Here is a 144,179-nt window from a genome sequence, read left to right as displayed (position 1 = left end):
TTTGTTGTTTTTTTTTTCAGGGACACTTTTTGTGCACTTCGTGCAGCTCTCTCTCTCTTTGTAGGCAGGGCCGCCATATGGGCAATGCAACCATGACTGGTGTATGGGATTTAGCTTTGTTAGGGCTCGGGCCGGGTCCCAGTCACAGCCGCAACAGAGGAGCCTGGCAATGTCGCTTCGGCCAGTACAACTCATCGCTAAGTTGCAGGCGAAGTGCTTCTCATGCAAATTAGCCATGTGCTGCAGGCAATGTCAATGGAGCAGAGTAAGGCTCCGCCGCGTCATCCTGCCGCCCAGCGTGCAGCAGTGTGATGAGGTCATCACTCTGCAACCTGATCACACTGCTGACGGTAACAGCCACGGAGGTTGCGAGGACGCGAGCAGTATCTGGCCAGTACAAGTAAGCGCTCGGTGAGCTTAAGACGATTGCCGGGGGTGGTCGGGGCCACGCCGATCCCAGCCCCAGCTGAAATGTATCACTGCTGTGACAGAACGCCGTGCGACGTGGGAGCCAGGGGGTTGAGTAAAATGTTTTTAATTTCTTTTTTGAAGCACACATATATGCCAGGAGGGGCCCAGGATGGTGACATATATACCAGGAAGGGGACAGAAACCAGGATGGGGACCTATGTACCAGGAGTGGCCCAGGAAGGGTGCATATATATATTAGGAGGAGGACATATATACCAGGATGGGGACATATATACCAGGAGTGGCCCAGGAAGGGGGACATAAATATCAGGAGGAGGACATATATACCAGGAAGGGGAAAGAAACCAGGATGGGGACATATAGACATATATACCAGAATGTGCCCAGGAGGAGTATGTATGTATATATATATGTATGTATATATATATATATATATATATATATATATATATATACATACGGTATATAACCAGGATGCCCCCATGATGGGACATATATACCGGGATGGAGACAAATAAACCAGCATAGTAACATATATACCAGGAGGGGGACATACATACCAGGAAAAGTCTAAGATGGAGATATACAGTACAGACCAAAAGTTTGGACACATCTTCTCATTCAAAGAGTTTTCTTTATTTTCAAGGCATCAAAACTATGAATTAACACATGTGGAATGAAATACTTATCAAAAAAGTGTGAAACAACTGAAAATATGTTTTATATTCTAGGTTCTTCAAATAAGCCACCTTTTGCTTTGATTACTGCTTTACACACTCTTGGCATTCTCTTGATGAGCTTCAAGAGGTAGTCACCGGAAATGGTCTTCCAACAGTCTTGAAGGAGTTCCCAGAGATGCTTAGCACTTGTTGGCCCTTTTGCCTTTACTCTGTGGTCCAGCTCACCCCAAACCATCTCGATTGGATTCAGGTCTAGTGACTGTGGAGTCCAGGTCATCTGGCGTACCACCCCATCACTTTCCTTCTTAGTCAAATAGCCCTTACAGAGCCTGGAGGTGTGTTTGGGGTCATTGTCCTGTTGAAAAATAAATTATGGTCCAACTAAAACGCAAACTGGATGGAATAGCATGCTGCTACAAGATGCTGTGGTAGCCATGCTAGTTCAGTATGCCTTCAAGTTTGAATAAATCCCCAACAGTGTCACCAGCAAAGCACCCCACACCATCACTCCTCCTCCTCCATGCTTCACGGTGGGAACCAGGCATGTAGAGTCCATCCGTTCACCTTTTTTGCGTCGCACAAAGACACAGTGGTTGGATTAAAAGATTTCAAATTTGGACTCATCAGACCAAAGCACAGATTTCCACTGGTCTAATGTCCATTATTTGTGTTCTTTAGCCCAAACAAGTCTCTTCTGCTTGTTGCCTGTCCTTAGCAGTGGTTTCCTAGCAGCTATTTTACCATGAATGCCTGCTGCACAACGTTTCCTCTTAACAGTTGTTCTAGAGATGTGTCTGCTGGTAGAACTCTGTGTGGCATTGACCTGGCCTCTAATCTGAGCTGCTGTTAACCTGCGATTTCTGAGGCTGGTGACTCGGATAAACTTATCCTCTGCAGCAGAGGTGACTCTTGGTCTTCTTTTCCTGGGGCGGTCCTCATGTGAGCCAGTTTCTTTTTAGCGTTTGATGGTTTTTGCCACTGTACTTGGGGACACTTTCAAAGGTTTCCCAATTTTTCAGACTGACTGACCTTCATTTCTTAAAGTAATGATGGCCACTAGTTTTTCTTTACTTAGCTGATTTTTTCTTGACATAATACAAATTCTAACAGTCTATTCAGTAGGACAATCAGCTGTGTATCCACCAGACTTCTGCAAAACACAATGGTCCTAACCCCATTTATAAGGCAAGAAATCGCACTTATTAAACCTGACAGGGCACACTTGTGAAGTGAAAACCATTTCCGGTGACTACCTCTTGAAGCTCATCAAGAGAATGGCTAGAGTGTGCAAAGCAGTAATCAAAGAAAAAGGTGGCTACTTTGAAGAACCTAGAATATAAGACATATTTTCAGTTGTTTCACACTTTTTTGTTAAGTATTTCATTCCACATGTGTTAATTCATAGCTTTGATGCCTTCAATGTGAATCTACAGTTTTCAGAGTCATGAAAATAAAGAAAACTCTTTGAATGAGAAGGTGTGTCCAAACTTTTGGTCTGTACTGTATATATACGAAAGGAACATACATAACAGGAGGAAGATATACATACCCAGGATGGGGGTTATACCAGGAGGGGAATATATAAATATAATATAAATATAGATAGATAGATATACACACATATAGATGCAAAACATATAAGGCTGACAAAAACAAGGGTTGAAAACCTACCCCTTCTATTGGCTTACTGCCACATTACCTTTAAGGTGAGGCTCTATCAGTGGGGCTCTAAAGTCAGGTATTGTGTGTTTTGGGACTATTGTTGTGAATGTGGTCTGTGTGGGTGCTGTTTTGGAGCCCCCTCTGGTGGCCAGGAATGGTAGTGGAGCTGAGTCTGAGCCTGTGACTCAGACAGGTGTTGGTGTTAATTAGGAATTAAGGAAGTCCTATTGCAGACAAGACTGGTGTATATAGGAGAGCACCTTTTGCCTTTTTGCCTTGCTGGTGCCGGTTATAATTATATTTTCCACAGTGTCTGAACCTGGCTTGGAGTTCTGTCCTTCCCTGTTTCCCTGTGCAAGACTTCTGCAGATAAGTTTGTTAGTTTTTTTTTCCCCTTGCTTCCTGGTTTACACCTTAGGGTGTTTGTTTTTCTTGGTTTTGTATCTGTTTTCTTGCAGGTGAAGCTTTGTTTCTCTTCTGTGGTGAGCATGGGGGTTCCCCCTTTGCTAGCTCTGCTGCAAGAAAAGGGTGTCTAACTTGATTATTTGCACTTTTGTATTTTTGTGTTCTTTTTGGTATTTTTTTCTCCCATTATTTACAAGAGTACACAACAATGGGCCTCAAGATCTCGTCACGGTATCTCTGTGCATTCAAAATAGCATCAATACAATACACCTGTGATCGTTGTCCATAACATATGCCTGCCCATACCATAACACCACCGCCACCTTGGGCCACATGATTCACAACATTGATATGAGGAAACCGCACAGCCACACAATACCATACATGCCAGGGGCATAATGATCGCAGTCGCAAAGGTTGCAATGCCGACCAGGCCCCAGGTGTACAAGGGGCATGCCGACCCCAGTGCCTGTTTCATATGGCCGAGTTTGAGGAAATACATACCAGGATGGGGCCCAGGATGAGGAAATACATACTAGGTGGGCCAGGATGAGAGGGGACATATATACCATTATGAAGCCATATATGCCAGGATGGGGACATATATACAGTGCCTACAAGTAGTATTCAACCCCCTGCAGATTTAGCAGGTTTGATAAGATGCAAATAAGTTAGAGCCTGCAAACTTCAAACAAGAGCAGGATTTATTAACAGATGCATAAATCTTACAAGCCAACAAGTTATGTTGCTCAGTTAAATTTTAATACATTTTCAACATAAAAGTGTGGGTCAATTATTATTCAACCCCTAGGTTTAATATTTTGTGGAATAACCCTTGTTTGCAATTACAGCTAATAATCGTCTTTTATAAGACCTGATCAGGCCGGCACAGGTCTCTGGAGTTATCTTGGCCCACTCCTCCATGCAGATCTTCTCCAAGTTATCTAGGTTCTTTGGGTGTCTCATGTGGACTTTAATCTTGAGCTCCTTCCACAAGTTTTCAATTGGGTTAAGGTCAGGAGACTGACTAGGCCACTGCAACACCTTGATTTTTTCCCTCTTGAACCAGGCCTTGGTTTTCTTGGCTGTGTGCTTTGGGTCGTTGTCTTGTTGGAAGATGAAATGACGACCCATCTTAAGATCCTTGATGGAGGAGCAGAGGTTCTTGGCCAAAATCTCCAGGTAGGCCGTGCTATCCATCTTCCCATGGATGCGGACCAGATGGCCATGCCCCTTGGCTGAGAAACAGCCCCACAGCATGATGCTGCCACCACCATGCTTGACTGTAGGGATGGTATTCTTGGGGTCGTATGCAGTGCCATCCAGTCTCCAAACGTCACGTGTGTGGTTGGCACCAAAGATCTCGATCTTGGTCTCATCAGACCAGAGAACCTTGAACCAGTCTGTCTCAGAGTCCTCCAAGTGATCATGAGCAAGCTGTAGATGAGCCTTGACATGACGCTTTGAAAGTAAAGGTACCTTACGGGCTCGTCTGGAACGGAGACCATTGCGGTGGAGCACGTTACTTATGGTATTGACTAAAACCAATGTCCCCACTGCCATGAGATCTTCCCGGAGCTCCTTCCTTGTTGTCCTTGGGTTAGCCTTGACTTTTCGGACAAGCCTGGCCTCGGCACGGGTGGAAACTTTCAAAGGCTGTCCAGGCCGTGGAAGGCTAACAGTAGTTCCATAAGCCTTCCACTTCCGGATGATGCTCCCAACAGTGGAGACAGGTAGGCCCAACTCCTTGGAAAGGGTTTTGTACCCCTTGCCAGCCTTGTGACCCTCCACGATCTTGTCTCTGATGGCCTTGGAATGCTCCTTTGTCTTTCCCATGTTGACCAAGTCTGAGTGCTGTTCACAAGTTTGGGGAGGGTCTTAATTAGTCAGAAAAGGCTGGAAAAAGAGATAATTAATCCAAACATGTGAAGCTCATTGTTCTTTGTGCCTGAAAATACTTCTTAATACTTTAGGGGAACCAAACAGAATTCTGGTGGTTTGAGGGGTTGAATAATAAATGACCCTCTGAATAAACTATTCACAATTTAAAAAATAAATAAAAAAATAAATAACATTCTTTTTTGCTGCAGTGCATTTCACACTTCCAGGCTGATCTACAGTCCAAATGTCACAATGCCAAGTTAATTCCGAATGTGTAAACCTGCTAAATCTGCAGGGGGTTGAATACTACTTGTAGGCACTGTACCAGGATTAGCCCAGGATGATGACATACATACCAGGATGGACCCAGGATGAGGACCATATACGCCAAGATGAGGCCCAGGATGAAGGAACATACACATCAGGATGGACCCATGATGGGGACATATACCGTATTTTTCGGACCATAAGACGCACTTTTTTCCCCCCAAATGTTGGGGGAAAGTTGGGGGTGCGTCTTATGGTCTGACTATAGGGCTGCGGCTGGGAATGAGGGTGCTGCGGGTCATCGGGGGCACGAGCAGGCAGCAGCAGCGCCTGCTCGTGACCACGTGGGCCCGCTCATTACATATGCACGCCCATCCTCCCGCCCATCTCTCAGCGCTGAAGCCGGCGCTGACAGGTGGGCGGGAGGACGAGCGGGGACGCACGCATAGTAAAGAGCCGGCATGATCACCCCTGGCAATTACAGCCTGGAGTGATCATGTGCGGCTGTATTCACTGCTCCCCGCGCGTCATTACCAGCGCGGGGAGCAGTGAATCAGTACACTCACCCGTCCCCGTGTGTGGAGCCGCCCCCCTGCTGCACGCGATGACTTCCTGTATGTGCCGGTCAGCTGATCTGTGCTGAGCTGGTCAGCTGATCGGCACATACAGGAAGACATCGCGATGCAGCAGGGGAACGGCTCCACACACACACACAGATCAGCGTGCCAGAGAGGAAGATGATCGGTGCTGCAGGGAGTGAGGAAAAGGTGAGTATAAACGTTTATTTTTTTCTCTGTGCTATAGGATACAGGCCATACACCAGGATGGTATATGAGCACGATGGGAGTATATGAGCAGGCAGGATGGGGGGGCATGTGAACAGGCAGGATGGGGGGGCATGTGAACAGGCAGGATGGGGGGGCATGTGAACAGGCTGGATGGGGGGGCATGTGAACAGGCTGGATGGGGGGGCATGTGAACAGGCTGGATGGGGGGGCATGTGAACAGGCTGGATGGGGGGGCATGTGAACAGGCTGGATGGGGGGGCATGTGAACAGGCTGGATGGGGGGGCATGTGAACAGGCTGGATGGGGGGGGTATGTGAACAGGCTGGATGGGGGGGGTATGTGAACAGGCTGGATGGGGGGGCATGTGAACAGGCTGGATGGGGGGGCATATGAACAGGCTGGATGGGGGGGGCATGTGAACAGGCTGGATGGGGGGGGCATGTGAACAGGCTGGATGGGGGGGGCATGTGAACAGGCTGGATGGGGGGGCATGTGAACAGGCTGGATGGGGGGGGCATGTGAACAGGCTGGATGGGGGGGGCATGTGAACAGGCTGGATGGGGGGGGCATGTGAACAGGCTGGATGGGGGGGGCATGTGAACAGGCTGGATGGGGGGGCATGTGAACAGGCTGGATGGGGGGGGCATGTGAACAGGCTGGATGGGGGGGGGGGTATGTGAACAGGATGGATGGGGGTTTATAGCAGGATCATATACAAGGCAGGAGGATCATTACCAGGATGGGGTACCTTAGTAGAGAATTTGGGGACATTACCCCCATAACAGTGTCAGCAGCAGATCCTCGCCCTATAACAGTGTGTCATGACCACATTTTTTGCTTAAAGTTTTATTTTCCCATTTTCCTCCTCTAAAACCAGGGTGCGTCTTATAGTCCGGTGCGTCTTATAGTCCGAAAAATACGGTATATCAGGATGTGGCCAGGGATGGAGACATATACACCAGGATGGGGCTAGAATAGGGACATCCATACCAGTTTGGGGCCCAAGATTGAGACATATATACCAGGATAGAGACCAGGATGGGGACATATATACAAGGATGGATCCAGGATGAGGACATATATACCAGGTGGAGGTCATATAAACTGGGATGGGCCCAGAATAAGGACATATATACCAAGATTGGTAACATATATACCAGGATGCGGACATATACAGTACAGACCAAAAGTTTGGACACACCTTCTCATCTCTAGAATAACTATTAAAAGATACTTTGTGCAGCAGGCCTTCATGGTAAAATAGCTGCTAGGAAACCACTGCTAAGGACAGGCAAAAAGCAGAAGAGACTTGTTTGGGCTAAAGAACACAAGGAATGGACATTAGACCAATGGAAATCTGTGCTTTGGTCTGATGAGTCCAAATTTGAGATCTTTGGATCCAACCACTGTGTCTCTGTAGAAAAGGTGAACGGATAGACTCTACATGCCTGGTACCCACCATGAAGCATGGAGGAGGAGGTGTGATGGTGTGGGGGTGCTTTGTTGGTGACACTGTTGGGGATTTATTCAAAATTGAAGGCATACTGAACCAGCATGGCTACCACAGCATCTTGCAGCGGCATGCTATTCCATCCGGTTTGCATTTCGTTGGAGCATCATTTATTTTTCAACAGGACAATGACCCCAAACACACCTCCAGGTTAATTAAGGTCTATTTGACTAAGAAGGAGAGTGATGGGATGCTACGCCAGATGACCTGGTCTCCACAGTCACCAGACCAGAACCCAATCAAGATGGTTTGGGGTGAGCTGGGCAACAGAGTGAAGGCAAAAAGGCGAACAAGTGCTAAGCATCTCTGGGAACTCCTTCAAGACTGTTGGAAGACCATTTTCGGTGACTACCTCTTGAGACTCATCAAGAGAATGCCAAGAGTGTGCAAAGCAGTAATCAAAGCAAAAGGTGGCTACTTTGAAGAATCTAGAATATAAGACATATTTTCAGTTGTTTCACACTCTTTTAAGTATTTCATTCCACATGTTTTAATTCATAGTGTTGCTGCCTTCAATGTGAATCTACAATTTTTAGAGTCATGAAAATAAAGAAAACTCTGTGAATGAGAAGATGTGTGTCCAAACTTTTGATCTGTACTGTATACCAGGATGGGGGAGTGGGGGGGGGGTGCCAGGCCAAACTTTACATCGGGGCCAACCGGACTTTAGTTACACCACTGGTACACACAGTCTGCCATTTGTCCTGTACAGTGAAGAATGGGATTTAACCGATAAGAGAACATCTCTCCAGCATGCCAGACACCATTGAATGTGAGCATTTATCCACTTAAGTTGATTATGACAATGAATAGCAGTCAGATGGAGACCCCGATGAGGATGACGAGCAGCAGATGAGCCTCCCTGAGACGGTCTCTGACCGTCTGTGGAGAAATTCTTTGGGTATGCAAACCGATTGTTGCAACAGCTCTCCAGGTGGTTGGTCTCAGGCAATCTTGGAAGTGAAGATGCGGGATGTTGAGGTTCAGGGCTGGTGTGATATGGTCTGTGGGTGTGAGGGCGGTTGTATGTACTGCCAAATTCTCTGAAATGCTTTTGGACATGGCTTGTGGTAGAGAAATGAACATTAAATTCATGGGCAACTGCTCTGGTGTACATTCCTATAATCAGCATGTCAGTTGCACGCTCCCTCAAAACTTGCGCCATTTGTGGCATTGTACTGTGTGATAAAACTGCCTTTTATTGTGGTCAGCCTAAGGCACACCTGTGCAATAATCATACTGTCTAATCAACCTCACCTGTGAGGTAGTTGGATTATCTCGGCAAAGAAGAAGTGCTCACTAACCTAGAATTAGACAAATTTGTGAACAATATTTAAGAGAAAAAGGCCCTTTGTGTACTTAGAAAAAGTCTTCGATCTTAGAGTTCAGCTCATGAAAAATAGGAGCTAAAGTGTTGCGTTTAGATGTTTGCTCAGTGTACTTTGTGGGGAACAAAATGTCTGCACTGTTCTTTAGGGCACTTGCCCAGGGCATTAAAATCTTATAGAGGCAATTTTACCATCTAAAGGACATGAAGGAGGTGTCAGGAACAGCCGGGGGGGTCACACAGACATCCCATCACTGCCACCAATATGTGATGAACAGCCGGGGGGGGGTCACGGAGACATCTCACCGATGTTCATCAATCTGTGATGACACTGCACAGCCGTACCCTGACGTCTCTAATAAGTTGGAGCCACGCAATAAGGCCTCGTCACTTACGCCAATACGTGACTTTCCACACCCCTAAGGGGTACATAATGTCCGCTTGGCACAATGTTACACTGACACCCCCTGTCCATGCAGGCAACGGGAGGCATGAAAAGGGAGACCGAGTGGACCGTGCAACCTCCAGAGCGACACCCCACTTGCTCACAACCTTGACAGGCCGACAGACCCTAGTCCTGGTAAAATAGGGCTCTGTCAGCCAGGTAGTCTACTACTAGATCCTCGTTAGATATAAGCACGGTCCGTTAGCAAGATTATATTGGGCCAAAAACACACCAGGTAGCATGTAATACTAAACTGAGCGCACAGACATGGGATTCATGGATAGAGATAAAAGGACAACCCAAGATTAAACTATATATTTAATCGCCTTAAGGGCACACTAGATAAAACACTACATACATGAGGAATTTACGGAGATGATGGTCAGAGATGTAGTTACAAGTAAGATATAGGTGCAAGCAGTAACCTTTTCCTTGTGATTTGGCCTGGTGCTGGCTCAGCACAGGGATGTGTAGTGGAGCCAATGGTTTCCTTGAGATTCCCCACACGTTTACTGGACATGATCTCTCAGAGAAGAACCCCCTCCAAAATTTCCACTTTAGTTTTCAATAACCCATGTACCTCTCAAATACCACCTATCTGGTGCCCTGGAAATGGGATGTGCCTTCAGGTTCCAGTGAATTATGAAATAGCAGCTTTCCTCATACCTCCACCTCCTAGCATCCCACGTGAAAGATATTACCATCATGTTTCCTACTATGAATTTACCTATCCATAGCTAGGAAACATGATGTGTCTATTGTCTTCCTTCGGCTAATTATTAATTATGGGCTGATACTCGCGTCCCACAATTAACTCCAAAGACATACAGATAGGGAATTTAGATTGTGAGCCCCAATGGGGACAGCGTTCCTGATGTATGTGAAGCGCTGCGGAATATGTTAGCTCTATATAAAAATAAAGATTTATTTTTTATTTTATTTAAGGTAAAATATGTGTTACATGCGTCTCGTTGTCCTGAGGGTGGAACTATGCCTGCCATATTTGTGGAGGCTACACACATCCCAATTTTATAATTTTTACCCAGGAGCCAGGCTGTTTGAGGTCCCCCTTTGATGCTTCTCTGAAACTAGCAATCGCTCGCCCACTTCCCTAGCTAAATTACTTTTGTCACCAGAGGGTCTTGCTGTAGACAGGGCTTCTTGTTTTCTATGATTAACTTTGTCACCTACCAGTTGTTCCAGGATCTTGGTACTGGATTTCTATCATGTGTTGGTGATCTCTTGATGCAGGGCAGGATGTGTCTAAATATGTTTGATTGGCATTTATGGATATACCATATTCACACAGGAGACATTTTACTTTGTAAGTGGTACAGTGATGGGCCTTATTATTTGGGGCCATAAGAAGTGTACTGTCTTTGTGCCAAACAGATGGTGCAGTAATAGGGACACACATGGCAGAAGCGATTCAGTATTGGGATGATAGTAGGATGGGGATTTTGTGCAGTTTGGGGATAGATGGAGATGGGGATGGAAATGTGAGTGGTCAAATGTGTTTTTTCTGTAAGATGCAAGAAGTGACAGACACTATCTATACCTGTACTGTAATCTGTTCTGCAGCTCTGGTATCTACCACTATGTGGTCAACATATGGCATTGATATCAGTGTTGGTCTTTGTATAGACATTTATTTTCAGTAACAGCATGATTCTTTGCTGAGGTTCTCAAAGTTGTAAATATAGTTATATGGATAGAGGTCCACTCAGATCTGCTTCGTCACCCTGTACTGAGCTGCTAGCTATATCTCTGCTTGCAAGTCATGTCTAGTCAGATCACACTGTTCTCACTGCTGACGATTACTGTGCAGTACGGGTGCGGGGCTGTGATAATCACGGGCAAGGGGGCAACCTCTGATTCTGCTTAGCAGTCCTCCTTTGCTGGTTCGAGCCCTGGTCCCTGCCACAGTGCAAAGGGAAAGGGGTTGTTAGTCGTGCGCCTGGTGGGGTGTGTGGACTTGTGTGTGAAAGCCATACCTGTGCTTAGTAGGACAGACCAGGATTTACCTACCAGGGATTCTCACACACACACACACACACACACACACACACACACACACACACACACACACACACACACACACACACATTCTGGTTTCTTCTTCAGCAGTCCTTTACTCATAGTTACACACTGTATCTCTGCTACATCATTACTGTGGGTGTCGCGGGCGGGGAGGAGGGTGTCAGCACACTACGCTCGCCCCTTCTGCTCGGGTCCGGCGGCTGCCACTGCTCAGTGGTGGCTCGAGCTGTGGGCCGGATCCCGGGGGTTCTCGAGCGGCACTCCTCGCCCGTGAGTGAAAGGGGTATTTGGGTGTTGGGATATTGTTTATTGTCCGTGACGCCACCCACTGTTGTGGTGATTTCACCACCGCTGCTCGGTGTGGGGATCCCGGGAGTGATGGTGGGGGGAGCAGCTAGTTGTTGTGTTGCCCCTCCGTGGGTAGGGGTTGGTGATCCCGGGGCCCGGTGATTAAGTGGGAGATGCAGGGCCTGGTGGGCGCAGGGACGCGGGGGCAGCGCTGTGCCTTGCGGCACTGTGGTACTCACTCTGCCTGAGACGTTGACACAGTTTTACGGTAAACCACACGGCTGGAAAGACGGTTCCCACGGACGGCTGCACTTGCTCTCCCAGTAGGTGACGGTGATGTCCCTTTTCCTTGCACCTTTGTTTCTGTGTTGGTAGCGATGGGTTCCCACCGGTAACCCGCTCCCCGGCTTCAAGCTGGACTGGAGGAGCTCTACTCTTTGCCCGCAGGCGCTGGCCCTGAGAAACTGGTGCCCTGGCGGTGGCGGTGTATCTGCTACAATGGTTGGGCTGTTGCCTTCAATCGGGACTTGGTTGTTGGGGGATCTACGTCCCCTTCACTGGCGGATTTGGCAAATTATGGCGACTCCTAGCCTTGCCGGGGTCCGAGAGGCCCCTGCCCTGGTGCTGACTGTCCTTTGGTACCCTGCTCCAGACCGCCGGGCCACCACCCGTCCGCGGTCCTTCCAGGAACTTCCAAACGGTCACCCCTCGAGACAGTCACCGCCGTTGCTGACCTTGCTGACCCTGTCCTGCACACAGCTGGACTCACTTCAGGCTTTCTTTCTGTCACCTTTCACCTTCCTTCCACTTCTCCTACTCCTCCTTTACCACTTCCACTTCACTTGTTTACTCAAGCTCTCCCTGAGCTGACTGCCTGGCTTTTCCCGCCTCCAGAGCTGTGAACTCCTCGGTGGGCGGAGCCAACCGCCTGGCCCACCCCCTGGTGTGAACATCAGCCTCTGGAGGAAGGCAACAAGGATTTTAGTTTAGCTTTGGTGTTCCTAGCTGGGGTGTAGGGTGTGTTGGTGCAATGACCTGTGACCCCTGGCTTGCCCAGGGCGTCACATTGGCACTTGAACATTATAGGTACAGTACATTCCACTTCAAAACATACTTTCACTGCCAACTGCTCCATAGTTCCTGGTAATATTTTGCTGCGTGAATGTCCTCTTCCTCACTGTCTTTTCAATCAATAAAGTCATAGAGTCCCACATGGCCATGGTCGTGTCCCACCCACAGGGACCCGATACTATTAGTGGTTTTGACCACCGTCGGACACAGCTCATCTACATGACAACCTGTTCGCCCAAGCCTATGTCAGACCTCTGCTTAGGACTAGTACCACAGGAGTAGGTCGCAAGCTGGGAATCAAGGGATTGGGGCTGGTACTCACTACTGCAGAATAGGGGTGATCCATTGTCCTGTCTTAAGCTGGTCTCCTTCTCACATGCTCCGGATTCCCTGAAGGTCAGTCTTTGCCACGGACACACACATTCTTCGGCCTCAGGTATCTGACTGGCTTGAACACTCCTCGCTATACCTCCCACAGATACAGTTCTCTTTACTTCTTAGGCCCCTTTCACACATCAGGTTTTTGCCGTCAGTCACAATCTGTTTTCTCGACAGATGCATCGCAGATTGTGGCAAAACTGATGCGATGGATCCGTTTTTCAACAGATCCGACTACCTGGGGGCTAAATAATAATTGAAGCATGCTCAGGTTAAAAAAACTGAATCCGTCGTCGGATTCCATCATTTGACGGATTTCGACGAATCCTGCGCCCACAGGCTTCCATTCTACGAAACAACGGACGGCTACGGATCTGTCACTGTCCGTTTTTTTGACGTAGACAAAAAAAGCTACTTTCTCCGCTGTCTCTGTCCAACGGACAAACAATGTTCGACAGATACGTCGAACAACGGATGAAACGTGAGGCCATCCGTCGCAATCCGTCGCTAATACAAGTCGATGAGAAAAAAACGGATCCAGCAGCATCAGTCGCCGGATCCGTTTTTTTCAAAATTTGACGAATTGTGAGTGATGGCAAAAAACTGATGTGTGAAAGGGGTCTAACTCTTAAGGCTGCTTTACACACAACGATATCGCTAGCAATTAGGGATGTGACACGCCCAGATCGTTGTTACGATTTGCCGAGATCGCTCATAGGTCGTTTTCTAGCGGTCACACGTACACATCTCACAAACGACGCTACATCGTTGAGCGATATATTGTTTGAGGCGGTTGTGTGGATGTTGTTCGTCGTTGGCAGGGTGTCAAACGTAGCAATATGTCTGCTGTGTTCCAAAAGACGAACAATATATTGAAACTCAACGACGTGTCAACGATCAACGATTTTCACCCTATTTGCGATTGTTCGGAGTCGCACGTAGGTGTCACACGCAACGACGTCGCTAACGATGACAGAAGTGCGTCACGAAAACCGTGACCCCGACGACATATCGTCAGATAAATCGTAGCGTGTAAAGCTGTGTGCACAGGCTGAGATATTTTGTTGCAGATTTGGTGCAGTTTATCGTCCAGTTTTTTCCCCAAATCTGCATGTTTATCCTTATGCCAGCAAAGTCAATGAGAATTCTGAAGTGCTTTGCGCACATTACTTCTCTTTTACGCTTTTACTTCCACTTTTGAGTACAGAAAAAAATTTGCAGTATGTCAATTATTGGTGCGATTTTTTTCCCGTTTTTTCCCTTCCAGGCATTGATTTCACAAAAAAGCGACTGGCAAGAAGAACACCAAAAAGCGCACCGAAAACGCTAAAAAATCACGTGTTTTGTGGTGCCTTTTCTGCCATAAGATGCGTTTTTTGGTGCAGAAAATTTCTGCACTTAACCTGCAACATGTGCACATACCCTTACTTTACTCTACTGACTACAACTTGGATTAAGCCTGACTGTACCCTGCATCTGGCTCCTCACACCGTGGGCTTCCCACAGCAATTAACCAATTACTGTCTCACCTTCCCTGTCACTACACAGCACCTCAAGGAAGCAGGAGTAATTGTATGTGTGTCGCGGGCGGGAAGGACGCCACTGCGCTGCGCTCGCTAACGCTCAGGTCCGGCGCTGCTGCGGCTGCTCGGTGGCTCGAGCGGTGGGCCGGATCCGGGGACTCGAGAGGCGCTCCTAGCCCGTGAGTGAAAGGGGTGGTTGGTTTGGGGGATTTAGTCCATGACGCCACCCACGGGTCGTGGTGAAGATGGGCACCACCACTGCTGGTGACGGGGATCCCGGGAGCGATGGTAGGGAGCAGCTGGGATGTTGTTTCCCCCCCCCCCCCGTGGATAGGGGTCGGTGGTCCCGGGGCCCGGTGATGTGACGGGGAGGCAGGGTTGGTGAGGTGCAGGGTCGCAGGGACAGTGCGGCGCGGTGCCGGATGGCACGGGTGTACTCACTCAGCAAGAGAGGTACAAAGTCCTCGGTAAACCAAACGGCTGGATGGACGGGTCCCGCAGCCGGCTGCAGTGTCTCTCCCCAGACAGGTGATGGCGGCTGTCTTTCCCTGCACCTTGATGTTCTTCTTTCTGACTACTATGGATTCCCAACGGTAGTCCGCTCCTCGGTGTATGGGTACCGGAGGAGCCCATTTGCCCGCAGACGCTGGCCCTTGGGTCTCTAGCCTTAGGCGGTAGCTATATACCCTCACGGTGTGGGCTGTTGCCTTCAATCGGGACTTTTGCTGTTATGAAACCCCGGGGGTTCCAGTCACATTCGGATTTGACTATTGACGGCGGCTCCAAGCCTGGTCGGGGTCCGATGGCCCTGCCTGTGTGTGCTGGCTTCACTTCGCTCCCCGGTCGGTACCGGCAGGCCGTCGCCCGTCCCCGGTCCTACGGTTCCGCGTTGCTCCACCACTCCTGCAGACGGCCACCACCGTCTGCCAACCTTGCTGTTAGTGCCTGGGCCACAAACCCAGACACCCAAGTGTTTGTTCCTCTCACTTCAAACTCCAACTCCTAACTCTTCACTACTCAACACTGTACTGTCACTTTTCCCGCCTCCAGGCCTGTGAACTCCTCGGTGGGTGGAGCCAACCGCTTAGCTCTGCCCCACTTGGTGTGGACATCAGACACTGGAGGGAGGCAACAAGGGTTTTGTGTTTGGCTGTTGTCCCTGTCTAATGGGGGTGGGGTGTTTGTACAGTTAGGTCCAGAAATATTTGGACAGTGACACAAGTTTTGTTATTTTAGCTGTTTACAAAAACATGTTCAGAAATACAATTATATATATAATATGGGCTGAAAGTGCATACTCCCAGCTGCAATATGAGCGTTTTCACATCCAAATCGGAGAAAGGGTTTAGGAATCATAGCTCTGTAATGCATAGCCTCCTCTTTTTCAAGGGACCAAAAGTAATTGGACAAGGGACTCTAAGGGCTGCAATTAACTCTGAAGGCGTCTCCCTCGTTAACCTGTAATCAATGAAGTAGTTAAAAGGTCTGGGGTTGATTACAGGTGTGTGGTTTTGCATTTGGAAGCTGTTGCTGTGACCAGACAACATGCGGTCTAAGGAACTCTCAATTGAGGTGAAGCAGAACATCCTGAGGCTGAAAAAAAAGAAAAAATCCATCAGAGAGATAGCAGACATGCTTGAAGTAGCAAAATCAACAGTCGGGTACATTCTGAGAAAAAAGGAATTGACTGGTGAGCTTGGGAACTCAAAAAGGCCTGGGCGTCCACGGATGACAACAGTGGTGGATGATCGCCGCATACTTTCTTTGGTGAAGAAGAACCCGTTCACAACATCAACTGAAGTCCAGAACACTCTCAGTGAAGTAGGTGTATCTGTCTCTAAGTCAACAGTAAAGAGAAGACTCCATGAAAGTAAATACAAAGGGTTCACATCTAGATGCAAACCATTCATCAATTCCAAAAATAGACAGGCCAGAGTTAAATTTGCTGAAAAACACCTCATGAAGCCAGATCAGTTCTGGAAAAGTATTCTATGGACAGATGAGACAAAGATCAACCTGTACCAGAACGATGGTAAGAAAAAAGTTTGGAGAAGAAAGGGAACGGCACATGATCCAAGGCACACCACATCCTCTGTAAAACATGGTGGAGGCAACGTGATGGCATGGGCATGCATGGCTTTCAATGGCACTGGGTCACTTGTGTTTATTGATGACATAACAGCAGACAAGAGTAGCCGGATGAATTCTGAAGTGTACCGGGATATACTTTCAGCCCAGATTCAGCCAAATGCCGCAAAGTTGATCGGACGGCGCTTCATAGTACAGATGGACAATGACCCCAAGCATACAGCAAAGCTACCCAGGAGTTCATGAGTGCAAAAAAGTGGAACATTCTGCAATGGCCAAGTCAATCACCAGATCTTAACCCAATTGAGCATGCATTTCACTTGCTCAAATCCAGACTTAAGATGGAAAGACCCACAAACAAGCAAGACCTGAAGGCTGCGGCTGTAAAGGCCTGGCAAAGCATTAAAGGGAACCTGTCAGCAGAAATGTCCCCTAAAACCTAACAGATTCCCCCTCTGCAGCTCCTGGGCTGCATTCTATAAAGGTCCCTGTTATGATTGTGCCCACTTTCTGACCGAAAAAAAGTGTTTATAAAGTTGTACCTTTTTGGCTTCTGATTCTGTAAATCCGTCACGGGGGCGGGCTGCCTGATGGCCGTTATTCTGCCCCCTGGTCCTGTATGCCGCCCCCATCGCTGATTTCAATACTTCTGGACGCCGCCCACTGCTCCAGCCATCCCCGCGCATGCCCTGTGCCCATCTCTCGGGGATGAGCACTGTGCCCAGCGTCACCGCTGGTGACGTGCACGCAGGGTTAAGATTATGGGCGGTGCTGTGATGTTTATTCCTAAGCAACCGCCCATAATCGCGGGACCGCGCTTTCCCCCTCGGCCTGCTTCTTTCTGCGCAAGCGCGCTGCTGCTGACCTCACTTCGCCTCCTTCCCATCTTGCCCCGAGGCAGGAAATAGATGGGAAGAGCGCGGAGCAGTGACTACACCGAAAGCGCGGTCCCGCGATTATGGGCGGTTGCTTAGGAATAAACATCACAGCACCGCCCATAATCTTAACCCTGCGTGCACGTGACGCTGGGCACAGTGCTCATCCCCGAGAGATGGGCACAGGGCATGCGCGGGGATGGCTGGAGCAGTGGGCGGCGTCCAGAAGTATTGAAATCAGCGATGGGGGCGGCATACAGGACCAGGGGGCAGAATAACGGCCATCAGGCAGCCCGCCCCCGTGACGGATTTACAGAATCAGAAGCCAAAAAGGTACAACTTTATAAACACTTTTTTTCGGTCAGAAAGTGGGCACAATCATAACAGGGACCTTTATAGAATGCAGCCCAGGAGCTGCAGAGGGGAAATCTGTTAGGTTTTAGGGGACATTTCTGCTGACAGGTTCCCTTTAAGAAGGAGGAAACCCAGCGTTTGGTGATGTCCATGGGTTCCGGACTTAAGGCAGTGATTGCCTCCAAAGGATTCGCAACAAAATATTGAAAATAAAAATATTTTGTTTGGGTTTGGTTTATTTGTCCAATTACTTTTGACCTCCTAAAATGTGGAGTGTTTGTAAAGAAATGTGTACAATTCCAACAATTTCTATCAGATATTTTTGTTCAAACCTTCAAATTAAACGTTACAATCTACACTTGAATTCTGTTGTAGAGGTTTCATTTCAAATCCAATGTGGTGGCATGCAGAGCCCAACTCACGAAAATTGTGTCACTGTCCAAATATTTCTGGACCTAACTGTATGTTATCTGTGACGACCTGGCTAGGCCAGGGCGCCACATGTGTGTGTGGGAACACGCACTACCAGTGGTGCAGCACAAGAGTTTACAACTTATCTACCTAAACCTTAATAAATCCCATAAACCCCCTAAATACCTTAATTGCTGAAGCCTCACCGAGAAGGCAAATGGTAAAAGTGGGAAGGCAAACCACACAGCTCAAGAACCCAGTCCTAGAGATCATATAGGTCAATATTCAATGCAAATGTGTTGCGCTGTCCCTTTAAGATCTTAAATATAACTGCAAACTGACACAGCAGAGCCGGCAAGTCTTAGGGGCACTTTGCACACTACGACATCGCAGGTGCGATGTCAGTGGGGTCAAATTGAAAGTGACGCACATCCGGCGGCGCAGGCGATATCATAGTGCTTTTTGATACGATTAACGAGCACAAAATCGTCGTAATCGTATCATCGGTGTAGCGTCGGTCGTTTCCATAATTTGGAAATGTCCGATGTTACGATGTTGTTTCTCGTTCCAGCGGCATCACACATCGCTGTGTGTGAAGCCGCAGGAGCGAGGAACATCTCCTACCTGCGTCCTGCGGCTCACACCAGCTATGCGGAAGGAAGGAGGTGGGCGAGATGTTTACGTCCCGCTCATCTCCGCCCCTCCGCTTCTATTGGCCGCCTGCTGTGTGACGTCGCTATGACACTGCACGACCCGCCCCCTTAATAAGGAGGCGGTTCGCCGGCCAGAGCGATGTCGCAGGGCAGGTAAGTGCATGTGAAGCTGGCGTAGCGATAATGTTCGCTACGCCAGCTATCACCATGATATCGCATGTGCGACGGGGGCGGGGACTATCGCGCTCGGCATCGCAAGTATCGGCTTGCGATGTCGTACTGTGCAAAGTGCCCCTTAGGGGTACTTTGCACGCTGCGACATTGCTACTGCGATATCGTCAGGGTCAAATCGATGTGCGTCCCTGTTGTGCTAAGTACCCTGTTGTGCTATGTATTCGGTTATTGTATGCCCACATGAGCTCAGGCAGGTATTCTGGCCAGCGTGCTTTTGGACCATCTTCTAGAGTCCGTAGCATCTGTAGATGTGTGTGATTGAAATGTTCACATGCTCTATTGACTTGCGGATGATAGGGCGTTATCTGGGATTGATCGATCCTGTACAGATGGTAAAGCTCCTTCATCAAGGCATCCTGGAAACACACTCCCTGGTCAGAGTGGATTCGCCGTTGACACCGGAATTCCTGAGTGAAATAACAACATACTGCCTCTGCAGCTGACTCTGCGGTCTGGTCAGTAGTCGGTACCATTACCACATATTTGGTAAAATGATCAGTCAACACCAAGCAGTAAGAGTGTCCTGAACTGGAGTACCCTATTTGTACATAGTCTATCATAAGTAACTCCAGTGGGGCTGAGGTCTTAATGGTTTGCACAGGAGCCCGCTGTTCAACACTCTTAACCCGTAGGTTCAGCAAATTTGACATGCTTCCTTTACAATGTTTTCCAGCCCCGGGCAATACACAAGCCGACATAACCGCTGGTAAGTCTTTTCACTACCAAAGTTAGCCCCTCTCTCGTGGGCCTCTCAAGCGATCGTGGGACCCACTGCCATTGGGATCACAATCTGCTGACGGTACTGCAGTTCTGATTGCAAGTAGATCTTGCGACATAGGAGGGCTTGTATCAAACTCAGTTTATCCCATTGGTGCAGTAATTTCTGACCCTCTGGAGATACTCTCCCTCTCATCTGGCTGGGGCCAAGTTTTTGTCTGGATCCAGCGCTTCAACCGCCACAATGCTTTGCTTTCATTCTGGGTCCGCACCCAGCTCGCGGGAGTTTTTTCAAGCACCATGGGCATCCCAGTGGCCAACCAACTTAAGTGTGCCAGGTCCCGGAGGGAAGGCAGTTGACTGAGGTCTGGAGTCTCAGTATCCTCTAGTTCATCATCGACAATCCAAGATGGGAGCCCCATTGGTACTCGAGATAGCGCATCTGTGTTACCATGTTCTTTTCCAGATCGGAACTTAATCTGGTAATTGAACTTAGACAGCCGGGCCATCCCTCTTTGCTCTAACGCTCCCAACTTAGTATTCTCATGGTGAGCCATAGGGTTATTATCTGTCATTACCACCACTTCAGCCCCCGTCAGCAACTCTGTGAAGTGCTTAGTCATGGCCCAGACCAGCATCAATAACTCTAACTTAAAAGAGCTGTTGTTGTCGGGATTATGCTCTGATTCCCTCAAGGATAGGCGATCACATGCTCCCATCATCTTGCACTTGGAACAGTACAGCTCACAGTCCATGCAAACTTCCGTCTGTGTAGAGCAGGAATGGTTTGTCGAAGCGAGCGTAGGCCAGAATTGGTGCATTGGTTAGGGCGGCCTTTAAATCCTCAAAGGCCTTCTGTTGTCATGGACCCCACAGGTCCACATGGACCTAGGACCTCCCGCCATTCCCCGCCACAACTCATTTAAGGGACCCAACCGATGGGCAAACTTTGGAATGAATCACCAGTAGTATTCAGCCAGTCCCAAGAATGCTTCCACCTCCCGTAGTGTACACGTTGAGGGCCACTTCTGGATGGCCTCCACTTTACTGATGGCTGGTTGTACCCCATAACCAGTCACCACGTGTCCTAGGTATTCTATACGTCTTCAGAACAATTGACATTTTTTCGGCTTGATCTTGAGCCTGTGATCTCTGAGTCGTTACAAGACCTGCCATAGCTTCTGCAGATGATCTTTGAACGAGGTCCTGAACACCACCACATCATCCAGGTAGATTAATACGGACTCAAAGTTCATGTCTCCAAGGCAATGTTCCATCATTGGAAGGTTCCAAGTGCATTTGAAAGGCCAAATGGCATCCTGTTGAATTCGTAGAGTCACATTGGTAGAATGAATGCTGTCTTGGCTCTATTTTTTGCAGCCACTGGCACTTTCCAGTACACATTGGCTAGGTTGAGGGTAAAAAAGTACTTAGCGCAGCCCAAAGCAGGTAGCGATTCTTCAATTCAGGGGAGGGGATAGGCGTCCTGCACTGTGTTGGCGTTCAATTTTCTTTAGCCAACACAGAACCTGAGCCACCCATCCTTCTTGCGTACAAGGACCACTGGGGCTGCCCAAGGACTCTGACTCTCTTGGATAACCTAGTTGCTGGCCACCACGTTCTTTACTTCCTGGTACATCTTTGGAGCAATTTGCTGGTAGCATTCCTGTATAGGGGTTGTGTTCCTGGGCGGGATCTCATGTTCTATTACAGTCATGCACCCGAAATCTTCATCATGACGTGAGAAAGCCTCCTGAAACTCCCACAAGACATTTTCCAGAAGCTTTTGCTGAGCAGGAGTTAGGTTTCACGGTCCACTCCCATCTGCTCTATTTTGACTTGCACACACCATTCTGCTGTCGGAGTCTCACTTCTGATTGCTTTGACCGCATAGGACCATGATGATCCCTGGTTGGGTCGGAGGGTGAATCCCAATCTCCTGAGTATCTCTCCATCAGGAACATAGACCTTGGCCAGCAACGTACCTCCTGGGATGGTGGCCTTACTTTCCAGCTGGTTGATACAGCGAACAGGCGCACACACCCATTTCTTACTGAAGCCAGGGCACAAGCCACCAAGGGCCTCATTGGGGCATCATCTTCCTGGGAGACCGGTTCAATCACCACTTCCAGACCATTCATATTTTGTCCAGCTACCACTGGCAGCATTAAGATCTGTTCTCTCTTGATCATCAGCGGTGCATGCGGGGGTATCCTGATCAGGCCTACGGGACGGCCTTATAGGGCACTTTTTTGTAAGCTGCAGCTCCTCACCATCTGCTGAAGGACTTTGGGGGTTGGCCGGAGGGTGGTAGTGCTTTACCAATACCGTGGGCCCTCCTTGGTGAACAGGTAGTGGTCCAAGTCCCTTAACACAATCATCTCCAAAGTCACATCCATACCCCTTCTGGAGGAATGATCCACCAAAACAACTCCTTTTGTGCCAACGTCCTGGCCACATATCTTGATCTGCATCCACAAAATCCCCTTCACAGCCATCTGCCCATTTATTAGGGTCAGTAAGGTGTATGACACTCCTGTCTTTGGGTTCATCATATCGCTGTAGTAGGTCTCGAAGACTTGTAGCGGCATAATGGTGCACTCAGATCCGGTGTCCACCAAACACTTCATATTCCGCTCTATGAAGTTGTTCTCCAGCATCGGACTGCAGGCATAGAGACTGTGTTTTCCATATTGCAGGTTTTGTGAATCAGACCCCACCACAGGATGCTCGGCTACCGTGGCGGTTGGTAATTTAAAGCCGGTGGAACCATCTCAGATTCAGTCTTGGCATTACAGTGTCTGGCTAGGTGTCCATACCGTCAACAAGCCCAACAGAGTGATCCTCTAGATCCTCGCATGTCGGATGAGCCCCTTTTGATGGGCACCCAAGCCCGGGACATCATGTACGGAGGAGCGCAGGGGGTCGGGGTAATTTCCAGAGCCTGGGTTAGCTCCTCTTTAATTTAGGACACTTCCAACCGAAGATCTCTCAACTCTGTCCACAGGGCCTGGACCACATCCTTTAAGGTCTCAGAGTCTTTATGCCCCAATCATCCCCCTATCATCTGGGTGCTATTTACAGCTTTCACAGTAATAGGCATGGGCTCCTCTTCTCTCTCTACAGTGGCCAGGTAAACCTTGTAGAATGTAAGGTCAGCTGTTGTACAGGTCATTTCCTGTAGCTTGTCCTGTAAAAACTTGTTGACTAACCCTGCGATGAACTGATCCCACAGTAGCCAGTCCACCTCCCGAAAGGCTCCCATGGCCTTTGGATCGAGCCATTATACTTCGTTCAACAGCTCCTGCAGGGCATTGGAGTATTGCATTAGGGTCTTGCCCTCACGCTGCGATCAGTTAAGGAAACAGCTTCGCATTTGTGTTACTTTGATTTGTCCTCCCTGAGCTCCTTAGAGCAGAGTGAATATTTTTCTAGGGTGTCCCTCCCGGATTCGGGCCGTACCATTACCATCCGTCTAACATCACCCTCTAAGGCATTCAACACTACCTCGGAACACAGCTCAGGGGTCAGGTTGAACATCTTAACTACGCTCTGCACCCTTTCAGTCCAATCCTGCAACATCATATTTGTGCTATTAAATTTTGGCAGATGCTGCAACAGTGCCCCCACGGGAATGTACCCTGCCTGAACTAATACCGGGGGCGTCGGCTGACTTGGCACCTGGGACGGGACAACTAGCGCTTCTGCGTTCCGGTCCATGGCAGTTGATGTATCCTGCTGACTACGCCAAAATGTTAGTCGTGTACAGGGTGGGCTCCCCAGTATACAGCAAAATCACGCACCAGGAAAAGGACTCTAGGCAGTTGATTGATGAATGGTTGCTTTACATTACCGAAACAGAAAAACATTCATAAAACAGAATAATAATACAAGGCCGAAGGCCAACTCCCCTGTGCTGTGCCACCCGTAACAGCAATTTATGCCACCTTCTCACCAACCTTTACCTAACCAAGGGACTGTCTGGACAGCCGCCTAAGGCTATATGCGCACGTGTGCGCTCTGCACCGCACCGAAAATGTGCGCTTCAGAGCGCAGCTGAAAAGCTGCGTTCTGAAGCGCATGGTGCCGGCAGATTCGTGCGCTCTGCATGCTGCCTCTCCCTATAGACAGCATGCAAACCGCACGGAAGAAGTGACATGTCACTTCTTAGAACGCAGCGATTCGGCAAGCAGCCGAATCGCTGCGTTCTAACATGCCACGTGCGCACGGCTCCTGCACAATCTCCATAGATTGTGCAGGGGACGCAGGACGCATGAAGTTACGCTGCGGTGCAGAACGCAGCGTGACTGCATGTAATACGCACACGTGCGCACATACCCTAATACCTAGTAATCCCTCTTGGAAGCAGGAGTAATTGTGTATGTGTGAACACACCCTACCAGTGGTGCAGCACAAGAGCTTACAACTTCTCTACCTAAACATAAACAAAACTCATTAACCCCCTGAATACCCTTAATTGCTGAAGCCTCACAGAGAAGGCAAATGGTAAAAGTCGGAAGGGAAACCACACAGCTCAGCAACGCAGTCCTGGAAACCTTCTAAAGCAACAGTCAATAACTGACACTTGACACAGCCGAGGCGGCAAGTCTTACTGTGTGTGTATAGCCGACCTAATTAGAACAGTTTGGTGTTTTGGTACAAAAACATAAAGTGTAGCGTGCATGTGGTCCTGGGCCCAGACTACCGTACCCAGGTACTATGGTGTGAAGCTACCATAATAAGAGACTTTGGAGATCCTTTCACAAAAAAACAGTATAGCCAGCAACTGTGGAATGGTGATCTCCAGTACAGGATGCTGCTCACACGTGTCGCAGTCCTCCTCACTAAACTCCAACATGAATCTTCTCCCAACTCACTTAAGTGTTTCTGTGGCGGCTCCTTTCCGTTACGCACACCTCTCACTTTCCTGCAGCTCACACACTCCGCCCCCTCATCCCTCGAAGTCCAGTGGAGAAGTCTGTTGAGATGTTGCTATAGTAACCAAACAGTTGAATGCAGATGCAAAACAGCAGCCTCTTGTGATTGGTCAGTAACAATGCATACAATGAACAGTAAATAAGCATTTTGCAGCAGTTCACAGTGGATAAAGGTTACTAATATACTCGCTGTCTCACACCATATTGTTAATAGGCATAGTACTCTTAAGGTGGCTTTACACGCTACGACATTGCTAAAGCGATCTCGTTGGGGTCACGGAATTTGTGACGCACATCCGGCCGCGTTAGCGATGTTGTTGCGTGTAACAGCTATTAGCGATTTTGAATCGTTGCCAAAACATTCAAAATCACTAATCGGTGACATCTCCCCCTATTCTCAATTATCGTTGCTGCTGCAGTAACGATGTTGTTCATCGTTCCTGCGGTACCACACATCGCTACATGTGACACCGCAGGAACGAGGAACCTCTTCTTATCTGCCGCCAGCAAGAGGAAGGAAGGAGGTGGGCGGGATGTTCGTCCCGCTCATTTACGCCCCTCCACTTTGATTAGGCGCCCGCTTAGTGACGCCGCTGTGACGCCGAACGAACCGCCCCCTTAGAAAGGAGGCGGTTCGCTGGTCACAGCGACGTCGCTAGGCAGGTAAGTAGTGTGACTGTTCCTAGCAATGTTGTGCGCCATGGGCAGCGATTTGCCCATGTCACACAACCGATGGATGCGGGTACGCACGCTAGCAATATCGGTAACGATATCGTAGCGTGAAAAGCGTCCGTTAGTGTATGTAAACTTTTGACTTTGCAGAAAGTAATATAAATACATTTAAAACATTTTCTCTGTCTCATTATTCTGTCATTTGTCAAATATAAATAATTTCAGTTCCTAATTGACCAAAAATGGAAAGGTTTATTCTGATTTCATGTCAGATAGTGAGAAAAACCTGCAGATGTGTCTTTTTAGATAGTGTATGTAAACGTCTGGTTTCAACTGTACACCTCTGCATATAATTCATGTCTAACCAGATCACACTGTTGTCACTGCTGGGGATTACTGTGCAGGTAGAATCTCCTCCGGTTGTGACATTCTCAGGGAGTGTTTTCTGTTTTTCTAATCTGATTATCGCGGTATCCTAGGGTTCGCAATGCACCTCTATTCGCTTGTGTGGTGCTTAGATGTAGCAGTTGCAGGGATCTGTGTCACAGCCAAAGTGACCATGTAGCTTCTTTCTAATGCTCAACCCTATGAGTGAGAGATGCTACCCTTCAGTCAGTGACTAAATATCTTCAGTATCTGTGAATATATAAGTTCTAAAACAACACCATCTACAAGTTTGAAGACGTATTACACCTTATGCAAAGAATGAATGGATCCTAAATAGGGATGAGCGGACCCGTGGATCTTTAGTTAAAAGTTCAGTTCTGTACCCAGACTTGACCCTAGACCCTGAACTCCATAGAAGTCAATGGAGACCCAAGCTTTTATGCTGTAAAATGGTCATAGTAAGGGCTGCAAAAGGAAGCAAATAGGATAAGAGCAGGACAATTGATGTGCAAACAAATGTGGATAGGGAATAAATGACTAATTTAAAAATATGGAATTGGGTCCTCCTTATTTTTGATAAACAGCCAAGGCAAAGCAGACAGCTGGGGACTGGTATTATCAGGCTGTGAAGGTCAATGGTTATTTGACCCTTCCCAGACAAAAAATAGCAGCCCCAGCAATTCCTGATTGCCCTGGTGTTGTGGCATTTGGGTCAATGGTTTATGAGGTTGATGTTAGCTGTGTAATGTCAGCTGGCATCCAGCCTGGTGTTAGTAATGGGGAGGTGCCTATCAGATACCTCCATTACTAACCCAGTAAGTGTAAGGAAAAAAAACACACACAGGAAAAAAAATAGTTTATTTGAATAAAGACTTCCCCACACTCCCTCGTTCACCAAATTATTTATTTAAAAAAATCCTTGACGTTCCGATGTAATCCAATGGTGTAATGTCCCATGATGTCCATCGAATCCTATGAAGCCTCGTTCTCAGAAGGAGGCTCCATAGGTCACTCACAGTCTCTCCATTACTAACCAGTGAGCTTGATGCCAGCTGACATGAACCCCAAAAATATTACCCGAATTGTCACCGCAGCAGGGCAATCAGGAAAAGACGGGGAAGCATCAGAATTGGCACATCTAATGGATGCACCATTTCTGGGGCGGATGTGGTCTGGCATCTTTAGGCTGGAAAGGGCCAAATAACTATTTGTATTCCTCTCCTGATAATATCAGCCCCCAGCTGTCTGCTTTACCTTGGCTGGTTATCAAAAATGGGGTGGACACCATGTCGTTTATTAAAATTATTTATTTATTAGATAAACAAGGGTAAAAATACCCTTTAGTCCCTATGAAAGGCACTAAAGGTGTACAATAGGTAGGGAGGTGGACAACTTCCAGAGGGCAGTTTGTGCTGAGCATAGCATCACTGGGTCCTATATAGATCTGATGACGCGATGCTGCCGACCAATCACAGCCATGCCAGGCCTCGGAGGAAGTGCCCACAACTGAAAAGCTTGTCGATTGGCTGCGTTACAGCGTTTTAGCAAACTTTATTCAGCATCCAAACTTGGACACGGTTTTCCTTGAGAAGTCAGTATTGGAGTTTGAACACTGGACACTAGGTGTCTGGTACTTTATAGTTCGGGTTCGCTCATTCCTAGTCCTATTGTAAATATTAGATAATCTTGGTCTTTCTTTTACCCCTCCATTTCTGAAAGGCTGCAGCCCCTCCCATCTCCTAGAAAGTCTGGCACATTTTGCTGGATTATTCAGGGTATGTCCTGACTTGTCCTGCTCTGGCTCAGTCAATGATGGAGGTAACTTGAGGAGGGATATTAACCTCCTCCCCCCCTCATTGACCTAGATTGCTGGCTGCTGCAATCATTGAACATCTGCTCTGGCTTTTCCTGTGATGGTCGGCAGAAATTGGAGCCATGTGCACATATGTCACTGAAAAGGTCTGAAAAAGGCTTTATAGGGGCGATCCTCTGACCATATCCCGAGAAGAACGCTGATAATAAATGATGACTTATTTTAGGGGGCTGAGAAAAAAAGTAAATTTTTTAAGAGACTTGTGAAGACTGGACCCCTCCGCCATGAGAAATATGAATTCATTGATGTGTTCACTACACTAGACCACCAATAAATGTACAACAAAGTCCTTCATCACTCTAAGGGCGGTTTTGCACGTTGCGACATTGCACGTGCGATGTCGATGGGGTCAAATCGAAAGTGACGCACATCCGGCGTCGCAGTCGATATCGCAACGTGTAAAACCTTTTTGATACGATGAACGAGTGCAAAAGCGTCGTTATCGTATCATCGCTGCAGCCTCCGACATTTCCATAATGCCGATGGTGCGACAGGTACGATGTTGTTCCTCGCTCCTGCGGCAGCACACATCGCTGTGTGTGAAGCCGCAGGAGCGAGGAACATCACCTTACCTGCCTCCCGGCTGCAATGAGAAGGACGGAGGTGGGCGGGATGTTTACATCCTGCTCATCTCCGCCCCTCCGCTTCAATTGGCCGCCTGCCGTGTGACGTCGCTATGACGCCGCACGACCCGCCCCCCTAAGGAAGGAGGCAGGTCGCCGGCCAGAGCGACGTCGCACGGCAGGTATGTGCGTGTGAAGCTGCCGTAGCGATAATAATCGCTACTGCAGCTTTCACTAGATATCGCACGTGCGACGGGGGCGGGACTATCGCTGCAGCATCGGTAACACATTGTTACCAATGTCGCAACGTGCAAAGCCCGCCTAAGCCACCAGGGAACATACAATTTACCTTTTACTACCCTAGAGCACCAGAGAGTGTACAGTTAGTACATAACAGACATAGTCAGGAGAGGCTCCTGTGCAAGAACAGTATATGGGCCTTTTGCAGTCCTGTAGCTCATTGCAATGCACAATTCACACCAATGGTATGTTCGCCTCAGCTATTAGCGCCCCCCCATTCACTATCCGAGACCATCAGACAATTTAATTAACTTCATTTTCTCTACCCTAGACCATCAGACACTGTACAATAAACCAACCCCCTCTTCCTTTTACAACCCTAGACCACCAGGGAACATACAAAGTGTCCAGACCACAAGGGAATGTGCGATTACCACTTTTAGTACCATATAGAACCAGTGAATTTGCAACTATCCCTTTTCATATTCTGGAACACTAGAGAATGTGCTATAATAATAATAATAATAATAATAATAGTAATAATAATAATAATTTTATTCATTTATATAGCGTTATTAATTCCACAGCGCTTTACATACATTGGCTATAAAACCTTTTACTCCCCTAGACCACCAGGAAGCGAACAATGAACTACAAGCACCAGGAAGTGCACTGATAACCCTTTCACAACCTGAAAAACCACTAGCAAATTTACAATTAATTCCCTTTCTTACATTTATATAGTGCCAACATATTCTGTAGCGATAGCTCCATTCACATTAGACCCTGTTCCCAATCCCAATGGGGTTTTCAGTTGAGTTTTCCTCAGTTTAGATACATATATGCACACTCTCCAGGGTCGATTCATAGGGACCAATTAACTCCCTAGTATATTTTTCGAATGTAGGATATAATCTGATGGCCCACAGGAAAGCCAACCCAAAACCCATGGAGAACAATATAAATTAATGCAAATGTTGTATGTGGTTGGATTTGAACTCCCGTGTTTCCTAGTTGCCCTTTATTCCTGTAATTCACGGACACCCATTGATTGATGTGTAGGAGGAGGACCCCCCCTCTACTGTTTTATGCTATTTTCCTGTGCTGTGCAGAATGTGTTTTTACTAATCATAATGTATATGTTGTTGAGTGTTCTAAATGTGTGTGATAAGATGTGCTGCTGCTAGTGAGGTGCGGTGCCCTGATGTAGCAGAGCCAGGACTGTGTAGCGGCTGGCACCGCCTTATCAGTCGGGCAAAGAGCAGCAATGGATTAGATGTTAGATACAATAGGGTAGAGTCAATGAAGGGAAGACTGACAGATGGCCACTGGGTTGGTTACAGAGACAGACTTTGTAAGGGGCAGCTGTGCAGAGGGTTCGAGGCGTGATATGGAGTAAGGGCCATCGGGGAACCCTGAGGTAACCTCATAAGGTCCAAAGCCTATGGCTCACCCGAGCGGGCCTAGGCAAGTCATGATACTAGACAGCTGTTGGAGACCAAAAGCGGACAGCAGTGAGAAGAAGAGTGGGGGAATGGAGACCCCGGTGCTTGGCAGCTTGCGCACTAGATCCAAGATAGCAGGGATAGGTCGAGTAAAAGTGAGGCCATGTCTGTCATAATGCTGAAAAGAATAAACTTTTCAAGTTTTGTTTTACTAACAGAACTCTGGTGTTTTACTACTTCATCTCCGATGGAGACCAGCAGTGGTGTGATGGAGACCAGCCTGAAGAAACCATCGTCCGAAATCATACACATACAATGATGAGTGTGGAGCCATTACGGCCCGGCATCTGTACGTTCCGTCAAGTGCAATGCATTACGTGGGAATGACCTAAAAGTAAGACGTGGATTTGTTGAAAGGGGACACACCATTTAAAATTTGGACAACCCCTTTTCAGAATCCGTATACCATCAGAGCAAAGTGCTAATCATGAGAAAAGTAAATTGAATGATGTTAGTAGTGACCATGATAGGAGGGGAATTTGCTGGACTACCTGTCACTCATCCTTATTGAGGAACACTACTGTCATAGGCTATTCTTTGGGAATGACTGATAATGTGGCGCCCCTGACATGGTCAGGCGCCACTGAGTACTGCACCCATGCTGGGTGAGTGCAAACAGGTAATCCTGAAGGCTGGAATAGGGTGTGTACGCACAGACACATAGCAACCAGGTCTCTCACACACACTAGAGGGGACCCTTGGGCAGACCCAAGAGGGGGCGTGGCCTCCACATCTCAGCTAGTGGTGCTGGGGAGGGGCTGGAAGCTAAGGTGGCAGTGGCAGTCAGAGAAGGAGTAGGAGAGGAGCAAGCCGAGTCTGAATCGGAGAGCGCAGGGAGAAGGAGCGATCAGGCGCACGGACCCGCTAGTCAGACCCTGCCCGTGAAGTAGCCGTTAGCGGGGGAGACAGTTGCCACACAGTCAGCCTGAAAGACACCTGAAAGAAAGAGGACAGGCAGTTGAGTACGGGGACTCCTGGTAACCAGGCACGAACGGGGTACAGGTCCCTAGAGCCAGACATCCATTTAGTGGTCTGTTAAACCTGCAGGTGGAGGGACTAGAGGTTCCTCACCAACCAACACAGAGGCCGAGCATCAGCAGCAACGAGGGGGCCCATAAGGAGGATCGAGCCTGGAGCCATCTTCCTTGGTCCACGCTGCCAGCAAACGGGCCAGAAAGGGGAGAAAAGGCAGTTGTGACTTCCCTGGATGAATCCCACGGTACTTTAAGTCAGGGATTGTCCGAAACAAGAAGTGCTAGGAAGGCGAGTTGGCGGTTACCCTTATGACAGTGTGGCGCCCCTGAGGCTTCCGTCGCCACAGGTCATTGCACCCCAACCAGCGGTGTGATGCCCCATTCTGAGAGAGGAAGAGAGTGAACTCCGGTCCCCTGGTAAATCCACACTACACCCATTGTTAGGTACATACTGGGACCAGGGAAAGTGGCAGGCAACCCTCCCATGCTGCATGCTGAGAGGGGCTGTAAGACCCATCCCTGCTCCCATAGGGTGGTAGCTTAGCAACTGGGGAGGTGGGAGGAGCCATCTGAGAGCAGACACAGAGAGGAAGGTCAAGTTTAGTTAGTTACCTCAGGGAGTGAGAGAGTGAGGAGCCAGCATGTAGTTGGAGAAGAAGAACGAGAGAAAGGAGGGAGGAGGAGGCCTGCTGGAGGCAGGCAAGGAGGAGAAAAGAAAGACAAGAAAGAAGGAAAGAAAGCTCCAAGTCAGGCAGGAGCAGAGAAACAGAAGGAGACGCTTCCTGGTGAAGATCCTGGGACCCAGAGGTTCAGGTGACACCACATAGGAGACAGAAGGAGTCGCAGGGCCACGGGTAGTCCTAGAGGTATCACGAGCAGTCCTAGAGGTACCAAGGAGAGGGCCTAGAGGCGCCACGGGTAGTTGTAGGCTGCGGTGGCCTGTTCCACAGTAACATCGGTGGAGTGATCAAGCTGCGACAGGGGACGGTCCCTAGAGACTGGAGGAGTGCAAAGACAATCTCCAAACAGTAAAAACCGAGGCCCAGGGAAGGTTGTAGACTCCCAGGGCCAGAACCCATAGCAGACTTCCAGAAAAGGGGTAATCAGCCGACAGGTGACCCCCCAGCCTGGAGGCTGTAGTGGAGGCCAAGCCAGGTCCATCCTAACAAAGGCAAGGCTAAGGAAGACAGCAGAAGAAAGAGACACTAAGAGAAGGGTACCGGCTTTCACTCTCAGAATCACCCAGAAATGGCGGAGGTCCCTGACAGTGGTCCCAGCACTCCAAGGGTCCCTACAGAGCTCTGACAAGAACTGTGAGTAAAGAACTTAAACTGCACCCTTGAAGTGGTCTCTGTTATTTCAGCTGCATAGACACTCACAAGCACCAACTGTGCCCCGGGCATTGCTCCACCTGTGGGGAGCAGTACCACCATTGCTGCCATAACATCATCCCGGAGGCCCCACACAGCAGCGGCGGCTTAATAGCCGCATACCACAGGTGGCGTCACGAACACAACCTTTATTCAGCAAGCCACATATTTTACTGACACCCACCAGGGCCACGGAGCCGGGCCCAGCCACCACTGACTACCACCGGACTAGTCCGGCCCGGCACCGGGTATCCCACAGCCCTGGGGTGGGCGAGTCAACTTTGGCGTCACGAACAGGATTTCGTGCCCGGTCACACCGGGTACTGTGCGCCTGAAGAATCGTGAGATAGCCTGTGTTTACTGTGCGAAACTGCCGCCATTGAAGTCACTGAGCGCGGGAAGAAGGGGGGCGTGCAAGAAGAAAGGGCGCGAAGAGAAGCCCCGCCCCCTTGTCCAAGAAAAGAGCGCGAAGCGGTGCCCGCCATAGAAGGCGGAGGAAGAAGAAATGGCGACCAGATAAGCTGGCCGGCTGGCAGAGAGAGTCTAAATGCCAGACCAGCAGATAAAGAAAATGTACCTTATCGCAAACGGAGTGATGCCGGTCGTGATGGGCTGGGCGCCAGTCTGGCGCCAGATGCTAGTGCAGCCTCCGGCCCCGCCTCTGAGAAGGGAAAGGGAGCAGCCGAGTGGCGTGGTCGAGCACCCGAGCAGTGTTCCAGGCAGCATTCCCCAGGTCGGTAGCATGGCGGAGGAGCTGCAGCAAGGTGCACCAGGAACCGGAAGAGTGGATCCCGAGCTGGACCTGCTGAGAGAAGAAGTGCGAGTCCTGGCCCGGAGGCTGAGCAGCGTGGAAGTGGGAGCGGAGCGGCAGAAAGAAACGCCGAGGGTGCCGGAGGATCTGGAGCGGTGGATGGATGCCGCGGAGCGGAAGCAGGGTGAGCAACCAGAAACCCCGTCCAGTCCGGACCCAGGGCCCCGCCACGCGCCCCCGCTTAGCCCCTTCACTGACCCCCTGGCCTTCCCAGCCTACCCTGCGGACGCCCGGTGGGGTACCGGAGGCCTGCCTGAGACCCCCACAGACGGAGCTTGGGGAGGGGTGGACCCCGAACAGCTAGCGGGCCCCCTGCCGAGTCCCCCTGTGAGCCTCCTGGGAATGGCATCCCCGGGAGTGAATTGGGACGCAGCGCCCATTGAAAGCAGGGGACTGCAGCGGCCGCTGCGCCCCAAGGAGACCCCCCTGGCCAATGATCTAACGTGCCGGAGGCTGGTGATCGAGTACCAGAGGGAGCGAGAACTCCGGGAGAAGAACCGCCGGGCCAGAGAAGTCGCTAATCTGGCCTCCAAAGAAGAGGTCAGGAAGGCCCTGAAGGGATCCGAGGGCCCAGTGTGACGGGGCCTAGTAGTGGACTTCAGACAAGTTGGTGGCTGGGGCTTCATCAGGGAGCCCGGCCTGGGCAAGGACGTATTTGTAGCTCGAAGAGACATCGAGGAGCACCTGCCCAGAGGCCACCCAGGGCGCGATGCCAAGACGGGTGATGTGGTGGAGTACATACGGCTGATGGGGGACCGTGGATGGTACGCGCTGCATGTACATATTCTGCGGGAAGAAGCGGCCCCAGAAGAGCCAGAGTGGCGCCGCACAGTGCAAGAGCGTAGCATCTCCCCTGCCAGCAGCACCGCCTCAAGGCAGACCCAGGACACAGAACTGAGCAGAGGTCCTGCAACAGCCACTCAGGAGATGCAGACCAGGATCTCCATGGCGTGTGTGATGCAGGGAGCCCGGCCAAGACAGGGCCCTAAAGACCACAGTAACAGCCCCCTACAGGCGAGCAGCCCTCTGCAGCAACGTCGTACAAAACCTGCAAGCAGTCCCACTCCAAGCCAGGCTGCAGAACAGCGCAGAAGGTCGGGGACCAGCGCCCAGGGGACCCAGACGATGATCTAGTCGGCATACCTGCTGCCAGGAGCAATGCCGGAGTGGGACCCTCGCATCTACCCCCGTGAGTAAAGGAGAAGACATGCTGAACTGTACATAGCCCCTGTCTGCCCCTCATTCTTTTTGAAGAAGTCCCTTGTGTTCTGCCCCTCATTCTTTTCGAAGATGACACCCTTTCCTGCTGTACTGCCCCTCATGCTTTTTGAAGACGTCACCCCCATGTTTATGTGTTACCGGGCCACTGAACTGGAATGTGGGCCCCGGTGAATATGTATGTGTCTTATGTAACCAGGCCATTGGACTTAATGGCTGGTTGATTATGTCCCATTGTTGGTTGAAAGGAAACGAACTGCCAGGCTACTGGACTTGTTGTAGCTGAAAATGTATATAGTTGCACCTGTTGTGCCCCCTACCAGAATTAAGGGGGATGTGCCCAAACCGTGCAATGAACTGGAAGTGCACACATAGTTTCTTTATAAGAAGTTTGCAACGTTAAAGTGATTATGCCTCCCATAAAGGGAAGAAATGTTTTATTGTTTTATGTTTTGCATACCAAAAATGTTTTGCAGTTCTCCACATGTTTTTGTTGTTTTTCAGCCCGAGGACGTGCTGGGATTTGCTGTGGGGGAGTGTGGCGCCCCTGAGGCTTCCGTCGCCACAGGTCATTGCACCCCATCCAGCGGTGTGATGCCCCATTCTGAGAGAGGAAGAGAGTGAACTCCGGTCCCCTGGTAAATCCACACTACACCCATTGTTAGGTACATACTGGGACCAGGGAAAGTGGCAGGCAACCCTCCCATGCTGCATGCTGAGAGGGGCTGTAAGACCCATCCCTGCTCCCATAGGGTGGTAGCTTAGCAACTGGGGAGGTGGGAGGAGCCATCTGAGAGCAGACACAGAGAGGAAGGTCAAGTTTAGTTAGTTACCTCAGGGAGTGAGAGAGTGAGGAGCCAGCATGTAGTTGGAGAAGAAGAACGAGAGAAAGGAGGGAGGAGGAGGCCTGCTGGAGGCAGGCAAGGAGGAGAAAAGAAAGACAAGAAAGAAGGAAAGAAAGCTCCAAGTCAGGCAGGAGCAGAGAAACAGAAGGAGACGCTTCCTGGTGAAGATCCTGGGACCCAGAGGTTCAGGTGACACCACGTAGGAGACAGAAGGAGTCGCAGGGCCACGGGTAGTCCTAGAGGTATCACGAGCAGTCCTAGAGGTACCAAGGAGAGGGCCTAGAGGCGCCACGGGTAGTTGTAGGCTGCGGTGGCCTGTTCCACAGTAACATCGGTGGAGTGATCAAGCTGCGACAGGGGACGGTCCCTAGAGACTGGAGGAGTGCAAAGACAATCTCCAAACAGTAAAAACCGAGGCCCAGGGAAGGTTGTAGACTCCCAGGGCCAGAACCCATAGCAGACTTCCAGAAAAGGGGTAATCAGCCGACAGGTGACCCCCAGCCTGGAGGCTGTAGTGGAGGCCAAGCCAGGTCCATCCTAACAAAGGCAAGGCTAAGGAAGACAGCAGAAGAAAGAGACACAAGAGAAGGGTACCGGCTTTTACTCTCAGAATCACCCAGAAACGGCGGAGGTCCCTGACAGTGGTCCCAGCACTCCAAGGGTCCCTACAGAGCTCTGACAAGAACTGTGAGTAAAGAACTTGAACTGCACCCTTGAAGTGGTCTCTGTTATTTCAGCTGCATAGACACTCACAAGCACCAACTGTGCCCCGGGCATTGCTCCACCTGTGGGGAGCAGTACCACCATTGCTGCCATAACATCATCCCGGAGGCCCCACACAGCAGCGGCGGCTTAATAGCCGCATACCACAGGTGGCGTCACGAACACAACCTTTATTCAGCAAGCCACATATTTTACTGACACCCACCAGGGCCACGGAGCCGGGCCCAGCCACCACTGACTACCACCGGACTAGTCCGGCCCGGCACCGGGTGTCCCACAGCCCTGGGGTGGGCGAGTCAACAGCCTGAAAGACACCTGGTTCTCTCTTTGTGTATCTCAGCATCGCCCGGGTGCCACTTGAAGCATTTGAAAGTGAGTAAAAACCAGTTGCAAGACACTTTGGACTGAGACTGAGTCATTCTGTGACCTGTTGTTCCACACACCTACACCCGAGCCCCTGGGGCCAGCCTCACTCTCGGGAGGCCACCACATCCGACTGCAGATTCCATCAGCCCCAGACGCTCGATAAAACTGCAGTGGCGGTCACCCATAACCCTGACCGCAAACCGAGAGTGGCGTCACAACTCAGATGTAAATAACCTGCCATACCTGTTTCCAGTGGTAATCAAGTGGAGCCCCTGTGGCGTCCCAGAAGGTGGAGTGACGTCCCTGAGCCGACCGCTACAGGTGGGCGACACAATAACAGTGAGCAATAGATTATTGTTTTTTTTTTTAAAATTTGATTTCATTCAGACAACAGACTACTGTACCAATGCGGGCAGTCTCTCTGCCCTGGAATGGGTGATAACAGAGAACAGTAGTCACTAATAATGTAAAAGTAATGCAGGTGGTGGGACAAGATCACATCCACAGCAAGGTCTTGTGAGTCAATGCTTCATCCAGGAGATTTTAGGCTAGTTCTGAGCATCTATATCATGGGGTGGTGTGCTGAATCAAGGAGCTCTATTTACCCAGATGTCTCTGCACAGATTTGCATATTTTAAGTCTTTATAAATGCAGGCAATGAAATGTCTGCTATATAGAGATCCTAGTCCTATACTGCTGCCTTTGTGGTTCCTATAGGAGATGGCATCCAGTTTTTCTAGAACCTGAAGAACATTGCAGATATCACATACTCCTCACATACTGTTATACAGTTCACTCACTATATGAGGAGGATGATTCAAGAGTCAAGTAAAGCCGCGTGACTGCACCTGTGGCAGCTATTACAAGTGCAGTTGTTCTTTCCATCTCTGTCATCATTACATGAAACATTACAGGAGGTTACATCATCTCTCCTGGGCTCTTTGTCACGTCTCCTACCTGCATATGTGCGGTGCACGCCCTGTACTCTCTGTATCAGATTCAGCATAAGACATATACATATTACTACTGTCTAATGCAGGACCAGAGGAGCCCTTCTCACTAACCATATACTGACCAAAGTGTCATGGGTCTCATCACCAGAATTTACAGTCTTATATATGCCTATTAGGGCTTATGTAGCACCCATGGGGCTAGGGGGTCGTAGTACTCGTCACCGGGCCGGTGATGTCGGGTCAGAGAGATGTCACGGGTAGTCCTTTTGCCCGATTTCGTGGCCCCAAGTTGTACAATTAAGAAGGTGGGGGGGAACATGATGGTGGAGGTTGATTTTGTGATGCCACCTGCAGTATGTGGCCAGGGTATAGCCGCCGCTGCTGTCGCTGTCCTCCGGGGCGGATGATAGTAGCAGCTAAGATGTTTCTGCTCCCCACAGGTGGAGTGGGCCCCAGGGAGGATGCTGAGGGGAGTAATAATGGCAGGTGCCGTAGCGCGAGGTGCCAATGTTTCGCCCGGGGACCAGGGGTACTCAGATCCGGGCCACAGAGTCACTTCTGCGGGTATCACGGTGGCGTGACCCGGTCTGTGATCCCAGGCTCCACAGTAAAAGGGGATTTGGGTAAGGGGAATTGTTCGTGACGCCACCCACGGTTGTGGTGAGGTTGGAACACCACCGCCGCTCTGGATGGGGACCCCGGGAACAATGGTATGGAGCAGCTAGATGTTAATTCTCCCCTCCGTGGGTAGGGGGCCGGTTGTCCCGGGGCCCGGTGATGGGGAAAGCAGGGAGCAGGGCGCAGTGCTGCAGTAAAGTCACACGGAGTCACTGGTGAACTAAGAATTGCCGGTGTCCGCGGCCTCCGGTACGGGGGTGTTAGTGTCCCACACACGGTGCAGCAGCCCTTGTTGTTTCCTTCCCTGCAGCAAAGTGCCTTTTTCTCCTCTCTCTTCCTCTTTCTCCTCAGCCGGGAACGGGGAATCCTCTCCCCTGTAGCGATCCGGGTACCCAGGTACCGAGGGGCCACCGCCCTGCTCCGGCTACCTGTTCTGGCCCCTTCCTCACTACGGCCTGCCCCGGCCCTTTTGGAGATGCTTCACTCCCCACCTGGGAGCTAGACTCCAGACCTCTGTCCTGTCTGCCCTCCACACACTCTCTGCTCCAGCCCCTCCCCTCTCCTCTGCTTTTCCCTTACACTGGGGGCTGTGCTTGTCTGGCTGCACTGGTGTGAGATCAGATTACCAAGGAGGATTAACTCTTTCTGTGACAACCTGGCTGTGCCAGGGCGTCACACACCCCCTTGGTAAAACACGGCCCGTCCTCGGGCCGTCGAGGCACCAACATTTTATTAAACTGGAAAAGAATAAAACATTTTAAACATTTTCACACATGCATTTTCAATAATAGCAACGTAACGAGTCCCTTTGTCACCCACCCAAACAACCTAGCCCTGGTTCTGCCCCTAAAACCCAGGCAGCACCCCTTGACCCCAGTCCAGGAACAGCCCCAAATTGGTCAACGGGACCGGTACTTCGCTGCCGCTGCGGCCGGGCGGACCGCCGGAGCCGTCGCCATCTCCGTCGCGGCCGGGCGGACTGCCGGGGCCGGTGGCATGGCGGTGACAAAGGTGAGGCCTGGGGACCCCAGGTCTGGGTCCTCCCCAACAGGCACCGCGGGCTCCGCCACCGGTAACAGGGGCAACGGGTCGGTGCATCGCTGCGGCGGCCTCTCCAGGAACCAAATGTTGGCAGAGTCCTGGCGTCCCTGCCTTTACAGTCCTTGTCACATAAGCTGCGGTTCCTTCTTTCTGCTCCCCCTTGGTACTCGGGAGCAGTCCTTCCAGCAACTTTTAAAGTTTCCCTTTCGCTTCCGGTCCTCCGGAGCTTCACTTCCGCCCGCGTTCTCAGGGGGGCGGAGCCTCTTTTTCGCGCCCAACACTTGGGGAAGAAGGTGCTGGGCGGGAGATTTTCACGCCCAAAATGGCGGCAAAGATGGCGACTTTAAGATTTTTGCAGCGGATCACCGCTGACAGTCCAGAATAAGGCGCACTTCCTCCAGGTAACTGGATGGGTTCGATCCTGTTCGTGACGCCAAATGTTTCGCCCGGGGACCAGGGGTACTCAGATCCGGGCCACAGAGTCACTTCTGCGGGTATCACGGTGGCGTGACCCGGTCTGTGATCCCAGGCTCCACAGTAAAAGGGGATTTGGGTAAGGGGAATTGTTCGTGACGCCACCCACGGTTGTGGTGAGGTTGGAACACCACCGCCGCTCTGGATGGGGACCCCGGGAACAATGGTATGGAGCAGCTAGATGTTAATTCTCCCCTCCGTGGGTAGGGGGCCGGTTGTCCCGGGGCCCGGTGATGGGGAAAGCAGGGAGCAGGGCGCAGTGCTGCAGTGCGGTGCCCGAGGGCACGGGTGTACTCACAAGAAAGTCACACGGAGTCACTGGTGAACTAAGAATTGCCGGTGTCCGCGGCCTCCGGTACGGGGGTGTTAGTGTCCCACACACGGTGCAGCAGCCCTTGTTGTTTCCTTCCCTGCAGCAAAGTGCCTTTTTCTCCTCTCTCTTCCTCTTTCTCCTCAGCCGGGAACGGGGAATCCTCTCCCCTGTAGCGATCCGGGTACCCAGGTACCGAGGGGCCACCGCCCTGCTCCGGCTACCTGTTCTGGCCCCTTCCTCACTACGGCCTGCCCCGGCCCTTTTGGAGATGCTTCACTCCCCACCTGGTAGCTAGACTCCAGACCTCTGTCCTGTCTGCCCTCCACACACTCTCTGCTCCAGCCCCTCCCCTCTCCTCTGCTTTTCCCTTACACTGGGGGCTGTGCTTGTCTGGCTGCACCGGTGTGAGATCAGATTACCAAGGAGGATTAACTCTTTCTGTGACAACCTGGCTGTGCCAGGGCGTCACACCGGCAAGGACAGGTTGACACAGTCTCTGCGTGTTCAAGGTTTCTTTACTCACAGTCCTGGTTTACCCAGGAGATACTGGTCACCGCCGTGAAGGGCCCCAGTCGATCCCGGATCCGTTGGAGGTCAGAACCGGTACTGTGGACGGTGGGCCCTTCCTCCTTGCGCCTTTTTAGGTGGATCCCCGTGGCTGAAGCTTCTTGGAGACCCCGGTTCTTGAAAAGTGTTTACTCCCATCCCGTATGCAGGTGCCGCGGGTTCGTTGTGGGGCCTGCCTTGAAACACGACCCCAGACCCTATCTAGCACTGTGCTCCGGGAACTGTGGGGGCTGGAGGAACATACAATCCCCCTGACCTGCAGATTTTGGTGGACAACCTCAAGTATGATCCACCCTAGGATTCTGCACCCTGCTCTGCACCAGTCCTGAGGGAACAATGAAGCTCTCCCCTCGGCGACTGTATTGACTCCTGCCTCCCACCAGAGCCACTGGTAAAACCCGACTGCTCTCTTCCTCTCCTGCTGGAGAATTCTCTAACTGTTGTGTTGCTCCTGACTCCCCCTGGTGGCTGTTCCTCCCTTGGTTCCCTGTCGCTAGTGGGTGGCAGCCCCCCATGTTTGGTGACTGCCTTAAGACCCAACCCTAGCCGATCCCCAGTGGGGAAGCCAACCTGATTGTGTGTGTGTGAGAGTTGGTGTGTGGTGGAACCAGTACCGACCTCTTCTGGATCCAGGATGAGTACCGCACCTTAAGTGAGGTGCAGTACCCTGTGGCGATTGAAGCCTCAGGGGCGCCACACTTAGGACATCAGTTTTGCCGTGTACGAGTTCTGTACGATTTTTTCAGCTATAAAATGTTTACCCAATATAACCTATATAACTTGTCCATGTATGTTCCTGAACCAAGTGGTCCACACAAAATAATCATGAAATTTCTGATATTGATCCAATTGCCACTGGGAACGGGATTCTGGGTCGTTGTCCATGCACTATCTGAAAAGGAGATTTGGCGGAGGACTCACCCACATGATTGGTATAAGAAAATTCCACCCAAGGGAGGAACTTGACCCAGTCACTGTGATGCTCATTGAAGAAGTGCCGCAGGAAGTTTGACAGGATCTGATGCACCCTTAACACTTGGCTGTTGGACTGTGGGTGGTAGGCCAACAAGAAGTCCAAGTTGACATCCAGCAGCTTGCAAGTAGCTCTCCAGAATCGCGAGGTAAACTGGACACTTCTCTTGGACACGATGTAGAGCGGTAGACCATGCAACCAGAAGATGTGCTGGATGAAATGCTCAGCGAGCACTAGCGCAGAGGGTAAACCGGTCAGCGGTGTGAAATGGGCCATTTTAGAGAATCTAAACTACTCAAATGGAGGTGTAACTGGAGGACTCAGCAGGTCGGTGATAAAGTCCATCCCAATATGCTGCCAAGGAGCAGATGGCACCGGCAAAAGAAGGAGTGGACCAGAAGGGAGCTTCTTCTGGGTCTTGTTACGGGCACAAGAGGGACAGGCCGAAACAAACTCCAGGACATCTTGTCGCAGAGTAGGCCACCAATAATAATACCGAGAGATTAGCTGCAAGGATTTCGTCTGTCCAGCGTAGCCAGCCAGCATGGAGGAATGACCCTACTGAAGAACTCACTTCCTCTCTGCTTCTCTTCAATAACTCAAGAAGGCTGCATATTTTAATAACCAGTATAGTGCAATAGTGCTTGTTTTTACAAGCACTATCTGACAATAACGCTTTAACTTCTTCCCGATATTTGATGTACCAGTATGTCATATTTTGCATTGACTTCCCGGTATGTTATGGTGATCCTGTGGGCACAGCTCTGATCGTATAAGCACAAGAACAGTGCCTGCATGATCACCATAACATAACGGTACGTGCATTTGTGGAAGGTCACCGCAAAAAATGACGTACTGGTATGTCAAATGTCAAGAAGGAGTTAGTGCATAACCGATAGCCAAGATCCAGCTGTCACAGCCAGGGACAGTCCCCATGTCCGCCATAGCTGTTTAACCCCCTAAAGGCTGTGATCAATAGCGGAGGTGTGCCGCCCCAGCAGCGAATCGAACTGCTCGGATCCGGGGGTGGTGTCCATTCATGGCTTGAGGGTCTCCGGACCCGGGGACTTAGGGGCCACACTCAAATATAAAAGGGAGTATTTACAGGGGATTTGGTATAGTTCGTGACGCCACCCGTGGTGTGCGGTAATTGGGAGTACCGCCGTTGCCATTGGGAGTACCCGGGGTGATGGAGTGGGGCAGCTAGGTGACGTTGCCCTCCACGGGTAGGGACAGGTCCCGGGACTCTGGATGGAGATGCGGGGATGCAGTGCAGAGGTCAGTCAGGTACTCACTCAGCAATGAAGCAGACGCTGACAACAGAGTAAACCAAGTGTCTGAACGCTGTTGCCTCTCGAAGGGAGCTCGTTCGGGTCCCGTCCCCTGCAATGCTGCTGGTGGTCTGTAACCTGCCTTCTGGCACTAAGTGTTAGATTGTCCGTTATGGTCGATAGCTTGGAGCTATCCGGGCCCCGCTCCCCACTGTGGCTAAGTGAAGGAGCCTGCTCTCAGGAGCTCACCCTTGGGATTTCAGTGGTCTGCTTGCTAGGAAAGCCCTATCCCCCTCGTTGCGCTTGTGCCCCCGATCTCTGAGCTGGTGGGAACAGTCCATAAAGGCCCTGTTCTCCTCAGGTTAATTGTCGGGTTGCCTGAAGTTTCTCCCCGACCTAGGGTCCGTGTACCCCGTCATGCCTTCGGTCCCGGACCGGTGATAGGACCAGGCTGCCGGCCGTCCTCATCGACGGGTTCCAGGCACCTAGCCTCAATCCCTTGCGACCGGGGGTCCGACTCCTCTAGGTCTAGACCACCGTCTGCGACCTAGTTTACTTCTCCCCTGGGAGCTCCAACTCCCAGCTTCCTCAGAGCTCCTCACAGCTTGAGGGCTACCACTGAACTCACTTGACACCTCCCACCTCCCTGTCTGACCCCTAGGTGGGCAGCCCTATTTCTGCTTAAGCAGCCCAATGGTGTGCCTGACAGGTGTGGTGCAAAGTTTATCTAAGATTTCGGAATGCTGATGGAGGCAGCACTGCAGGATAGAGACCCAGACCATGGGGGGATGAATACTGCACGGGGAGGGCAGTTTGTGCAGTACCCTGTGACGACCTGAATAATCCAGGGGCGTCACAATTGCAGCATTTCGAATTGGTTGGGACTCCCGCAATGTAATCATGGAGGCCTGATGGTAGGCAACCCGAGGTCGTCATGACAAACTCTGGGTTTGTCAGCTACGGTGGCCTGTTAAACCTTGCATGGCATGGTCCAAAGGCTGCTTTACACACAACAATATCGTTAGCGATCTCGTTAGTGATGTGACACGCCCAGATCGTTGTTACGATTTGCCGAGATCGCTCATAGGTCGTTTTGTAGCGGTCACACGTACACATCTCACAAACGATGCTACATTGTTCAGCGACATATTGTTTGACCAAGGCGGTCGTGTACATGTTGTTCGTTGTTGGCAGGGTGTCAATATGTCTGCTGCGTTCGAAATGACAAACAATATTTTGAAACTGAACGACGTGTCAACGATCAACGATTTTCAACCTATTCGCGATCGTTCGGAGTCGCACGTAGGTGTCACACGCAACAACGTCGCTAACGATAACAGAAGTGCGTCACGAAAACCGTGACCCCGACGACATATCGTCAAATAAATCGTAGCGTGTAAAGCGGCCTTATAAGGCTTCTGTCTTTGTCACACTGATAGCTTTTATGTATTGCAATGCTTGTGCATTGCAATACATTATACCAGTGATCAGAGTAATACAAATGAAAGTCCCATATAGGGCCTAAGTAATAAAAGTGGGAAATAACGTTGTAAAAATATTTAAAAATAATCAAACAAACAAGTAAAAAATCCCATAAATGTTTATATTTAGGTAAAAAGAAAAATAAACAAATAAAGTACACAAATTTGGTATCTCCACATCCTGAACGACCAGCTCTATAAAACTGTCACACTATTTGACACCTTCAATGAACATCATAAAAAATATAAAAAAAACCCGATGTTTTTTATCATACTCCTGAAAAAAGTAGAATAAAAAGCAGTCAAAAAGTTGCATGTAAATAAGAATGCTATCACTGAAAATTACTTCTTGTCCCGCAAAAAATAAGCCACCATACCCCTCCATCAGTGGAGAAATAAAAAAACTATAACTCTCAGAATAGAGCGATGCAAAAACAATTACTTTTTTCTATGAAATTGTTTTTATTTTGTAAAAGCAGGAAAACATAAAAAAAATATATAAATGTGGTAACGTTTTATTACTACTGACCCAAAGAATAAAGATGTCATTACTTCATGTTCATGGTGAACGGGGCAAAAGAAAAAAATTCCTCATTTGTTGTTTTTTTGTTAATTTTGCCTCTCAAAAATCTGAATATTAAGAGATCAAAAAACATTGTGCCCGAAAATGGTACCAATGAAAACATCAACTCATTCAGCAAAAAACAAGCCCTCACGTGACACTGTTGGTGGAAATGTAAAAAAACATAGCTCTCAAAATACGGTGATACAAATAAATTATTTTGTTAAAAAAAAAAAAGGCATTTTTTAGTTTGAGATAGTAGCCAAACATAACAAAAAGAACCTAATTTAAGTCTAGTATCACTGTAATTGTACTGATATGAACAATAAAGACTTCTAATCACTCATGGTGAACGGCGTAAATAAATAAAAGCAATTCTTCACCTGTTTTTGATTTAGTCATTCTTAAGCGGGCTTTACACGCTACAATATATCTTACGATGTGTCGGCGGGGTCACGTCTTAAGTGATGCACCTCCGGCATCGTAAGTTATATTGTAGTGTGTGACAACTACGTGCGATTGCCATTGAACGTTAAAACGTTCATCGCATGCACGTCGTTCAATTGCTAAAAATTGAACGTGAGGTTGTCCAATGTTCCCGAGGTAGCAGACATCGCAGTGTGTGACACCCCGGGAACGATGAACAGATCTTACCTGCGTCCCGCGGCTCCCGCCGGCAATGCGGAAGGAAGGAGGTGGGCGGGATGTTTACGTCTCGCTCATCTCCGCCCCTCCGCTTCTATTGGCAGGCTGCCGTGTGACGTCGATGTGACGTCGAACGTCCCTCCCACTCCAGGAAGTGGACGTTCGCCGCCCACATCGAGGTCGTATGGAAAGGTATGTACGTGTGACGGCAAATAATCATTTGTGCAACACGTTCAACAAATTGAACGTGCCACACATACGATGGGGGTGGTTATGATCGCATACGATATCGTATGCTTAATTGTAACGTGTAAAGCAGGCTTTACTCCCAAAGATTGATTTAAGGCTCGACTCACTTTTACCCTGCGCTCTACCCTGAGCACTTACATCGGGCTTTCTTTGTAAATCTCTGAAATCCGCGATTCAGACAATGCCCTTGAGGGAAGATTCCCTATAATGAGGCAGATGAAGTAATTTTGGACTCTATCCTATGATCCGCCGATATCCATCTTTTGAAGTGTGCCTTAAAGTGTGTTCAACTACAGTTTGTGTACTTCGGAAATTACAAATACCACTGAACAGAGGCCAGACTGATTCCAGACTAACTATACTGCCTCATTATAAGGAATGGATCCTGTGGGAGTTTCATCTGATTCACATCATTCGGAGATTGAGATGGAAACTCCTGATGTAAGTGCTCAGTATAGAGCATGGGATAAATGTGTTAAAAAAATGTTAATTAAAAAGTTCCCAATAAAAGCTTCAACTCAATCCACAAAAAAAAAAGTCTCCACCCAGGCTCATCATTTGTAAATGGAAATATAGAGGGCTTCCACATTACTGGTGGTACAAAGGCTCTGGAAAAGTGCTATGACGTCCTCCCACCTCAAAAAAAGGAAAAGAAATCTAGCAACATTTGTTCTCCAAAACCAAAATGCTCCCAACCCTTCTGAGCCTCACAATGTGAATATACCACATTTAGCATCCACACATTTAGCATTTCTGTAGCGATGAGAGCCCGTTTCATTTACGGGGTTTGTGTCTCCAGAAACACTAGCTGGGCACAATGTACTGAGCGCTACAATGTACAGGCACTACAATGTACAGACACTAAAATGACAGTTTTGCAATTTTGACTCAGCAACATTCATTGCTGTCTCTTTCTGGAAAACACCCATGGATTCACAATCGTCACTACACCTGTAAATACATTCCCAGAGGGGTGTAATTTCCAAAATGGGGTCACTTGAGGGGGAATTCTCCTCTTTTGGCATTTAGGGGCTTTGTATATGTGACGCCCTGGACTAGCCAGGTAGTCACATACATAGCAACACACACACCCCCACCCTAGGAAGTCACACCAGCCAAACCAAAAACCCTTGTTGCCTCCCTCCAGAGTCTGATGTCCACACCAGGTGGGGCGGAGCCAGGCGGTTGGCCCCACCCACCGAGGAGTTCACAGGCCTGGAGGCGGGAAAAGTGACAGTTCAGTCTTAGAGGTGAAAGTGAGAGGAGTGAACACTTGAGGTGTCTGGGTTGGAGCCCAGACACTGACAGCAAGGTTGGCAGATGGTGGTGGCCGTCTGCAGGAGTTGGTGGAACTCTGCAGAGCCGTAAGGACCGGGGTCGGGTGTCGGCCCGCCGGGAGCGGACAGGGGGACGGAGTGAAGCTAAGCGCACAGGCAGGACCATCGGACCCAGACCAGGCTTGGAGCCGCCGTCAATAGTCAAATCCGAATGTGACAGGAATCCCAGGGATTTCTCAACTACTAAAGTCCTGATTGAAGGCAACCGTCCACCCAGAGAGGATATACAGCCACCGCCACAGGCTAGAGATCCAAGGGCCAGCGCCTGCGGGCAAAACGGGCTCCTACGGCACCTATATGCCGGGGAGCGGACTACCGGTGGGCAACCTCAGGAGTCAAGAACATTCTCAAAGGTGTAGGGAAAGACAGCCACCATCAGCCGTCCGGGGAGAGCACAACAATAACACTGCAGCCGGCTGCGGGACCCGTCCATCTGGCCGTTTTGGTTTACCTACGACTCTGTCAGTGATTGTCTGAGTGAGTACACGAGTGCCGTCCGGCACCGCACCGCGCAGTCCCTGCACCCCAGCCATCTGGCCTCCCCGTTACACCATTGGGCCCCGGGATCACCAACCCCTGCCCACGGAGGGGACAACATCTCAGCTGCACCCTACCATCTCTCCCGGGATCCCTGTTATCAGCAGCGGTGGTGCCATTATCACCATGAGCCGTGGGTGGCGTCACGAACAATCTCCCTAAACATACCATCCCCATTTCACGCACGGGTGAGGAGCGCTGCTCGAGTCCCCGGGTCTGGTCCACCACTCGAGCCACTGAGCAGCAGCAGCAGAAGCCCCGGACCCGAGCGTGGCGAGCGCATCCCCTACGCCCGTGACATATATAGAGTCTGCAAACTTTTCTATGAAAGAAGAGTCAACTAGTGATCTTTCCCTCACGAGTCTTGCCATGTGGCGAAGCAATACTGTACAGCCACATGTGGGGTATTGCCATATTCAGCCGAAATAGTGTGACAAATTTTGGTGCCATTTTTTTTTACCAAATTCCCCATGTAAATATGTAGAATCTGGGGCTAAAACAAAAAAAAATCTTTTTGTGGTAAAAATGTCATTTTTTCTTCCCTACCCAATGGTATAAATTTCTTTGGCACACCTGAGGTGTTAATATGATCACTACACCCCTAGATGAATTCATTGAGTGGTGTACTTAGTAAAAAGGGGTCACTTATGTTTGTTTATTTCCTTTTCTGGCATCTCAGGGGTTCTGTAGTTTTTGATTACATGTTGGGTATCGACGTCCTCATGAGAAATTGCACAACAAATTGTGTGGTCCATTTTCTCCTGTTACCCTTGTGAAAATTAAACTTTTGGCACAAAAGAAACATGTTTGTGGTAAAAATTAATGACTCAACCTTATAAAATATTAAAACAGGTTAATCTTGCTCACTATCGGTGTGGGTGCTCAGAGAAAAAGATTGATAAGCTATAAATATAACCCTGGCACACCTGCCACGGTTATATTTATAGATTATCAACCTTATAAAATTCTTTGTAGCACCTGTGGGTTCCAAGTGCTTACCGTCCCTCTAAATAAATTCCCTGAGGGGTGTAGTTTCCAAAATGGGTCACTTGTGGGGGTTTCTGCTGTTTTAGCATGTTGGGGTATCTTCAAATGTGACATGGTGTCTGCAATCTATTTCAGTCAAAATGGTGCTCCTCACTTCTGAGCCCTGATGTCAGTTTAATCTGTAGTCTTCCACCACATATGTGGTGGATCGGTTCACTCAGGAGAATTGGAGTTTAAACTATATGGCGCATTTTCTCCTGTAACCTTTGTAAAAATAAAAAAAAAAATTGGGGCTAAAGCAACATCTTAGTGAGAAAAATGTGTTTTGTTTTTTTTTATTTTCATTATAAAATACTGTGATGCACTTGCGGGTTCAAGGTGCTCACCAAACATCTAGATAAAATCCATGAGGGGTGTAGTTTCTAAAATGGGATCACCTGTGGGGAGTTTCCACTATTTAGGCACATTATGGACTCTGCAAAGGTGACATTGCGCGCGCTATCTAGTCCAGACAATTTTGTGCTCCAAAAGTTGAATGGTGCTCCTTCCTGTGCACCCAAACAGTAGTTTTCCACCACATTTGGGGTATCAGCATACTCAGGAGAAATTGCACAACCAACTGGACAGTCTAGTTTCTCAAAAAATGCAAAATTTGGGTCTGAAGTAGTATTTTTGTGGGAAAAAAATAACGTTTTCATTTTTTCCTTCCACGTTGGTTTTAATCTTGTGAAGCACATACAATTGTTAATTATGTGGTTTTGAGCAGTTTGAGGGTTGCAGTTTTTAGAATGGTGACACGTTTGGGTATTTCTGTCATATAGGCACCCAAGCCACTACAAGTGTAATGTGGTCCCTACAACTTCCTAAAAGAAAATAAAATATATATATATATATATATATACACATACACACACACACACACGCACACATACATATTTATATATATATATATATATTTATACATTATATATACATATATGTGTGTGTGTGTGTGTGTCTGTGTGTGTATATATATATATATATATATATATATATAAAGTAGACATGTGGCAAATATTATTTATTAATGATTTTTTTATGTAACAGTTGGTATAACATTTCAAATTTTGAAAATGGCTAAATTTTCATCAAATTTTCGATATTTTCATAAATTAACGCAAATCATATCGACAAAAATGTACCACTAACGTGAAGTACAACATGTCACAAAAAACAGGCTCAGAATCACTGGGATATATTGAAGTGTTCCAGAGTTATTACATTATACAGTCACACTGGTCAGAATTGAAAAAAATTGGCCTGGTCAGGAAGGTGAAAATAGGCTGGGGGTGGGGGGGTGAAGGGGTTAACTGACCTGGGACTACTCACACAGCTGGTGGGTTGTTGCAATGTCAGAACTGTTTCTGCACACTTGGTTTCACTGACAGCAAGAAGAGATCATGAAAATGTTGCAGAAAAGAAAGAGTTTGAGAAGACAAGTCTTTGTATCCCACATTCCATTTGAGCAATTTCTGCAGTCAAAAGCAGTATTGCTGTTAGTGCTCCCTCCATGGGTTCCCCTAAAAATGAAAACTCCATAAAGTGCAAGAAGGTGCTGCCACCTTGTGGTGATATAGAGAAATTGCAGTCAGACATATGGCATAATGTAGGTGTAATAATATGCCTTAACCAGCAGATGGAGACCTGTTGTAATCTAAGATAGTGATGAGTGAGTGCTTGTAAGGCTACTTTCACACATCAGTTTTTTGGCATCAGGCACAATCCGGCGTCAAAAAACGGATCTGGAGCATCCATTTTTGCATTCGTTTCATCTGTTTTTTTGCTGGATCCGTTTTTTACAAAAAATTGGAGCATGCTCAGTTTATACAGCGGCCGCATCTGTTTTTTGCCCCATTACGTCGGATCCGGCATCCTTAGGCTTCCATTGTAAATCATGCCGTATCGTGCCGGATCCGGCGCAATGCGTTTTTTTGTCAGAGACAAAAAACGTTACAAGAGACGTTCCATCCGGCCGCCGCATTAGCCAATTACGACGGATCCGTCAAAAGCCGGATGCAACGCAAGGCCATGAGGCACAATCCGGCGCTAATACAAATCAATGGGGATAAAACGGATCCGGTGCCGGATCCGTTTTCTTCCGGATTGTGCCTAATGGGAAAAAACTGATGTGTGAAAGTAGTAGTAGAGGGGAGAACCAACATCCAAGCTGCTCCCTGCCGTCGCTCCCGGGATCCCCGTCCAGAGCAGCGTTGGTGTCACAACTTCACCACAACCGTGGGTGGCGTCACGGACAATATCCCCAAACCACACACCACCCCCCTTTCACTCACAGGCGAGGAACGCCGCTCGAGTCCCCAGGATCCAGCCCACCGCTCGAGCCACCACCGAGCAGCAGCAGCAGCCAGACCCGAGCAGTGGGTGAGCGCAGCGTCCCCTCCTCCGCCTGCAACAACTTGGCATCACGAACAGGATCTTACTGCTCTACCGTCTGGTAGAGGTGCGCCTTGTGACCGCCGGAGGTGTCCGGCCGAAAAATTTGAGAGGCCACCGTTTTCGGCGCGAAAAGTCCCCGCTCGAGCATCTCCTCGAGCAGTGGAGGCGCGAAAGACGAAACCCCGCCCCTGGAGGAGGAGGGACCGGAAAAAGGCTAAGGGGGACTGATGGCGTCTGGCCGCATGTAGCCCGCGGCTGTGGAAGTAGAGGCACCGGACTCTGCGATCTGCTAACTCCTGGAAAATATGTCCGCTCCACCCAGCTACACGGAGGCGACGGAGCCGGTGCCCGGGACGGCGGCGTGGCTTAGGGCCCGAACGGCAGGGATTTGCCGACGCTACCGGAGTCAGATATGTATGCTGATGGAGCAGTGGACCGCAGAGGTGGAGGAGGTAGCTGCGGTCGCCCAGGTGTATGGAATGGAGGCCATGATGGAGGAGCTGGTGAGTGACCCACGCCCGTGTCCCCGAGGGACCGGCCGCTGCAGCTGAGGGACCCGGTCTACCCCTGGCCCCCACGTCGCCTCCGTCTTCCTTGCCCATGCACCGCGCTGCGCCTGGTTCGTCTGGCATACACCCCTTCGTGGCAGTGGCCGAGAGAGTGGCGAGCCCGGAGGCTGCGGCAGCTGGTGGCAACCCGCCTGGCGCAGGGACGGATGATAGTGACTCTCGACCGGACACAGAGCCTGTTTCCGAGGAAGACGAAGGGGTCGTTGCCCTGTGTGACATGGAGGCCACTTAAATCCCCCGGAGTGGAAATAATGGGTACCGTGCGGCCCTTCACCGTTGCGCCTGTTATGCGCTGGAGGGGCTGATCCCCGTGTTCCTCCACCCAGGGCCGGCTGAGGATGATGAAAGTGAGCAGTAATGGCAGCGGAGCCCCGTTGCAAGTTGTCCCCGTTGGGACCACCAGTTAAAAGTTTGCAAATGATAAGTGAAAATGATTACCGAAGAAGTCACCTGATTGAGAACCCTGATTAGAACCGGTCGTTGCCGGCAACTGTTGTCCCCGTGGGGACTGGGTTTACCAATGCGTAGAAACTGCTACGGACAAGCCCGAGAACTAGCAGGGCAACCACGAACTTGTGGTATGTAAATAAAAATGTTGGCTTGAAACCGTGACCGCCTCCGGAGAGGCTGATTTGGAGGATGGGCCTGGAGGAAAGTGATGGCCCAGGCCCGCCACTACCGTAACCGGTGGCAATCCTCTGGGGGTTCAGGGGTTCCCCATGGATGTGGGTCCCCTGAAAAGGACAGAACCCGCTCGGGCAACTTGTGCTGGACTGGGGTCAAGGGGTGCTGCCCATTTGCTTAAGGTCAGCATCAGGGCCAGGTTGCTTGGGTGGGAGAGAGCGGAAGCCGTTACCGTTAGCAACGTTTAAGAAATATGCCTCCCGATGTGGGAAGAGTTAATATACTTGTATTACATGTTTTACCGTTTTATCTCTTTTCAGTTGTGAAAATAAAACCGGCGATGGACGGGCAGCCCGCGGACGGTCTGCATTTTGCTAAGGGGGAATGTGGCGCCCTGGACAAGCCAGGTCGTCACAGGACAACACCAACAAACCCTCACCCCGGTTAGGCACACCAGAGCCAAACACAAAATCCTTGTTGCCTTCCTCCAGGGGCTGATGTCCACACCAGGGGGTGGGCCAGGCGGTTGGTCCCGCCCACCGAGGAGTTCACAGTCCTGGAGGCGGGAAAAGGAAAGAGATCAGTTTTGGAGGTTGAAGAGTGAAGTGGTAAAGGAGGAGACTGACCGTGTCCGGGTGTGTGGCCCGGGCACAAACAGCAAGATTGGCAGACGGTGGTGACCGTCTGCAGGAGAGACTGATCGGAGCAAACCATATGGACCGTGGACGGGCGGTGGCCCGGCGGTACCGGATCGGAGAGTAAAGAGAAGCCAGCACCATCCGGCAGGGCCTACGGACCCCGACCAGGCTAGGAGTTGCCGTAAAACCGGTCAAATCCGTTAGCGAAGGGAACCTCCGGGGTTTCCCAGCAGCCAAGACCCGATTGAAGGCAACAGCTCACACCGTAGAGGGAAACACAGTCACCGCCAAGGCTACAGTTCGCAGGGCCAGAGCCTGCGGGCAAAAGGGGCACCCTCAGCATCCATCCAAGCTGGGGAGCGGGTTACCGGTGGGAACCCATTGGAACCATACACACTACACAGGTGCAGGGAAAGGCAGTCACCATCAACCTGCCGGGAGGAGAACAACCGCAGCCGCCTGTGGGACCCGTCCATCCAGCCGTTTGTTTGACCAGAGACTCCGTGTGAATTACTGGCTGAGTGAGTACCACCGTGCTGTGCGGCACAGTGCTGCCCCCGCGACCCTGCACCTCACCAGGCCCCGTAACCCGCCTGCCAACCATCCCTAAAACCCTCACCGGGGCCCCAGGACAACCAACCCCCCTACCCACGGAGGGGAGAACCAACATCCAAGCTGCTCCCTGTCATTGCTCCAGGGATCCCCGTCAAGAGCAGCGGTGGTGTCACAACTTCACCACAACCGTGGGTGGCGTCACGGACAATATCCCCAAACCACACACCACCCCCCTTTCACTCACGGGCGAGGAACGCCGCTCGAGTCCCCGGGATCCGGCCCACCGCTCGAGCCACCACCGAGCAGCAGCAGCCGGACCCGAGCAGTGGGTGAGCGCAGCGTCCCCTCCTCCGCCCGCGACACACACACACACACTCTCAGTATAGCTACACTCCATCGGGCCGTAGTTAAGGCGAGTTGCTCCTTAGGGAGAGCACAGTCCCGGAGCCAGTCTTGAGGTGGGGTTAGTTAGTAGGTGGACACCTTAGAACGGAGTGTGGAGAAGGAAAGTGAAATTAAAGAGAACAAGTTAGACGGAAAATGAAGTAGGAAGCGAGGGGGAGAGGTCCTGGAGACTGGAGCTGGAGGAGCTCGTCCTAGGGCTGTCGCGGGCGGAGGAGGGGACGCCGCGCTCTCCCACTGCTCGGGCCCGGCTGCCGCGGCTGCTGCGGCCTGCCGCTGCTCGGTGGCTCGAGCGATGGGCCGGATCCCGGGGACTCGAGCGGCGCTCCTCGCCCGTGAGTGAAAGGGGATTGGTTTTTGGGATAGTTTATTGTCCGTGACGCCACCCACGGTTGTGGTGATTTGTTGACACCACCGCTGCTCTGTATGGGGATCCCGGGAGTGATGGTATGGAGCAGCTAAGTTGTTGGTTCTCCCCTCCGTGGGTAGGGGGTAGCTGTCCCGGGGCCCAGTGATGAGGTGGGGGATGCTGGATGGCGGGGCCGGTGCAGGGCTTGGTGGGGTGCAGGGACGCGGGGGCAGCGCTGTGCCTTGCGGCACTGTGGTACTCACTCAGCCTGAGACAGGGACACAGTTCTCGGTAAAACACACGGCTGGAAAGACGGTTCCCACGGACGGCTGCACTTGCTTTTTCCCAGTAGATGACGGTAACGGTCCCTTTTCCTGCACCTGAGATGATGATGGTAACGATGTGTTCCCACCGGTAACCCGCTCCCCGGCTTGGATATGGGCCGGAGGAGCCCTACTTTGCCCGCAGGCACTGGCCCTGAGAAACTGGTGCCCTGGCGGTGGCGGTGTCTCTCTCCAACAGTTGGACTGTTGCCTTCAATCGGGACTTGGTTGTTGGGAGACCCAGAGGTCCCCTTCACTAATGGATTTGGCAAATTCACGGCGACTCCAAGCCTTGCCGGGATCCGAAAGGCCCCTGCCACTGGTGCTGGCTTCACTTTGTATACAGCTCCGGTACCGCCGGGCCACCACCCATCCGCGGTCCTTTCGGCAACCTCCGGTCAGCCGCTCCTGCGGACAGTCACCGCCGTCTGCTGACCTTGCTGTCTCAGTCCGGGGCACACACCCGGACCAGCTTCAGGCTTTACTAACTGTCACTTTTTACTCCTTCTCTCAAGCTCCTCTACCACTTTACCTCCTTCTACTTCCTCCTCCCTAGCTTGACTACTCACTTCCTCCTCCAAACTCTAACTGCCTGGTTCTCCCGCCTCCAGGGCTGTGAACTCCTCGGTGGGCGGAGCCAACCGCCTGGCCCACCCCCTGGTGTGGACATCAGCCCCTGGAGGAAGGCAACAAGGATTTTAGGTTAGCCTTGGTGTTCCTAACGGGGGTGTAGGGTGTGGTGGTGTTATGACCTGTGACCCCTGGCTTGCCCAGGGCGTCACATGGCCAGGTGGAAAAAAAAGAAAGAAGGGGTCCTAGTGACACGGGAAGTGAGAGATCCACCAGTGGGCTCGCATCCACAGCCGACTGACCGGTGTGGAGGGACTTGGCCACAAAGGGGACCAGCCCCTAGACTAGTGGAGAACAACCAGGCTCAGCTAGCAAAACCGGAGGTTGAGGTAACTTCATGTGCCGAAACCACAGGCCACATGCAAATCCACTGAAAAGGTGACCACAGAGGGCCAGGGGATTAGGCAGAAAAGCCTACCAAAACAGGGTCCGCGGACACCGGCTCAGGGCACTGTGTGTGAGACGCAGGGCAGAATGGCGAAGCCAGTCTAGGAAGATGACGAGGAAAGGGACACAGAAAGGTGCACCGGTCGTGTGCCTCCTAATTACCTGGGGATCGGCTGGATCCCATCACTGAAGGACTCAGCACTCTAAGGGCAGCAATTGACCATCCAGACGTGATAATCTGGAACTGACAACAGTGAGTAAAGAACTTGTGACTGCATCCTGCTGTGTGCTGGAATCATTGCCTGCGCCGCCAGCCCCGAGTTATTCAAACATCCCACTGGCTAACAACAGCCTACGGTTGCCCTGGAGTCCCAGCTTCACCTGCGGGGAGCTGTACCATCTCAGCTGAATCACCATCTGCCCCAGTGGTCCCGTTAAGTGTGACACCCTGGCAAAACCAGGTAGTCACACATAGACCCCCGCACAACACCTTCCCTCACCTAGGTGACATACAGCCGACCTGAAACCCTAGTCAGCCCCCCTTAGGGCAAGACAGGCACACCAGTGGGCGGGACCAGGCGGTTAGGGAACGCCCACCTAGGGGTCTAGACAGCCCGGGGCGGGAAAACAAACAGTTAGGTAAGCTTCAGATTAGCTTTGAGCTCAAGTTGAGAGGAGTGTGGGCTAGAGCTAGGTGTAGGTCCAGCAGAGGAAGTTCAAGTTGAACGGTGCCAGGGTCGGAGCCCTGGTACCTTGGCTAGGTGGCAGATGGTGGTCTCCGTCATCAGGAGACAGGAAGACGGCTCGGCAGATCCGAGGAGGACTGGAGAAGGGTTGGAGCCAAACGGTACCGACACCGGAGACCCCGGCCGGAAACCGTGCATAGAGGGGGTACTCGGACCCTGAAGCCAGGACCGAAACCAGTGGCCAGGCTAATTAACCGATTGAGGGTAGGATTATAAGTTCTGTCCCAACCAAAGTCCTGAAAGAAGACAACCACCCACAGATAGGGATAGGTCAACCGCCAGGGCCCATAGATCCCACGGGTCAGCGTCTGCGGGCACGGCTCCTTAGGCACACAGCAAGCCGGGAGCAGGCTCCTGAGTTCCAAACCAGGCAGCCCACAATACACAAAAACAGTGCAGAGGAAAGGACAGCGACCACCAGCCCGGGTGGGGGACCAGAGTACAACCGGCGCGGTGGCCAGCCACCAGCACCTTGGTTTACCAAAAGACTCGTGTGATTCATTCAATAGTGAGTAACCAACTATCCCCCGGTCCATCTGGACGTGCGTGCCCCTGCCGTCGTCTTACCCTGCACAGAGACACTGGGCCCCGGGGCAACCATCCCTACCCACGGAGGGGTTAACATCCGGCTGCCATTACATCTCCCCCGGGTATCCCACAATAGCAGCGGTGTTGTCCCACTTCACCACAAACCGTGGGTGGCGTCACAGACATTCTACAATCAACCCCATACAAATACGTCCCCCTTTTATTCAGAGTGACCGCGAGACCCCCGGGTCTGGGGAACCCATCGAGCCATACCGTAGGCCCCGGATCCGAGCGGCGCCGGCTGCTGGCACGGGGGCGGCACACACCGAAACCTGGCGTCACAAACAAGATTCAAACCCATCCACCTACCTGGTGGAAGTGCGCCTTGAATTGGACAGTCAGCGGTGATCTGTTGAGAAATTTTCAGAAGTTGCCATTTTTGCCGCCATTTTTGCCACCATTTTTAGGCGCGAAAAACTACAACCCAGCGTCTTCTCCCCGACAAAGGGTGCGAAGCTGAAGCTCCGCCCCCTGGGAACACAGCCGGAAGGTGAACCCCGAGGTCTTAAAACGAAACTAATAGGCCACATGAAGGACTGCTGGCAAAAGACCGAGGGGGAGGAGCGGGAAGATGTCTGCTCCTAAACCTGATGCTGGAGCCGCGCTGACCGCTGGAACGGCAGCGCCCCAAGGCAGAGTGGTGATCCCCTGTAGAGGAACACGAATCGGATCGCTTACCGATGGGAACCGCTGCCTGGCTGGAGCGGAAGCTGGCGAGATTCTGTGTCCGGGTACGGTCGCAGTTACTGCAACAGGTGCTGGAGTGGAAAGTGGAGGTCTGGAGAATGGTGGCCGTGGTGTGGGCCCATGAGAGCCGAGCTGCCCGTACGGTGTCGCGTCAGGAGAAAGGTACCCAGACCATCCCGACCTCGTTGATCTGCCCGCAGCTGGAGCCTGTTTCCTATGTGATGGGAGAGTGCCGGCCGGCACCGCTCCCTGGAGCAGCGGCAGCACCTGCTATACCACCTCCGTTCCCGATGGAAGTTCAAAGCTCCGGGATGCATTACAGCTGGTCCCAGAATGCTGAGCCCCAGGGGCCAAGTGAGCCATACGGCCCCATGCAGCAGTGGTAGCGAAATCCCGGCTACCCCAGTTATGCAAGTCCCCGTTGGGACAGTTTACAGTTAAAGTCCCGTTTACAGTTAATGGACCATGGCTTTGGACTGGAAAGCCAACCCAAAAACTTTTGGGCCTTGTAAATAGTCCCTGACCAACCTTCTCACCTGCCTCAGTCTCTGGAGAGGCTGATTAGAGGAAGGGCCTGCGGTAGAGTCGGCCGAGGCCCAGTCACCACCATAATCGGTGACTACCCTCCGGGTCAGGGGTCCCCTGGACGTGGGGCCCTTGAAAGGACTGCCGGGTAAGGAACTTTTTACCCGGCCTGTACGGGCAACACCCGGATCTGATCTGGACTTGGGCAAGGGGTGCCAACCTGTGTTTTAGTGATGGCACCAGGGCTAGGTTGTTTTGGGTGGGTGAGGTGAGAAGGACCTGGTCCGTCCCGTCCCGTTTTTAAATGTGCAACGTTTAAGAAAAGTGCCTCCCGTAAGGGAAGAATTAGAGTATACTTCGATGTACATATGTTATTATACTTGTAATTGTGTTTTTACCTTTTTCAACAGTTCCTGTTCAATAAATGTTAGTGGTCGGATAGCCTGCGGACGGTATGTATTAAACCAAGGGGGAATGTGACGCCCTGGCAAAACCAGGTGGTCACACATAGGCCCCCGCACAACACCTTCCCTCACCTAGGTGACATAAAGCCGACCTGAAACCCTAGTCACCCCCCCCTTAGGGCAAGACAGGCACACCAGTGGGCGGGACCAGGCGGTTAGGGAACGCCCACCTAGGGGTCTAGACAGCCCGGGGCGGGAAAACAAACAGTTAGGTAAGCTTCAGATTAGCTTTGAGTTCAAGTTGAGAGGAGTGTGGGCTGGAGCTAGGTGTAGGTCCAGCAAAGGAAGTTCTAGTTGAACGGTGCCAGGGTCGGAGCCCTGGTACCTTGGCTAGGTGGCAGACGGTGGTCTCCATCAGCAGGAGACGGGAAGATGGCTCAGCAGATCCGAGGAGGACCAGAGAAGGGTTGGAGCCAACCGGTACCGACACCGGAGACCCCGGCCGGAAACCGTGCATAGAGGGGGTACTCGGACCCTGAAGCCAGGACCGAAACCAGCGGCCTAGCTAATTAACCAATTGAGGGCAGGGTTATAGGTCCTGTCCCAACCAAAGTCCCGAAAGAAGACAACCATCCACAGATAGGGATAGGTCAACCGCCAGGGCCCATAGATCCCACGGGTCAGCGTCTGCGGGCACGGCTCCTTAGGCACACAGCAAGCCGGGAGCGGACTCCTGAGTTCCAAACCAGGCAGCCCACAATACACAAAAACAGTGCAGAGGAATGGACAGCGACCACCAGCCCAGGTGGGGGACCAGAGTACAACCGGCCGCGGCGGCCGGCCACCAGCACCTTGGTTTGCCAAAAGACTCGTGTGATTCATTCAATAGTGAGTAACCAACTATCCCCCGGTCCATCTGGGCTTGCGGGCCCCTGCCGTCGTCTTAACCTGCATAGAGACACTGGGCCCCGGGGCAAACATCCCTACCCACATAGGGGTTAACATCCAGCTGCCATTACATTTTTCGGGTATCCAACAACAGCAGCGGTGGTGTCCCAGTTCACCACACACCGTGGGTGGCGTCACAGACATTCTACAATCAACCCCGTACAACAACGTCCCCCTTTTATTCGGAGTGACCGCGAGACCCCCGGGTCCGTAGAACCCCTCTAGCCGTACCATAGGCCCCGGATCCGAGCGGCTCCGGCTGCTGGCACGGGGGCGGCACATAAGCAGCGTCAGCCATACCTGGTCGAAGACCACTGGTTGTGTCACGAATCATTATCCCCTGCAAATATATATCTCCCACTCATTTAAAATGACACCGCCAGGGTCACGGAGTCAGGCCCTGCCGCCATGACCTCCCAAAACAACGATCCGCTTCTGATTGCCCCCATGGCCCTGGTGAGGCATATCATATTCCCATGTACCCCTTCCCACCCCAAAAAAAATATATTGTTCATGTTTTTTTATTTTTCTTGCCCTCCTTGTCCTCGACTTCCACCATATCCACAGAGTCATCATGCGGCACTCTCACATAATTTTCTGAGGCCCAGCAGACAGGCCTCAATCAATTGTTAGAAGACCAACAGCCTGCCCATTCTCATAACTTTTATAGGGCCAGCAGTCGACCAGTTCTCATAATTTTCACAGGGCCAGCAGCTAGTCCTCAGTACTTGTTTCCAAGCCACCACTATTTTTCCAGGGGTGCCGTCCCTGCCTTACACCTACACGTACTCTATAACATCACATATGCCCTCACCAATGCAGTTACTGGGAAAGTCCATTTAACCACCGACATGTGGACGAGTGCTTGTGGCCTGGGACACTACATTTGTCTGGCGCCACACTGGGTGAACCATGTCGAGGCTGGGATGAAGTTGGATGCTGAAACGGCACACGTGCTACGGATTCAGAGGATTGTGAGCTTTATTTCCACCAGGGTTTCCTCCACCTCCTACACCAGTCGCTGCCCCATCTACTCCATCTAAGAATTGTCATCTCCAAGCACAGTCTCCATGTCAGTGGAAAACTGGAAACAGTGCAGCACTGCCTCGGCGAAGCGGCAACAGGCATGGTGAAAATAATTAATTTAGGTGACAAACATTATAATACTACTACAACAGAATTGTTGAAAATATAACAGACAAGACAAAACTGTGACTCTCGCTGCTTAATCTACAATCAGGTATGGTTGTGTGTCGTAATGGCCGAAACCTGGTGAAGCTTGGCAAGCTCGCACATGTACTTAGTGTGTAGCCCTGCATTACCTTCAGGTCTCTTCAGGGACTTCACGTGTTGGGAATCTTCTAGCCACAGGTAGGTCAGGTTGACTTCAATGGGAATCGTGACGCCACTCTCGGTATTGCGGTCAGGGGGGTGACTGCCACTGCAGTTTAGGGAGTGTCTGGGGCTGATGGTAGATGCAGTTAGTTGTAGCCTCCCGAGAGTGAGGCTGGCCCCAGGGCCCAGTGTAAGTGTATAGTACCACAGGTCGCAGAAGAACTCACACACAAGCAGCAAAGTCTTTCAGGGTTTTTACTCACTTTCTGATGGTAGAGTGAGGCAACCCAGGCGATCCTATGATGAACCAGGTGGAACCAGGTATCCCTTCGGCTGATGTAGGGGTAACTGTTGACTCGCCTTCCTAGCCCTCTTTGTTTCGGATCACCCCTGACTTGAAGTGTATCATAGGATGCGTCCAGGGAAGCCGCTACTGCCGGTCTCCCCTTTCTGGCCCATTTGCTGGCAACGTGGACCAAGGTAAAGATGGCTCCAGGCTCAATCCTCCTTATGGGCCCCCTCGTTGCTGCTGATGCTGCGGACTCTGTGTAGGTTGGTTAGGCACATACAGTGCCCTCACCAGCAGGTTTGGCAGGCCAAGTAAATGGGTTCCTGCTCTGGTGACATGTTTCCCCGTGCGGGCTTGGACTACCGACAGTCCCCTTGCTCAGCCACCATTTGCTACTGCTCTAGGTGGATTTCAGGCGGCACCACTGGGTAGCCTCTCTCCCCCACCAGCAGCCACTATAGGTGCAAGGGTGTGGCAGGGTCCTGCTCCTTTGCTCTACCATCCAGACGAGTCTCCTCCACTCCTACTCCTCTGGCTGCCACTGCACAACTCCCTGTCTCCAGGCCCACCACCCACCACTAGCTGGGATGCGAGGGCTACGCCCCCTCCCTGGGACTGTTCAGGGGTCCCCTCTAAGCTGCGTGTGTGTGTCCTGGTTACTAGTGTCTGTGTGTCCACACCCTAGTCAGCCTTTGGGAATACCTGTTTTGTACTGCCCCAGCATGGGTGCAGTACTTAGTGGTGCCTGACCAGGTCAGGGGCACCACATTAGCATTTCAGCGTTCTCTGAAAACCTACCCAGATTTGCTAGAGTTAGTTACTAGAACGCTCTAGTTGAACAATTCGTGCCAAAATTTTCCATCTGACTACGCTGGCAGCAGAAGTCATAGTGCCTTAGGAAAGAGATGAGGGAAACAAATGTGCCGCCCCACGCCAGCAGCCAGGCTGCTCGGATCCGGATCCGCAGTGTGGCTCGAGTGGTCTCCGGACCTGGGGGTCTCGAGGACACTTCGAATAAAAAGGGGAATTGGTTGTATGTGGGATTTCTATACAGTCTGTGACGCCACCCACGGTGTGTGGTAAGATGGGGTACCACCGCTGCTATTGGGGAGCGCCCAGGGGCGTTGGGCTGGCAGCTAGTTGTTTCTATCCCTCTGTGGGTAGGGGTGGATGCCCCGGGGCCCAGTGTCTCTGTGCTGAGGATGGTTGCTGCAGGGGCCGGCGCGCCCAGTCGGACCGGGGGATGTTAGCGTGCTGCCCCCGTGCCAACAGTCAGTGTTGCACAGATCCGGATCTAAGGTACGGCTCTAGGGGTTCTTCAGACCCTGGGGTCACGCAGACACTCCGAACAAAGGGGGACGTATTTATACGGGGTGGTTTGCAAGAATGTCTGTGACGCCACCCACATGGTGGCTGTAGGGGCCGGTGCGCCCAGTCGGGCCGGGGGATGTTAGTGTACTCACAATCAAAGAAATCACACAAGTCCAGCGTTAACCAAGGTGCCAGTGGCCGGAGCTCCGCGGCCGGGTGTATTCTGGTCCCTCACCCGGGTTGATGGTCTGTGTCACTTTCCTCTTTAAACTTCTCGATATAGAACACGGGAGTCCGCTCTCAGAACTACGAGTGGGAGCCTTGCCCGCAGACACTGACCATTGGAATCTAAAGGGGTCCTGGCGGATGCCCTATCCCCCGCGGTGGGCTGCTGGTCTGCTCTTTTGAGACTTTGGGTGGGACAGGACCTGTAATCCTGTCCTCAACTGGTGAATTAACAAAGCTGGTGGTTCCGGTCCTTGCTTCAGGGTCCAGGTACCCCCTCTGTGCATGGTTTCCGAGTTGGTTCTCCGGTGTCTGTACCGGCGGGCTCCTACCCTGTCCCGGTCCACCTTGGATCTCCGGCAGCCATCTTCCCACCTCCTGACAGACATGGACCACCGTCTGCCACCTAGCCAGCACACCGGTGCACCAACCCCGATGCCTTTGCTCTCTGGCTTCCACTTGCACTTCACTTTTTCCTCTCCTCTCCTCTCTCAACTCTCCACTTTGAACTCCAAACTTCAACTACTAGTTCAACTACTACTTTTCCCACCCCGGATCCTCTAGACCCCAAGGTGGGCGTTTTCCTTCCACCTGGTCCCGCACACTGGTGTGCCTGTCCTACCCTGGGGGGGTGACTAGGGTTTTGTTGGCTTGGTGTAACCCTGTGAGGGATGGTGTTATGTGGGGGTCTAATTTATGTGTATGACCACCTGGCGGCGCCAGGGCGTCACACAAACACCAGGTCCAACAGAGGCAGGGGAACACTATAAAAAGTTTGGGGCAGTTTCCTTAGATTCTCCCAGCGCCCAGGCCCTGATGCGCAGAGTAGTCTAACAAGAAGGGAACCGTTTATGAAGATGGTCAAGGAGTACCTAGTTGAGTGTACCAGCGTCATCCAAGCTGGATATGTGGTATAAACTGTCCCTCTTCTCCCTGAAGGTGCTAGTGTGGCGCCCTGGACTAGCCAGGTCGTCACAGGTAACACTCAAACACCCCCACCCCCATTAGACAGTGACACCAGCCAAACACAAAACCCTTGTTGCCTTCCTCCAGTGTCTGATGTCCACACCAGGTGGGGCGGAGCCAAGCGGTTGGCCACACCCACCGGAGTTCACAGGCCTAGAGGCGGGAAAAGTGATAGTGAAGTTGAGGAGGTTGAAGTTAGGAGTTGGAGTTTGAAGAGTGAGGAGTAAACACTTGGGTGTCTGGGTTTGTGGCCCAGGCACTGACTTCAAGGTTGGCAGACGGTGGTGGCCGTCTGCAGGAGTGGTGAAGCAACGCGGAACTGTAGGACCGGGGTCGGGCGTTGGCCCGCCGGTACCGACCGGGGAGCGAAGTGAAGCCAGCACACACAGGCAGCCGCCCACACTGTGAGGGTATACAGCTACCGCCTAAGGCTAGAGACCCAAGGGCCAGCGCCTGCGGGCAAACGGGCTCCTCCGGCATCCATACACCAGGGAGCGGACTACCGTTGGGGATCCATCGTAGTCAAACAAGTACATCAAGTGCAGGGAAAGACAGCCGCCATCAGCTGTCCGGGGAGAGACACTGCAGCCGGCTGCGGGACCCGTCCATCCAGCCGTTTGGTTTACCGAGGACTTTGTGCATCTCTTACTGAGTGAGTACATCCGTGCCATCCAGCACCGCGCCGCGCTATCCCTGCAACCCTGCACCTCACCAACCCTGCCTCCCCGTCACACCACCGGGCCCCGGGACCACCGACCCCTACCCACGGAGGGGGAAAACAACATCCCAGCTGCTCCCTACCATCGCTCCCGGGATCCCCGTCACCAGCAGCGGTGGTGCCCACCTTCACCACAACCCGTGGGTGGCGTCACGGACTAAATCCCCCAAACCAACCACCCCTTTCACTCACGGGCGAGGAGCGCCGATCGAGTCCCCAGATCCGGCCCACCGCTCGAGTGACCGAGCAGCAGCCGCAGCAGCGCCGGACCCGAGCGTTGGCGAGTGACCAGCAGTGGCGGCGTCCTCCCCGCCTGCGATACTAGCCTGCCCTGCCAATAGTGTTTTGTCAGAGCAGGTTTCTAGTGCCACGAGGAGCATAATAAATGATCACCTGAAAATGCTGACATGAGAAAACTGATGGCACTTCCTAAAAAACAAATGTGAATAGGTGAGAACTAAACATGAAATATACTAACAAATATACAGTTTCACTCTGAGATGCTAAGTTATACAAACATTGAATAATTTTTAGAGAGCCAGCAGTCAACCGTCACTCGTAATTTTTGGAGGGCCAGCAGGTGACCTTCATTCAATTTTTACAGGGCCAGCAGACAGCCTTCACTCAACTGACAACATTTTGAGGAATCAACCAAAATGGTGAACGGCTATGATGTCATAATCAGCATTTCCATCCTACTCAAATGCTTTCTGCTCACAATTAAAGGGGAAGCTTTGCACTTTGAAGTACGTACATAGGTTACATGCTTGCATATCCATTCCTGACTGTTTGCCCTGGAAATGTTGCTGTCTAGCCTTGTGTACTCTGAGATTTTCTGCAATGTGATGGTGTGACGCCCTGGACTATCCAGGTCGTCCCAGGTAGACACACAACAACACTACACACCCCTTCCAAGTTAGGTAACATCAGTCAAACTTAAAAGCCTTGTCACCACCCTCCAGGTTTGATGCCCATACCAGGGGGGGTAGGGCCAGGCGGTTGGCTCCACCCACTGAGGAGTTCACAGGCCTGGAGGCAGGAACCCAAGTAGTCTAGCTCAGGCTCTGGAAGAGTCAAGTTCAAGTTCGAGTATAGAGCAGACAAGTGCACGGGGAGTCCTGTGTCCAGGCTGCCCAGAGACTACCAGGTGGCTGAGTCGTAGCCCAGTCGCCACTGGCAAGGAGAGTAGCCGCCTGCAGGAGACCGGGAAAACGACCGGTGGAACCGTAAGGGACCGGGACAGGGTAGTGGCCCGCCGGAACAGAACCGGGGAGCCAACTGGATACCGGAGCACCAGGCAGGGTACTTAGAGCCCGAACTAGGCTAGAAGCCACCAATATAGTCAAATTAACTGATTGCGGTCTGGACCTCAGGGGTTCATTCCCAACTAAGTCCCGATTGAAGGCAACAGCCCAACCATTCCGGATAAGTGCCACCGCCAAGGTCAAGAGATCCAAAGGGCCAGCATCTGCGGGCAAACGGGCTCGTACGACAGATACACGTCGGGGAGTGGACTACCGGTGTCTAAGCACAGGAGTCAAGATTCACACACTGAGGTGCAGGAGAAAGGCAGACACCACCAACCTAATCTGGGAAAAGCTGCAGCCGGCTGCGGGCCCCGTTCATCACTCCGTTTGGTTTACCAGTGACTCCAGTGTCTTGTGTCAGAGTGAGTACACCAGTGCCATCAGGCACTGCGCCGCGCTGCACAGCAACACTATACGCTGCACCCGGGCCCCGGCCCGCCGGACCCCGGGACCAACATCCCCTACCCACGAAGGGGTCAACACCTAGCCGCGCTACTACACCACTCCCGGGGGTCCCCACACCTTCACCGCAGTGGTGGTGTCTACAATCACTACAACCCGTGGGTGGCGTCACAAACTATCATTTCAAACCAAACACCCAAATCCCTGCATGTAGCGCCAACTCCCTTGCAGAGCGACGTGACCCCCCGGGTTCGTGACAGGCTCGAGCCACCACCCGTAGTGCGAGCAGGGATCCGAGCGGCTCGGCGGTCGCAGCCGAGCCCGCGGGGCGGTACAATGGCGGCGGCTGTCCTGCGGTACTCAGTCCCCAGCCCCCAATATACAGTATTTCCCAGGGTACAGTTCCCGCCTTACACCTTCACTTCTCCCTTAACATCACCCATGCCCTGACAAACGAAGTTAGGATGCAGCAGCAGTATACCTATACAAGGACTATAAAGCTATGTACCCTGACTATATGCCTCTGATCCAAAACTATCCCTCCTCCAGCAGCCATCTCTACACTGAATGCAGCTAATTAGGAATTAATTAGGAAAATAATACAAGTAGACCTGAAAGACTTTTGGCTTTAGGGTACAGCACCAAGGTCTGTAGGGATAGAGTCCCTGCTTACAGGCCTCTAATACACTAAGGGCGGCGTCACACGGTACGATATATCGGGCGATATGTTGTCGGGGTCACGGATTCTGTGACGCACATCCAGCATCGTTAGAGATATCGTACTGTGTGACACCTCCGAACGACTGTTAACGAGCAAAAATACTCACCTTATCGTTGCTCGTTGACACGTCGTTCATTTTAAAGATGTCGGTCCGCCTTCTGTGCTCTGGTTGTTCATCGTCCCGAGGCAGCACACATCGCTCCGTGTGACACCTCGGGAATGACGAACTGCAGCTTACCTTCGTCCCGCCGGCAATGCGGAAGGAGGTGGGCGGGATGTTTTGTCCCGCTCATCTCCGCCCCTCCACTTCTATTGGGCGGCCGCTGTGTGACGTCGCTGTGACGTCGAACATCCCTCCCCCTTCAGGAAGAGGCTGTTCGTCGCCCACAGCGAGGTTGTTCGGGAGGTAAGTATGTGGAACGGGGGTTAACGACTTTGTGCGCCACGGGCAACTATGTGCCCGTGATGCACAAATGACGGGGGCGGGTGCGATCGCTTGTTCGATCGCACGATAGATTGTACCATGTGACGCCGGCCTTATGCTTCTCCAGCAGCTTGCCCTACACTAAATGCAGCGCAGAGCAGTATTATTAGATAATAGAATAGATTTTTAGGTAGCACCAGCAAGGTCGCTAAGGCTAGAATTCCTGCTTTCAGGCCTATAAAGGCCGCTTTACACGCAACGACATCGCTAACGCGGTTGTGCATCACGGGCAGCGATTTGCCCGTGACGCACAACCGATGGGGGCGGGTACGCACGCTAGCGATATCGGTAACGATATCGCAGTGTGTAAAGCAGCCTTAATACACTAACCCTTCTCCAACAGCTTGCCCTACACTAAACACAACTAAAAGTGGTATTATTAGATAATAGAATTCATTTCTTAGGTAATTGCAGCAAGGTCTGTAAGGCCAGAATCCCTGCATACAGGCCTCTAAATACACTAAAGGCCACTTTACACACAGAGATAAATCTGCGGCAGATCTGTGGTTGCAGTGAAATTGTGGACAATCAGTGCCAGGTTTGTGGCTGTGTACAAATGGAACAATATGTCCATGATTTCACTGCAACCACAGATCTGCCAAAGATTTATCTCTGTGTGTAAAGTGGAATTAACACTTCTCTAGCAGCTTGCCATACGCTGAACGCAGCTAAAGGGTGCTTTACACGAGACTGGCTATCGTGCGATGCATCGTCGAGGTCACGGTTTTCGTGACGCACATCTGGCATCGTACACGATGTCATCTCGTGTGACACCTCCTAGCGACGCAGTATCGCTCACAAATTGTGAGTCGTGTACTCGTCGCTAGGTTTCATAAAATTGTTTAAAATGGCGCCGGTTGTTCATCGTTTCCGTGGCATCACACGTTGCTCCGTGTGACACCACGGGAACGATGAACACAGCTTAGCTGCGTCCCGCGGCACCCGCCGGCTATGTGGAAGGAAGGAGGTGGGCGGGATGTTTACATCCCGCTCATCTCCACCCCTTTTAGCCAGCTGCCGTGTGACGTCGCTGTGACGCCGAACATCCCTCCCACTTCAGGAAGTGGACGTTCGTCGCCCAGAGCGAGGTCGTCCGGAAGGTAAGTCCGTGTGACGGGGGTTAAACGAGTTTGTGCGCCACGGGCAGCGATTTGCCCGTGACCCAAAAATGACGGGGGCGGGTACGATCGCTCGTGCTATCGCACGATAGATCGACTTGTGTAAAGCAGGCTTAAGAGTGGTATTAGTAGAGAATAAAATAGATTTTTTAGGTAGCAGCAGCCCAGTCTGTAAGGCTACAATCCCTTCCTACTGGCCTCTAATCACTATCCCTTCTCCACCAGCTTGTCCTACACTATATGCAGCTAAGATTAGCATTATTAGATAATAGAATAGATTTTTTTAGGTAGCACCAGCAAGGTCTGTTATTCTAGAATCTCTGCCTACATGCCTCTAACACACTAACCCTTCTCCAGAAGCTCACCCTACACTACATGCAGAATAAGAATGGTATTATTAGAGAATGGAATAGCTTTCATTTAGCCCTGAAAAGGACAGTTTGTTTACCACTGATCCAGCAGCTACTGTCACTATATAACTGTCCCTTCTGCAGTAGCATCTCTCCCTAAGCTCTACAATATTTCCTGGTAGTGTGGCAAACATGGCGTCTCTGGGTCTTATATAGACCTGATCAGGGCTGTCATCATGGCATTACTGCCCTCACTAGTGTGTCTCACCCAGTCCGGCTCCCCTCCTTTTGCTTTTGCTCACTGTGCACCAGGGGAAGAATTCAGCAGTTTCAGTATATAACTGAACATGTGTAATCGGAAACACAATCAGTTAAAATACATTCCTCCACGGCAATAGTTAACAGTGGCAAGACAATCAGAGGCCGGCAGCTGAAGTCGGTGTGCACGTTGCCAGAATATGACGTCACTGCCATGCACCGACGTGTTCACGCTGCATAGATCAAATAGGAAGAGGACATCGATGAACCGTGGTCAGGTAAGAAGAAACTTTTTTTTATTTGCTTGTACTGAAAAGTCACAATATGGAGAACAGATATATACAGTGGGTACGGAAAGTATTCAGATCCCTTTAAATTTTTCACTCTGTTTCATTGCAGCCATTTGGCAAATTCAAAAAAGTTCATTCTTTTTCTCATTAATGTACACTCTGCACCCCATCTAGACAGAAAAAAACAGAAATGTAGACATTTTTGCCAATTTTTTAAACAAGAAAAACTGAAATATCACATGGTCATAATTATTCAGACAATTTGCTCAGACACTCATATTTAAGTCACATGCTGTCCATTTCCTTGTGATCCTCCTTGAGATGGTTCTACTCCTTCAGTGAAGTCCAGCTGTGTAAATTGATAGGACTTGATTTGGAAAGACGCACACCTCTCTATATAAGACCTCACAGCTCACAGTGCATGTCAGACCAAATGAGAATCATGAGGTCAAAGGAACTGCCCAAGGAGCTCAGAGTCAGAATTGTGGTAAGGCACAGATCTGGCCAAGGTTACAAAAGAATTGCTGCAGTACTCAAGGTTTCTAAAAGCACAGTGACATCCATAATCCTTAAATGGAAAAAGTTTGGGACCATCAGACCTCTTCCTAGACCTGGCCGTCCAGCCGAACTGAGGAATCGTGAGAGAAGAGCCTCGGTAAGAGAGGTAAAGAAGAACCCCAAGATCACTGTGGCTGAGCTCCAGAGATGCAGTAGGGAGATGGGAGAAAGTTGCACAAAGTCAATTATCAATGCAGCCCTCCACCAGTTGGGCCTTTATGGCAGAGTGGCCAGACGGAAGCCTCTCTTCAGTGCAAGACATATGAAAGCCTGCAAAGAGTTTGCAAAAAAACACATGAAGGACTCCCAGACTATGAGAAATAAGATTCTCTGGTCTGATGAGATGAAGATAGAACTTTTTGGTGATAATTCAAAGCAGTATATGTGGAGAAAACCAGGCACTGCTCATCACCTGCCCAATGCAATCCCAACAGTGAAACATGCAGCTGCAGGGACAGGACGACTGGTTGCAACTGAAAGAAAGATGAATGCAGCCAAGTACAGAGATATCTTGGAAGAAAACCTCTTCCAGAGTGCTCTGGACCTCAGACTTGGTCGAAGGTTTATCTTCCAACAAGACAATGACCCTAAGCACACAGCTAAAATAACAAAGGAGTGGCTTCAGAACAACTCTGTGACCATAAATGACAGGCCCACCCAGAGCCCAGACCTAAACCCAATTGAGCATCTAGGGAGAGACCTGAAAATGTCTGTCCACCAATGTTCACCTTCCAACCTGACGGAACTGGAGAGGATCTGCAAGGAAGAATGGCAAAGGATCCCGAAATCCAGATGTGAAAAACTTGTTCCCAAGAAGACTCATGGCTGTACTAGCTCAAAAGGGTGCTTCTACTCATTACTGAGCAAAGGGTCTGAAAAAGAATTTTTAAAAATGTCTACATTTCTTTTAAGATGGGGTGCAGAGTGTACATTGCTGAGAAAAAAATGAACTTTTTTGAATTTACCAAATAGCTGCAATGAAACAAAGAGTGAAAAATTTAAAGGGGTCTGAATACTTTCCGTACTCACTGTAGGGACCAGGATGGAGAGACATTTAGCCAGGATGGAGACACATGGGGCCAGGGTGGAGAAACATTCAGCCAGGATAGATACACATGGGGCCTGGATGGCGAAACATGCGGCCAGGATGGAGAGACATGAAGCCAGGATGGAGAGACATGGGGCCTGGATGGATACACATGGGGCCTGGATGGAGAGACATTCAGCCAGGATGGATACACATGGGGCCTGGATGGAGAGACATGGGGCCAGGATGGATTCACATGGAGCCTGGATGGAGAGACATGGGGCCAGGATGGAGAGACATGGGACCAGGATGAAGAGACATGGGGCCTGGATGGAGAGACATGGGGCCAGGATGGAGAGACATGAGGCCAGGATTGATACACATGGGGCCAGGATGGAGGCATGAGGCCAGGATTGATACACATGGGGCCTGGATGGAGAGACATGGGGCCAGGATGGATTCACATGGAGCCTGGATGGAGAGACAGGAGACAGGGGGCCAGGATGGAGAGACATGGGGCCAGGATGAAGAGACATGGGGCCTGGATGGAGAGACATAGGGCCAGGATGGAGAGACATGAGGCCAGGATTGATACACATGGGGTCAGGATGGAGAAACATGAGGCCAGGATTGATACACATGGGGCCAGGATGGAGAGACATGAGGCCAGGATTGATACACATGGGGCCAGGATGGAGAGACATGATGCCACGATGGAGAGGCATGGGGCCAGGATGGGGAGACATGGGACCAGGATGGTGAGACATGGGGCGCCTGGATGGAGAGACATGGGGCCAGGAAGGGGAGACATGGGGCCAGGATGGGGAGACATGGGTCCAGGATGGGGAGACATGGGGCCTGGATGGAGACACATGGGGCCAGGATGGAGACACATGGGGCCAGTATGGAAACACATGGGCCCTGGATGGAGAGACATGGAGCCAGGATGGAGAGAAATGGGGCCAGGATGGAGAGACATGGGGTGAGGATGGAGAGACATGGGGTGAGGATGGAGAAACATGGGGCCTGGATGGAGAGACATGGGGCCTGAATGGAGACACATGGGGCCAGGATGGTGAGACTTTCAGCCAGGATGGATACACATGGGGCCTGGATGGAGAGACATGGGGCTAGGATGGATTCACATGGAGCCTGGATGGGGAGACATGGGGCCAGGATGGGGAGACATGGGGCCAGGATTGAGAGACATGAGGCCAGAATTGATACACATGGGGCTAGGATGAGGAGACATGGGGCCAGGATGGGGAGACATGGGGCCAGGATGGGGAGACATGGGGCCAGGATGGGGAGACAATGGGCCAGGATGGGGAGACATGGGACCAGGATGGGGAGACATGGGGCCAGGATGGGGAGACATGGAGCCAGGATGGAGAGACATGGAGCTAGGATGGAGAACATGGTGCCAGAATGGAGAGACATGGGGCCAGGATGGAGACGTATGGGTCCAGGATGGAGAGACATGGGGCCAGGATGGAAAGACATGAGACCAGGATGGAGAGACATGTGGCCAGGATTTGGGGCATTATTACTGTAGAGGCTAGTTATGGAATATTATTATTGTTGTGATGCATTTTATTTTTAAGGATACTGTTTTCAATGAGGGGGGATGTCTTGTAACTGTGCAGGGCGACACTATGTCGCTATTTTTCTTCCTCTGGACTAGTGGAGAAGTCAGGGAAAAAGTGGGGAATGTGCTCTGGAATCGATCAGCTATTAGTAACCGTGTGTTATTTTCTGCAGACACATGTACCTGGCTAGAAGAAGTGATGGCGGTCTGCGCTGGATGATGAAGAAGAAAAACGAAGATGAATGACTTCAACTAGAGGCATCACTGGAAAGTCATTGTATTACAATATACACAGTGTAAAATGTCAGTGGTGATGACTGTATTGCCTGTACACTATACACTATATACAAAGCTCTAGTGTATAGTGTCACTGGTGAGTCACTGTATTACCTGTACACTTACACTATACACTGTATATTATGTTCAAAGATCCTGTGTATAATGGCGTTTATGGTAATATTAGTATTGTGTTTTTTTATTAATGATCAGTATTGTTTGTATTTCATCACTATCTGGTGGTAATATTTGGTCTGGTCATGGTGTGGTGGTATTTGTCCCTTGTATGTGGTATTATTCAGTCACTATGTGGTGGTAATATATGGTCTGGCCATGGTGTGGTGGTTTTTGTCTCTTTTATGTGGCATTATTCGGTCACTATGTGGTGGTAATATGTGGTCGGGCCATTGATGCAATTTGTCCCTTGTATGTGATATTATTTGTCATTTTAAAAACATGAATGTGACACATTCACTTAAGAAAAATAAATAAAAATATACCTAAAAAGAGTATTGGATTAACTTTTAATAGGTAACAGTAGAGTAGGGCCGAATCAAAAGAGTCTACCTTGTTGTGGTGGCAGGTGTAAAAAAATCTTTTGGCAAACAAAATCTGATGGCTATATATGTGTTATGCTATTCGATGGGAACTGTTAAGGGTACTTTACATGCTACGATATCGTTAGTGAATTATCGTTGGGGTCACGGTGTTTGTGACGCACATCCGGTGTCATTAACGATATCGCAGTGTGTGACAAGTACGAGCGACCTTAAACGATTGCAAAAGTGGTCAAAATCGTTTGCCACGGAGAGGTCGTCCTGAAACTAAAAATCGTTCTCTGCTTATTAGCGATGTTGTTCCTCGTTTCTGCGGCACCACACATCGCTGTATGTGACACCGCAGGAGCGACGAATATCTCTTTACCTGCGTCCACCGGCAATGCGGAAGGAAGGAGGTGGGCGGGATGTTACGTCCCGCTCATCTCCGCCCCTCCGCTTCTATTGGATGGCTGCCGTGTGACGTCGCTGTGACGCCGCACGAACCGCCCCCATAGAAAGGAGGCTGGTCGCCGGCCAGAGCGACGTCGCAGGGCAGGTAAGTGCGTGTGACGGGTGTAAGCAAGGTTGTGTGCCACGGGCAGCGATTTGCCCGTGTCACACAACCGACGGGGGCAGGATCGCTAGTGAGATCGCAGAGTGTAAAGTACCCTTTAATGTGTGATTAGTGAGGATGTGGTGCAGAAGTGGAGTTTTTTTCATGAGTGAGCGGTGGGACAGTGGAAAGTTTGAGGGGTGGAGTCTCAAGAGAGCCCGAAAATGTTGCCAGTATCGGACCCTTGAGTCCCTGGTGGCAGCCTTGGACCTTATGACGCTATGCGGCCGACCAATCACAGTAATGCCAAGATGGCTATGGCATTACCATGATTGGCAAGCAATCCCTGTAAGTTTACTGGCTAATAATGAGTAAGTGGGAACGTTTGCATTTCCATCCAGAGGGTAAGCACTTTCCATACAGACCTACTACTTCTAACAGCTGAGATTTTGTTACAATTGGTTCTAGTATGTATAGTAAACAGCAGGAGTCCAGACTAAAAACCATTTCCCATTTCGCCTCCACTGATCCATTGTGGGCAGCTATCAGGACAGAGATACTTATCCTACTGATGTGGTTAGCTCAGAAATAATTGTCTGGACTGGATGCAATCACAGCAATAAATAAATATAAGAGGGCCACTGTCATGGAAAGTTTACCATGAGGATATATATCGGTATATATCGTTTCCTCCTTTGGGACCTCATACATTCTATAAAAATATGCTTTAGATCCCAAAGATTACAAAACAACTTTTCATTTGCTCTAACAGGAAATATTGGGAGGAAACAAAGCCGAATTCCCCATCACAGCATCATACAGCAGCACTGATTGTTAGTAACGCAGCAGATGGGGATACCAGCGTTTGTCAGGGATGTGAAGTAAGTGATGGTAATATTACTTCTTAAAGAGCCCAACTCATGTCTGTGGCAACGACACAAAAATAACAATCAGGAGAAATGTATATACAGTAGATGAGGGGGCACTGTCCAGGGTCCTGAAGCCAGAAAGAAAAGTTATATACAGCAACACACTGGGGAAGGGAATTCATTGTGGATGTATTACATACTTCTATATGGAACAGTATTATAGCAGTTATTTTCTTGTACATTAGGCAGTATTATAGTAGTTATATTCTTGTACATAGGGGGCAGTATTATAGTAGTTATATTCTTGTACATAAGGGGCAGTATTATAGTAGTTATATTCTTATACATAGAGGGCAGTATTATAGTAGTTATATTCTTATACATAGGGGGCAGTATTATAGTAATTATATTCTTGTACAAAGGGGCAGTAGTACAGTAGTTATAGTCTTGTATATAGGAGCAGTATTATAGTAGTTATATTCTTGTACATAGGGGCAGTATTATAGTAGTTATATTCTTGTACATAGAGGGCAGTATTATAGTAGTTATATTCTTGTACATAGGAGCAGTATTATAGTAGTTATATTCTTATACATAGGGGGCAGTATTATAGTAGTTATATTCTTGTACATTGGGCAGTATTATAGTAGTTATGTTCTTGTACATAGGAGCAGAATTATAGTAGTTATATTCTTGTACATAGAGGGCAGTATTATAGTAGTTATATTCTTATACATAGGGGGCAGTATTATAGTACTTATATTCTTGTACATCGGAGCAGTATTATAGTAGTTATATTCTTGTACATAGGGGCAGTATTATAGTAGTTATATTCTTGTACATAGGGGGCAGTATTATAGTAGTTATGTTCTTGTACATAGGGGCAGTATTATAGTAGTTATATTCTTGTACCTAGAAGCAGTAATATAGTAGTTATATTCTTGTACATGGGGCAGTATTATAGTAGTTATATTCTTGTACATAGGGGGCAGTATTATAGTAGTTATATTCTTGTGTATAGGGGCAGTATTATAGTAGTTATTTTCTTATACATAGGGGGCAGTATTATAGTAGTTATATTCTTGTACATAGGAGCAGTATTATAGTAGTTATGTTTTTGTTCATAAGGGTAGTATTATAGTAGTTATATTTTTTTTCATAAGGGCAGTATGATAGTAGTTATATTCTTGTACATGGGGGCAGAATTATAGTAATTATATTCTTGTATATTGGGCAGTATTATAGTATGCTCTTCTACATAGGAGCAGTGTTATTGTAGGTATATTCTTGTACATAGGGGCAGTATTATAGCAGTTATATTGTACTACATAGGGGCAGTATTATAGTAGTTATATTATTGTACATAGGAGCAGTATTATAGGAGTTATATTCTTGTACATAGGTGCAGTATTATAGTAGTTATATTCTTGTACATTGTGTAGTGTTATAGTACACTCTTCTACATAGGAGCAGTGTTATAGTAGGTATATTCTTGTACATAGGGGCAGCATTATAGCAGTTATATTGTACTACATAGGAACAGTATAATAGTAGTTATATTTGTGTACATAGTGGGCTGTATTTTAGTTATAATCTTGAACATAGGGGCATTATTATAGTAGTTATATTCTTATACATAGGGGGTAGTATTATAGTATATTCCTCTACATATGTCTCAGTATTATAGTACATATATTCCTGCATATAAGGGGCAGTATCATAGTAGTAATATTTTTGTAAATAGGGGGCAGTATTATAGTAGTTATAGTCCTGCACATAGGGGAAGTATTATAGTAGATATTTTCCTGTACATAGGGGCAGTATTATAGTAGTTATATTCTTATACATAGGGGGCAGTATTATAGTAGTTATATTCTTGTACATAGGGGCAGTATTATAGTAGTTATATTCTTGTACATAGGGGCAGTAGTACAGTAGTTATATTCTTGTACATAGGGAGTAGTATTATAGTAGTTATATTCCTGTACATGGGGGCAGTATTATAGTAGTTATATTCCTGTACATGGGGGCAGTATTATAATAGTGATTATCCCCTCACTTAGACACATTATCCAGTTTCTGACCCATCTCTCCATGTGACCTGCAGGTTAGATGTTGGTTGTTAGCTCTTATGTCATCATCCACTTCTCCTTACATTCCCCCACGTGACGTCCCAGCCTTCACTGCTGTACATACAATGATGACCCCACATGATACATTCTGGCCCCTCATGCACCGGTCTCCAGTGTGACTACATGCGGTGCCCCCCCCTGACCTCAGTCTGTTCCCTGCCATCCCCGTCACTATACGTTATGTCTGCATGTGTATCCGCCCGTGGGATGCCCCGGACTGGCAGCAGCTGGCATTGCACATAGTGGCACTGTTGTTTATAACACACAGGCAGCAATGTCATATGATCGTAGCTGCCCTAGAAACAGCAGAGCAGCCAACCGAGAGGCTGGTCACAGGGGGCATCCGCAGCCCACTCTGCCCCCTTCATTCACCAATATTAAGGAGGCCCCCCACCCAGCCAGCCTGTCCCCCATTATGTCATCCTCCTCCTCCCTAGCTTTTGCTGTGCCCCCTCCTCTCCTGCTCACTCCTCTCCCCCTCCCTCCCTCACTCCTCCTCTCCCCATCGTCCCCGGTACCGCATTGCTGTGGTGCAGGGGTAACTGCATTGCGCTGGGGCCGTCAATAGGTGGACCCCCTCCCGGAGAAATAAAACCGGCTGCTCTGGAGCCGGCAGCCCCTGCTGTCTGAGAGCTCAGCCACAGGTAAGAGCTCCCCACTCCAGCCCGCAGCCCCCACAACTCTTCTGTATGCCGACCCTTATCCTCTGCTTGGCCCCCAAGTTAGGAGCCCCCCTTTATTGCCTCTTTGCTTGCAAATCCTGCCCCCCGCCCCTTATCCTTTGCTTGTCCCCCATATAACTCAGTAGCCCCCCTTTAGTGTCTCTTTGCTGGTAAATCCTGTCCCCCGCCCCTTATCCTTTGATTGTCCCCCCCCCATATAACTTAGGAGCCCCCCTTTATTGCCTCTTTGCTTGAAAATCCTGCCCCCCGCCCCTTATCCTTTGCTTGTCCCCCATATAACTCAGTAGCCCCCCTTTAGTGTCTCTTTGCTGGTAAATCCTGTCCCCCGCCCCTTATCCTTTGATTGTCCCCCCATATAACTCAGTAGCCCCCCTTTATTGCCTCTTTGCTGGTAAATCCTGCCCCCTGCCCCTTATCCATTGCTTCTCCCCCCATTATAACTTAGGAGCCCCCTTTATTGCCTCTTTGCTGGTAAATCCTGCACCCTCCCTGCCTCTTATCCATTGCTTGCTCCCCCCATAAACTTAGGAGCCCCCCTTATTGCCTCTTTGCTTGTAAATCTTGCCCCTTACCTGGAAGCCCCCCACTCATTAAGGCTTTAATAACTTTCCATGCTGGGAGACCCGCACTTATCAGCCCCCTTTTCTGTATCCATCATAAGTTCCTGTAGCCCCCTTCTGTTGCCCACCCCTTAGCTTCCCCATCAGCTACACCCCGCTTTCACTTTGGAGCCCCCCTTTAATTTGTGGGTGTGTGGGAGAGGTGGGGGCAGACAGCTGTGGGGGTCTTTGATGTTTTGGACCTGGATGGAGGGTGTGGGATTTCTGAGAAAGAGACATTTTATCTGTGGCGCAATGTAAAATCCATCAGAGGCTGGAAGAGAAGAGGGAGGACCCAGGGCTACAGCATCTGTACACACAGATGGAGCAGACCTGGGTGCCACGCAATCCTGCCCTATGTGAAATGACATGTACCAGATCAGATCTATTGTCATTTATGTCCAATGACAAACTCAGCCCCCCTATATCCATTTTATTAATCCATATCTGTACATTGATATCACTGTAATCCATGGCAGATGCAGCAGAGCTGAGCTTGTTATTCACCTCCAAACATAATCAGATCGATATCTATGGATTTACATAGGACTGCGGGTCATTCTACTTCATTGTTCTACTACCCTATATAAAAAATAGGGGACAAATCCTGCTCTGCTACATATGTGATTGGTATCTATAAATAAAGAACAGAAACAATGATTAAGGTCTATGTTTTATTAACCATTAAATTGCTGTGGATTATTGATAACTTGTATCTGGGCAAACGTGGCACAGATCAGAGCTGAGTTTGTCAGCAGAAGTTTCAGAACTCTGCTGTTGTACATGGGACTGCACAGAACTCTGCTGTTGTACATGGGACTGCACAGAACTCTGCTGTTTTACATGGGACTGCACAGAACTCTGCTGTTTTACATGGGACTGCACAGAACTTTTCTGTTTAACATGGGACTGCAAGAATTCTGCTGTTTTACATGGGACTGCACATAATTCTGCTGTTTTAAATGGGACTGCACAGAACTTTTCTGTTTAACATGGGACTGCAAGAATTCTGCTGTTTTACATGGGACTGCACATAATTCTGCTGTTTTACATGGGACTGCACAGAACTTTTCTGTTTAACATGGGACTACACAGAACTCTGCTATATTACATGGGACTGCACAAAACTCTTTCGTTTTACATGGTACTGCACATGACAAATCCAGCTCTGCTATTCACATAAACAGGAGGAAAGATTGACTCCCTTTGGATATAAAAGTCCTTCATTATCGTCCCCCGATGATCCCTCTGATGTAACATATACCCTCCCCGCCTCCTCCTACCTGGCACCCATCTGCTTTCAGGCTGTCCTTTGTATTGTGTTTCTCATCTGGGTGAGGACTGAATGATCTGGAACACAGGAATCAATTGATGCCCATTTGATGCCAGGGCACAGCGGAGAGGCAATAGTGATAATAGTCTATATGTGTATCTCCGAGCACAACCTCCCTAAGGACGAAATCCCCAAAATTCTCAGTTCTCCAGTCATTCACTTCTCTTACGTTTTTGATTTAACTATTACTTATCTCAGTCTGGGAAAGTAACGCCCCATTATGGGAACCGCCTCGGTGATTGTCACCCCACATTTCCAGATAAAACCAAGATACACCAGATCAAAAGTGGTGGCCAGTCATTGCTCCTATTTTATTCCTGCTGCTCCCCTGAGTATTCTGTTTTTCTTCATTTTAATAAACCCGCCATATAGTTGGAGAGATATGAGCCTTATTCTGTCGCCTGAATAGTATGATCTTTACAAGGGGGCGTGGCTCTCAGGATCATGTGGGGGGTGTCTTTAGCCTGCTTTGCATAAGTATCTGGCAAAAATTGTCAGTTTTTCTGATTTTTCTCTTTATAGGTATATTTTTGAGTAAAATGTAAATTGTTGTTTTATTCTATAAACTACTGACGACGTCTCCGAGTTTCCCAGCAATACATTTTGTATTTATTTTCTCACAGTGAGAAATGATCATAATAACAAAACAATGCATTGCTTTCAGATCTCAAATAATGCAAAGAAAACAAGTTCATAATCATTTAGAAACAACAATACTAATGTTTTACCTCAGGAAGATTCAGAAATCAATATTTTGTGGAATAGCCATGATTTTTAATCACAGCTTTCATGCGTCTTGGGCCTCTTGGCATGCTTTCCACCAGTCTTTCACAATGCTTTTGAGTGACCTTATGCCACTCCTGGGACAAAAATGTTGGCAGTTCTTTGTTTGATGGCTTGTGACTATTCATCTTCTTCTTGATTACATTCCAGAGGTTTTCAATCAGTTTCAGGTCTGGAGATTGGGCTGGCCATGACAGGGATTTGATGTGGTGGTCCTTCATCCACACATTAATTGACCTAGCTGTGTGGCATGGTGCATTGTCCTGCTGGAAAAAGCAGTCCTCTGAGTTGGGGAACATTGCCTGAGCAGAAGGAAGCAACTGTTTTTCCAGGATAACCTTGTATGCAGCTTGATTCATACGTCCTTCGCAAAGTTTAATCTGCCCAATTTCTAGAGTAAGGTAATCTTCTCTGATGAGTCTAATTTTAAGCTTTGCCCAACACCTGGTCGTCTAATGGTTAGACGAAGACCTGGAGAGGCGTACAAGACACAGTGTCTTGTACCCACTGTGAAATTTGGTGGAGGATCGGTGATCACCTGGGGATGCTTCAGCAAGGCTGGAATTGGGCAGATTAAACTTTGCAAAGGACATATGAATCAAGCCGCATACAAGGTTATCCTGGAAAAACAGGACTGAATGGCTCTCATTCGAGGTAACAACAAGTTATCAGATGTAGTGTGCATAAAAAACAAAGGAAAAAATCCACTTTGCCTTCCCCGAAAGTGTTCTGTTCATGGCTGGCTGCATGTAGACGGAGACCCAAACTGCCAAATCAGTGAATTCCAGTGTGGTTTAGGTCAAGATCGGGTCCAGAACTGAACTTTAAATAAAGTCCGGCTGAACCCGGATAACCTGAACTTTAACGGGTTTGCTCATCTCTAGTCTCAATAACTTGTCATGTGGCCTTAAACATCAATTACAGCTTAATAACAACATCTCATGCTGTTCACTAGTGGAGTTATTGTTTGCGGAGGCATGGCATCCCACTCTTCTTGTAGAGCGGACGTCAAGTCATTGACGTTCAGGAGCATAGCTGATCCCATAGATTTTCTACGGGATTCAGGTCTGGAGAAAGTGTAGGCCACACCATTTGAGGTTCCCCAGTCTCCAGCAGCCATTCCTTAATAAAGCAAAGGAAAAAACCCACTTTGCCTTCCCCGAAAGTGTTCTGTTCATGGCTGGCTGCATGTAGACGGAGACCCAAACTGCCAAATCAGTAAATTCCAGTGTGGTTTAGATCAAGATCGGGTCCAGAACTGAACTTTAAATAAAGTCCGGCTGAACCCGGATAACCTGAACTTTAACGGGTTTGCTCATCTCTAGTCTCAATAACTTGTCATGTGGCCTTAAACATCAATTACAGCTTAATAACAACATCTCATGCTGTTCACTAGTGGAGTTATTGTTTGCGGAGGCATGGCATCCCACTCTTCTTGTAGAGCGGACCTCAAGTCATTGACGTTCAGGAGCATAGCTGATCCCATAGGTTTTCTACGGGATTCAGGCCTGGAGAAAGTGTAGGCCACACCATTTGATGTACCCCAGTCTCCAGCAGCCATTCCTTAATAAAGCAACTTCGATGAGCTGAAGCATTGTCATCCATGAAGATTAAATTAGGCCTGTGTTGTTCATGCAGAGGCACAATGACTGGATTAATGATGCTATTCAGTTAGTATGGGCTTGTCACTGTACCATTCACATAGAGTAGGGCAGTTCAGTACTGACTAGACACACCTGCCCACACTGTAACACCACCACCCCAAAGGATTATCTGGTAACATGGCACTTTCCTTGACGTCACATTGTTGGCGGCCATCATTTCTCCTCAGCATGAATCAACTTTCATTTGTGAACAGCACTGAGGCCCACTGGTCCCTTGTGCCTAGTGGTGTGGTCAGGTAGCCTTGCAAGTCACCTAGTCCGCAGACCACGCTGATGTAAATGGTTTTGAATGGTACGATGTGACACTTGGGTGCCTGTGATCTCCCTTAAATGTGCCTGGAGTTGTAATCATCTGGTTCCAAAGGTCATAGTTCACAATGAAGCAGTCATCAGTGCAGGATGTGACCAAAGGATGTACACGTTTGAGACTCTTCCAGTCTCTTTGTATCTCTGTTGCAGGCTGCTGATGACACTCTGTGACACTCTAGCCTCAATGGCAACTTCGGTCTGAGAACATCCTGCTTGAAGTCTCGCAATGGCAAGGTGCTGTTGATCAATTGTCAGGTGTCGTCTTGATCCCATAATGTCAAAACGTGAAGACTATCATTAGGCAAACTGTTTAGTACCAATTCTAATTGAACCCTGAAATTTATTTGGCAATTCATATTTCAAACACCTGTTGTGAATTTTGCCATTAAGCTCCTTGTTAGAGAAACAGTAAGTTGTGCAAAAAGTACTGAAATATTGAACAGATGGACATGTGTCTTCAGAAGATTAGAGAAGGTCATATTCAGTTCACCTGAAAAGGTTACAGGGCATTTTAGGATCATCCTGAAATTTCACCCAAAAGTCAAATATCACTAACTTTTTGTGAGTATTGAATATAAATAATCAGGGAAACAGCGGGAATAAAATAAGAGCAAAAACTGGCCACTCTTGTTCTAGTGACATGTCCTCTTAATGTATAAAGGTTTATAGAGATGAAGATGTCTAGGTGCCTGCCTCAGTTTTGCGGCTTGTTGTGCCTCATCCTTTAGTGACTCCACAGCTGGTATGGTAGTGCTGTATGTGAATTGGATGTATGATAACGTACAGTATATTTTTCCTGCAGACCCTCACCTGCTACTGAGCATAACCCCCAGGAGGATGGGGAAGGAGAAGACTCACATCAATATCGTGGTCATCGGCCATGTGGATTCCGGCAAATCCACCACCACTGGCCACCTGATTTATAAATGTGGCGGCATTGACAAGAGGACTATTGAGAAGTTCGAGAAAGAGGCAGCTGAGGTGAGTGAGTATGAGAAATTTGGTTTAGAGAATGTCATTGATTCTCTGTGATGCAGGCCCTTGGCTGATTAGACATTAACCAGGGTCCCAGGATAGGTTCTGAGAAGGTGAATGTCACTAGAGGATAGGTGGCATTTGCCCTGGTATCCAAGATGCGGGGCTTATTATGTTCTGTAGTTCACAGTGATGACATTATATCTGGCTTGGGCCCTCATGATGGAGACCCCAAATTATGGAGAACATGGCACCATTGTCCCTGGTATTGTACACTTGACAGTAGTCTCCCCTTTATGTAGTATCCTAATATACTATTGAAAAGGTTGTCACCTCTAGAATAGATGATAAATGTATCATCAGTGGGGATCTAACTTCTCAAATGCCCACAGAGCACGAGAACGAGGATCCTAAATGTCCTACGTGAATGGAATGGTAGGGAATTTGTGTGACCACTGCTCCAACAACCGTGGTGGTCGCACATGCTCACAACCAGTCCCTTCCAGGGTCGCTAGCTTGATTTTTATTTTTTTATTGACAGCTTATCAAAAATTATGGATATATACTATTTTTTACTAACACATTGGAAAATCATAATACATTTTTCTGATTTATAAGTGATATATGTCTACAACCCATAATTCTGATGTGAAGTTTACTGTAAACTGTAAAATGATAATTCCAGTTAAAATTCTATGGATAAGTTTCTCCTGCTTCAAAAAAACTTATTGATGCCTTAAATTAAATTACGAACAGGGAAAAAAAATATCCTATTTTTACAGACTATCCTGGCATTTCTGGATGGTTGACAACCCTGGTCCATTCATAGAGGAAACTTTGAGCCCTTCATTCTCAGGATCTGTGGGGGTTTTAGCAGCCGGACCCTCAATGATGATACATTTTTCCAGGGGTGGACATGGTCAGAAGAGGCCCCTGTGCAAGAACAATATATGGGCCCTTTGCAATCCAGTAGCTCATTATAATGTACAACTCCACCAGCTTTGGGAGTAGAAATGGGCCATCTTACTTGATGGACCCCTGTGCGGCTCCATAGCTTGCATCATGGTATATGGGCCCCTGCATATATCTTCTGGATAGGTGATAAATGTTGTTTATGAGACTTTTTAAGGCCATATAAAAATTTTGAAGGACATCATGTATTCATTGATTCTCCATTAGTACCTTCAGGGAGCGGTGGATGGGTACTTGGTAAGGGGCAACCGCTGATACTGACATAACTAGATTGCCAAAAATTTCATAACTGACATAAAATAGAGGCCTTTATTTAAAAAGTCCCTTTAAGATGAGCATTCAAGATGTGTCCGGATAAGTACTGAATGGACTGCGGCTCACAGGGGTTGGACCCCGCATCCATTTCACTGCACTACGACCGAGACTAATTTGTCTATCAGGCATCAGCATCTAGTAGACAGAAGTAACAGAAGAGGATGACTCAGTGATTTTATATTCTCTCCCCTAGTCACTCTGCCAGCCGAGAAAGACGCAAGATTCCAATAGAGGGCATTATAATCCTGCTCAGAACAGCAGCGGGCATCCAGAGGGGGCTGGAATGTTCTCATTCTCTGTTTTGTGTGGGGCTGACTCAGCCATCGGCCCTTCGAGAGCCTTCATTGAGACCCAGATGGTGACAGCTCATTGGGAGCTTTGTGCGGTAGAGATGGAGCTCTGAGATGATGATCAGGAGCAGCTGAGGAGTGGAGGCCGCAGAGAACGCCACCTCTGCCAGAGTTTAATTATAGCTGATCTGAGCTGGCAGGCTCCATTTTCTGTGTTCACGCAGAGGGCATGCTGTCCTATCAGCAACACACTGCTGGGAAATGGAGACGCTCTATCAGAACAGGCATACAGCCATCGCTGACCTTAACTCGCTGCCACCCAAAGACAATGAACAGTCCAGCATCAGTTTAATTAAGCATCTTATTCCAGTACGTTCTGCAGGAGGGTTGAGAGGAAAACTAAACCTAATGCCATGGCCTCAGTGTCCTCACTGTCCATCATGTCCTCACTGTCCATCATACCCTCACTGTCCATCATACCCTCATTGTCCATCATGCCCTCATTGTCCATCATGCCCTCACTGTCCATCATGCCCTCATTGTCCATCATGCCCTCACTGTCCATCATGCCCTCATTGTCCATCATGCCCTCATTGTCCATCATGCCCTCACTGTCCATCATGCCCTCATTGTCCATCATGCCCTCATTGTCCATCATGCCCTCACTGTCCATCATGCTCTCATTGTCCATCATGCCTTCACTGTCCATCATGCCCTCACTGTCCATCGTGGCCTCACTGTCCATCGTGCCCTCACTGTCCATTGTGTCCTCACTGTCCATTGTGCCCTCACTGTCAATCATATGTGAGAGAGAGTTTGTACTCAGATTGCTGAACAAAAGCTGTGATTTTTTATTTTGAAATCCTTACAAAGTAAACAGAGCACAGACGTTTCGGTCCTAATTCCTCGGACCTTCATCAATGTGCATGCTGGAGTTCGGAGACAGCGGTGTCACTGTCCATCATGTCCTCACTGTCCATGATACCCTCTCTATCCATCATGTCCTCACTGTCCATCATGCCCTCACTGTCCATCATGCCCTCACTGTTTATCATGATCTCACTGTCCATCATGCCCTCACTGTCCATCATGCCCTCACTGTCCATCATGCCCTCACTGTCCATCATGCCCTCATTGTCCATCATGCCCTCATTATCCATCATGCCCTCACTGTCCATCATGCCTTCACTGTCCATCATGCCCTCACTGTCCATCATGCCCTCACTGTCCATTGTGCCCTCACTGTCCATTGTGCCCTCACTGTCCATTGTGCCCTCACTGTCAATCATATGTGAGAGAGAGTTTGTACTCAGATTGCTGAACAAAAGCTATGATTTTTTTATTTTGAAATCCCTTCAAAGTAAACAGAGCACAGACGTTTCGGTCCTAATTCCTCAGACCTTCATCAATGTGCATGCTGGAGTTCGGAGACAGCGGTGTCACTGTCCATCATGTCCTCACTGTCCATGATACCCTCACTATCCATCATGTCCTCACTGTCCATCATGCCCTCACTGTCCATCATGCCCTCACTGTTTATCATGATCTCACTGTCCATCATGCCCTCACTGTCCATCATGCCCTCACTGTCCATCATGCCCTCACTGTCCATCATGCCCTCATTGTCCATCATGCCCTCATTATCCACCATGTCCTCACTGTCCATCATGCCCTCACTGTCCATCATGCCCTCACTGTCCATCATGCCCTCACTGTCCATCATGCCCTCACTGTCCATCATGCCCTCATTGTCCATCATGCCCTCATTATCCATCATGCCCTCACTGTCCATCATGCCTTCACTGTCCATCATGCCCTTACTGTCCATTGTGCCCTCACTGTCCATTGTGCCCTCACTGTCCATTGTGCCCTCACTGTCCATTGTGCCCTCACTGTCAATCATATGTGAGAGAGAGTTTGTACTCAGATTGCTGAACAAAAGCTGTGATTTTTTTATTTTGAAATCCCTTCAAAGTAAACAGAGCACAGACGTTTCGGTCCTAATTCCTCAGACCTTCATCAATGTGCATGCTGGAGTTCGGAGACAGCGGTGTCACTGTCCATCATGTCCTCACTGTCCATGATACCCTCACTATCCATCATGTCCTCACTGTCCATCATGCCCTCACTGTCCATCATGCCCTCACTGTATATCATGACATCACTGTTTATCATGACCTCACTGTCCATCATGCCCTCACTGTCCATCATGCCCTCATTGTCCATCATGCCCTCATTGTCCATCATGCCCTCACTGTAGATCATGCCCTCACTGTCCATCATGCCCTCATTGTCCATCATGCCCTCACTGTACATCATGCTTTTACTCTCCATCATGCCCTCACTATCCATCATGTCCTCACTGTCCATCATGCCCTCACTGTCCATCATGCCCTCACTGTCCATCATGCCCTCACTGTTTATCATGACCTCACTGTTTATCATGACCTCACTGTCCATCATGCCCTCACTGTCCATCATGCCCTCATTGTCCATCATGCCCTCATTGTCCATCATGCCCTCACTGTAGATCATGCCCTCACTGTCCATCATGCCCTCATTGTCCATCATGCCCTCACTGTAGATCATGCCCTTACTGTCCATCATGCCCTCACTATCCATCATGCCCTCACTGTCCATCATGATCTCACTGTTTATCATGACCTCACTGTCCATCATGCCCTCACTGTCCATCATGCCCTCACTGTCCATCATGTCCTCATTGTCCATCATGCCCTCATTGTCCATCATGCCCTCATTATCCATCATGCCCTCACTGTCCATCATGCCTTCACTTTCCATCATGCCCTCAATGTCCATCATGCCCTCACTGTCCATTGTGCCCTCACTGTCCATTGTGCCCTCACTGTCCATTGTGCCCTCACTGTCAATCATATGTGAGAGAGAGTTTGTACTCAGATTGCTGAACAAAAGCTGTGATTTTTTATTTTGAAATCCCTTCAAAGTAAACAGAGCACAGACGTTTCGGTCCTAATTCCTCAGACCTTCATCAATGGGCATGCTGGAGTTCGGAGACAGCGGTGTCACTGTCCATCATGTCCTCACTGTCCATCATGCCCTCACTATCCATCATATCCTCACTGTCCATCATGCCCTCAGTGTCCATCATGCCCTCACTGTATATCATGACCTCACTGTTTATCATGACCTCACTGTCCATCATGCCCTCACTGTCCATCATGCCCTCATTGTCCATCATGCCCTCATTGTCCATCATGCCCTCACTGTCCATCATGCCCTTACTGTCCATCATGCCCTCACTATCCATCATGTCCTCACTATCCATCATGCCCTCACTGTCCATCATGCCCTCACTGTCCATCATGCCCTCACTGTTTATCATGACCTCACTGTTTATCATGACCTCACTGTCCATCATGCCCTCACTGTCCATCATGCCCTCACTGTTTATCATGACCTCACTGTCCATCATGCCCTCACTGTCCATCATGCCCTCACTGTCCATCATGACCTCATTGTCCATCATGCCCTCATTGTCCATCATGCCCTCACTGTCCATCATGCCCTCACTGTCCATCATGCCCTCACTGTTTATCATGCCCAAACTGTCCATCATGCCCTCATTGTCCATCATGTGCTCACTGTCCATCATGTCTTCATTATCCATCATGACCTCACTGTCCATCATGTCCTGACAGTGACATTAAGTTCTGACTGTAGCTGCCTTACTGTATCTATCATGTCACAATTAAGTCTTTGTCCGACAGTCATTGACTGTCACTATCAAGCCCTGGTTGTAACCGTTATGCCGTTACTGTAGCCAGCCTGTCTGACTGTAAAAATTATTCCATCACTGTTAGCATTATTCTCTGATTGTAGACATAATATCCTGACTGTAACATCAGATCTTAGCTGTGGCCATCTTCATAACCTCACCATGTAACTATGATGCTCTGTTTGAAACATCATATTGTGAATATAACTATACCCTCACTGTTACCATTATACCTTCACTATAATTATTACACTCTCACTGTAACCATTATACCCTCTTGTAAGCATTATACCCTCATTGTAACTATTATTTCCTCAATGTAACCATTATACGCTCACTGTACCTTTATACCTTCACTGTACCCATTATACCCTCTCGTAACCATTATACCCTCTTGTAACCATTATACCCTTAACTTAACCATCAGGCCCTCACTGTACACATCCCTCCATCATGGCCAGATTGGAACTATCAAGCACTCACTGTAATCCAATATAGACAGGTGGACCTATGGTTGCGTTATGCCCTGAAGGCCGAATTCGCACTGGTTTATTGGCATGTGAATGATGTCATGCGTCTTTCTAATATGATGTTAATTCTAACAGCATCAGATTGCAGGTACAGAGATATTTAAGTGTTGGAACTGGCCAATTAGGGGAGGAGCTAGTAGACATGGTAAGTGTGTATGTGTTTCCTCTTCAAAGGGGATTGTAGCTGAAACTAGAGGGACTGTAGTAGATCTTAGGCTAATTTCACACATCCGTTTTTTGGCATCAGGCACAATCCGACTTTTGATGCATCAGATCCATCGCAGATTGTGTAAAAACTGATGCAACCGATCTAGCAAAAAACTGATCCGTTTTTTTTTTCCATGCCAAAGGTAGAGAGAGAGAGAGTGAGAGAGAGAGACCCTCTCATCACCGCACACACCCCGACACTACCACCCCCATCATCGCCGCACACACCGGCACTACCGTCCCCATCATCACCGCACACACCGGCACTACCGTCCCCATCATCACCGCACACACCGACACTACCGCCCCATCATCACCGCACACACACAGGCACTACCACCCCCATCATCACCGCACACACCTGCACTACCGTCCCCATCATCACTGCACACATGCAGACACTACCGCCCCCACCATCACCGCACACACCGATACTATCTCCCCCATCATCACTGCACTCACGCAGGCACTACCGCCCCCATCATCATTGCACACACACAGGCACTACCGCCCCCATCATCACCGCACACACGCAGGCACTACCGCCCCAACCATCACCGCACACATCGGCACTACCGACCCCATCATCACCGCACACACGCAGGCACTACCTGATTGACGTCACCGCTGACAACGTGACTCACTTCAGTTGCTCCGTGGAGCTGACAGAGAGCAGTCATGGTCTGTGGCTGCTCTCTGTTAGCTTCCGATGTAGCAGAGCTGAAAGTGTCATGGGACCTCGTGTGGATTACGTCGGACCTGGAGGGGTATTTTGGAATTTTAATAAAGTGGTGAAAAAGGGTGTTTTTTGTTCTTTTATTTCAAATTAAGGATTTTTCGGTGTTTGTGTTTATTTACTTTCACTATAGATTAATCATAGGGAATGTCTCATAGACACCTGCCATGATTAACCTAGGACTTAGTGGCACCTATGGGCTGCCATTAACTCCTTTTAACCCCGATTGCCAATGCACCAGGGCATTTCGGGATGAGCCGGGTAGAGTTTCGGGACTGTCGCATCTAATGGATGCGGCAATTCCAGGCGGCTGCTGGCTGATATTTTCTCCCTATCCTGAGAATATCAGCCTTCAGCCATGTGGCTTTACTTTGGCTGCTATCAAAATTGGGGGGGACCGCACGCCGTTTTTTTTTAAATTTATTTATTTATTTATTGTACTGCACGATATAGACCCGCCCACCGGCGACTGTGATTGGTTGCAGTGAGACAGCTGTCACTCAGCGTGGGGGCGTGTCTGACTGCAACCAATCATAGGTGCCGGTGGGTGGGGGAAGCAGTGAATACGAGATGGAATAATGAGCGGCCGGCATTTTCAAAAGAGGAAAAGCCGCCAGAGCAGTGTGACAGCTGTGCAGCGCCGCGCTGGTGATCGGTGAGTATGAGAGAGGGGGTGAGAGGGAGAGATCGACCGACAGAGAGAGATAGAGACCGAGAGAGAGAAGCCGACTGACAGAGAGAGAGAAAGAGATAGACCGACAGAGAGAGAGAGAGAGAGGCTAGAAATGAATTCACATCTCATCTGAGCATGCTCAGATTAAAAAACCGGATCATCACTGTAATGCGTTTTTTGACGGATGACAACAGATCCGGCGCCCATAGGCTTCCATTATACAACGTGCCGGACGGTGCTGGATCTGGCGTGGTCCATTTTTTTGTCAGACACAAAAAATGTTGCATCCTCGTACTTTCTAGCAGCCGGACGAAGAAATTTCGCCGGATGCCGCATGCAACACAAGGCCATCCGGCACAATCCGCCACTAATACAAGTCAATGGGAAATAAAATGGTTTCGGCGCCGTAAAAATCAGCCACTAAGGTGATGACGTCTGTGTTCTGGGATAAGGAGAGCGTGCTGCTAGTGGACTACCTTCAAAAGGGTTCCATCATAAATGCAAGGTATTGCATTAAACTTTTGGACCAATTAAAGGCAGTTCTGAAGGCCAAAAGGCGCAGTAAGCTGTTCAACGGAATCTTGCTCCTGCAAGACAAAGCCTCTGCTCACACTGCACAAGCGACCATGGCAAAACTGGCAGAGCTGGGCTTCCAGCTGGTTGACCACCCACCTTATTCACCAGATCTAGCTCCCTCCGACTATCATATGTTTCCAAACCAGAAGAAACACCTCAAGGATACCAAATTTCACACCATTTCTGATGCCATGGCTGCTACCGATGCCTGGTTTGAGGCACAACCAAAATCCTTCTTTTTGCTAGGCTTACAGAACTTGGAATACCGATGTAAGAAGTGTGTTGACATTAGTGGAGAATACGTGAAATAAGTATAAAGTTTCATCATCCTATCTCGTTTCTTTTTGGGTAAAGCCAAAGACTTATCAGCAGCACCTCGTATTATGACCTCACGTTAACCATCAAGCCTGTATTTTATCCACCAGGCACTTTCCTCTCATTAAGATTAGTTTTGACATAGCTATTATATAACCATTACAGGATTATTCAATCTTCAAGGGATAGTAGTCTGAATTCAGTCTGATGTTCTCTGTTAGCACATATACTGTATATAGTGGCATGTAAAAGTTTGGGCACCCCTGATCAAAATTGCTATTATTGCGAACAGTTAAGGTTTTTTTTTCATCTTTTCCATTTTTAAATTAACAAAAAAGGAAAATGGTCCAATGCAAAAGTTTGGGCCCCCTGCATGGTTAGTACCTATTAGCACCCCCTTTGGCAAGTATCACAGCTTGTAAATGCTTTTTGTAGCAGCCAAGAGTCTTTCAATTCATGTTTGAGGGACTTTCATTCATTCTTCCTTGGAACATTCTTCCAGTTCTGTGAGATTCCTGGGTCGTCTTGCTTGCACAGCTGTTTTGAGATCTAGCCACAGATATTCAATGATGTTCAGCTCAGAGGACTGTGAGGTCCATTGTAACCTCCAGTTTGCGCCTTTTGAGGTTGTCTATTGTAGATTTTGACTTGTGTTTAGAACCATTATTATCCATTTGTAGAAGCCATCATGTTTGCAACTTCAGCTGTTTTACAGATGGTGTTATATTTGCATCAAGAATTTGCTGAAATTTCATTGAATCCATTCTTATCTCTACCCGTGATATGTTCCCCATACCATTGGCTGCCACACAACCCCAAAGCATCATTTATCCACCTCTTGCTTAATGGTTGGCGATTTCTTCTTTTCCTGAAATTCTGTGCCCTTTTTTCTCCACACATACCATTGATCATTGTGGCCATAGAGTTCTGTTTTAACCTCATCGGTCCACAGGACTTGTTTCCAAATTACATCAGGCTTCTTTAGATGTTAATAACACAATAAACTGTAAGTATGGAAATACTCTCACGGCTTTCTGTAGGCCGTATCGACACGTCCTAGCAACAAGAAGAAAACTAGCAAAGCAAAAAGGACTTTGTGTGCCAGAAAAAGGTGTTTGTAAAAACATTATAGTCCAAGACATGATTACTGCATATAAAACATTATTTTTATTAAATACATAAATATGTTGGGGTCAATATAAATACATATACGTAAATATGAGGTCATAACAGGGTAAATGAGGACAAAGAGAAAAATTGGCACAAAATTCCCTATACAAAGTGTAACAGGCAGATATAATCACAAAGTTAATAATACTCCTACTATTAAAAAAACAAAAGAGGCCACAGCAAATGTCAATATCATAGAAAGGGAGACAAAATTAACAAAAATTGGTAAGGCTGTCTAAGTGATAGATTATAACGGCTAGGAGGCCAGAGTCTGAACCACTAAATAGAGTATATATGCGCTAACCTGTGTAGGTAACTCACAGATCTCATATATATATATATATATATATATATATATATATATATATATATATATATATATATATATATATATATATATATATATATATATATATATATATATATATATATAGCTATGCACTAGACAAGGAACTCACCCATATACAGTACAGACCAAAAGTTTGGACACACCTTTCTCATTTAAAGAGTTTTCTTTGTTTTCATGACTCTGAAAATTGTAGATTCACATTGAAGGCATCAAAACTATGAATTAACACATGTGGAGTGAAATACTTAACAAAAAATTGTGAAACAACTGAAAATATGTCTTATATTCTGGGTTCTTCAAAGTAGCCACCTTTTGCTTTGATTACTGCTTTGCACACTCTTGGCATTCTCTTGATTAGCTTCATGAGGTAGTCACTGGAAATGGTTTTCACTTCACAGGTGTGCCCTATCAGGTTTAATAAGTGGGATTTCTTGCCTTATAAATGGGGTTGGGACCATTAGTTGTGTTGTGCAGAAGTCTGGTGGATACACAGCTGATAGTCCTACTGAATAGACAGCTGCTTTTTTCTTGTCCTAATACAAATGCTAAGTGAAGAAAAACGAGTGGCCATCATTACTTTAAGAAATGAAGGTCAGTCAGTCCGAAAAATTGGGAAAACTTTGAAAGTGTCCCCAAGTGCAGTGGCAAAAACCATCAAATGCTACAAAGAAACTGGCTCACATGAGGACCACCCCAGGAAAGAAAGACCAAGAGTCACCTCTGCTGCGGAGGATACGTTTATCCAAGTGACCAGCCTCAGAAATCGCAGGTTAACAGCAGCTCAGATTAGAGGCCAGGTCAATGCCACACAGAGTTCTAGCAGCAGACACATCTCTAGAACAACTGTTAAGAAGAGACTTTGTGCAGCAGGCCTTCATGGTAAAATAGCTGCTAGGAAACCACTGCTAAGGACAGGCAACAAGCAGAAGAGACTTGTTTGGGCTACAGAACACAAGGAATGCACATTAGACCAGTGGAAATCTGTGCTTTGGTCTGATGAGTCCAAATTTGAGATCTTCAGATCCAACCACCGTGTCTTTGTGCAACGCAGAAAAGGTGAACAGATGGACTCTACATGCCTGGTTCCCACCGTGAAGCATGGAGGAGGAGGTGTGATGGTGTAGGGGTGCTTTGCTGGTGACACTGTTGGGGGATTTATTCAAAATTGAAGGCATACTGAACCAGCATGGCTACCACAGCATCTTGCAGCGGCGTGCTATTCCATCCGGTTTGCGTTTAGTTGGACCATCATTTATTTTTCAACAGGACAATGACCCCAAACACACCTCCAGGCTGTGTAAGGGCTATTTGACTAAGAAGGAGAGTGATGGGGTGCTACGACAGATGGCTTGGCCTCCACAGTCACCAGACCTGAACCCAATCGAGATCGTTTGGGGGTGAGCTGGACCGCAGAGTGAAGGCAAAAGGGCCAACAAGTGCTAAGCATCTCTGGGAACTCCTTCAAGACTGTTGGAAGACCATTTCCGGTGACTACCTCTTGAAGCTCATCAAGAGAATGTCAAGAGTGTGCAAAGCAGTAATCAAAGAAAAAGGTGGCTACTTTGAAGAACCTAGAATATAAGACATATTATCAGTTGTTTCACACTTTTTTGTTAAGTATTTCATTCCAAATATGTTAATTCATAGTTTTGATGCCTTCAATGTGAATCTACAAGTCATGAAAATAAAGAAAACTCTTTAAATGAGAAGGTGTGTCCAAACATTTGGTCTGTACTGTAGATGTATGTGACGTCACACCAGGTCTTTCAGTTGAAAAGCCCCTACGTGTCTCGCCCAATGCTTCATAAGGGGGATACTGTATGTGATAAGAAAATGTTTTTTGATAGTAGGAGTATTATTAACTTTGTGATTAGATTCGCCTGTTACACTTTGTATAGGGAATTTTGTGCCAATTTTATTTATATTGACCCAAACATATTTATGTATTTAATAAAAATAATGTTTTATATGCAGTAATCATGTCTTGGGCTATATATGTTTTTACAAACACCTTTTTCTGGCACACAAAGTTTTGCTTTGCTAGTTTTTTTCTTATTTAGATGTTGTTTTGCATACTTCTGACTCTGAATTTTAATGGTGAGGATGCAGGAGAGGTTTTCTTCTGATGATGACTCTTTCATGAAGGCCATATTTGTGCAGTTGTCTCTGAACAGTAGAACAATGTACCACAACTTTAAAGTATTCTAAATCTTACTGAAGGTCTTTTGCAGTCATGCAGGGGCTCTGATTTGCCTCTCTAGCAATCCTTACTAGCAGCTCTCACAGAAATTAAGCTTGGTCTTACAGACCTTAACTTGACCTCCACTGTTCTTGTTAACTACCATTTCTTAATTACAGTACATTTTGAACTGAAGAAAGGGCCACTTGTAAATGCTTTGCTATCTTCTTATAGCCTCCTGCTATGTGGGCTTTCACCATTTTCATTTTCAGAGTGCTAGGCAGCTGCTTAGAAGAATCCATGACTGCTATTTTTTGGCACAAGGTTAGAGGAGGTTGGTTTTTATAAAGCTGTGAAATTTGCATCCCCTGGCCTTTCCTAATGATGATCGTGAACAAACTATAAAACTTACAGGCTAATTAAGGCCTGAAACCTTCATCAAAGTTATCTGAGCACACAAATCACCAAGGGTGTCCAAACTTTTGAATTTGCCCATTTTCCTTTTTGTCATTTTTAAAATGTAAAAGATGAAAAAATACAATTTTTTTCCCTTACGTACAAAGGAAATGTGTCATCTTTAACTTTATGACTTCTAGATATAATTTCATCTTCAACTTGCTTAACTGTTCACAACAGTAATTTTGACAAAGGGTGCCCAAACTTTTACATGCCACTGTAAGACAGAGATGTCTGTAGTATAGTTCACTGACCGCAAACTCCTGCCACCATGACTACTTTACGTCACATACTATATACCCAGTGTAAAGAGTGATAACCTACATCTAGGTGGCTCATTTCAGAAGTTTGTAGCTGCTACTTCTATATTAGTCACTGATTTTAGTGATAGTTCAGTCACAACTTATTGCTATTTCGAAAACTAACCACCGCTCCCCCATCCTTACCCCCCCACCTCAAAAAATAAAATAAAAGTGAGCCCGGGAGTTTTCTGTTCTGGCAATCTGTTAAAGATATGTAATCTATTTTCACATCTGTGCTTTTTCTAGATGGGAAAAGGCTCCTTCAAGTATGCTTGGGTTCTAGACAAACTGAAGGCAGAAAGGGAGCGAGGTATCACCATTGACATCTCCTTGTGGAAGTTTGAGACTACCAAGTATTATATCACTATCATTGATGCCCCTGGACATCGTGACTTCATCAAGAACATGATCACCGGAACATCTCAGGTGAGTGGAGACCGCGACTGTCCATGATCAGGTGAAGACTTAAGCCACACAGGACTCCTATACAAGGACCATATGGGGACCCCAAGTTATCTACACTTTCGGACATTTTTTCCACAGCCTTGTGTTCATTATAGAATATATCCCTCGGGCTCCTCAAAATAAAGTTGGCATATGCAAATTTACATTATGTCCTCCCCACAAGTGGCCTTGAGCTCCCCAGTGAGTAAAGGTTTGCATGGACCAAAGGGTGGCATGATACACACACAAGTTGGTAAACCTTTACCTACCAGTTTTCATTTAATAGCCTGTTTACACAGGGAGACCTAAGTAAATGATACACACTGAGTAATCTATACTAGACTGCTCAGTGCACATAGGCTGCCATTGTTCTCAGCAGTGTGAGTCCTGTTTACACTTAGTCATCAGCACTGCACAAAAAATCATGTCATCCAATGAAAGCGCGTTTTACTCCTTCATTGGTTGATTGGCAGCCTGTTTACACTGCAAGATTATTGTGAAACAAGCATTTTTAGAAATGCTCATTTATGATGATCTTTCAGTGTAAATGTAGCTTTAGTCACACTGGCCCATTTTAAGGTTTCTATTTGAATTTAAAAGTCTTTATATTCAATGGGGAATTTTTGTCAATACTGTCTAATTTTTAGTGCATTTAGAAAGTCTTAAAATGCATCAATTTACTGTAGTGGTTCGTACTGTTTGATAAATATGCCACATTTTTAATGGGAACCTGTCAGGCGATTCATGCTGTCTAAACTAAGGCTGCATTTAAGTAAATCAATGCCTGAAATGTTCCGGTGTTTGAAAAAAATATGGTAACGATCCAGCCAGGAACCAAACTAGTCCAGCGCTGGCACTGGCCACCTCTTCCCAGTGCTGCTAAAGGTGATTGACTCAATCACCCGTGGCAGTGCTGGGAGAAGCTGGCCAGGGACTGAGCTGGACTAGTCTTGTCTCCGAATATTATCCCTGGCCAGATCTCCAAAGTATATTTTCTTTAAAATGCCGGAGCACTTATTTGAAGATGTTCTCCATCCTTTCAAGAAAATCTCACACTACTTAAAGATGTCTTCCACCTGCTAAGAAAATTCTCTGCTATGTAAAATGTCTTTCACCTTCAAAGACTATCTTAAATTATTACCGATGTCCTCAATGTTAATGGAAGATGTCACCCCACATGGAGATGTTCACCACGTTTAGAGAACATCTTGTCTTAATTGAACATGACCTCTACCTTTAATGGTCATGTTCACATTTGAGTCCTAGGGCACTGCAGGTACAACATTTCCACCAACATTTTTCTGACTCATCAATGTTCTTAAATTCCAGTAGATCATGTTATCAACCGCTGTAGAAAACCCACCATTGTCCTGCACCTTCTATAATGGCAGTAAATGTTCTCTTACCAGGCAGACTGTGCGGTCTTGATAGTGGCGGCTGGTGTTGGTGAATTTGAAGCTGGAATCTCAAAGAATGGCCAAACGAGAGAGCACGCCCTGCTGGCTTACACACTGGGAGTAAAACAACTCATCGTAGGCATCAACAAAATGGACTCCACTGAGCCGCAGTACAGTGAGAAACGTTACGATGAGATTGTAAAAGAGGTCAGCGCTTACATCAAGAAGATTGGGTACAATCCATCCACTGTACCATTTGTGCCCATCTCCGGCTGGCATGGGGACAATATGCTGGAGCCATCTCCTAATGTAAGTGAGGCCAGGTCATGGGAACATTCTATCTCTGGTCAATTTTTAAGTTGGATTGGTGGTAAAACCAGGTTTATACAGTCAAAGCACAGTAAAATGGTTGAGTTACCCCAAACACGACTAATGGACCGAGCTGGTTGGGTGCAAAATGTTAACAGTTGATTCAACTATAACATCGTTACTTGTGGCCATGTGATATTTTAGCCCCTTTGGGCTTCTAATAGAAGCCACATTGCCCCTTAATAGCTCCCATCCTCCATCGTTATCTCCATTTACAAATATGTGTCCTGACTCATCATCACGTTGGATCTGGCTGGTCCAGAACATTCCCTCGGTCATCAGATCTGATAAACCCAGTTATAAAAAGACAGGGGCTGAGTGCCAGTATGGATGATGCAGAACTTATATAACCCAAACAAGGTCTTCAACTCAGCTACCAAGGTGGAGGGCTTTAATAGTTTCCTAATGTGTTACTAAAACTGGTTGGATAGAGCCTGGTCACATCTTGAGATAGACAAGTGTAGGGTTCGAGCAACTGAGAAATAAGACAAGCGCAAATGTGAAACCCAGCATATTAGATTGGAGTAATATGTCCTGCCACCTTAGCTGGTAAAATTGTTAATATATTGGTAATAACCTGGTGTCGCTGTAATTGCTTGATGGACATCAGACATATTAGTCTTTGCCAGTAATACCCAGAACCCATTCATACAGCTAAACTAGAAAAACATAACAAATCTGTCAATAGCATTTTGTGTCTCTTCTCATCTTACCCAAGATTTGGTTTCAAGTTGTCCTATTTTGAGATAGAATTATTAGACAAAGCTTAAAATGGGACTCTAGTTTCAGCAGACTTTGCCTGCATCAATAAGACAGGCAATTATAAGAAACTTTGTAATGTATCTTATCAGAGAAATCAGCTTTCTTCCCCGCTTATCAGACACTTCTTCCCTTCCCTCCTCCTGAACATACCATCCACTGTGAAAAAGTAGCTCGTCCATCTTGCACAGATTAAATAGACTGCAGGTGTCATGTGACACTGCCTATTATCCTCTATGGAGAGAGATGAGGGATGAACATGGAAAGAAACAGGCAGAATGAGGCAGAAAATCACTTTGCAGAGCTCTGTAACAAGTGTTTTACCTCACATCAGAGCTTGATTGAGATCAACACAGCTCAGCTCTGCTGTATAATGTCCTCCATGTGGCTGCAGCTTGTCTCTATGAGCAAATAAGGGAATGAAGAGCAGTAACCTCCCTCTGTATGCTGTGCTGCCTATGGGAGAAATCAAGGCAGCTCGTCTCCTCCCTACAGCTGCCAGTGATTACATGGTACAGACAGAGCAAGAAGAGGGGAAAACTGATGATAACGCACAAGACACCTTATTCTGAAGAATTACTTGAAAGCACAGTTACCCTTTTAGGGTTTGCTCACATCTGCATTTAAAATCAGCAAAAAAATCATGTTGCACTCGCAACAGTGTTAAAGGGAACCTGTCACCAAATTTGGCTACTATAAGCTGCGGCCACCACCAGTGAGCCCTTATATACAGCATTCCAGAATACTGTATATAAGAGCCCAGGACATGCTGTATAGCGTAAAAATCACTTTTATTATACTCTCCTAGGGGGTGGTCCGGTCTGATGGGTGTCGCTGTTCTCTTGTCTGGTGCCTCCTCTCTAGCTCCATTGTGGTCCTCCTTCTTTTGAGGCCCGTGTGCATGACACACCCTTTTTCATCCACACAGGCCGACATTGGGGTCCTGTGTAGGTGCGCTTTGATGTGACCTGCTGAGGGTAGATCAAAGTACTGTAACGCGCAGGCGCGAGGGAAGGTTACAGACCGCCTGTGTATGCGCATTACAGGGCAGATCAATGTGCGCCTGCACAGGACTGTGTGGATGACGTTGGACATCTGATCCATACTGGGCTGGGGAAAAGGAGGATGATGATCTCAGCAGAGTGGAGGTGCCGGACCCGAGAGCAGAGACACCCATCGGACCTTATGTGAGTATAATAAAAGTGACTTTTACGTTACACAGCGGCCTGGGCTCTTTTATACATCATTCTAGAATGCTGTATATAGGAGCTCACTGGAGGTGGCCGCAGCTTATAGTCACCAAATCTAGTGACAGGTTCCCTTTAAACAATGAGGCAGTGTACATCTGTGAGGTTTTCCTCAGCTGGAGTCAGGCTGAAGAAATCATTGCATCACACTGCGTATGGCCACATAAAACGGCCAAGACTCACCAATGGAAGTCAATCGGTACAAGAGAATAAACGGATGTCACATGGACATGCATATGATATGTGTATGCCATCCATATGCAATCCGTGTATAACATCATCTTTTACATACTATAACTACGTAATAGATGATGTTAAAAACGCATTGCATACGGATATCGTACGCACGTCATACGCATGCTAGGTAAGGAATAAAATGCATGACACTTGCCAAGTTTTCCAGCTGAGAATCTCAGCGATTTTATATACGCAGGTTTGAGCGCACTCTAAGGGGTACTTTGCACACTACGACATCGCAGGTGCGATGTCGATGGGGTCAAATCGAGAGTGACGCACATCCGGCGTCGCTGTCGACATCGTAGTGTGTAAATCCTTTTTGATACGATTAACGAGCGCAAAAGCGTCGAAATTGTATCATCGGTGTAGCATCGGTCATTTCCATAATTTCTGAAGGACCGATGTTACGATGTTGTTCCTCGTTCCTGCGGCAGCACACATCGCTGTGTGTGAAGCCGCAGGAGCGAGGAACATCGCCTTACCTGTGTCCCGGCTGCAATGCGGAAGGAAGAAGGTGGGTGGGATTTTTACGTCCCGCTCATCTCCGCCCTTCTGCTTCTATTGGCCGCCTGCCGTGTGACGTCGCTGTGACGCCGCACGACCCGCCCCCTTAGGAAGGAGGCGGTTCGCCGGCCAGAGCGACGTCGCAGGGCAAGTAAGTGCATGTGAAGCTGCCGTAGCGGTAATGTTCGCTAATGACAGCTATCACGAGATATCGCAGCTGCGACGGGGGCAGGGACTATCGCGCTCGGCATCGCAGCAATCGGCTTGCGATGTCGTAGTGTGCAAAGTACCCCTAAAGGGTGCTTAACACGCTGCGACATCGTTAACGATATATTGTCGGGGTCACGCCGTTAGTGACGCACATCCGGCACCGTTAGCGACATCGCAGCGTGTGACACCAATGAGCGACGATCAACAAGCGCAAAAACGGGAAAAATCGTTGCTCGTTGACATGTCGTTCCTTTCCTTGATGTCGTTGCTGCTGCAGATACGATGTTGTTTGCCGTTCCTGCGGCAGCACACATCGCTATGTGTGACACCACAGGAACGACGAACATCTCTTTACCTGCGTCCACCGGCAATGCGGAAGGAAGGAGGTGGGCGGCATGTTCCGGCCGCTCATCTCCACCCCTCCTCTGCTATTGGACGGCTGCCGTGTGACGTCGCTGTGACACCGCACGAACCGCCCCCTTAGAAAGGAGGCGGTTCGCCGGCCAGAGTGACTTCGCAGGGCAGGTATGTGCGTGTGACACTGCTGTAGCAATAATGTTCGCTACGGCAGTGATCACCATATATCGCACCAATGACGGGGGCGGGTACTATCACTCGCGACATCGCTAGCAATCGCTAGCGATGTCGCAGCGTGTAAAGCACCCTTAAGACTGTGTGCACACAGTGAGTTTTTCTCACTTTTTTGGTGCGTTTTTTTGTGTGAAGTTTTATTACAAAACTGCATGCAAATCCTCATACCAGCAAAGTGAATGAGAATCCTGAAGTTTTGTGAACGTTGTTTTTTTCCCTTGCAAATTTGGCGCAAAAATAAATCCGCAGCACGTAATTTCAATTCTTTTTGTAACTTTTTTACACGCCAGAATACATAGAAAATGCATGGAACACAGTAAAAATGTTGCAAAACAGCTTTCCTTCTCCCAAGAGATTCAGATTTGGTGCAGAAATTTCTGCAACCAAATACGTGGTTTGTACACATAGCCTTAAAGTGTAGACTAGCTGGGAAAATAAGTATCTTTAGATATGTTTAAAGGGAATCTGTCAGCAGGTTTTTACTATGTAATTTGAGAGCAGCATAATCTAGGGGCAGGGACCCTCATTCCAGCATGTGTCACTTATGGACTGCTTGCTGTAGTTTAGATAGAATCCCTGTTTTCTCTGTTGTAGATATAGCAGTGGTTGGAATGCTGAGTACTGTATACAGTACCCTGCAAACGTATTCGGCTCCCTTGAATTTTTCAACCTTTTCCAACATTTCAGGCTTCAAACATAAAAATAAAAATTTCAATGTTATGGTGAAGAATCAACAACAAGTGGGACACAATTGTGAAGGTGAACGAAATGTATTGCTTATTTTAAACTTTTTAAAAAAATAACTGAAAATTGGGGCGTGCAATATTATTTGGCTCCTTTAAGTTAATACTTTGTAGCGCCACTTTTTGCTGCGATTACAGCACAAGTCGCTTGGGGTATGTGTCTATCAGTTTTGCACATCAAGAGACTGAAATTCTTCCCCATTCTTCCTTTGCAAACAGCTGGAGCTGAGTGAGGTTGGATGGAGAGCGTTTGTGAACAGCAGTTTTCAGCTCTTTCCACAGATTCTCGATTGGATTCAGGTCTGGACTGTGACTTGGCCATTCTAACACCAAGATACGTTTATTTGTGAACCATTGCAGTGTAGATTTTGCTTTATGTTTGGGATCATTGTCTTGTTGGAAGACAAATCTCCGTCCCAGTCTCAGGTCTTTTGCAGACTCCAACAGGTTTTCTTCAAGAATGGTCCTGTATTTGGCTCCATCCATCTTCCCATCAATTTTAACCATCTTCTCTGTCGCTGCTGAAGAAAAGCAGGCCCAAACCATGATACTGCCACCACCATGTTTGACAGTGGGGATGGTGTGTTCAGGGTGATTAGCTGTGTTGCTTTTACACCAAACATATCGTTTGGCATTGTGCCCAAAAAGTTTGATTTTGGTTTCATCTGACCAGAGCACCTTCTTCCACATGTTTGGTGTGTCTCCCAGGTGGCTTGTGGTGAACTTTAAACAACACTTTTTATGGATATCTTTGAGAAATAGCTTTCTTCTTGCCACTCTTCCATAAATGCCAGATTTGTGCAGTGTACGACTAATTGTTGTCCTATGGAAAGACTCTCCCACCTCAGCTGTAGATCTCTGCAGTTCATCCAGAGTGATCATGGGCCTCTTGGCTGCATCTCTGATCAGTCTTCTCCTTGTTTGATATGACACTTTTGAGGGACAGCCAGGTCTTGGTAGATTTGCAGTGGTATGATACTCCTTCCATTTCAATATGATCACTTGCACAGTGCTCCTCAGGATGTTTAAAGTTGTGGAAATCTTTTTGTAACCAAATCCGGCTTTAAACTTCTTCACAACAGTATCACGGACCTGCCTGTTGTGTTCCTTGGTCTTCATGATGCTATCTGCACTATAAACAGAACACTGAGGCTATCACAGAGCAGGTACATTTATACGGAGACTTGATTACACACAGGTGGCTTATATTTATCATCATCAGTCACTTAGGATAACATTGAGTTATTCAGAGATCCTCAATGAACTGAGTGAGTTTGCTGCACTGAAAGTAAAGGGGATGAATAATATTGCACGCCCCAATTTTCAGTTATTTATTTTTTAAAAAAGTTTAAAATAAGCAATAAATTTCGTTCACCTTCACAATTGTGTCCAACTTGTTGATTCTTCACCATAACATTAACATTTTTATCTTTATGTTTGAAGCCTGAAATGTGGGAAAAGGTTGAAAAATCCAAGGGGGCCAAATACCTTCACAAGGCACTGTAACGCTACCCACAACCATGATTTGCAGTTTCCTGTGTACATTGTGCATTGTTAATAAGCTGTGAATCAGTGATGGGAGTGGGGTTACTCAGATTAGCCCGATTGGCCTGCATGTGACACTTATGGTCCAGTCACACACAACGACTTACAAGGTAAGTCGCTGGGAGGTCGCAGGTGAGATGTCACAGTCAGATCTTACCAGCGATGCAGGAACAATACAGGTCGCAGTAGCGACCTGTATAACGATCTCAGCAGTCACTGGGACCCTGTCACACAGTGTCAAACAGCGATGTGTCCTGCCCAGCAGGACATCACCTTTGAAGAAAATGGCCTGGACCATTCAACGACTAGAGATATCACAGCAGGGGCCTGATCGCTGGTAGATGTCACACATAACGAGATCGCTAACGGGATCGCTACTGCGTCACAGAAACCGTGACTCAGCTGCGATCTCGTTATGTGTGACGGTACCTTAAGTCCTCTAGTGATAATCTCCTACTGATAAAATACTGATTGTATTGAAACAGGAAGCAGCCTAGTAAGTGACACATACCCTGCAATCAGCCTCTTCCCCCTACATTTATGCTGCTCTCAGATGAAATAGCAAAAACCTGCTGACAGATTCCCTTGAAATAGAAACTTACTAATATGCTTGAATTAAGAAAGGTGCCCGAATTTCAAGATCACTGCTGCTCCCAACAATTCTACTTGTGGTCTGGGTTAGATAAAAGAGAGCGATTTCTGTGTAGGTTGGTGAGCATTGCAGTGTGCGAAGTGGGCAGACAGACTGCATTGAGAGGGGGACTGGTCTAGCTATGGAAATCAGCCCATCAGCCAGCCCCCTTCATATGCATCACCAGTCATGTTCTGACACACAAAAAACTATCCTGTGTCATACTCAACTAAGATGTGGGGCTGATGTTAGAAAAAAGAACCAACGCTGATCATCTCATGATCAAAAGAACTCTCTGGGGAACACAAAAGGCTTCTCCACCATCTTGAAATGTTGATTTTAATTAATAGATCTTGGAATAATAAGTTCCACAATTGGATATTATTTAAAAAAAATGTTTCTGTGCTGAGATAGTCTTATATATGTGCCCCTGCTATGTACTGTGTAATGTCTGTGTCTGACCGTACAGGAACATGGTCTGATCATACCACATCTCCTGGGCCAGGGAGGAAGTAAAAAAGTACACAGACAGGACAGCACGGGATCACAGCTGATTCTTTTTGTGAGATAAAACATTTCCCTGCCTTCTTTTAAAAAAAATGTTTTACCTCAAAGAAAGAAAAATTTGCGATCCCGTGCTGTAATGTTTGTACACTTTTTACTTCCTCCCCTGCCTAGGAGATATAGTGTGATAAGACCATGTTCCTGTATGGTCAGACACAGCTATTACACAGTACATAGCAGGGACACATATATAAGACTATCTCAGCACAGTAACATTTTTAAACACATCAAATTGTGGAAATAATTATTATTCCAATATCTATTGATTAAAATGAACATTGTCATGGGACGACCCTTTTAAAGACATCTAAGAATATTAAGTTAAGCTCTAAAACCACTTTATTAATACAGACCTCCAAAAAACTAAATGAAAGAATACTTAGGCTATGTCCGCACGACTGCGTTCCGGCTTGATAACTAAACTGCAGCGTGTTGACAAATGTAAACACTGCGTTTAACAAAAAAAAATCCAGTAAAAACGCATACGTTTTGAGATTGAGAAGTCAATGGGTGGAAAATACAACCTAAACGCAATAAAGAAGTGACATGCTGCTTTTTTTAGGCAACGATTATGACAAATATTTGTCAAACAAAACGCTGCCTACAAAAAAAGCAACATGCGCATGAAATTTCTGACTTCTCATAGACTTTGCTGGGGAAGCACAACACATGCATTTTGCCATTGACACTGTACACTTTAAAAAGCACACGTGCGCACATGGCCTAAGTGCTGCCACTATACAGTTTTCACCATCAGTCGTCTGAGGTTTTGAGGCTGCAGATTGTGCTTGGCTTCCATCTGAAAACACCTTTAGGCTATGTGCGCACGTTGCGTAGTGTCCATGCTGAAAATTCTGTAGCGATTTGGCAGTGCATGTGCGCTTCAAATCGCTGCAGAAACACTGCGTAATGGATGCAGTGTGTCTGCAGAATAGATGCCGATTTCATGTGCGTGGGATGCTGCCTCTCCGATAGACAGAGTGGGAGCCGCATCCAAAGCGCACGAAAGAAGTGACATGTTACTTTTTTGAGCGCAGCGATTTGGATCAAAATTTCAGCATGCAAATCGCTGCGCTCTCAAACGCAACGTCGGATGGATTATGCACAATCTTCATAGATTGTGCTGGGGACGCAGGACGCATGCGTTTACGTTGCAGTGCAATATGCAGCGGAAACACATGAAATTACGCAACGTGCCCACACAGCCTAAGTGTATGTGCACACGTTGCGATCTGCCTTGACAAATATTCTGCAGCGTTTTGTCACTGCATGTGCGTTTCAAAACACAGCCAAAACGTTGCATTTTAGATGCATTTTGAATGCAGAATTGATGCGTTCTGGATGCTTGCTCTGCCATAGACAGAGTGGGAAAAGCATCCAAAACGCACAAAAGACGTGACATGCTGCTCTTTAGAACGCAGCGATTTTGTCAAAAATTTGGCATCCAAAAAGCAACGTGCGCATGGAATTTGCTTAATTGTCATAGATTTTGCTGGGGACGCACAACACATGCAATTACACTGCAGTTTAAAATGCTGCGTAAACGCATGAAAAAACGTAACGTGCGCACATGGCCTCAGAAGGCATTATAAGTATATCTCTGCAAGTAAGAAGGTCTTTGCCAATATCCAATACTCAGAATATGCCCAAAACCGCTGGTTGGCTAAAAAGCAACCAACTGGCCAACTAATGATCCTCCCAAGGGTCATTTTCAGCTGGATGCCTGACAGCCCCTTGCTTGACTTTTCTATGTAATCCTCTGGAGACCATACTCAGGTAATGAGAGGAGGGACAGATGGTTGACAATGTAGCCTAAAGTGATACAAATTTGAGCAAATCCTTAAGTCTCTTCAGGTAATCCCAGACAGACTAAATAATGTTGAGACCAAGACTTTCAGTCGTGATTCTCATTGAAAAGCGTTCAAGCATTGACATTAGAATCCCAATGACTTCCTAAGCTGCATGAATGAATGAATGAATGAATGAATCAGACTGTTTGAAACATCCAATACACTCAGATTTCTGTTTGTTTCTTGCCTGCTCTACTTCGCACTCTGTGACCTTTTTTCCGTACTGTAGATGCCTTGGTTTAAGGGATGGAAGGTAGAGAGAAAAGAAGGGAATGCAAGTGGGGTTTCACTTCTTGAAGCTTTGGACACGATTCTTCCACCAACTCGTCCAACAGATAAACCTCTGCGCCTCCCACTCCAGGATGTGTACAAAATTGGAGGTAAGGTGTTTGTGTGATGTGATATACACCCCTCACATTTTTGTAACTATTTTATTATTAGTCATGGGTGAATAGCAACTATATAACTCAACACACACCCATTAATGAGAACCAGAGAGTGTGGAGTCTTTAAATCTGCCCAGTAACAGAAACACCCAAACAAGCCGTAGTTAGAAATGTATAAAACATTTTATTATATAAATGCTGTAGGGTATAACATAAACATAGATATAGAGGACCAAGGAGTAAGGGGTGCTGAGGGGGAAAGAACCCCACGTGTCCCGGAAGAAGATAGAGGAGTACAAGTCTCCAGGAGATCTGAAGAAAAATTCCCAGGGCTAAGTGACCAATCGGTAATAAGTTGCCCAAAGAGGTGCAAAAGTTGCCAACAACGAAACAGGAAGTTCCAGGTGTAGCGTCCAAAGGGCAATTACCTACCAGAGGTCAGATCACCAGAAAGCCGTTGGGACGTCGGTCCCCACGTGTTACCCCGGCTTTCTGGCGATCTGACCTCTGGTAGGTAATTGCCCTTTGGACGCTACACCTGGAACTTCCTGTTTCGTTGTTGGCAACTTTTGCACCTCTTTGGGCAACTTATTACCTATTGGGCACTTAGCCCTGGGAATTTTTCTTCAGATCTCCTGGAGACTTGTTCTCCTCTATCTTCTTCCGGGACACGTGTGGTTCTTTCCCCCTCAGCACCCCTTACTCCTTGGTCCTCTATATCTGTGTTTATGTTATACCCTACAGCATTTATATAATAAAATGTTTTATACATTTCTAACTACGGCTTGTTTGGGTGTTTCTGTTACTGGGCAAATTTAAAGACTCCACACTCTCTGGTTCTCATGTAATCTGAGTTGTTGCCTGCATTATATGCTAATTTATGTGGTCCTTCAATGTTTTATACACACCCATTAATGTCTAAACCGTTGGCAATAAAAGAGAGTACACCCCTAAGTGAAAATTGTGCCCAAAGTGTCGATATGTTGTGTGGCCACCGTTATTTTCAAGCTTAACTCTCTTGGACATAGAGTTCACTAGATCACCCTGGGCTCTTATATACAGTATTCTAGAATGCTGTTGTACCACCCCATGCTCGGCAGCCGAGCCGCTCGTATCCGGACCTTCAGTAGGTGGCTCGAGGGTCTCCGGACCCGAGGGTCTCACGGTCACTTCAACTGAAAGGGGGGTTGTGGTTTGGAGACGTAGATGTACGGCCGGAGCCGTGTTAAGTTCGTGACGCCACCCACGGGATGTGGTGAAGGTGGACACCACCGCTGCAGTTACGGGGCACCCGGGGGAGATGTTGCGCAGCAAGTTGTTAACCCCTCCGTGGGCAGGGATGGTGGCCCCAGGACCCATTGGGGGGATTTTTGGGGGTGCAGGGAGATGGGCAACAGGAGGGTGCACACACGAGTCTCTGGTAAACCAAGGTGATGGTGGTCAGTACCCGCAGCCGACTGCAGTCTGGTCCCCCACCCGGCTGGTGGTTTCTGTCTTTCTCCTGCACCTGTGTTGGATGGTGGACTGCCTATGCTTGCAACTTCAGGAGTCCGCTCCCGGCTTGTGGTCGCCTGAGGAGCCCTTTGCCCGCAGACGCTGGACCGTGGGATCTCCGAGCCGTGGCAATGGCCATTTATCCCCCTCTTTGGGCTGTTGCCTTCAGTCGGGACTTTGGGTGGGACAGGACCTCTAGTCCTGGCCGCAATCAGTTAATTAGCTAGCCCCCAGTAGCTTCTGGACCTAGCTTCAGGGTCTGAGTACCCCCTTTGTGCTCCGGTTTCCGAGTCGGTTCCCCGGGTCGGTACCGGCGGGCCACAACCCTGTCCCGGTCCAGCTCGGTTCCACCGAGCCGTCTTCCCGACTCCTGCAGACGGAGACCGCCGTCTGCCTTTTAGCCAAAGGTACCAGGGCTCCTACCCCTGCATCTGCTCAAATTGGTTTCTCTCCTCACACACCAGCCCACACACCTCTCCAACTTGAACTCTGAAACTGAACTGGACTGTTTACTTTCCCGCCCCAGGCTGTCTGAACTCCTCGGTGGGCGTCTTCCAACCACCTGGTTCCGCCCACTGGTGTGTCCATCAAGCCCTGAGAGGGTGACTAGGGTTTAAATGTTTGGCTGTATGTTACCTAGATCGGACAGGTGTAATGCGGGGCCCTATTTGTGACTACCTGGCCCGGCCAGGGCGTCACACTCCCCCTTGGTTAACCACAGACCGTCCGCGAGCTGTCCGACCACCACCGGTTTATTTTGCTTTTTGAACTGAAAAAGATAAAAAACATGTTTACAAGTATAATAACTTTTGTACAATTAAGCATATTTTTGTTTTCTTCCCTTACGGGAGGCAGTTTACTTAAACGTTGCATTAAAACATTTTTTATTAACCGGGAACGGGACGGGATCGGGTCCTTTTCATTTTTGCCCACCCAAGCAAACCTAGCCCTGATGCTGCCTCTAAAAACCAGGTCAGCACCCCTTTTCCCCAGTCCAGGAAACGGGTTCGGGTCCGGGTGTTGCCAACACGGGCCGGGTAATAAGTTCCTTACCCGGCAGTCTCTCTCAGAGGCCCCACGTCCAGGGGACCTCTAACCCGGAGGGTCGTCACCGGTCTCATTAGTGACAGGACCTCGGCCTACAATTTCCCGCAGGCCCTTCCTCCAACCAGCCTCTCCGGAGACTGCAGGACTATGAAAAGGGTGGTCAGGGACTATTTACAAGGCCCAAAAGTTTTTGGGTTTGCCTGCAAGTTCTCGGCCTTGTCTTTATTTAACTTATAAAACGGGAACATCAACTTTAAAACTTGTGGCGGTCTCCGGCCCATTCAAGGCCGGGCATTCTCAGGGCACATGCCTGCAAAGTGCCCTAATTGCCTCCAGTACCTACAGACCGCTATCATCATATCTCCCATGACGATAGGGGCCTCATCCTCCGAGATGGACTCCGTGTCTCCCTCAGAACCGCTGCCATCCGTCTCATCAAATTCCGGGCTGGTAGGTAAGGTGTCACCTGAGTCGGATACCGCTCCTGTTGCGGCCGGGCGGACTGCCGGAGCCGACATCCTCCCTGTGGCAGGCGTGTCACCACCAGCTGCCCCACGGGGAGTCACCACCGGATTCTTGGGGTCCGCCGCTCCTGCGACCGGAGTGGGAGCTGTAGCTTCCTTACCGGCTGCTTCCCCCGCGTCCACCGCCGCTACAGCGGTCGGCGCGGGGCCGGCATCGGGTTCAGGAGCAGACATCTTCCATCTGCTCCCCCTTGGTCTTTTCATGGCACTCCACTAGCCGGCCGGTCAGTTTCGTTTTCTGACTTCCGGATTTTCTTTACGGCCGTATTCCCAGGGGGCGGGGCTTCATCTTTGTGCCCTTTCTCGGGGAAGGAGACCTTGGGTGCCATTTTGCGCGCCAACAAGATGGCAACAAGATGGCGGATTCTGAAAATCTTGCAACGGATCACCGCTGACTTCAATACAGGGCGCACTTCCACAAGGTAAGTGGATGGGTAAGTATCCTGTTCGTGATGCCAGAAATTGAGGTGTACCGCCCCGTGCTCGGCGGTCGAGCCGCTCGGATCCGGACCTTCAGTAGGTGGCTCGAGGGTATCCGGACCCGGGGGTCTCGCGGTCACTTCCACTGAAAGGGGGGGTTGTGGTTTGGGGACGTAGATGTACGGCCGGAGCCGTGTTAAGTTCGTGACGCCATCCACGGGATTTGATGAAGGTGGACACCACCGCTGCAGTTACGGGGCACCCAGGGGAGACCTTGCACAGCAAGTTGTTAACCCCTCCGTGGGCAGGGATGGTGGCCCCGAGACCCGTTGGGGGGATGTTTGGCGGTGCAGGGAGATGGGCGACCGGAGGGTGCTGCTGTACTCACTATTAGTAAACACACGAGTCTCTGGTAAACCAAGGTGATGGTGGTCGGTGCCCTTAGCCGGCTGCAGTCTGGTCCCCCACCCGGCTGGTGGTCTCTATCTTTCTCCCGCACCTGTGTTGGATGTTGGACTGCCTGTGCTTGCAACTTCAGGAGTCCTCTACCGGCTTGTGGTTGCCTGAGGAGCCCTTTGCCCACAGATGCTGGCCCGTGGGATCTCTGAGCTGTGGCGGTGACCGTTTATCCCCCTCGTTGGGCTGTTGCCTTCAGTCGGGACTTTGGGTGGGACAGGACCTCTAGTCCTGGCCGCAATAAGTTAATTAGCTAGCCCCCAGTAGCTTCTGGACCTAGCTTCAGGGTCTGAGTACCCCCCTTTGTGCTCCGGTTTCCGAGTCGGGAAGACGGCTCGGTGGACTGGGATAGGGTTGTAGCCCGCCGGTACCGACCCCGGCTCCTGCAGACGGAGACCGCCGTCTGCCTCCTAGCCAAAGGTACCAGTGCTCCTACCCCGGCACCTGCTCAAATTGGGTTCTCTCCTCTGCTGGAGCTGCACACAGGTCCAGCCCACACACCTCTCCAACTTGAACTCTGAAACTGAACTGAACTGTTTACTTTCCCGTCCCAGGCTGTCTGAACTTTTCGGTGGGCGTCTTCCAACCGCCTGGTTCCGCCCCCTGGTGTGTCCATCAAGCCCTGAGGGGGTGACTAGGGTTTAAAGGTTTGGCTGTATGTTACCTAGGAGGGACAGGTGTAATGCGGGGCCCTATTTGTGACTACTTGGCCCGGCCAGGGCGTCACCCTGTATATAAGGGCTTAATGGTGGTGTCCACAGTTTATAGGGGACAAATCTGGTGGCAGGTTCCCTTTAACACTTCCATTTTTTAAGGCATTCTTACCTTGCAGCATTTTTCCTCACCTGCCTAAAACATTTGCTCACTACTTTATTCGTATATTCCCACATATGACTGAGAATAGAAATGCGTTTGGTTCCTAAGTTATGCTCCAGTACGTACATATCTGCTGTTATTTCTGATATTTTATTTGTCTTTTTCCACAGGGAAACCATCAACAATTAGGTTAACTGTTGCTGATGGATCTTATTGTTAGATTTTTGTGTCAGACAGATGCCTTAGGCTTTAAAATGTGAACCTTTCAAGATTAATATAATGTCAGTGGGCAGTTTTAGGCTTCATTGTGACAGGTGAACTTTAAATCGTCCTTTTCCTCATCGCCTCCAGGAATTGGCACAGTCCCAGTGGGCCGTGTAGAAACCGGGATCTTGAAACCTGGCATGGTAGTCACCTTTGCTCCTGTAAATATCACCACTGAGGTGAAGTCTGTGGAGATGCACCATGAAGCACTGAGCGAGGCTCTTCCTGGAGATAATGTCGGCTTTAACGTCAAGAACGTGTCCGTCAAAGACATTCGCCGTGGGAATGTGTGTGGTGACAGCAAAGCGGACCCACCCCAGGAAGCTGCGCAATTCACCTCCCAGGTCAGTGAGCACGACACACAATCTGAAAGTTATATCTATGTGTAAAAAAGTCCGAAAGGGCCATTAGTTTCCATAGATGAAATTATCCAGATTTCCTGGACTTCGAAATGGAGTGTTCCAATCTTAATATATAAAATCTAAAAAAAATATATACAATAGTGCCACCTAATGGCCACATTGGCATATTACAATATTACAAAATTGGAAACGGTCCACTATAGACATTTAAAATTGGTAGATCTATTAGGCGCATTGCAAAAAAAAAGTGAAAAACTTTTTTGTTTTTTACCACTTTATTGATGTGACGACATTGCAAATTTTTCAGAACTTTTTTTTGGGGGATGGGAAACGCCACACTGGAATAAGGCAGTAAATAAAATGTTTTCACATCCTCAAAGGGGTCATCCGGAACTTTTACATTGATGGCTTATCCTTAGGATAGGTCATCAATAACTGCTCAGTGGAGGTGTGACACCCAGCACCTCGACAGATCAGCTGTGGCGGGAGTTGTCAGATGCAGATCTGCACAGCTCCGTAAACTGCATAGTGGCTTAGGCCAGGTATTGCATATCTGCCCCGTATTCAAAGAAATAGGGTGAGAAGGTGCAGTACCTAGTTGTGACCACTATACTGTTGACAGAGCAGCTCCGCAACTGGGTACTTCCGGCGGCCCCTGCTTTTGGGAACAGCTGATCGGCAGGGTGCCGGATGTCACACGCTCACCAATCGGATATTGATGGCCCATCCCACAGATAGGCCATCAATGGAACAATGCTTTTAATTTGCCTTATAGCATTTGTGGTTTCAAGTAACTTTCAGAATTAGCTGTCATGTATGAGGATAAGTATATTTCAAGTCATTATATGACCGGCTTCCTGCATTTCCACCACTTTTTTTCCCTATGCAGGCTCTATCTCTTAATTTTCAGTTGTCTCTAAGCTAGTGGATGGAAACTAGATACAAAGATGAATCCTACACACAGCACAATTAGACATAAAGGATTCCTACTCTACTGTCTGTTTAGTATGTGTTCAGGAATAGCAGCAGCATATAGGATAATATGCAGCAGTGCTAAGCAGTGTAACCATGAATCCAGCACTGGGTTGAGATGAAACACTTACTAGAAAGCTGTTGTACCATCTGTGTCTCTCTCAGTCTGCTCCTCCACCTCACCTATCATTAGTCTTTAGCTCTGATACCTCAGTGAGCTGACAGTATATCTTGCTTTACACAAGACTGATTTTAGCAGTTTTTCACGGGAATGATGAGTTCAGGAGGCAGGTGGTGGAGGACAAGAAGTAGCTTATAGTAGAGAAGCTGTACTATTGGCTAATACAAAGATTTTTTAAATGACCGTGACCATGACAAGAGATCCTGTATAGAAGGTAATAGTTACGTAGATATGGTGGCTCTTTTACCTTAGTAGATTTTTGATTGTGGCTCTCTTTACTTGGTAGGTGATCATACTAAACCATCCAGGTCAAATCAGTGCTGGCTACTCTCCAGTCATTGATTGTCACACTGCACATATTGCCTGCAAGTTTGCCGAGCTTAAGGAGAAGATTGATCGTCGCTCTGGCAAAAAACTTGAAGACAACCCAAAATCCCTGAAATCTGGAGATGCTGCCATTGTAGAAATGATTCCTGGAAAGCCCATGTGTGTGGAGAGCTTCTCCCAGTACCCACCTCTTGGTGAGCATAACATTTATTATGGGGGGGATTTTTTATATACAGTGCCTTGCGAAAGTATTCGGCCCCTTTAATTTTTCAGCCTTTTCCCGCATTTCAGGCTTCAAACATGGAGATAAAAATTTTAATTTTATGGTGAAGAGTCAACAACAAGTGGGACACAATTGTGACGTTGAATGAAATTTATTGCTTATTTTAAACTTTTATAAAAAATAATAAACTGAAAAGTGGGGCGTACAATATTATTCGGCCCCTTTAAAGGGAACCTGTCACCAGATTTTTCCCTATTAAACTAAAAGAATCCCCTTCTGCAGCTCCTGGGCTGCATTATATGGAGGTGCACCTTGGCCCTGACTCCCCTTCCAGACCCCAAAAATAACTTTATAAAACTTGGCCATTAGGTATGCTAGTGACCTGTGTTGGCCAGATGGGCAGGCTCATTTTCTGCTCCTGTCCCCCCTCCTGCCGCTGATCGCCGTCCTCCTTTCTTGATTGACGGGATAACGCCCTCTGTCATCTTCCTCGTCTCATTTTCAAATCTCGCGCCTATGCGCCTAGTTAGGTCGGCTCGCGCAGGCGCAGTTCGCTCTGCCAGAGCAGAAAACAGCTGCCCTCGCTCACGCCAGTGAGTTAAATGCGCAGGCGCAAGATTATGGCCGGCGCTGTGCATGACCTCACCAGCGCCATGCTCGTACCTGCCCATAATCTCGCGCCTGCACATTTAGCTCACCGGCACGAGCGATGGCAGCTGTTTTCTGCTCTGCCCGCGATATGGCAGAGCAAACTGCACCTGCGCGAGCCGACAGAACTGCACAGGCGCGAGATTTGAAAATGCGACAAGGATGATGACGGAGGCGTCAACGCATCAATCAAGAAAGGAGGACAGCGATCAGCGGCAGGAGGGGGAACAGGAGCAGAAAATGATCCCGCCCATTTGGCCAACACAGGTAATTAGCATACCTAACGGCCAAGTTTTATAAAGTTATTTTTGGGGTCTGGAAGGGGAGTCAGGGCCAAGGTGCACCTTCATAGAATGCAGCCCTGGAGCTACAGAAGGGGATTCTTTTAGTTTAATAAGGAAAAATCTGGTGACAGGTTCCCTTTTAGTTAATACTTTGTGGAGCCACATTTTGCTGCAATTACAGCTGCAAGTCGCTTGGGGTATGTGTCTATCAGTTTTGCACATCGAGAAACTGAAATTCTTGCCCATTCTTCCTTTGCAAACAGCTCAATCAGCTGAGTGAGGTTGGATGGAGAGCGTTTGTGAACAGTAGTTTTCAGCTCTTTCCACAGATTCTCAATTGGATTCAGGTCTGGACTGTGACTTGGCCATTCTAACACCAGGATAAGTTTTTTTGTGAACCATTCCAGTGTAGATTTTGCTTTATGTTTTGGATCATTGTCTTGTTGAAAGACACATCTCCATCCCAATCTCAGGTCTTTTGCAGACTCCAACAGGTTTTCTTCAAGATTGGTCCTGTATTTGGATCCATCCATTTGCCGATCAATTTTAACCATCTTCCCTGTCCCTGCTGAAGAAAAGCAGGCCCAAACCAAGATGTTGCCACCACCATGTTTGACAGGGGGGATGGTGTGTTCAGGCTGATGAGCTGTGTTGCTTTTACGCCAAAAATATCGTTTGGTATTGTGCCCAAAAAGTTCAATTTTGGTTTCATCTGACCAGAGCACCTTCTTCCACATGTTTGGTGTGTCTCCCAGGTGGCTTGTGGCAAACTTTAAACAACACATTTTATGGATATCTTTGAGAAATGGCTGTCTCCTTGCCACTCTTCCATAAAGGCCAGATTTGTGCAGTGTACGACTGATTGTTGTCCTATAGACAGACTCTCCCACCTCAGCTGTAGATCTCTGCAGTTCATCCAGAGTGATCATGGGCCTCTTGGCTGCATCTCTGATTAGTCTTCTCTTTGTTTGAGATGAAATTTGTGAGGGACGGCCGGGTCTTGGTAGATGTGCAGTGGTATGAAACTCCTTCCATTTCAATATGATCGCTTGCACAGTGCTTCTTGGGATGTTTAAAGTTTTGGAAATCTTTTTGTAACCAAATCCGGCTTTAAACGTCTCCACAACAGTATCATGGACCTGCCTGTTGTGTTCCTTGGTCTTCATGATGCTCTCTGTGCTTTAAACAGAACACTGAGACTATCACAGAGCAGGTGCATTGATACGGAGACTTGATTACACACAGGTGGCTTATATTTATCATCAGTCATTTAGAACAACAATGGATCATTCAGAGATCCTCAATGAACTTCTGCAGTGAGTTTGCTGCACTGAAAGTAAAGGGACGAATAATATTGTACGCCCCAATTTTCAGTTTAAAATAAGCAATACATTTCGTTCAACTTCACAATTGTGTCCCACTTGTTGTTGATTCTTCACCATAACATTAAAATTTTTATGTTTTATGTTTGAAACCTGAAATGTGGGAAAAGGTTGAAAAATTCAAAGGGGCCGAATACTTTCGCAAGGCACTGTATATATATATATATATATATATATTTCCACTGTAGAATGTAAAGACAAGATTCGTACTCATATAATAATGCAAAGTATGTACAAGAATATAGCTGTTATATTACCATGCTTTTATGTACAAGTATCTACTATAATACTGCTCCTTATCTACAACAATATAATTGCTATAATACTGCCTCCTATGTACAAGAATATAACTACTATAATACTGCCCTCTATGTTCAGTAATATAACTACTATTATACAAGAATATAACTACAGTACTATAATACTACCCCCTATGTACAAGAATATAATTATTATAATACTGCCCCCTATGTACAAGAATATAACTACTATAATACTGCCCCTATGTACAAGAATATAACTATTATAATACTGCCCCCTATGTACAAGAATATAACTATTATAATACTGCCCCTATGTACAAGAATATAACTACTATAATACTGCCTCTATGTACAAGAATATAACTACTATAATACTGCCCCCTATGTACAAGAATATAACTACTATAATACTGGCCCCTATGTTCAGTAATATAACTACTATTTGTTGTGTCCGGGTGGTGGAAACACTGGACCGTACACCGGATTCCCCTGGTGAGGCAGCCAGGCAGGTCACCCCGCCAGAGGGCCTTGATGCACGGCAGCTGAAGCACTCCTGGTAGCAGGACAGTCCGTATAGAGAGCTGGGAAGTAGATGTCCCTGGGAACACAGAGTTCTAGACGGTAGTCCGGGTGACGAGGCTCAAGGTCCGAGGCCGGGTTGTAAGGTCAGGCGGAATCCGGAACCAGCTGAGCGAGATGGCAGGTCACCAAACGGAGCCAGGGACCGGAGACTGGCGGAACTGAAGAGGTGGTGGAACATCAGCCGACAGTCACCTACAGGAGTACTGGAGCAGACGTGGTCAGGACCGGCTGGCGTGGCAGGACAGGCTCTGCGAGACAGACAGGGGTTAATACTGGACAAAGCAATAGGGGGACCTGAACTCCTAGCTTACTAAACACGTAGAACAGGCCCCGCCCACCAGAAAGGAGAATCCTCTTATACACTGTACCTGCCTATGCAATATCCTGTTTCTGGACGCTGGCCCTTTAAGCGAGGGTCAATGACCACGCGCGCGCCCTAATGCGCATGCGCGAGGCCCGTGTGCCAGAAGCCAGAGCAGGAAGCGGTGCAGAAGAAGCAGGAGTGCCCGGCTGTGTGTCCTGCGTCGCAGAGGGGCACCGGGAGCGGGGAGCAGGACACATGGAGGGCGCAGGCGGGGGAGAGGAAGCAGGAACCGGAGCGGTGAGCAGGGGGCGCCGTCGGGGACTGGAGAGCGGGGCACGGGAACCGAGGAGCGGGGCATGGGAACCGGGTTGCGGGCCACGGGGACCGGAGAGCGTGACACTATTATACAAGAATATAACTACAGTACTATAATACTACCCCCTATGTACAAGAATATAACTACTGTAATACTGCACCCTATGTACAAGAATATAACTACTATAATACTGCCCTCCATGTTCAGTAATATAACTACTATTATACAAGAATATAACTACAGTACTATAATACTACCCCCTATGTACAAGAATATAACTACTATAATACTGCACCCTATGTACAAAAATATTACTATTATAGAAAAATATAACTACTATAATATTGCCTCATATGTACAAGAATATATCTACTACAGTATACTGCTGCCCCTTGTGTCTTATGTATGACAATATAGTTACAATCATACTGCCCCCTTTGTACAAGAATATATCTGCTATAGAAGAATATGGCTAATATAATGCACCCTCTATGTAATATTGTCTAATATTTGCAAGAATATTACTGGTATAATACTGCCCCTGTGTACAAGTTAAAAGGCAATACAGGGTCCCATGTTTACAAATATAACTACTGTAATACTGTCACATATGTACAAGAATATAACTGCTTTAGGACTGTCCCCTATGTGCAAGAATATAACTACTATAATACTGCCTCTTATGTATGAGAATAAAATTACTATAATACCATCTCCTTTCTACAATAATATAACTACTATAATACTGCCTCTTATGTTCAAGAATAGAACTGGTATAGTACTGACTCCTATGTGTAAGACTATAGCTACTATAATAATGATCCCATGTATGATAATATAATTACCATAACATTGCCCTGTTTGTACAAGTATATAACTACTATAATACTACCCCATATGTATAAGGACATAGTTACTATAATACAGCTATACAAGATGGGACTGGGGCGTCTCGTTGTTCCCAAAAGGAACTGACTCTAGGGGCCCACAGTACAGCTATATGTACATAAATACCGTATAAAATCTACTGTGGCCACACAAAAACTGTGGTATACAATTTGGATTGTTTGCATTTAAGGGCTCATTTGTGAAAAAAAGTGATCACCTATTCATAGGATTCACAGGTGGTAACTTATTGATCAGTGAGGGTTCGATCATTGGGAACTGCACCGATTGGAAGAATGGGGAATATTTATCCCTGATGGAGCACTTTTATCCCCATTGTATAAAATGTCAAACATCTGACCACTGTTCCATGCATCCTGTTTACGACTGACATAAAAAACCAAATGCATCATTATGCAGCTACATAGGGAATGAATGGGGATAAAAATTCCACAATCTGCAGATTGGTGCGGGTTCTATCAGTAAGTTATCACTTATCTTCTAGATATGTGATTACTTGTTTTCACCGGAGAACCCCTGTAAGTTCTTCTTTGCCATGTGTAACAGTATGTGCAGGACAGGAAGGAGTTAAATTCCAAGTATGTAATCTCTAATGAAAAAAAGACTCTTCTCCTTATTGATATCATAGAGACCAAGTGATCTCCAGACATAACACAATCCACTATGCTAAAATCAGTATACCAACATTGCCACATACAAGGGGCAAATACTACTACACCATGAGAAGACCACATATTACCACCACATAGTGACCGAATACTACTTACATGAGACAACTACTGCCACACCATGACCAGACCACATATTACCACATAATAATCAAATAATACTACATATAAAAGGAGAAATACCACCATACCATGACCAGACAACATATTACTATCACATAATCATCGAATAATACCACATACAAGGGAAAAATACTGCCACACCATGGCCAGACCACATATTACCACCACATATTATTTGAATAATAACACCGCACCTACAATGGATCAATACTGCCACACCATAAACAGACCACATATTACAAAAAAAAATTAAAAAATGGTGTCTTCACTACCAAAAAATATATTATACAATAGAAATGTGTACGGTTCCATGCTCCATATAATAAACAATGTAAGTAGAGAAAAATAAACAAACAAAAAGTTGCACCTAAAGGGCACTGGAACCATAAATAGACTCATTGTCTTAATGCCCGCAAAATATTTATCAAACAAAGTTTATTAAGTAACAAAATTGTTAAAAACAAGACACAATTAAATAGTGTGCACAGTCTCCACTATAGAGTCCCTCACCAAAATTTGTGCATATTACAGTCTAGATATAGGGGCTGACCTATCAATGATTAACAGGATACAGAAAAACAATGTAAATAAACACATGTACTAAATACATAGAATGCACTGAAACATTATAAAATAGCCCTGGTTCTCAAAAAAGTACATAGAATGCACCTAAACATTATAAGAATAACCCTAGTTTGGGCAAATAGTCCACACGTGGTCTCTCCCTCTTCCATACAGGGAACAGGGTTCTCAGCTATTATTATGTCACAGGTACTGTACTTTATTGAGAACCAGGGTTATTCTTATAATGTTACAGTGCATTCTACGTGTTTAGTACATGTGTTTATTTACATTGTTTATCTGTATCCTGTTAATCATTGACAGGTCTGCCCCTGTATCTAGACTGTAATATGTACAAATTTTGGTGAGGAACTGTGTGGTGGAGACTGTGCACACAATTTAAATGTGTCTTGTTTTAATGGCTTTTAACAATTTTGTTCCTCAATAAACTCTGTTTGATAAATATTTTGCAGGCATTAGGACATTGAATTTATTTATGGTTCCGGTGCCCTTTAGGTGCAACTTTTTGTTTTTTCCCAGACCACATATTACCACCACAGAGTGGTCAAATAATACCACATACAAGGGACAAATACCGACACGCCATGACCAGAGCACATATTACCACAAAATAGTGACCAGATAATATTTCACACAAGGAAGAAATATTTGCACACATGACCAGATCACATATTACCACCACTTAGGGACAGAATAATACTAAATACAAGAGACACACTGTGATCAGACCACATATTACCACCACATAATAATCGAATAATACCACATACAAGAGAAAAATAGTGACATTATAGAAAAGACAGCACATCAATTATTTTTTTATCAATTCATATTTCATATGTATACTGTACATCCAGTAACTTGACATTTTGTTACATCACATTCATCACTGTAAAGAAAGGCATCCAGACTGCAATGCAATACAGACTTCAACAAGCTTCTGAGATGCAGTCACACTCTTGGGACAAGCAATCCGTATGCATACAAGGATTGCCATAGATTAAACAGGAAGGCATAAGCACTTCACCAATGATCAGGGAACCACACCTTCCATCGTTTCCTGATTCTATAATACTGATCATTAATAAAAATTACAATATTGATATTACCACTGGTGACATTATACACAGGAGTTCTTTATATAGTGTATAGTGTAAGTGTACAGGTAATACAGTGATCTCTGGTGAAATTATACACAGGAGTTCTGTATACACTGATGAGCAAAAGGGTAATAATGTTTTGAACTTTTGAATTTCAGACTTCAGACCTCACCAACCACGACAGCTGCGAATATGAGACTACCATCATTTTATAGACAATCATCTTGGCTGCCTCAAACATAAATTTGTCTTGCAGCTATTTAACATATGATTAGTTATGCAGATTCTTGTCATGTCTCTGCATTGTTACTGTTTTGCTCCTAAAAATCCAAATTTAATTTTTTATTTTGTTAGTATTTTTTAAATTAAACTTTGGCTTTCAACACTGCTTCAGGGCAAGTTCTTGATCAGATTCAAACACGTCTTGACCGAAATCTGATCTGAGGTCTCTTCTACACGTTCCCAATGTTGGTGCATACTGGTCCACTCACTTGGGTATGTATAGAACTTTTTCTTCAACTCTACCCACAAGTGTTTGATTGGGTTGAGGTCTTGGAACTCTGGAGGCCAATCCAGCACCTCTACTTCATTGTGATTGAACCATTTTTTTACCAATCTCGACGTATGCTTCCTGCTGGAACACTATTTTCTCCTTTTCATACCCTTAGCACTCGAGTGTATGAAGTAACTCAACTTGTAGGATACTCACATATAGCACAGTATTGAGACAGCTATCAACCCTGGTCAAGTATCGGACACCTTTGGCTGTGAAACAACCCATATCATCAGGCTTCTAACACAGAACTTGACAGTTTCTTCAGTTTCTTGATCTGTTAGCCCTTTTTTCCCTTGTTTCTTTTAGTCCCATTTGCACCCATCAGTAGTCTATTGACTTTCATCTCATTGCTCCAAATCACCCATTTCCAATTTTATACTGTCCACTTTTCATACTTCTTTGCAAACTCAAGACGATGTTTCCTATGATGATATTGAAGTTGAGGCTTCTTCACCTTTTTTCGGGCCACCTTTCCAAACTTGTGTAATGTGCATCGCACTGTGCGTGCATGAACATCTGTGATCTCACTATTATGAAGCATACGAGCCACCTCCAGTGTTGTGTTTGTTGCGCCAGAGCTGATAGACCTTGTGATGAGCCGACTTGTTGACTCCGATATTTTGCCTGGACGTCCACCTCTTGGCTTTTGAATGGACTTCATTACGTATTCTTCCTACTGTCATGGCACTCACATGATGTAGTTTTGCAACTGTCTTAGCCGAGAGACCGCTATCAATGAGCTGGATGATACTATTTCTCTTTTCTTAGGAAATCTTCATAGCTGCTCTTCGATTCGAACCAGTGACTTGTCGCTTGTGAATCAACCAAGTTACAAACTGAGCTATTAGGGAATGTGAGAACAGGTTGTGTAATTTGTAATGTACACGAAGAAAGATTTTTCCACCAGCTAGAGCAAAACAGTAACAATGCCATGACCTGACGATAATCTGCATATCTAATCATATGTTAAATAGTTGCAAGTCAAATTTATGTAAGAGATAGCCAAGATGATTGCCTATAAAATGATGATTGTCTCACGTTTGAGGCTGTTGTGAATGGTGAGATATGGAGCCTGAAAATCAGACTATTGTTATCCTTTTGCTCATGACATTATGTACAGGAGCTATGTTTGTATTATATAGTGTACCTGTAATACCATGACTTACCAGTGATCTCTCTAGTTGAAGTCATTCATCTTCGCTTTTCTTCTTCATCCACCGCTGACCGCTATGACGTTTTCCAGCCAGGACTCGTTTCCACAGAAAGTAACACAGATACTTATGGCTGATTGCATCTAGACCACATTCCCTACTTATTCCCTGACTACTACACTGTCCTAGATATTTAAAAAAAGCGACTTAGTGCTACCCTGCACAGTAGTAGAAATTCTGTTATGTTCCCTCCATAGAAAACAGAATTTTCAAAATATATTACAGCAGTAATAATGTCCTCTAATTGGGCCTCTACAGTAATTAAGTTCCCCACATGCCACCATACATTACTAATGTATATTATTATTTCTGGCACCCATACATTAATTTTGTCCCCATCCTGGCCCCTTCCTGTAATAGTGTTCTCTATCCAGGTCCCCATCTTGTTATAATATTCTCCATCTTGGGCTGTTTTGTATAATAGTGTCCTACATCCTGCTCTCCTTCCTATAATACTGTTCCCCTTTCTGGCCCCGTCCTGTAATAATGTCCTCCATTCTGGGCCCGTTCTTATAATAATGTCCCTCATCTTGCCCCCTTTCTGTAATAAAGTGCCCCATCGTGGGCCCCTTCCAGTGATAATATCTACCATTCTGACATCCTCTTGCTACTTAATATCTGGCGCACAAGGACGGGGTGGTGCATGGCAGTGACGTCATAGGCTGCCTGTGGTGCAATAAGCCAATGGCCTTCTGTGCCGCAATTAATTCTAACTGAATATATAATACTGTCCCCTTTGTACAAGAATATAACTACTGTAATATTGCCTCCTATGTACTAGACTATATCTACTATAATACTTACAGCTCTGGCAAAAATTAAGAGACCACTGCAAAATGTTCAGTTTTTCTGATTTTTCTCTTTATAGATATATTTTTGAGTAAAATGTAAATAGTTCTTTTATTCTATAAACTACTGACAACGTCTCCCAATGTCCAAGCAAAAAATTTTGTATTTGTATATATATTTATATATATATTTGTATATATATTTGTATTGTATCTGAAAATGAGATATGGTCAAAATAACAAAACAATGAATTTCTTTCAGACCTCAAATAATGCAAAGAAAACAAGTTTATAATCATTTAGAAACAACAATTCTAATGTTTTACCTCAGGAAGAGTTCAGAAATCAATATTTTGTGGAATAGCCATGATATTTAATCACAGCTTTCATGCGTCTTGGCATGCTTTCCACCAGTCTTTCACACTGCTTTTGAGTGACCTTATGACACTCCTGGTGCAAAAAGGTAAGCAGTTCTTCTTTGTTTGATGGCTTGTGACTATCCATCTTCCTCTTGATTACATTCCAGAGGTTTTCAATGGGTTTCAGGTCTGGAGATTGGGCTGGCCATGACAGGGTTTTGATGTGGTGGTCCTTCATCCACACATTGATTGATCTAGCTGTGTGACATGGCGCATTGTCCTTTTCAGATTTGCCCAGCACCTGGTCGTCTAATGGTTAGATGGAGACCAGGAGTGGCCTACAAGCCACAGTGTCTTGCACCCACTGCGAAATTTGGTGGAGGATCGATGATGATCTGGGGATGTTTCAGCAAGGCAGGAATTGGGCAGATTAAACTTTGCGAAGAACATATGAATCAAGCTGCATACAAGGTTATCCTGGAAAAACAATTGCTTCCTTCTGCTCAGGCAATGTTCCCCAACGCAGAGGACTGTTTTTTCCAGCAGGACAATGCGCCATGCCACAGAGCTAGATCAATCAATGTGTGGATGAAGGACCACCACATCAAAACTCTGTCATGGCCAGCCCAATCTCCAGACCTGAACCCCATTGAAAACCTCTGGAATGTAATCAAAAGGAAGATAGATAGTCACAAGCCATCAAACAAAGAAGAACTGCTTACATTTTTGCGCCAGGAGGAACATAAGGTCACCCAAAAGCAGTGTGAAAGACTGGTGGAAAGCATGCCAAGACGCATGACAGCTGTGATTAACAATCATGGTTATTCCACAAAATATTGATTTCTGAATTTTCCTGAGATAAAACATTATTAGTATTGTTGTTTCTAAATGATTATGAACTTGTTTTCTTTGCATTATTTGAGGTCTGAAAGCAATTCATTGTTTTGTTATTTTGACCATTTCTCATTTTCAGAAAATAAATACAAATTTTATTGCTTGGAAACTCTGAGATGTTGTCAGTAGTTTATAGAATAAAAGAACAATTTACATTTTACTCAAAAATATATCTATAAAGGGAAAAATCAGAAAAACTGACAACAGTGGTCTCTTCATTTTTGTCAGAGCTGTATATAAAAAATATGTATAAAATATATATAAATATATATAAAGAATATAGTATTTATATTCTTTGTATAAGAATATAAATACTATAATACAGTTTCCTTTGTAAAAAAAATATAACTACTATAATACTGTCCTCTTTCTGTAAGAATATAACTACCGTACTACAATACTGTATCTTTGGTAAAAGAATATAACTAGAATAATTCTGTCCTTTTTGTACAAGAATATAAATACCGCCCCCATGTACAAGAATATAAATGAAATAGTACTGCCCCTATGTATAAGAATATAACTACTATAATATTGCCCCTATGTACAAGAATATAACTACTATAATACTGCTCCTATGTACAAGACTATATCTGCTGTAATACTGCCCCTATGTACAAGAATATACGGTAGCTACTATTATACTGCCCCCATGTACAAGAATATAATTACTATAATACTGCCTGTATGTACAAGAATACATTTACTATAATGTTACCCCTATATACAAGAATATAACTACTATAATGCTTCCCCCTGTGTACAAGAACATAACTATTATAATACTGCCCCATATACAAGAATGTAACTACTATAATACTGCCCCTATGTACAAGAATATACCTAGTATAATACTGCCTCCTATGTACAAGAATAGAACTATGATAATACTGCCCCGTATGTACAGGAATATAACTACTATAATACTGCCCCTATGTACAAGAATATTACTGCAATTATACTGCCCCCCTATGTAAAAGAATATAACTACTATAATACTGCCCTATATGTATAAGAATATACCTACTATAATACTGCCCCCCTATGTACAGGAATATGACTACTATAATACTGCCCCTATGTACAAGAATATAACTACTATAATACTGCCTCCTATATACAAGAATATAACTACAATAATACTGCCCCCTATGTACAAGAATATAACTACTATAATACTGTCCTATATGTACAAGAATATACCTACTATAATACTGCTCCCAATGTACAAGAATATAACTACTATAATACTGCTCCCTATGTACAAGAATAAAACTACTATAATACTGGCCCCTATGTACAAGAATATACCTACTATAATACTGCCCCCCTATGTACAGGAATATGACTACTATAATACTGCCCCTATGTACAAGAATATAACTACTATAATACTGCTCCCAATGTACAAGTATATAACTACTATAATACTGCTCCCTATGTACAAGAATAAAACTACTATAATACTGTCCCCTATGTACAAGAATATAAATACTAAAACACTGCTCCTATGTACAAGAATATAACTACAGTACTATAATACTGCCACCTATGTACAATAATATCACTACCATAATACTGCCCCTATATACAAGAATATAACTACTATAATACTGCCCTATATGTACAAGAATATACCTACTATAATACTGCCCCCCTATGTACAGGAATAAAGCTGTTATAATACTGCCCCTATGTACAAGAATATAACTACTAGAATGCTGTCCCCTGTGTACAAGAATATAACTACGATAATACTGCCCCTATATACAAGAATATAACTACGATAATACTGCTTTTTATGGATGATTGCTCTTTTTTTTCTCCCTTTCTGATTCAGGGCGTTTTGCTGTGCGGGACATGAGGCAGACTGTGGCTGTGGGGGTAATTAAGAATGTGGAAAAGAAGAGCGGAGGTGCTGGTAAAGTAACCAAGTCTGCACAGAAAGCTCAGAAAGCTAACAAATGAATTGTAGGCTCCCCTCGGCCGGCGTACAAGCCCTGTTCCTCCGAGAGGCTCCACACCCTTCCCTCTGAGGTGCACGTCAGCCCATCTGCTTGTAAAAGCCTACACGTTAACGACTGGATGCTCACCATTAAAGTCCAGTGGAAGTTCTTTAAGAGGAAAAGCATGCCCCCGCCATTGTGACCCCTAGTGCTCATTTTACCAATTAAACCGGTTCAACATCATTAAACATATCTGTGTGGTCTTCATTGCTCTATTAGATGAGGCAGAATAATTTATAATAAATATGTGCCCCCCGGGTGGCATTTAAATGGCAACGGCTATAGCATACTACATTGGAGATCACCTATATGCAGGGTTTAGCTTCACTATTATTCTGTCATCATATTCAGACTACGACTGATCATTGTGGAGGCAAGAAACTGAGGTTCTTAAAGGCCCCGTCACACACAGAGATAAATCCTTGGCAGATCTGTGGTTGCAGTGAAATCATGGACATATTGTTCCATTTGTACACAGCCACAAACCTGGCACTGATTGTCCACAATTTCACTGCAACCACAGATCTGCCGCAGATTTATCTCTGTGAGTAAGGCCTGTTTCACACGTCAGTGATTCTGGTACGTTTGTGCTTTTTTTTTAAACGTACCAGAATCACTGACATACGCAGACCCATTATAATGAATGGGTCTGCTCACACGTCAGTGATTTTTCACTGCACGTGTCTCCGTGCGGCGTACCCGCGTGTGCGTGATTGCCGCACGGAGACATGTCCATTTTTTTCTGGCATCACTGATGTACCACGGACCACGCAGTGGTGTGATCCGTGAAACACGTGCCAGAAAAAAACGTGCATTTAAAATAAAAATCATTTTTACTCACCCGGCTTCAGCGGCGCTCTCTGCAGCCCGTTCTCCCTGCTGCTTCTGAGCCGGCTCATTATTGTCGCGCATATTCATGATGCACGACACAGCCGACCCGGAAGCAGCTGCTGCGGGGGTCAGCGCCGGCCGGATGCTGCATCGCGGGAGCATTCAGCACCATGGAGAGCGGGAGCGGGCGCAGGTGAGTTAATCTCTAAGTGCAATCACGGGCCACGGAGAACGGAGCCCAGATTGCACTTAGACAACCCACGTGTGCCGTGAATCACGGCACACGGAGGGACATGTGCGTGTTTTACACGCCAGTGAAAAACGTCAGTGTTTTTCACTGACGTGTGAAACGGGCCTAACAGGGCCTTAAGGCAAAAAAAGAAGCTGTCTTTGTTTATACAAAACCGGCTGAAGGATAATCTATTGTGGGTCCTATATCATGCTGGTGCTGAATGTGTAAGGCTAAAGCCCGCTACACACGCTTCAATATATCTCACAATCCGTCGTTGGGGTCAAGTTGTAAGTGACGCACAACCGGCATCGTTTGTGAGGTATCTGCGTGTGACATCTACGTGCGATCAGGATTGAACGCAAAACCGTTGATCGCAAACACATCGTATCTTTGTCTAGAATTGAGCGTTTTGTTGCACGAACCTAGTCAATTGAAACGTGTGACATCCCTCATACGATTTTGGTGTCTGATGCTATGTGCGCAGGTGTGCGCTCTGCACCGCAGCTTAAAAAAGGTCCGCTTCAGAGCGCAGCTGAAAAGCTGCGTTCTGAAGCGCCTCACAATGTCTGTCATTCACTAATCTCTGTCAGTCGGTCACTATCTCTGTCCCTCACTCTCTGTCCATGTCAGTCTATCCTCCTCTCTCATATACTCACCGATCCCCGATCCCCGGCGCTGCACGGCGTTCACACTGCTCCGGCGGCTTTTACTGTTTTGAAAAAGCCGGCCGCCCATTAAACAATCTCGTATTCCCTGCTATCCCTGCCCACCGGCGCCTATGATTGGTTACAGTGAGACACGCCCCCACACTGAGTGACAGGTGTCACACTGCACCCAATCACAGCAGCCGGTGGGCGTGTCTATACTGTGTAGTAAAATAAATAATTAAAAAAAACGGCGTGCGGTCCCCCCCAATTTTAAAACCAGCCAGATAAAGCCATACGGCTGAAGGCTGGTATTCTCAGGATGGGGAGCTCCACGTTATGGGGAGCCCCCCAGCCTAACAATATCAGCCAGCAGCCGCCCAGAATTGCCGCATACATTAGATGCGACAGTTCTGGGACTGTACCCGGCTCTTCCCGATTTGCCCTGGTGCGTTGGCAAATCGGGGTAATAAGGAGTTATTGGCAGCCCATAGCTGCCAATATGTCCTAGATTAATCATGTCAGGCGTCTCCCCGAGATTCCTTCCATGATTAATCTGTAAATTACAGTAAATAAACACACACACCCGAAAAAAGTCTTTATTAGAAATAAAAAACACAAACACATTCCCTGGTTAACCACTTTAATCAGCCCCAAAAAGCCCTCCATGTCCGGCGTAATCCAGGATGCTCCAGCGTCGCTTCCAGCGCTTCTGCATGGAGGTGACAGGAGCTGCAGAAGACACCGCCGCTCCTGTCACCTCCACGCAGCAACTGAAGAGAGCCGCGTGATCAGCTGAGCTGTCAGTGAGGTTACCCGCTGTCACTGGATCCAGCGGTGGCCGCGGGTAACCTCAGTGACAGCTCAGCTGATCGCGCTACTCACCTCAGTTGCTGCGTGGAGGTGAGAGGAGCGGCGGTGAGTAGCGCGATCAGCTGAGCTGTCACTGAGGTTACCCGCGGCCACCGCTGGATCCAGTGACAGCGGGTAACCTCAGTGACAGCTCAGCTGATCGCGCGGCTGTCTTCAGTTGCTGTGTGGAGGTGACAGGAGCGGCGGTGTCTTCTGCAGCTCCGGTCACCTCCATGCAGCAGCACTGGAAGCGACGCTATAACAGGGTATATGTTAGTGTTTTTTATTTCTAATAAAGGTTTTTTTCGGGTATGTGTGTTTATTTACTGTAATTTACAGATTAATCATGGAGGGTGTCTCATAGACGCCTGACATGATTAATCTAGGACTTATTGGCAGCTATGGGCTGCCAATAACTCCTTATTACCCCGATTTGCCAACGCACCAGGGCAAATCGGGAAGAGCCGGGTACAGTCCCAGAACTGTCGCATATAATGTATGCGGCAATTCTGGGCGGCTGTTGGCTGATATTGTTAGGCTGGGGGGCTCCCCATAACGTGGGGCTCCCCATCCTGAGAATACCAGCCTTCAGCCGTATGGCTTTATCTGGCTGGATTTAAAATTGGGGGGGGACCGCACGCCGTTTTTTTAATTATTTAATTATTTACCTCACTACACAGTATAGACACGCCCACCGGCTGCTGTGATTGGGTGCAGTGTGACACCTGTCACTCAGCGTGGGGGCGTGTCTCACTGTAACCAATCATAGGCGCTGGTGGGCGGGGAAAGCAGGGAATACGAGATTGTTTAATGGGCGGCCGGCTTTTTCAAAATAGTAAAAGCCGCCGGAGCAGTGTGAATGCCGTGCAGCGCCGGAGATCGGGGATCGGTGAGTATGAGAGAGGGCTGCTCAATTCAGTTACTCAGGGGATTAGCGGTCACCGGTGAGTCCTTCACAGGTGACCGCTAATCAGGGTGCGACACAGACAGAGCCGCAGCATGACAATGAAGTCGGGTGAAGTTCACCCGAGTTCATTCTGACAGTGCGGCTCTGTCTGTGTCTGCTGTCATCTGCCATTCAGCTCTGCTACATGGCTGTCTGTGTCTGCCATGTAGCAGAGCTGAATGGCAGATGACATAGTAAAAACGCATCCCTACACATTACACACGCTTGGCAAGTCAATAAATAAAAAAAAAAAATAAAAAAAAGGGTGCCCAATGCATACGTCACGGAACACATGATCTAAAGGATCGCACACAAAATTGATCAATTTAACATAGACTACTAACGCTCGTGTGACAGCAAATGAACGACCTACGTGCAATCTCATAAGATCCCGTATGCAACCTGGGCGTGTCACATCGCAAATGCGATTGTACAACTAATTGCAACGTGTAAAGCAGGCTTAAGGCTATGTCCGCACGTTGCTTTTTACCTGCTTTTTACCTGCTTTTTTGCTGCTTTTTCAACTGCAGCGTTTAATGCCAAAATGGATGTGTTCTGCTTTTCAAGCAAAGTCTATGGGAATTTGGGTTTCTTGTCCGCACTATGCAGTTCAAAATGCTGCCTTTTTGTGGCAGAAATTTGGTCAAAAACTCAGCTTTGCAGTGCAAAACCCAAATGGCAAAAACAATTGACATGTTGCTTCTTTGAAAAGCTGAGTTTTTGCCCAAATTTCTGCCACAAAAAGGCTGCAGTTTGAACTGCATAGTGCGGACAAGAAACCCAAATTCCCATAGACTAAGCTTGAAAAGCAGAACACATCCATTTTGGCATTAAACGCTGCAGTTGAAAAAGCAAAGTGCGGACATAGCCTAAAAATGAAGAAATTCAGCAAATACATCCAGTAACTGAATAAAAGAACTGTTCTTTTTTGGAAATCCAGTAAAAAATGAAAAGGCCTTAGCTAGACATGGAGATCAAACGTGTTTCTGCCACAACTGCCCTTCATTATTGTGTCATGCTAAGAATATCCTAAGAACGTGTTCTGTTGGAGCCCCTGAGGACTGAAGTGTGGGAAACGCTGCTCTAAAGAAATATTTGATAGCCAGCACACAGCTAAGGGGCAGGGTCCACAGCACTAAGGGGTCCCATTTTACTTTTTCCAATTTGCGACATATTACATTTTCCTTCTAAGGAGCTGAGCCTGCTGGCAACTCAAGTCTATGGAGTACTTTGCACACTGCGACATCACTAGCCGATGGTAGCGATGCCGAGCGCTAAAGTACCCGCCCCCGTCACACATGCGAAATCTTGTGATAGCTGCCGTAGCGAACATTATCGCTACGGCAGCTTCACACGCGCTTACCTGCCCTGCGACGACGCTCTGGCCGGCGACCCGCCTCCTTCCTAAGTGGGCGGGTTGTGCGGTGTCACAGCGACGTCACACGGTAGGCGGCCAATAGAAGCGGAGGGGCGGAGATGAGCGGGACGTAAACATCCCGCCCACCTCCTTCCTTCCGCATTGCAGGCGGGACGCAGGTAAAGAGATGTTCCTCGCTCCTGCGGCTTCATACACAGCGATGTGTGCTGCCGCAGGAACGAGGAACAACATCGTACCTGTCGCAGCAGCAAAATTATGGAAATGACCGACACTACACAGATCACCGATTTTCGACGCTTTTGCGATCGTTTATCGGTGCTTCTAGGCTTTACACGTTGCGACGTCGTTACTGGCGCCGGATGTGCGTTACTTTCGATTTGACCACGACGATATCACAGTAGCGATGTCGCAACGTGCAAAGTACCCCTTACTGTTGTAATCACAGCAATTTAATCTATAACCAGATTGTTACTATCTAATCTGAGAGCATAATGTAGGGGCAGAGACCCTAATTCCATAGATTTACTTACATTGATGACTGCTTTCTATAGTATTGATAAAATCACAGGTTTATTAGTAGCAGATAATCACTAGAGGACTAGTAAATCTTCTGCCATGTAGTCACCCATATTCATGAGCTGTGTAACCCACTCTCACCACTGATAGGCAGCTTTCTGCCTATACACAGTGTACACAGAAAGAGCCCTCCATATAAGCCTGGAACTGCCCTGACTTTGAATGTATAAGCCAAACATATGGCTCTTTGCTTGGAAACATATGGAAGGATAGTGCTAACATAAAATTCACACCATTTTTCTTTTGCTTATTGATTCCTTTGTTAGATAATGTACATTGTAGAAAAAGACAAGAGTGTGGCTAAGAAAGTAACAACTGATTCAAGCAAGATGTGAATGTACTATATTGCTGTCACGTTAGGTACGAGGAAGTACCAAGCGAGCGGTGAAAGGTAAGGGAAGGGGACTCCTGCATCTAGGGAAGGGGGAGATGGTGACCCCTGACCAAACCTAATGCTGGTCCATGGGGTCCCTCACCACCCTTGATAGGTTCCACACCTATGCGCCGAGTCGGATACCTGACCCTAGGTATCCCTAGTGCTGGACCCTAAATAGGGAACAAGTGGGGTGAGCTTTTCATTAACCCCAATAAACTCTAAAGGAAGACACAAGGGGGAAACACGGGGGCAAAAGCATGAACTACTTATCCATAGATGACACAGGTAGGAGTTCAGCATGCTTCAGCAACAATGCTACAGATGAGAGCAAGCCACCTGTTTGCAACTAGAGCTAGAATTAACTGAATAATATCACCAGCACCAGTTCAAGGAAGAAGGGAGTATTTAAGCAACAAGAGAAGAGATGAAAACCCAGCAGGAAGGCTACCTATTACAATGAATACTAACAGCAGGAACAATAGAAAGTCAGGGAGCATTTTGCGCAGTCAAATGCTGTGACCTTCTATAGCCAGAAACCACATGACTGTCTGTCACCCGTGACACATTCATGATAATTGCATGTCTAATATATTCAGCTTGCTGAAATAACCTAAGCCAAATATTTTGATTTCACCTGTACTCAGTACTACCCCAGATATGCATGAATATAACTACTATAAAATTGCTTTTATGTACAGTCTGTGGATATAAACGCACCCTAACCCTTTAATTATACCAGGTCCTCCATCTATTTAACATTCTATTCTATTCCATTCTACTTAAGAAAAGCCAGACACGTTGCCATCTTTAATGGATGGGTCGGCCACAGCTTTATTGAACCTTTTACTCAACATAACCGATCACTTTTAATAACCACAATGGCTTGCATCATGACTTCCGAAATGGTATGTACCACTGGAGTCCCAGAGGACAAGTCCACCTTCAGGCTTACACTCTCACATAAATGCTTTCTTTCCAACCACCACAAAGGGGCTTGTGTATACCTACACCAAGCCCTGACCGCTACTCAGCAGAAGTAAAGCTTGCTTGACCCCGTCCTGCAAATCCAACAAAAATATATCAAGGTCAATATCATTAAGCTAGCCATCATCTTGACCCATTAACTGAAGATTATCCCCTTCTAACGGTCTATGACGAACCACCACTCCAAGAGTGACATTGGCTGCTATTCCGGAGGTCTACAAATAAAAATCATCTAAATAGTGAATGATGGCCCTATAACCCATTTCATACCGAACAACCCATTCAAGGAAAGAGCTGAACAGCTCGAAATAATTGCACGATATTCAACATCCTATCAGCAAATAGGTATCATAGTAGAACAGGCAATCCACCCTACAACACAACATATGATAACAGTCAGGAAGAACCGGAAGCATGAGAAAGGCAGGCTCGATACCCAACTTCGCCATAAGCGTTCCTGGGCAGTCTCCCGCATCAAAGAAATCGCTCTGTCAAAAGACACGTAGGCAACGAGAAATCTTCTTTGAAAATGCCATAGTTTACCGACGAGCCAACTGCGTGGGACAAATGGTGAATTAGACTAAATTTATTTACCTCTTTTTTTGGAACAATACCCAACGGTGACACCCTCAGATTTCAAAAGGGGAGAGATGAAGATGGGCCAACCATGCGGCCTAGGGAGACCTCCTTTCTTACCTTGTTCTTCAATACCTCGGGGTGCTCACTGGCAGATTTTAAGTTCTTCGACAACAATGAAGCTTTAGAATAGTAAAACAGAATGAAAATGAATGTAAAACCAACTCTCAACTATGCAAACCCTTCCTTATTGGGGAATCGGTCTAATAGGGACATCTCTGCTACACTCTAGAGTCTTTTTCTTCAGTGGAACTTGGCTGACGGCCGGCTGTCTTACCTGGTGTATTACAATGGGCCATGGTGTGCTGTCCCGCACAGGCTGAATACTCATGCTTGTACTTGCACAAGCCATAGAATCGACGATGGCCTTTGTTAAAAAGCCAGCATCACACGGTCACTGCCCCTTGGGAGAACAATGAAGGAACAGCGGCCGTGGAGTGAAAAAGCGGAAATGTTTGAGACATCATCATTTTAAGTCAGTCATCTGTGACTTTTACTCCCCGACCAATGTCAGGCTGTAAAGACAAGTGACGGTGAAATTCTTTGTTGTACTTAACTCCTTCACAACCGATGACGTACTGGTATATCATTGGTCGCTCCGTGGTAATCACCACCGTCTGCTGCGGTGAGTCGGCGGTGATCCCCACACATGTCTGCTGATTTCACCCACCATCCACCCGCGCCTACTTGCTACTTAAATTGCACTGTTAAAATGTGACAGCACGATTTAAATGGCTGTGGCAAGGATTGCGCCATTCCCCGCCATGCTGGAGGTCCCGTGACATTATTACGAGAGCCAAAAGTTGTTATGACCCCTGACGTGACCATGACGTACTTCCTTTAAGAGCCGACAGGGCAGCTGCTCTTAAAGGAACAGTGCATTTTTGCTGATCAGAGCTGTGCAGCTCTGATCAACAGAAATGCACAAGCGATCAGACAGTGGATCCATAAAGTCCCCGGGAGGAACTACTAAAATAAATAAAAATGCAAAAAATAATTTTCATAAATATGAAAAATTAAAGAAACCTAAAAGTTTAAGTCACCCTCCTTTTGCCCCATTGAAAATAAAACATTTAAAAAAAATAAAAAATATACCCATATTTGGTATCGCCGCATTCAGAAATGCCTGATCTATCAAAATATAAAATCAATTAATCTGATCGGTACATGGCGTGGCGAGAAATAAATTCCAAATGCCAAAATTATGATTTTTTTTGTAGCCGCAAAAACTTTTTGAAATGCAATAGTAGGCGATAAAAACGTAGCATTTGAACAACAATAGAATAATTAAAAATGTCAATGAAAGACACAAAAAATAAGCCATCACTGAGCCCCGGATCCCGAAAAATGAGAATGCTACAGTTCTCAGAAAAAGACGCTAAAAGCGATATTCTTTTTTTGGACAAACTTCTGAATTTTTTTAACCCCTTAGATAAGGGTAAAAGTATACATGTTTGGCCTCTATGACCTCGTACTGACCTGAGGGATCCACAGACGTCTAGATCACAGTGGCTGGCGTCCACTATTGCAATGCAGAAAATGGATAAATAGATCCGGCATTTATAAAATTATTCCTTTATCAAAATCATTAAAATCCAACAAGTAAATGAACACATACTTGAAGCCTTTGGCCTGGCTTACGCGTTTTGGACCTCAGGCCTTACTCATAGACATAAAAAATATACAATGAGGAGTGATGCAGTGCAAATGGAGGCTATATACAGAGGTTGCAGAGCACACTGCGTGCTCGAAACTCGTCATTGACAACGACTCATTGCACATTCTCCTGTCCTTGATGCTATTATTATTATTTATTCAATTTTGAATAAAGAAGTTCTTTCTACTATTTTACTGGATACCACAAGAATGCTGGAATTTTTTTCCCTTGCTTGCAATCAACGATACCGTGTCGAGTCCATGAACCTACCTCCTAGCAGAGCTGGTTGTTTCTCTTCCATTGTATACTACAAGTGCATCTCAATAAATTAGAATATCATCAAAAAGTTAATTTATTCAGTAATTCAATACAAAAATAGAAACGCATAAATTATATAGTCATTACACACAGAGTGATCTATTCCTATATATTATATAGAGTCATTACTCACTGAGTGATCTATTCCTATATATTATATAGAGTCATTACACACAGAGGGATCTATTCCTATATATTATATAGTCATTACACACAGAGTGATCTATTCCTGTATATTACATAGAGTCATTGCACACTGAGTGATCTATTCCTATATATTATATAGAGTCATTACACACTGAATGATCTATTCCTATATATTATATAGAGTCATTACACACAGAGGGATCTATTCCTATATATTATATAGAGTCATTACACACTGAGTGATCTATTCCTATATATTATATAGAGTCATTACACACAGAGTGATCTATTCCTATATATTATATAGAGTCATTACACACAGAGTGATCTATTCCTATATATTATATAGAGTCATTACACACAGAGTGATCTATTGCTATATATTATATAGAGTCATTACACACAGAGTGATCTATTCCTATATATTATATAGAGTCATTACACACAGAGTGATCTATTCCTATATATTATATAGAGTCATTACACACAGAGTGATCTATTCCTATATATTATATAGTCATTACACACAGAGTGATCTATTCCTATATATTATATAGAGTCATTACACACAGAATAATCTATTCCTATATATTATATATAGTCATTACACACAGAGTGATCTATTCCTATATATTATATAGTCATTACACACAGAGTGATCTATTCCTATATATTATATAGTCATTGCACACAGAGTGATCTATTCCTATATATTATATAGAGTCATTACACACAGAGTGATCTATTCCTATATATTATATAGAGTCATTACACACAGTGATCTATTCCTATATATTATATAGAGTCATTACACACAGAGTGATCTATTCCTATATATTATATAAAGTCATTACACACAGAGTGATCTATTTCACGTGTTTATTTCTGTTAATGTTGATGATTATGGCTTACAGCCAATGAAAATCCAAAAGTCATTATCTTAAAAAAATTTGAATATTATATAAGACCAACTGAAAAAAATATTTTACACTCAGAAATGTTGGAGCCTACAGAAAGATATGTACAGTAAATACACTCAGTACTTGGTTGGGGCTCCTTTTGAATGAATTGCTGCATCAATGCGGCGTGGCATGGAGGCGATCAGCCTGTGGCACTGCTGAGGTGTTATGAAAGCCCTGGTTGCTTTGATAGCAGCCTTCAGCTCATCTGCATTGTTGGGTCTGGTGTCTCTCATCTTCCTCTTGACAATACCCTATAGATTCTCTATGGAGTTTAGGTCAGGCGAGTTTGCTGGCCAATCAAGCACAGAGATACTGTGGTTACTAACCCAGGTATTGGTACTTTTGGCAGTGTGGACAGGTGCCAAGTCCTGCTAGAGTATGAAATTTCCATCTCCAAAAAGCTTGTCGGCAGAGGGAAACATGAAGTGCTCTCAAATTTCCTGGTAGACGGATGTGCTGACTTTGGTCTTGATGAAACACAGTGGACCTACACTAGCAGATGACATGGCTCCCCAAACCATCACTGATTGTAGAAACTTCACACTAGGCCTCAAGAAGCTTGGATTGTGGCCTCTCCACTCTTCCTCCAGACTCTGGGACCGCGATTTCCAAATGAAATGCAAAATTTACTTTCATCTGAAAACTTCACCTTGGACCAATGAGCAACAGTCCAGTTCTTTTTCTCTTTGGCACCCAAGTGAGACACTTCTGGTGTTGTTTATTGGTCATGAGTGGCTTGACACAAGGAATGTGACACTTGTAGCCCATGTCCTGGATATGTCTGTGTGTGGTGGCTCTTGAAGCACTGACTCCAGCAGCAGTCCACTCCTTGTGAATGTCCCCCAAACTTTTGAATGGCCTTTTCTTAATCCTATCAACACTGAGGTTATCCCGGTTGCTTGTGCACCTTTTTCTACCACACTTTTTCCTTCCACTCAGCTTTCCAATAATATGCTAGCATACAGCACTCTTTGAACAGCCAGCTTCTTTAGCAATTACCTTTTGTGGCTTACCCTCCTTGTGGAGTGTGTCAATGACTGCCTTCTGGATATCTGTCAAGTCAGCAGTCTTCCCCATGATTGCGTAGCCTACTGAACCAGACTAAAGAACCATTCTAAATGCTTACGAAACCTTTGCAGGTGTTTTGTGGTAATTATTCTAATTTTCTGAGATAATGACTTTTGGGTTTTAATTGGCTGTAAGCCAAATTCATCAAAATTAACAGAAATAAACACTCTGTGTGTAATGACTCTATATAATACAGTATGTGTTTCCCTTTTTGTATTCAATTCCTGAAATAAATTAACTTTTTTATTATATTCTAATTTCTTGAGATGCATTTGTATAATACTGACCCCATGTAAAAAAAATATAACTACTATAATACTGCCCTCTATGTACAAGAATATATCTACTATAATACTGCTCCTATACCAAAAAATATAATGGCTATTTTCACACAGGGTGTTTTTGCTGCTTTTTTTAGCATGGTTTTTGCCTTGGTTTTAGCAAATCCATGCTAATAAAATTCAGACTTCAAAGTCTCAGCAAAGTCTATGAGATTCCAGAAATCTCATGCACAGAGACAAAACACATGCGTTTTTTTTCCTGACTGTTCTGTCAACTTCCTTGGTTTTTGCTGCGTTTTTGAAAGAATGAGCATGTCAATTCTTTTCAGCGTGTTTGCCACGGTTTTCACCCTACAACTTATTGAGGATGTGTAAAAAAGAAAATGCAGCAAAAATGCCATAACAACTGTGGTAAGCGTGGCAGGGGACCGTAGTCGTGGGCAGAGGCGAGCCCCTGCTTCCAGGCAGCGTCTCTCTTCTGTGCTGCACTCCTGCTACCTCCACAGTGCAACCAGGCACACTGCAGCTTCTCCTCCTCAGGACAAATTCAGACACAAAGTCTAGGATAACATCTAACACTTCTTTACTGAATAAATCGCATAGTTTCTGTGGAACACATCCACTGCGGGCACATAGCTGCAACGTTAGGGTACGGTTCCACTTGCGCATAGCTTCTGATGCAAGAGCATCGGAAGCGATATGTTAATGACCCTCTGCTGCGTGCATCAGCCGAGGGTCATGCGACTGTGATGCGATCTTGCGATTGGGTCACAGCTGCGGAGAAGAGAGATGGAGCACTTTCTCCCCATCTCCCCCCCTGCCTGTCTCTGCGTATATCACACTGCAGTCGGATTACATGCTAGTGCAGAGTAATGTGTCACACACTCCCATAGAGTTGTATAGGGGTGCGTGAGACGAGAATCGCTGCCAAACGCAGCATGCTGCGAATCATTCCACATGCATGAGATACAATCGCAGATGGACACTGCCCCATAGTTTTACACTGGTGCAAGTGCAGTCCAATTTTTTATTGGATTGCACTCGTCAGTGCAAAACGAAAGTGGAACCAAACCTTTGCAGGCATGTGTAGTGCCCCTGAGACTGGTCGCTACAGGGTATATCATTATATCCTTCCCAGTCAGGGAGAGGTTGGTCCAGTAAGTTTACACACACCTCACACCACCATACAGCAGGGAGAAGCAGTCACTAGGAAATTGTTAACAATGTTTCTACACACACAGTTCCTGGCAGAGGCCAGGTGGCCTCCACTAATTAGGTCAAGAGTAGTTGCCATAGCAACTTGCAAAAGTGGGGGCATGAGCAGTTAGGAGTAAAAAACAGTTTCACTTTACCTCAAAAGAGCTTGGACAGGAGACACAGCAGACACACAGTGTGTAGCTCCCTGAGAGTTGCTGTTAGGCCCTCAGGGAGGCAGAACAGAGCTGTCTGGATGTAACACCATAGAGACAGCACAACCAAGTCGGGGTCAGTAACACCTAGAGAGACAGGACCCAACACTTGTAATCGTGGACTAAAAGAAAGCAGTCGCAAGAGCATGGGACTGAGCACAAGAGAGGTACAGAGCCCTACTTCGGGTGGCCGAGGCGCGGCTGCAGAGGGGGAGCCGGGACAGAGGTCCGAGCCACGAGAGGCCTAGGCTGCCGGCCTTACGGGCCAGGACCAAGAAAGAGTACAGAGTTCTGCATGGAGGAGAAAGGCCACAGATTACCAAACCGGATAAAGCCTCTGAACTGCCCGGGAGCAACCAGAGTCTCTGACGACGAGGACCAGCATCCCGGGTGCGATATCACCTGAGCCAGTAAATAAAGTGACTAGAACCCGCACCTGATGACTCTGTGAATAACTGCCGCCGCCCTGCACTCCGGTACTCCCGTGGACTGCCGCCCCTGTTCTCACCAACCTCCTGGGGTTCTCCGCTCCGCCCGTGGGGAGCGACACCATCCCGGCTGCACCTAACACCTGCCCCGGAGAGAGACTGTGCAGCAGCGGCTAATTCCTGGCCGCATACAACGGGTGGCGTCGCCAAGCATCCTCGTTCCCCATCCAGTACTGCCCCTGGGAGAGGACTAGTCACAGGAAGGGTTGGCGGCGGTGACACGGTTCCCAGGGGCTCGTCACCCTCCTTCCATCACCATCTGTACTGGACATTTGTTTGTTGGTTGTTTGTTTTTCGTGTAGCCGACGGGGTCACGGAACCGGGTCAGGCCAGTCACAGCTACCCCAAGGAACCACTGGCTTGGTGACGAGTACCCTACACATGTTACTGTAGCGTCCCTGAGGCTTCAGTCGCCACACAGTACTGCACCTGATTTAAGGTGTAGTGCTTAACCCGGATGCGGAGGAGATCGGTACCGGTTTCACCACTTACACACTCAAATACACCACCAGGTTGCCCTCCCCAATGGGGACCGGGCTAGGGTAGGGTCTTAAGGTAGCCTTCAAACATGGGGGGCACCACCCACTAGTGACAGGGACCCGGGAGAGGAGCAGCCACAAGGGGGAGTCAGGAGCAAACACAACAGCTAGGAGTTCTCCAGCAGGAAAGGAAGGGTGCGGATATGCCTTACCGGTGCTCCAGTGGGACACAAAAGTTGTTCTTGTGGTTTCCGAGGTGTGAGCTTAATCAATCCCTCGGAACTGGCACCACGCATGGTGCAGGACCCTAGGAAAGATCACACTTCAGGTTGGTTTTCCAGAATCTGCCAGGACGGGGAGGTTTCAAGCTTCCCTGGCCACACAGAGCTCGAAAGCACAGTGCCAGATAGGATCCGGGACCTTGGAGACAGCCAGGCCCAACTGTGGAGCTGCGGCACCGGCAAATGGGGACAAGAGTACTACTCGAGATGAACTGGGGTCCCCAAGTAGCTTTAGGAGGAAGGCGCTAGGAGGAAGGCGCCCACCGAGCATCACACTAGAATGACTTCCAAAGGGATTTGGGTTTGACGGAGCCCATGACAGCGAGTGACCTGTACTACCAGAGCGAGCGGCACAAAGAGTGAGTAAAGACACCTGGAACTGCAGCATTTGACTCGGTCTCTTATTACCTGTGCCGTAGCCCCGCGCCTCGGTGCTAAAGGCCATTGCCATCACTACTCCCCTCATCCTCCTTCCCGGGGTCCACCCGCTCCGCCTGTGGGGAGCGATACCATCTCTGCTCCTATTGCCATCCACCCCGGAGAACAGCGTACCATAGGTGGCGTCACGACAATCTTCCTACTACAATTCCCCATCATCCTCCCTCCTTATTGGTGTACACCTTGGGGAACAAAGCCGGTCAAGCCACCGCGACATCCCAGAGCATCACTCCGGTCCAGTGACGAGTAAGTCAGGTACGAGGCCCCGTGCCTGATTCCCCTGCCCCCTGGGTGCTACATTACCATTTGGTTTCATTTCACATTTCCTTGCACACTGCTCCCTCCTGCACGTCTCTCCGGCTACTATAGGGCTGTCTGTTTTCCCCGGCAACACCACAGTGGCAGCTAGTAGATTCATGGAGTCCCACCTGTGTTAACCAGAGATCACTAGTTGCCTACTGCCTGGCCGAATTGGTATATACCAAGTGCATGCATAAAAGAATTCACACCAGACACAGTCGGATATGAAGTCTCTTCTTGGTCACAGTAAAGATGGCACCAAACAGACAGAGGAGACTCATGCATCCTCTTGATATAGGCTAGGGGCGTACACAAGTTCAGATATGCCCATTTAGTGGGACAGTCCATGGGCTAGCGAATGGGGAGATCCGTGTTGCTGTTAATGGGCAGGTCTGACTCCAGTGGATGAAACCATGACGATGGGAGGGACGTCATCTGGTGCATCCATGCTGATGGTTTGGTCTGTGATGTCTTCTAGCTTGACCAGGGGTCTTCTTTCATCTGGACATTCCTTGCATTCCAAGCAAGGTGTGGATAACAGGAAATGGTGGCCATCTTTATATCTGTGTCATGTATATGATCTGAAACCTGAATTATGTAAGGCAAATCGATATATTTCCCACAATCCCTTGTCAAAAGGTTAATTAAGTATTTGATGTAAAGGTCCTCCTCAACAGTCCCCCCTAAATACTTTATTAACCTTCTAACCCTACTGTGGTCCTCTAATGCTTTAACTGCAACCTTTTTTCGTTTTGCTATCTGCTATACAAGCAATACTTAGCCTTTTCCTCCTCTGGTACAGACTGCTGATCAGAGAGTTGATCACATCCCGCACACACAGTTCACAGAGGCACAGGTAACTAGAACAGATTTATTTAATGCCGAAGAGCTTACTCAGAATTTGAGATTAATTGATTAGAAAGAGTAAGGCAATTGTAAGAATAAGCTTCTTACTGTTATGCTGCAGCTTTTAGCATTACTGTTTCTGAAAGGCTGATTCTCAGTCAATATCCGAGTGCTGTCCGCGTTTTCGAGACTTTTTTTACCCGAATACACCTGATTGTATCACAACTCTAAGGGGTGCTTCACACACAGCGAGCTCGCTGCCGAGATCGCTGCTGAGTCACGCTTTTTGTGACGCAGCAGTGACCTCATTAGCGATCTCGCTGTGTGTGACACTGAGCAGCGATCTGGCCCCTGCTGCGAGATCGCTGCTCGTTACACACAGCCCTGGTTCGTTTTCTTCAAAGCCGCTCTCCCGCTGTGACACACAGATCGCTGTGTGTGACAGCGAGAGAGCGACAAATGAAGCGAGCAGGGAGCAGGAGCCGGCGTCTGACAGCTGAGGTAAGCTTGTAACCAAGATAAACATCGGGTAACCAAGGTGGTTACCCGATATTTACCTTAGTTACCAGCCTCTGCAGCTCTCACGCTGCCTGTGCTGCCGGCTCCGGCTCTCTGCACATGTAGCTGCTGTACACATCGGGTTAATTAACCCGATGTGTACAGCAGCTAGGAGAGCAAGGAGCCAGCGCTAAGCAGT

At 47.4% G+C, this 144,179-nt stretch overlaps 1 protein-coding gene across 1 annotated transcript; it reads left to right on the top strand.

Moving 5' to 3' along the window:
* The first annotated feature begins 77,132 nt into the window (after positions 1-77,132).
* On the top strand, positions 77,133-127,541 carry EEF1A2 (eukaryotic translation elongation factor 1 alpha 2). Its single transcript, XM_075350446.1, has 8 exons — positions 77,133-77,289; positions 82,819-82,997; positions 96,065-96,244; positions 97,672-97,968; positions 107,139-107,289; positions 112,404-112,660; positions 114,118-114,352; positions 127,188-127,541. Exons 2-8 carry the CDS (start codon positions 82,854-82,856, stop codon positions 127,313-127,315), a joined length of 1,392 nt encoding a protein of 463 aa, XP_075206561.1. The 5' UTR covers positions 77,133-77,289; positions 82,819-82,853; the 3' UTR covers positions 127,316-127,541.
* The last annotated feature ends 16,638 nt before the right edge of the window (positions 127,542-144,179 follow it).

The sequence above is a fragment of the Anomaloglossus baeobatrachus genome, chromosome 5 (assembly GCF_048569485.1).
Source record: "Anomaloglossus baeobatrachus isolate aAnoBae1 chromosome 5, aAnoBae1.hap1, whole genome shotgun sequence".
NCBI classification, from domain to species: Eukaryota; Metazoa; Chordata; class Amphibia; order Anura; family Aromobatidae; genus Anomaloglossus; species Anomaloglossus baeobatrachus.
The sequence above is the reverse complement of the archived record's forward strand: the minus strand, read 5'-3'. Positions and strand labels throughout refer to the sequence as shown.

Bases quoted from the DNA above. Each gene is read 5' to 3' on its own strand.
- EEF1A2 (XM_075350446.1), top strand. From the start codon at position 82,854: ATGGGGAAGGAGAAGACTCACATCAATATCGTGGTCATCGGCCATGTG. The intron at 97,969-107,138 runs GTAAGTGAGGCC...TCCGTACTGTAG, and splicing joins TGCTGGAGCCATCTCCTAAT to ATGCCTTGGTTTAAGGGATG. The intron at 112,661-114,117 runs GTCAGTGAGCAC...TTTACTTGGTAG, and splicing joins CTGCGCAATTCACCTCCCAG to GTGATCATACTAAACCATCC.